At 41.4% G+C, this 144179-nt stretch overlaps 5 protein-coding genes across 7 annotated transcripts; 1 reads left to right on the top strand and 4 right to left on the bottom strand.

The window, feature by feature from the left end:
• Window positions 1-19388: 19388 nt before the first annotated feature.
• On the bottom strand, window positions 19389-34696 carry ASB9 (ankyrin repeat and SOCS box containing 9). The gene is made up of 8 exons (XM_069003212.1): window positions 34340-34696; window positions 29647-29726; window positions 28386-28493; window positions 27316-27466; window positions 26617-26751; window positions 25056-25247; window positions 21856-22020; window positions 19389-20677 (listed from the first exon to the last, which is right to left on the bottom strand). The coding sequence occupies exons 1-7, from the start codon at window positions 34431-34433 to the stop codon at window positions 21896-21898; spliced, it is 885 nt and encodes a 294-aa protein (XP_068859313.1). The 5' UTR covers window positions 34434-34696; the 3' UTR covers window positions 19389-20677; window positions 21856-21895.
• A 10877-nt stretch (window positions 34697-45573) lies between these two features.
• ASB11 (ankyrin repeat and SOCS box containing 11) lies at window positions 45574-62966 on the bottom strand. 2 transcript variants are annotated; one of them, XM_069003194.1, is made up of 7 exons: window positions 62754-62966; window positions 59692-59771; window positions 56641-56748; window positions 55006-55156; window positions 54676-54810; window positions 53561-53752; window positions 45574-50702 (listed from the first exon to the last, which is right to left on the bottom strand). In XM_069003194.1, the coding sequence occupies exons 1-7, from the start codon at window positions 62929-62931 to the stop codon at window positions 50578-50580; spliced, it is 969 nt and encodes a 322-aa protein (XP_068859295.1). In that variant the 5' UTR covers window positions 62932-62966; the 3' UTR covers window positions 45574-50577. The 2 variants fall into 2 exon arrangements, with proteins under 2 accessions (XP_068859295.1, XP_068859305.1); XM_069003204.1 differs by lacking the exon at window positions 62754-62966 and adding an exon at window positions 61407-61481.
• Window positions 62967-66968: 4002 nt separating this feature from the next.
• On the bottom strand, window positions 66969-75724 carry PIGA (phosphatidylinositol glycan anchor biosynthesis class A). The gene is made up of 6 exons (XM_069003182.1): window positions 75659-75724; window positions 74777-75435; window positions 74130-74262; window positions 72927-73059; window positions 71515-71721; window positions 66969-69886 (listed from the first exon to the last, which is right to left on the bottom strand). The coding sequence occupies exons 1-6, from the start codon at window positions 75697-75699 to the stop codon at window positions 69623-69625; spliced, it is 1437 nt and encodes a 478-aa protein (XP_068859283.1). The 5' UTR covers window positions 75700-75724; the 3' UTR covers window positions 66969-69622.
• Window positions 75698-76549, top strand: LOC138117307 (skin secretory protein xP2-like). Its single transcript, XM_069027448.1, has one exon. It carries the CDS (start codon window positions 75698-75700, stop codon window positions 76547-76549), a length of 852 nt encoding a protein of 283 aa, XP_068883549.1.
• Window positions 76550-87451: 10902 nt separating this feature from the next.
• On the bottom strand, window positions 87452-117718 carry VEGFD (vascular endothelial growth factor D). 2 transcript variants are annotated; one of them, XM_069003169.1, is made up of 7 exons: window positions 117660-117718; window positions 100759-100969; window positions 96599-96789; window positions 94039-94187; window positions 92164-92261; window positions 89581-89776; window positions 87452-88118 (listed from the first exon to the last, which is right to left on the bottom strand). In XM_069003169.1, the coding sequence occupies exons 1-7, from the start codon at window positions 117666-117668 to the stop codon at window positions 87992-87994; spliced, it is 981 nt and encodes a 326-aa protein (XP_068859270.1). In that variant the 5' UTR covers window positions 117669-117718; the 3' UTR covers window positions 87452-87991. The 2 variants fall into 2 exon arrangements, with proteins under 2 accessions (XP_068859270.1, XP_068859260.1); XM_069003159.1 differs by lacking the exon at window positions 117660-117718 and adding an exon at window positions 116895-117507.
• Between the last annotated feature and the right edge of the window lie 26461 nt (window positions 117719-144179).

Below are 144179 nucleotides of genomic sequence, written 5' to 3'. Positions count from 1 at the left end.
AACCTGAAATATTGCATACTTCCTACTTATGTTTTATTTAGGAAGTTTATTTCTGTTTTTTGCTCTCCTCATTCCTCACTCACAAGCATTCCCAATGTAGAAAAGTTTACTTATTTAAGGCCTGAGGGAGCTGAAAAGGCACTTCATTAGATTTACTTGAGACTCTTCTAAAATAATGGTCATACTTGCACAAGTGTATTTATATTAATGTTCAGTCCAAGGTACCTTGATGATAATAATTTTGAAAGGACAATTTGGCTTATCCACTGGTTAAAACTTAAACTGGAAGTGCCTTGGCTGATTCATTTCTGCAACAGTACAGCATCTTTGGATTAAAATTGAGGCCTTGGGATATACTGGACGAGAAAGGCCAAGAGATATAAACATTAGAAATAGACAATTAAAAATTCTCATAAGGATTCTGTGCTGGGGTTTTTTTTCTCAGACTAAATGTATATTTCCAATTGAAAAGAGCAAAAGATTAATTTGAATAAATGTTTGGCTTCACCTCTCCTTGTTTTCCTTTTGCATAAGTGTGAATTGAGCAACACAGCTGAAGCCAATCCAGCTGCACCAAAGGCATTCTGGTCTGTGTACAGGCCCTGTTAGAGGGGACCATACTTTTCCAGTGACTGCAGGCATTTTTTTCCTAGTGCTGGTGTTTTTCTCCAGATGGTTCATGTATGAAGCTCCACAGGTCTATGTTAGATGATGTCCCAAATGTCTGCTGTGGACAACCAGCGTGCTGGAAGCACATGGCAAGAAGAGATCTATGTTTAATGCAGAAGACTTCCTCTGGGATGTGTTCCCAGCAAAACCTGGGGCATGCAGACCAAGTCAGTCTTCGGATGAGATTAGCATTCAGAGAAATGAAGACAAGAGGATGCTTAGCTTTTCTTACATCTACAATCCTTACTGAGAGTGATTAATGGGAAACTGCTGACCTTCTATACATATCCTCTTATGCTTTTCTTTTTCCCTGGAAAATAGGCTGCTAATTACTCCAAATGACTTGGGAATAGACTCACAAAAGGCTTTTAGTACTTAAGTCTTTCCTAAGGCTGAAGTTGTGATCCTTTAAAACCTGTCTCATCTAGTGCTGAGAGCCTGGGCATGTGTATGGATATCTAGTGCAGCATTCATTTGAAGTCTAGCTAGATTTAAATATTCCAAGTAGAAATTATGTTTCCAAGCCTTGCAAGCCAGTGTGCCCCTTTCTTGGCCCATGCTTGCATCCTGCTGGCACCCACAAGTTAGATGCCTCTCTGTGTGCTGGTAGAGGAGCCCAATCTGCCATGTCTCTTTACACCACATCAGCCCAAGATTGTCCCAGCATAGTGACAGTCAAGTGGCAGGACCAGCATGCAGAAGCTGTATTCTCTTCAGTCATCCTATGGCCTCCCTCTCCAAAACCAGCTGTCCAGCTACTAGATCCCACATCTGCTAAGGCTTCCCCAACACAGAGGAGTTTCAACAGGCATATGTCCTCTCATGTCCAAAGCACATCTCAGATTGCACTTAGCCTTTAGCTTTATGATTAGAACACTCTGGTTGGAGGGCCCAAGAGACCAAAACAAAAAACCAACCCAAATACCTTGAATAACTCTGAATACCCTTTAACTAACAACCTGAATAGCCTTGGTCTTATTGCCTTGGAGAAAAAGATTAAACCTTAGTGATCCAACTGAGTTCTTATGGCAAATCTTGGCTAAGCATTTACCTGGGGAGAAGGGAAGAGTGGAGGGGTGGGATGCGTGCAAAACTTCCAGGTGGGGATTTGTGGCTAAGAGGTAGGTGCCCATATCCCACAGTAGGTTGGGATTCATTCTCTTCCCTGTATTTCTGAGTGGTGATATTAAATGTCTCAATGTTCAACATACTAATCCTGATTATCTGACTCTGAGACCTCTCATTTTTTCTCTCTTCTGCTTTATGGAGAAGTACACCCCATTCTAGTGGTTGGGCTTGCAAAAAGTCAGGTAGAAGAGCACACAGCCCTGAGATACTCACACTTTCTCAGTTTTTCACAGGTGGCATTTTCACAATATGGAAACTGAAGTGTAGAGATGAGCTGCATTCACCCATGACCTTGGATGCAACTTTATTGAAGGTTATCTAATAAAACATCATCTCTAATGAGCACAGGCTCACAATGCATTAGCCCACTATGATTGATTAAATAGATGAGGAAAAGACAGAAAATGAATTTTCTAATAAACAAAGTTGTCCTTTTAAACAAAAAATCCCACAAGTTGCATATTGAACACAAGGTGGCTCTTATCCTGGAGAAAACCCTTGGCAACCTCTTTCTGAGCTTAATTTCCATCCAAGTCGGACACCAGCATGTGCTGAAACAGGACATCAACAAAAGAAAAAGGATGTCTATGTGCCTGCAGAGCAACCCTCAGTGGAGATTTCAGTGGCTATCCTCAACCTGGCAGAACCAGACAACTCAGGTTAAGTGTGCAAAGGGACATGCAAGAGATTGTCACAAGGTCCTTTACAAGATATTGTCTATTTTTCCTCTTTCTCACTATATAACTAGAATATTCTTGGCTTGTTAGACTCATCTTGATAACAAATAATCTACACTGTCCTTTTTTGCAATATAATACCCTTAAACAAACCTCTTCCCTGTGCACTCACAGAGGTCTACAAGAAAATTATCTTCGAGATCTTCACCAGATAATAAGCCTGAGGGAAACCATAGACTGAATAAGTAATATAACACCCAGGAAAAAAAAAAGGATTAAGGACAGAAGAAGAAGGGAAGAGAAGGATATCACAAAACAGGACAAAAAAATCCCAAAGAAATATGCAGCTGAATTAATTCACACATGGATTCATCCTCTTAAAAAGAAAATCAGCTGAAGGAAAAGTGCCTTTTCACTGGGGATTATAGAAGGTCAGGTTGTCATTGATAATGATGCCAATGTAGCAAGGCAAGTGAGGTGTTCAGTTAGAGTGAAAAATGTCATCCCCAAATCAAGAAGTAGGGGTAACTTTTCTAGTTGGACTGCAGGTCAGTTCTTGGTGTAACTCAAAAGACAGTGCTGGGAGCTGCATGGCAGAGCTGGTTAGACCTGTCCTCCAGAATACACTTTTTTGTTTTAAGGCTCACACGAAGAGCTTCCTGCTCTGAGACCAATCTCAAGCTTTCCCTGTACACAGTGTTCCCACACCACTATCAGCACAAACAGGGAGAGGCAAGAGTGCACGTCCCTGCATCCACAGAAATGTGTGTGCTGCCATAGCCCTGCTACTCTGCATGCAAGGATCCTTTTGTGCTTTCACCAGGGATGTGAAGACGTCTTTGGTTTTCTTTGGAAAATAAATTCTCATTTTTACCTGACTGCCAGTTCCTCAGGGTAATGTAATACTAATAAAACACTGACCTGTGGATGGACACTAGCCATTGAATTAGCAGTGAGTTAAAAAATGTTTCATTCAGATAAAAAGTACTGGTGTCCTTTTGTCAACCTCACATTGTATGTATGCTATATCTTCTTTGGGATAATCTCTCCCTGGAAGCTTCCCTACTTTCCTGCTGTTTAGCCTGAAGGAAGAATGAGTCAGATGTTCAAAAGACCATGTCCTCCCTTTCCTCTTGCTGTTTCCCTGGGAGAGGAAGAGAAGTTTGAGTGTCCCTGTAACCCTAAGGTCATGCAGGCAGTGGTTTTTGCCAGCAGACACCATTTTATGTATAAAACTCAGGGGCTTTGTCTGCATTTTCAGCAGTGCTCTGGAGGGGACCCAGCTGCAGAACTCCCACACAGCCTGGGAAGACCAGAAGTGCCTCAGGCTGGCCCTGCAATGCTGGGTCACACTGGTGGGCACAGCGAGCCCCACTTAGGCTACTCTGGGCTTTGTGGCCCCTCTCCATGTCCCTGCAGGGACAGGGATGCAGGAGGCTGCTTCAGGTGCTGCTTATCAGGGATGAAGTCCCTCTGAGACACCTGATTCAATGCATTAGGCTTTGTTTCCTGCATGTAACACCAGAAAGAGTAACAGAGCCATGCCTGCCAGGAAAATCAGATGGCAAGGACCAGTCTTGTTAGCAAATGTTATACGCTATAGACAAACTTCACAGAAAACATCAGGAGGGGGAGGGAGGAGGTGTTTTCCTTGTTCTCCCATATCTAAATATCAGTCAAAGAAGGTTCTCTCAATCTGACTGAATTACAGAATTTGAACACAGTCCTTAATGATCATTGATAAGGGCAAGGCTGTGCAGACCTGTAAACAGGAAAAAGAAGTCAAAGCTACTATTGCAACTTTGCTACTGGATAGTTTTCCTCGGAAGATTTCACAATAGAGGCTGCAATTTACTGCACCTTTCCTGGAGATCATTTTCCTCCCAAAGCACACAGTATTGATTGCTCCTTATCCCCTCCAAATCCCATCATTTTGAATAAGTCTTTTGCATTGTTTCCTGAAATAAGTAATGGTGTCTGGAAAGTGTGGGAGAAGGCGGCCTTGGAAAAACACATTCTTCTGAAAGCAGAAGCTAGGCAAATTCAGCTTGAAATTGAAGTGTAATTAATCATCAGTAAGGCATTGCAACAACTCAGAGAGAGATGTCTGTAATTTGAAGTTTTTCTCACTGTATTTCAAATCTCTCTGGAAGAGACAACTTAATGAATTCAAGTCAAGACTTTTCATGCAGGAGTTGTTGAGTAAACACTAGATACGGTTCATACTGTTAAATGACCATAGATTTTGTAGATTTCGAAATTATTATTTTTCTAAAATCAATGCATTAAATCCCACAGAGATTTACTCTGCAAATCAGAGGAGCATCAGGGCTGAGAACAATGCATGTGTATGGTCAGGCAGCTCAGAATGACAGCCACAAATGTGTAAAGGACCCCAGACACTCATGAGCTCTTGCTTTGTTTGCTAGCCTGGACTGGCTGGGCATGTGGTTTGCAACATTTTTTGACCTGCAGACCCCTACATAATTTTCTTTAAGCATCTCTGCTGTGTACTGCAGCTTACTTAGAAATGGTGTGCTCTTCTAATTGCCATATCTGTATGCTGTAGAAATAGCCATGTGAATGGGTTTATGGATCTGAAAGTCCTCAAAACCACTGACTTTTTTCTCATCCCATGATTTTTCATGCCCTGTTTCTGTTCTGCTACTCTCTTTAGTCTTCAGCAGGCATCTATATTTGCCCATATACTGCAGATTTCATCCAAATCCTGTTGGATTCTCTGAAGTCCTAAAGTTTTAGTCATATAACAGAGAACATCTTGTAAAGAGAGCAAAAATACCCCAATAAGCCTGCAGAAAGCAAAATTAGGTGATTTTATTCAAATTGGAGGAAAAATTCATTCTGCTTAACTCTGCTTGTCACATTTATATGTCTCATTTCCTAGCTCTATAAAAGCTCCAGTGTGTACTGAGGGTACTTTGTTGTTACGTTGTCTGCCAGACTGATATAAACAAAAATACATTCACTAATTACTTCTTTTTTTGGCTTAGTGTAATGCCTGCCAAGACAGTGATGCACCCTTGCTGTCCTCTCCCTTTTGCCTGGTCGGTTATATCTGTGTAGGAAGTTGATATTTAAGATGGCCAAGATGTGGTAAATGCATAAAGCAATTAGAACAAATGTATCCTGTCTCTCTCTTAGATTTTTTTTTTGCCAGGAAGCCAATATTTAATGAAGCTTAGCATTATCTGACAGCCCTTCAACTTTCCTCTAATTAACTTGCAGCTCTTTGAATAAAACCTTTCAACACAGTGGGACTGCCTGCAAATGCAGTATTTTGCTGCCACTTCAGAAGACTTTGACCTCTTTGGTGTGGCTGGGAGGCCAGCTCTTTAGTTTCTCCATGAATTGTTCTTTCCCTTGTGAGCTGTATTGGAGCACTTCTCTAAGTGGAAATTTATTGTCCTTTCATGAAAATGCTTAGCAGGATATTGCATATGCTCCATAATTCAAAACACTTTTGTGTATCTTACAAAGCCAGATCCCTTGTATTTGCCTGCTGCAAATCACGTTCTCCCTTCTGAACAGTGACCAAAATAATGATGACCATCTTCAAAACATAGCTGGAGTCTCTAGGATCTCTGTTTTTTCAAATGTGTGTTGCTGTCTGGTCCAGATAGAACTGAATGACAACCCTTGGATGATATTTTGAGAAATAAAGATCTTTATCCCTGTTTCATCATATCCTAGATGTAAAAACCTTCCTAACAGCAAAAGGATCAATTAGAGGAGAGTATGCCCAGTAGGTGTCCCCTGCAGAGCAATAACTTTTATGCTCCTTCTTAGTGACCATTTCTCTTTGAATTCTTCATGTAATGTAGAGGTTAAAAAACAATCCAGTGAGGATGGACTGAATCTCAACAGATGCAGAGTGCTACCTATTTTCAGCAGTGAAGACCAGCTATCCTTGACAATTACTTGTATTTCAAGGTAGGAACAACTGTGTAAATTCCTAAAAAATGTGGTTACCTGACACCACCTCCTCTCACAGCACATGCTACTTGCTGTAATAGACAGGTGAGGCTGACTGTAAAATTCTTTGCTTAATGGCTTGTTAATTATCCCTTATCAGTCATGTTTCTCTTCAATATAGCTTAAAACTCACCCTAAAAGCTAGCCTTAATGTGACAGAAAAGAAGCCATGTTGATAGTTCTAGCATAGTTCCCTGATACCACATTTGCCAACACATTTGCCGTAACAATGCTTTAGTATTTTGTCAGTCCATAACCACTAATGTACAGCTCAGCTGTGTAGCTTATTGTGTTTATACTGGAAAAAAACCCCAAACCTTCATGGATATTTGAAAGTTCTTTTTGTGGTTGTTCCAGTCTCTTTTGAGGATATTGGTTAATAAGTCATGCTTATACAGCTATGTTTTTCCTTGTAAAATTCATCCTACCTTGTCAGCTTTACTGCCAGTGAGACACTCAAATTCTTGAGCATACAGTTGTTTTTAAGAATTACAGCCTTCTGTACCATCAATATTCAGTGTTGATATTCGACTCCTCTTTTGGCTTCTCAGAGTATTCCCTTCCAGGCAAATACTGCTTTATTTGTCATCCAACAGCTGAAGTCACTAGTAGACTTCCCATTCAAAACACTGGCATGCTTCAGACATTTTTCATTTTCTAGGAATTGGTTTTGCCACACAATAGACCCCTTTTTCTTTTTCCTTTTTTTTTTTTTTTGGGAACAGACATGGTCTCAGAGCTTTGCTGGAGTTCCCTTTGATGCAGGTTATATTTTTCCCTACTTTCATAGCTGAATATTCATGTGCAGGGTGAGAAGGCAGAAAAATAGATCCTGGGGTAATGAGCTGAAGTGCAGGAAAGGAAAACAGGCCTGATACGAGGAAGTTTTCTGAATACTGAGGTCCATTGACTCACAGAATAGTCTTCAAAGACATGGATAAAAGCCATGATAAATGACACCTTTAAACTATTTAGGAGCAGAGTTTACTGAGAGTTTTTCTTGTGAAAGGCAAAATGTGAGCCCTCTGAAGGCAGGATTCCTCACAAAAGTGCATCAGCTGTGTTTGGTAGTTTGGAGTTTCCACTCAGACACTGCTGGAGAAGTTGTACTATTGACCTCCTCATGGTCAACAGTTTTGTGATTGCTCATCTGCAACCACTTTCCACAAATACTAGATATTGGTACAGAGTTAAACAAGGCCAGGAGGAGAGGACACACTGGAAAACTTGGCCTGAGGCTCAGGAGATCAGTGTGAGTGTCTGACAGGAAGTCTTGGCCTGTTTCAGGCATAGCCAAGCCTTGAACAGAATGGCAGAATGAAGGATGTCTGGAGGTCATCTGGCCCAACCTGTCTGCTCAAGCAGAACCATCTAGACCTGGCTCCCAGGACTGTGTACAGACAGCTTTCAAATATCTCTAAGGGTGAAAACTCCAAAACCTCTCTGAGAAGCCTGTATCAGGGCTGGGACACCCACACAGGAAAAGGAATAAAATTTGTATTTCTGACATTGCTTTTCCAGTTTGCCACTGCTTTTCTTATGTTCCAGTAGAAAGGTTTCTTGTAAAGATAGTATCCATCTAGATTCATGTTGAGAAAAGTACATGGAAAGTACAGAAAAGTAATTTAGTCCTCCTTGTTTTCAGAAGTTTTCAGCAGTGGGATACAGGTGCTTCTTTCAAGAATATCAACCTGGCCATGCATATGAAGAGCCTGGGAATACATAGACAAAGCAAGGGATCAAAAAGAGCAAGCATTGCTTGAATGAGCAACTCTGAAACATATTCCCTGTTTTCCCATAATTCTTTAACCGCACATACTCTGGATTTTGGGTCCTTTGTCTTATTCTCAGATGAGAAACTGGATTGTGGAAGCTTAATACTAAAGCAAATAGGCTGGCAAGACATAGGATCCCATCAAACAGTTGTTGAAAGCAGAGTATTCTTGTCCTACTATAGAGGGGCTCAGTCAGAGTAATAAATAATCTGTCATTAATGCCTGGTTGCATTCTGTGTAGAAATCTAATAACATAACAGAAACTGTAAGATTACTTGAAGACATTTATCACCAGCAGCCTGTATAACATTTGGTGGGAGTTCATCAGAATCACATCCCGCCGTCAGCTCCAGAAAGAACCTTCACATTATTTTCATGGTCCACATACACAGTGCTCTTTTGGGGATGAACCTAAAATCTTTGAGTGAAGAACCCAAAATCCAAGCCTCTAAGCAGAGCCACCAAATACATTTACATTCCAAATCTGAAAAATAAAATGGAGAAAAAAATGCTGAGGTGCCTGTCCTGCAGGAAACCCTATAATGAGAACTGAGGGCATAATTCAGAAGAGAAGCTGTTGTCATTGGTACTAAAACTCTTTTGGCCAGGAAGCATCCTGAGTGTATGAGAGAAAATGAGCACCAAGAGAAATACACTGTTAAGAAACAATTCTGACTGTATGTATTTAACATGTAACCTTTTATTTCCTAGCTTGCAATGAGAAACTTGATCTTGAAGTCTCAATGTACAATTCCTGGGGTTATTTTAGTATTATGCTTCCTTATTGCCATGGTTGCACATGGTTGCTGGTCAATTATGGACCAGCATATAATTGTCTGTTTTCCCAAAAGCAGAGAATTCAAAAAGAGTAGTGTGTGCAGGCACTGCAAGGTGTTCTATACCACAAGTATTTTATGTTTCCTGATAAATTGCAAGGGAAACCTTTGAGGACTGCTATTAACAAGCGCAAATTTTGGAAATTCCCTTCTGCCTTTGCCTTAGTCAGCATTATTTAATGTGTGTCCCACAGGAAGAGAAAGAAAAAAGTCATCCCACCTTTCTGAACAACCCTATGCATCACACTTACCTAAACAACAGATCATATTTCCAAAGTGATATGGTTATTATAGTGATATCAGCAGAGGAACCAGTGTGACTCACAATTTGTCTTTGGGGATGCTGCCTTCAAGAGTTGCTTGCATGACTGGACACCTTACACAATCACAGTCCTTTTCCTGCAAAGGATGCCCTTCAGAGAAGGTGTTACTCAGCAAGCTTTTCATCCCACAGGATGACTCAGATCTCAAACTGCTTAGGGAGCCCAAACTTCCCAACAGTGACGATGTCACCTTGTTGCCAGGGACAAGAAGCCATGGTAGAAGAAAAACATGGATACAGAGCTACTGAGAAATCAATATGTTTTTATGTTCTACCTCCTCAACCACTAAAGCATCCCCCTCTGCAATTTCAGGTAATAGCAAGGACTGTTGTTTGGAGGGAGAAGGACATGTCAATTCTTTCGTTGCCCAGATCACACTTTCCTGCTTTTTGAAGATAGATGCAGTGTCAGCAATTCTCCAGTTAAATGAATTCTATCTATCCCTAATAGAAGTCTTAAAGCTTCTTATGGTGAGTATGCCAGTTTGCTAAGGTAGAGGTGATCTGCCCCCCTGACATGAGGACATTAATGTCTCTGAGTACTGAAATCACCTTAGCCCAATTTTTTCATGTCATCCAAGGAGAACAATAAAAGGAAAGCTATGAAAAGGTTTGCAGACTTTTGCACTAAACTCTTTCAAAGCTTACCTACATGGGAAGTTGTAATATACAACAGACTTACTGGGTTTACAGACCATCTGTCACTCCTTCCTGACAGCTCAGCAACGTGACAGAATGCAGAAACCCGAGTAAAGCTTTTAAAGATTTAGAAAATGAGTTAGTCTTTGCAACAGTCATCACAACGTTATTGTGAATTACTTAATTGTTAACTGTTAAATTAAATAGCATCTGAAAGATGCCATATGTTTTCATCTATTTCAGATGTCATGGACTGCATGGAACATCCTTGAGATTTCTCAGGTACCAAAACAACAAAGATGATAGATGAGCCAAGGATAAAGAAAAGGAGGGACTGTGGGCCATTAAACAGATATGTTGAGGTTCTCCTGCCCTTCTCTGTGAGGAGCTGTAGCATGAACTCAGATCAACCCACCCAGCCAGGCAGGCACTTGGAGCCAGTCACCCTCAGGGCTGGTCTTCCTCAGGAAAGAACCAATTTCTAGGAGACATAACTGGATGAGAGCTTTGGATGTTAGGGGTGGGAAGTTTACCGGACTTAACCTGAATACTACTGTGAAAGGCAGCACCAATATTTCATGACCCCTATTCTTTCCTTTAAGTCTATTTTTTTTTAAACACACATGAAACAAGTGGAATAATTTGAAATAATTTCTTCTTTTTTTTCTCCTTTTGAGTGCATTTCTTACTAACCCATATCAACTAATTATAAACACAACTAAAACTTCATGATGAATCCCTATAAAGCTGAGCAGTGCTAGGAGTAATGCTGTCACTTTAGCTTCAGTTCAATCTCCTTAGACCTATGAATCCGGCTGTGGTCTTTAGGATAGCTGTTCTTCCCCTAGATCCTGCATTGTCACTGCAGACATGTGTGGAGTAATGTGGCTGCCTCTTGTTGCTCAGTGTGTTGGCACTCTGCCTCATTCATCATGGGCTACTCAAGCCATGCCCTGGTGATAAGGTTATTCATTTCATCCAGTGCTTTTCTTTAGGGCTGATCACTGCTGTGACACAAACATTAGTCAATGCACTGCTGTAGCTCCTCATCAAGGAGTCTCTGCTGTACAATCAGGGAGCAGAGTCACAGCAAGATTCCTAATTTTGGATACCCATTTGAGGTTTATGTTATAATTTTCTTCCGCAACTGTTTAAAGTTGCATAACACTGTAGATACTTAATACGCAGCTGGCTTTCATTTCAGCTGTAAGAAAGTTGTTGATAATCAGGCTGGATGTAGAGAAAATGCATCCAGTATGGCTGCTTCTTTTTAAATGCCATGTTTATGTATATTTCCTGGCAGTATGTACAGAGCAGTTGGTAAAGGCAGTGCCAGACACCCTTTTCCAGGACAGCCTACATGTTTTCACTTCTTTTCACTGGGAGAAGCATGTTATCCAATATTGATGAAACAAAACTGCCAAATTGTTCTGATCCCTTTAACAGCACTCTGACACCCTTTCCTTGCACATCCACCAAGTGGATAAATAAGCCTACAAAAACTTTGGACTCTTTAGACAGGTAAGGGCTGTGAACAACCTCCTATGATTCTCAGTGTTGCTGGAATAACATCTACAGTCTGCCCATCTGACCATCCTGCTGTTCCAGGTGTACACAAATCACCATTTTGCGCCTTCGGTGGGTGACTTTCAGGTACTTTGTAACCCCCTTCCTCATTGTGAAAAAGAACAATCCAGTCCCAGTGGTGTGAAGGAAGAAAAAATATTCTCTAGTCTGGTACCTTATGTTGGCAATGTGTGGACCAGAAACCAGGTTGTGCTGTGACACCCAGATGTTGTTCAGCCTTAGTGACGCCAAATCAACTGTGGGCTTCTTCTTAGCAGCTACGAAACACCTGCAGGGAATCCATAATTCCAGTTTCATCGTGCATTGTGTTTGCATATGGATGAGATGCTGCCATGCAAGTGCAGGTATGTGACTCTAAACCCCCAGGTCATCCACACGTTGGAGGAAGGAGGTGCCCTGTAGCCATGGAAGCTGGCTGTGTGACACCCAGGAACTACCACGGACACGGAGGGTACACTTGTACACCTTGCACCGTGGAGTAGGAAGAATGTGGGGACTTCTCTGAAACTAATTAAAGAGATATGTTTGAAAATGCAACAAGATAAGGTAGTGTACATGCCACTAGACTAAGGGATGGCCACCCATGAGACCATAGGGCCTCTCCCTCACACTCTGGCCCAAACAAAATTTCTGTACTATGGCATCTGAAGCTTTGAGGATCTGGTTGTAAAGGGAAGTTTTGTGACAGTGTCCTTTGAAGCATCAAGAATAGCTATCAAAAATTACAGATGTCTGTTTTGGGTTTTTTTTTGTCCTGGATGTGGATGTAAAAGTACCTTTGAGCCAATGTATAATTCTCAGCTTTGTGTAGGACTTTTTTTGGGTTTTTTTAGGTTGCTGGTTTTTTTTACTCTGCCTTTTGCTTTCAAAATAGTTTTCGAATTCCCTCAACAATTTTCACATTCATGCCTCATAATTGTGGCACTTTAAAAATATTAATGCTAACAGTCACCCTTCATGAGATGAGGGTTACATAAACGCGTCTTAGGTAACTACAAAATGCTGCAAACAAAGAGCTCCAAGTTTTTCCCCAATGAATGTTTCTTTGGAGATTCAGAAGCTGATATTTTTACTGAACTTGTTCTGCCTGTGGACAATCATAATAGCTCTCAAAAAAGTAATCCACACCAAAGCTTTATAGCTCAAAGCACAAGGCTGCAGGAAATTAGCTTTATTTTGCTGTTAATGGAAAGAGGCAAAATCCTGCAGTGTTTGGGTTTCGGTTGATGTTGTTGGTTTTTTTTTTTTAATTTTTATTTTTAAATGATTGAAAGAGATTAATAAAATTCAGGAGACAGAATGACCTTGCACTTCCTATGAACATGAAAGGGCACTGTATACTAACAGCAGATTTTTGTGATAACCATAAAGCAGAATTTAATGAAATTGCTTCAGAGAAATGCAGCAATAAATACAAGTAATGAGCCAGCAAAAGAAGCCAGGAGGCAAGGTGCTTCCACAGATATGAGTCTATAAGTGCGTTAGTGGAAGGAACAATGGGATCTTGGAGACAAAATTGCTTAAAATTATCAGAGATGAGAACAGAAGCAATTTGTACTAAACTCCACCAAGAAATCTTATTTTTTTCCCTCTGGTTATATTTGAATATCTGCACTTTAACAGAAGTCTGTAAAGACAAAAATGGTAGTTAAGTCACTACGTTTTTACTGTCAGCCAAAGTATCTTCAAAGGCTGATGTGTGATATGAAGTGAGCTTTCCACACCTCATGCACTGTGTTACCAACCAGCACACAACATACAGCTGTCCTGAAGAAACATCAGTCTCAAGATGACCATAGCTGGAGGTTTGCATTAAAATATGCATCAGTTTAAGATGGGACCCACATTAAATGAACCAGTAGCTCTCCAGTGCTTGCATCATTCCCCTCTCACAGAGACACTCCAGAGGTATACAGGTGGTACAGAGCAAAGCAGAGTGCCAGTCTCCTTTCTTCATGGCTTTTGTGGACACAGAAGAGATGGGTGAAGGAGCTGTGCACCCTCTATATTTACACCCACAAGTTGCAATTTGCTGAACAGAAGTAGCACAAATACATCAAGTTTGTGATGCTATCCCTACCCCCTAATGTTTTACTCACTGATACTTGCAATTTTCTAGGCAGCTCCTGTAGAAGATTCAAAGAAATGAGAGGACTGTCAAAGTAGCTGCCTCCATTTGTGCAAACGCACACCTCCACGCAGTCATTTGGATATCTTAATAAATTACCTTATCTGGAAGGATGTGTGAAAGTCTGCATTGATAATTCACAGCATATATTACACTTAAGAGGCCTAGCCTACATGCAGTCAGTGTGTGAAGGCATTCATTTCTATGACATGGAGCTGAATTAGATCATCATATGCAATGCATACATCTCCTGGGCTGCAGACTGTGGGAAGCAGAACAAACAAAATATTTTAGAGAGGACATGGAAATAAGACGCTTCCCTGAAATCAGAGTCACTGCACAGCATGGGGCACAGACGTGACAAGCCCTGGCTGTGACACCAAATGGCTTTGTAAAGTTCTGTGCTACATAAGTTTTAGGAGAGGACTCCAAGGATCACTCTCACCCAAAATAAATTATGGGAAGGACTCTTGCTTAGAGCTGCTGTCTAGAAAGTTATAACAGCCAGCCTGTGAAATTAGGAAGCCAGCAACAGTAATTATTTTCCTAGAAGAGAGAAGGGGTTTTGAAAGGCATTATACACCAGTAAGCACTCCTTCTGAAAACCAAGACAGGCTTCTGTTTCTAATTGGTTAATTATATGTAATTTCAGTAGGTACGGCTGTTCCATTTTCTGGAACTGATCTTTTTTCTGTGGAGTGTTAATGGAGGTTAGAAGAAAAATATATTAAGCAAGCTGCTGTGTAAAAACCTAAGCAGACCCTTCAAAGACCGGGAGTGCTGCTAATTACAGATCACTGACAACCAGGGACTGAGAGCACTTACGTTCATTCTTTTCAGACTTCTCCAGTGGTTTCTTCACAGTATGTACGAATGCTAAAAACATTAGATTTCACAAAAAAGAGGAAGACAAGCATTAAGTACAGTTAATCTATCAGTTAAGACAAACCCTGAGCACTGTATGCATCCTGCCACTTTCAGACAACCGATGTAGAAAGGTTGGGCAGTAAGTAGGACAGCAAAAAAGAAAAGTTTCCATCACTCTCAGATGGAAGTGGCGATGACAGGAGATTCCCTGGTCCTTGTGAGCACGAGGCTGCATTCACTCCCGGCACCATGTCTTTCCTAGCTCGAGGTTTCCACCGGTTGTTCCTCTCGCACAACTTTCCTGCTGCAGAGACGTGTGCCAGCGCTGCCATCTGCTGGCGAAACCTGGCACTGTCCGGAGGCGCGAGCAAAGGCGCTGGGGCCGACAGTCCCCATGGCAGACCCTCTTCTGCCCCTCGCCTCCCCCCCGGAGGGCTCCTGTGCCTGGGGCAGCAGCAGCCGGCGCTGGGGAGGGAGCGGCTGTGGCAGGGGTGAGGCAGCAGATCCCGATCTCAGTCTTCCGAGACAGAAATATGTCCAGTTACTCCTGTCCCACATGTCTCTCAGTGTCTTTCAGTCCTGGTTCATAGGGTTTGGGGGCTTTTTCGTTGTCATGCTTAACGGGAAAGGAATGCCGTGCCTGTCCACTGCTCCGCTCAGCTGTCCAGGCACATGGAATAACAGACAAAAAGTCCAGACTGTGCACAGGGATCAGGCACAACCCCCTTTTCATATCTCAGGAAAAGAGGAGCTCTCTGTGCTGTGTCCTTTGTTGGAGCTTTGCAGGTAGCAGCCCCTCTTTAATCCAGGATAAGCATTCAAAACAACTACAGTAATTGTTATGGAATGAGGTAACTGAAAGTAGAGAGCATATGCAAAACCCCTCCAGGAACTGAGCTGAGGGTGTTTGCATCAGGTATTTCTTTTGGACTCATGTCTGAATACATGAGCCAAGAGCAGACAAATATCTCAAAAACGGTGAAGGGCATTCAGGGAAAGAAGCCAGGAAACATTAGGTAGCTCTGGGGTCTGGTTTGTTTTTTTTGTTGTTGTTGTTTTTTTTTTTTTTTTTTTTTTTTTTTTTTTTTTTTTTGATGGGGGATGTGTGTTTTACAGACAGACAGAATCACAGTATTTTGGTCACCCACATCTCTGTCCATGGAGTTGCTAAAGAGGCTGGGAGCCTGGTCTGGGAGAAAGAGAGGCTCAGAGGCAGAGGTGAGAGGACTATCTAGGGAGTAATGTGGAGACATTAAGAAACAGTTATTTGTTTTCTTAGGTAAAATTAACTGGAAACTCTTGTAGGACAAAAAGGGAGGGGATCAGGCATACAAAAAATTATGTGGTGGATTAAAATGGATTAATGGATTTCTTGCCATGCTCATGGATGGCATGGATGCTGAGAATTTGCTTGGCTATCCAGATGTCCAGACCCTGAGGGCACCACCAGCACTTACTGCCCCATGGCAGCCCCCTGGGGCTCCCCCTGCCCCTGTCCCATGACCCCATTTCAGTCACCAATGGCTCCAGTCCCTGCTCCAAGGATGCCCTAATCCAAACATCCGGTCCTATGCCCTTAGGTACTGAGGCACAGTCAGTGAGAAAATATTAGTGAAGTCATACAGTCTTGCTGGATAAATTGGGTGAGAGGAAGGCTTAGAGTCACCAAAAACAAGAAGGATCTATCTCCAAAGCACCAGGGATAGCAAAGGTAGAGAATGAATTTATTTAATTCTAGGAGGGAATCTGTACTTGCTTCCGTCACCTCTAACAAATATATCCCAGTAGCCCAACTGGTAGACAATATTTTTCATGTGTTTCCTTCTGTTCCTGCAAGAAAAATAAGCAATTTCCTTGTCATGGATTGAACTGTTTGGGGTTGTGTTTGTTTGTTTTCTAGTCTGAGAAATAATAAAAGCAATTATAGCTTGAAAGAGAGAAAAAGCTACTTCTCAACTTTTGCTCTATGAGGGAAAGGTTTTGTTTACAGTTGTTTCGCTGACTGAAAAAATGACTGGGAGCTGCAGACAAAATTTCCCCCTTCTAGTGGTCAGCAAACAAAGGGACTGAGCTGGTACTTCCAGAACGTGAGCAGTGCTCCATCTTTTCTATGGGACAAGTGAATGGAAATAATCCCAGGGAAGTCAGGAAATGCTCTCTCCTTGTGCTCACCACTCTGATTATCTGAGGAGCAGAAATACACTGGTCAACTATTCTGAACCAATAGGTATGGAGGGAGTTATTTCAGAAAGGGATGTACATAGTCCTCATTGAAGAGCCTTGGAAAAGCAGAGGTTCTGCCTACCAACTTGTCGGAAAAATAATGTATATACAGTTGTAAGGGACAGAGAGTCTGTCAGACGCAGTCACTATGCTTGGCTGGAGGGTGAAAAAGCTGAATCGAGCACAGGGGGGATGTTCCTTCAAGAGAGGCCTGGGGAGAGCAAAGCAGCTGCTGGGAGCTTTGCCCCATGCAGAAATTCCCAACCCCAACTGTTCCTGTTTTGGCACAATTATTTAATCAGAGAAAAAAACCCTGCAATTCCCTTTCCTCAAAATAAGGTAATAAAAATGCAGTCTCGATGACAAAGAGACAAGCCTATACTTGTCCTATTCATAACATCTTTCCAAGGTCTGTATGAACTTCTGTGATTCAGACTCAGTGCTTTCATGAGACAAAGAGCTGCTTTAGCTGCTACTGCTGCATTTTTCAAACCACAGAAAGAAAAGCTCCAGGGATTTCAAAAGCCGTAGACTCGGCACAGACTCCACAGTTTAATTTGTGAAGTGAGACAGCTGACAGATTACAAACTCAATTTTACTTCACAGTCACTAAAACCATGAATCTAGTGCTGTGTCACTTGAATCAGTGATGATTAATGAGTTTCAAGACCTTTAAAAGTGCAAAGGGAAGTAGTTTAGAAAGTCAAGGCTTCACCTGGCATAGAAAAGAGACAAGACCTTGTTGCATGGTGACATGAGTCAGGTATTCTCCAGCACTGAGGTAGGGCTTGAGTAAGGGTTACTGTGTTGAATGAGGATGTAAGAATTTGAAATATTTTTCTTCCCAGAAATAGTTCACTGCTGTCATTTTAAAGAAAAGTGGATTCCCCTAGGCATCCTAGAGAGCAGTTTTGCATCAAATGTTGCCTGGTGCATGAAAGTGAGTATCCCTTGGAGCAGTGAGCAGAGCAATGTGTCAAGGAATGACAAATAATTGCTCAATGTGCATAGAAATAACTCCTGGGAATTTTACCCAAAGCCTGCAGGATTCAGGCTGGAACTGCGGAGCAAGGCAGTCTCCATTTTGGCAAATACAGTGCATGTGTTAAGCAAGAAAAAGTGGATTCAGGAGCATCAAGTCTCAGACCCATGATACTCAAGAACATGCATCTGATGGGAATTGAGCATATCCCATATTAGGCATAGAAGTACTCTCTTTTTCACCACTAACCTGCTGTTTTGCAGCCAGTCTGTCCCACTTTGTTAAACTACTAAAGTAAAATTTATTTCCTTCTTAGTCATCTTGAAAAGAATCCATGTCAGTGGACAGGCAAGAGGACATTCTGTGCATACGCCCCTAAGCTGTACCTTACATTTACTAGATTTGCATGTCTGTGGTTTCCAGTTAAGAGAAAATATAAAACAACAAGAAAGGGACAGGACAGCTGTGGACCTTTGCACACTACTGCAAAAAGAAGAACTGTGTCCTGGGATGTGGCTGATCCCACCTAGAAACCTAGATTTATTGCATCAGACATATTCCAGTAACACTAAAGATCATTTTCTCCCTTAAATCCGTTGTTTTCTTTTGTTGAGGTGTTGGCTTAGTTCCACAGTTTCCATAAGCAGCTCTGTATCCAGCAGAAACATCCTGTAAAGCAATTTGCTGGCACTGCCCTCGCCCTTTAAGCTGGTCTTTGTGGGCAGGGACTCCCAGAGCTGCATCCAATGGAGAGGGAATGACTGTCCTTCCACACCTCCCCAGCCTGACAGCGTACCCAAGGGCACTGACAGACACCTGCTGGACTTCTGACCACACAGGGACCACCACACTCTCACCTCCAGTAAAGGGTTCCTGCTGTGTAGGAACACACAATTGCACCAGAACATTGCATGTGCCTTTTGCTGAGTTGGGAGGAGAAACAAACTTATGCAAATCAGTTAAAAAAAAAAAAAAACAAAACCAAGCTGAAGACAGTGACCATCTTAATTTACATCTTTTCCTACTTTGTGGAATCTCTATCTCCTTTTCACTAACCCTCAAGTGAGGAAAGAAGGAATTTCAAGAGTCCAGCTCTACATTAAAACATCAACAAAAGGCAATATTTGCACAGCATTGGCATTTTAGTCTCATCTTTACTATAATTATATTTGAAGGAACTATTCTTTTCACTACCTGCCTGCAGGTGGGATTGCAAGCAACTAGAATTCAAAACTCCATAGTATCAGTCAATCCACAAAATTAGGGCTGTCCTTTAAAAAATAAATTAAAAACTAACAAGCAAAAGAGTATAAACTATTTATTTCTGAGAAAATAATCCTACAAAACCATGGCTTAACTACCATTAAACTGTTAAAAATAGGAAAGAATCTGATAAATATATTCCTGACAATCATTTAAGTCCTGTGTTACATTTTGAATGGTTTCAAATATAGAAAAAAATCCAAACCTCACCTATAATGAGCTTATTCAGTTTGCACCTTGTACAACTTTTACAGTTTATAACTGGATAAGTGTTGATGCATAAAGCTGTAATTCACCACTGTTGATCACAATTTTTATGAAAATAAATAAGTAAACACAGTGAGATGATACAAGCTGAGCTTACAGAATTCATCCTAATTACACTTGGGCAGAGGAATTCAAGTAAACAGAGTCATACCATGAAATTTTCATAAGAAAAGCAAGCTGGAAGCAACACCCTCACCTGGTTCTCAGAGCAACTTCCTCCTGGTTTTAGCATTACTCCTCTAAATCCATTGGCTGAAGTTACAAAATAAGATGCCTAAAGGCAAAAGTAAAATTAGTATGTACAAAAATGTTTCTTCATCCTCTAGAATATAATAAGATGAATCTCCAGCTTTCCACTGTGTCACCAAAGCAGGGATTCTTCACACTTTAATCTCCAGAAGTTAACCACTAGGTTCATTGTCCATTACTTGCCTGTTCAGTGCAGATTCAGCTTAACCAAGACACTGATTTTAGAGGATATACCTTTCCCATCCCAGATACCTGCTTTTATTCAACCTCTGTGAAAACAGATGTCTACTTTTCTTCCTGGGCAGGAGGGAAACATTATAGAAGGCCACCTTAAACCTGCCAGTTAATTTTTACATGCCTCAAATATGTGTGGTGGATTGGGTCAGAAAAGTGACACATTCCCATGTGTCTCCATCACCAGAGGAGTTACAGACCTAACCATGTTTGTCATTTTGTCCCATCAGGGTATAATTTAGTGTCCCACAACCCAAACAGAACTGTGCTGTATTTGGTCAGCACAAAGGAATCCAGCCACTACACTGGATACTTACTGCCAGCCATATGTTGTGCAGACAAGGATTTTAATTGTGAATTACATCAAATAACATACAGGTCGCATTTTATCTCTCCTCTTTAACTTCCCACATGCACAAGGAAGGCTGGCACAGCGGTGAACATGAAAATAAGCTTTCATATATTCGAAGGCTGCCAGTCTCTCCACTTCTGAGATGAGGACTCTGTATCTCTCACTGCTGGTGTTAGTGATGACATCAGTATTTGCACTCCCAGCCCACTCTTACGGAGTCTCCACAGCGAAGTGGAAAAGGATCTCCAGAAGCACAGACGTGCATGGCTGCCCCTTCAGCTCAGGGGTGACATGGCAGCCCCTCAGGGAGCTGGGCATGCTGCTGCTCCCAGGTGATGCAGATGCACTTTGGTTTAGAGCTCAAGAAGAAACAGGGCGATGGGAAGAAGAGCTGGAGTCTCAGCACCCTTGCCCCTACACAGATCAAGCATCTGATGTTCCCAGGGGTCACAACTGCACTTTGGCTTGGGGCAGCAGGACCCATTTCTGAAAAGGGAAAGAAAAATGCCCAGTGTTAAAGTTTAGCTGGAGGAAATATTTGTTCTTATGAGCCCAGTGGAATAAGAACCACATACGTCATACACTGACAGAGCAACGGAGCAGGGGGCAGAAATTGTCCACTGTTTTTCTAATTTGGAATGGACTTTGATTTCATTGTTAGTTTCATGACCACACACTAGAGGTGTTATTATTTCCACTTCCATGGAAAATGCTATGAATGAGGTAGCAACTCCCTAAGAAAAAAATATTATCTCACTCTTAATTTTTTCTTGGGTGGAGAAAGGGTGTAGAAACTTGTTTTTCTGATGCACATTGAAAAATGCTTAGGAAATATCACCTAATTTTAGTGCAGAAATGGGGAGCACTCAATGCCTGCTACTGATAGCCTGTTGGCCTGTGTCCTTGAAAAATAACATGCTACAAGGAGAAGATGTGTAGTTCTGAAGTGTAGCTCATCTATGTCTCAAAGTATCAGGAGTAGTTGATTTTAATGGATGATTAAAAACTTTTGCCCCACTATTATTGCACTGCAGGGAGCTGCCATCAGCAGTGACCTACTTGCTGTCATGGCAGAAACGCTTATTTCAGATGCTGGCCTAAATGCAGATGACTGTTGGTTGGTGCTTATCTATCTGCAGTGTGATACCCTTAGAAAATAAATAACTTCTGCCTTACTTGCCAAGTGGGTTCAGCTGAGTTCCCTCCCCTGACCCGTGGTGGTGTGGGCACAGCCCTCACCCCTCACAGATGACAGGCACGTGAGCACTGCTTACAGAGAAAGCTCTCTGTAGCTCACCCCGGTGTGCCTATGTTTACATGAAATGCTGCTAGTGCTGGGCTGGGATATGTGTTTTCTTTGGAAGGGGCTGTCAACCACAAGACCTCTGAAACTATGCCAGAGAATCAAGAGATCTATTTTAAAACGTTATGCTAATTTTCTGTGCTTTCAAGGGGGCTCTCACATCACATTTCCAAGCTTCACCATGCAACCATGCAGGATTGTCTCTTTCCAAATGGATTTGGTGGGGATGATGGCAGTGAGGACTGAGCAAGTTGGTCAGTCCTGTAATTCCTAGACCTGAGCTTTACTCGAGACCAAAAATCACCATAAATTATCATTTGAAACACTGGCAACACTACTGATAAAAAAAGAGTCAACAAACCTTGCTGTTATTAAAGGCACCATTTTGAACATGAAAAGGCTCAAATGTGGAGTAGGAAATGTTTCAGCTCGTCTGGGAGGAGAAGTCCAGTTATTTTTTGATGCTGCTTGTATCCAAAGCACCTCCTGATGCACAGGCGGCACAACTGCATCAAGGACAGTGGCCCTGGAGAAAGATCCAGGGAAGAGGTTACACACATGGCTTTATAATGCCAAAACTATAAGCCTGTCTCAGCAGTGAAAAGTCAAACCTGCATCCCCCAAAGGACACCTGCCCACCTGCAGTCCAGTCCATGCCTAGTTACTCTGTCATTACTCAATTGGCATCAGCAGCAGCAGTCTTTTCCTTCTAAGCTGCACAAATGTTTGCACTGTCTGAGATGACTGATGCCAATTTAAAAGCCCTTCCCTCCTCTCAGTCCCCCGGTGAGATCAAAATTTTCAGTTCACTGCTTCCTTGAGGCGTATTTCATAACAGTGATGAACACAAAGCAAAAGAAACACTATACAGTTCTTTATTTAAACCTTCCACGTTAACCAGTCCCATGTTGATAGATGGGAGCCCTGTTGAAGAATCTTTGTCACTTTATAAAAAATCTAAGTATAATAGCATTATACACTGGTTTGGGTCACTTATCTTTTTCAGGAAGAGGAAGATCCTACGTGAAGTTTTACCTGTGGCACCTGTCAGTGTTCAACCCTCCAGAGCATTGATTGCACAGAGGTGATGAGTGTGTAAGGTGGCTGGGGCTGTGGGAGGGCAGGTAAGAGGATGGGCACTGATGAGGGGGTTGGATGGAGGCAGTGGGGAGGACATAAGAAGAGACTATGCAGAAAGAGACAGGGAGGTGAGTGAGATGGTAGGGAACAGTTTAAGTGCCCCCCTTCCTGCAGAGCAGAGGGAAGGAAGGGAGGCCACAACAAAAATGAGGTGAGGTGGCGGCTTTGATCAGCTTTTGAGACTTCCCTCAGGGGAAGGACACCACATCTCCAGCAGCTCTGCAAGGCTGAAAACTGCTCTGCTATCGCAAGAGCCGTGCAAAGGGCTGCACCCTTCTGCTAGGAGACAGTTTTATGAGTTGTTACCCTGTTCTTGGGTACAAAACAGGGCATATGGGGCTAGTTCAACTATTGCAGTATCACACTGCACTTGTGCTTGACTCTGATCCCACAGATAAATGCTCTGCCTGCAAACATCTCATTAAAAAAAAGCTTCCATTAAAAGAAAAAACAACCAAACCCAAAACATGAAGGCTTATCAAAACACAAGCAGTGACACTACACTGGAAAATATTTAGCAAATACAAGAACACTGTTCAAAAGCACAGTACATTTTTGGAGCATTCACTAACTCTCCCACCCACACGTAGGACTCTCCCTGAGATGTAAGTGGGGTATGGCTTGGTCCAGCAGCATGGTGAACTGCTAGGAAGGGAACCACCACATGTACTACACCTGCTCTGCACTGGTCCTGGGAGGGCGACTGGGTCAGCACACTCACCAACTCTTCTCCAAACACACTCCCTGCAGCCTGCCTGGCCATGAGCTGCAGGGCTCCAGCAGCTGGAGTGTGGGGGGAGAGGAGCCTTGCATGGGAGCAGGGCGGCAGAGCAGCTCTTCCACCACTCTCCTGGCCAAAGAAGCCAGACATCAGCGTCCGCAGGCATAACCCCACTCAGAGAAGGGTGTGTTGGAGAACATCAGAAAAACACTATTCCACAGGAAAATACCCTTCAGGCATGTATTGTTTCTGATTTTGATTGCTGAATTTCACTTAGAGGAGTTCCTCACTGCCCATGCTGTCAGCTCAGCCCAAGCAGTGTTTCTCAGGCCAGCTCCACAGGGTGTGTCTGAAATGTTTTTCTATCTCAAATAAACAGGACACATGCAGTGCCGTGGGAGTCACAAATCGAATGCAGCAGGGACTGGAACTCAAAAAGATCACTGCTCTGTGTGCCACAGATTAGGCTGGGAAACTAAATATATGTTGCTCATGCATAACATGCACAGCACAGTTGTTTCCATGCTACTTTCAGCTATTATTTCAAGCACGGCTTGATTCATCACTTTGTTATTCCAATTTTACCTTTCTATGGCAACAATCTCATCAACAAGTAACTGGCATGGATGACACCATCACCAATTTGTTTAAAACAATGAAAATCCAGATTATTTAGTAATGTGTATATCTTGCTGACTGAATGAAAAAATCTAAAGAACACGATGAGTAAACGCTAGAGATCTTATTCTAATTTCCCTCAATAATAGTAAGCAGCATTTCTCTCCATACTTCATTAAAGATTTCATAATCAATAAAATAAAATAAAATTACCTTGAACTATTTAATTTACAAGTACAAAATAGACACTTCCTAGAGTTTAAGCTTATGGTTTGATACTGCTGTAATATTCAGCACATAAGGTTGGTCTTTAAAGAAAGTCTAGTGTATAAATTAATATAAATATATAATTCCTTATATTATTCCAGCACAATTTTCCTTAATGTCAAAAAAAAAAAAGATCATATAGTGTTTCATTTTAAAGATACTTTTGCATCTATGTAAAAGCTTGGCCCAAGAATAAGAGTAAAGGGCAAAGAATTAAAAAAACAAGTTCTTCAATATACTTCTTTTTAGTATTACATGCATTCAAATTTTTAGGGTTGCAAATCTGCATTTATGCATTTGTGCTGAGACAAACCTGACCATCGGCATACTGTATAACCAGAGATCCCAAACCTCACCCTCACCACCTAGCCTCAATTCCCATCAGAGGTGATTCACTGCCTGCATTTGTCAGCACATTCTGTAGAACCCTCCTGGGCCTACTGTTGTCTGACACAAGGGAACTGACAGATTCTCACTAAATTCAATGTTTTAGGTAATGAAAAAAGCTACCATTAATTTCTAAGGAGTCTTTCACTTGTTTATTCACCCTAAACTCTATTTTGCATCATATGGCAAGCTCCATACGATTGCTTCCTAATGCAGTAGATTCAAAATCTGGAGGTTCAAGGTGGGTTATTTTTATTACCATTAGAAAGTTAGTGCACCACTGTATTCTGGCACTTGAACAATTTCCTATGTCAGCAAGTGGAGGCAAGCTGAGCTATTCCCAGTTTTCTAGTGCTAGCGGCCTGAAATAGCATAGCCTTGTGCAATAGTCTGTGTGGGGTTTCCCTAACACAAGCTCTAAGGGGCACCTTCTCTCTGCAGGAACAGTTGGCCAGCTGGGCTGCCAGGTAGGACCAGCTCCACTGGCCTCTTGTTTTCAGCATTCTTCACCCAAATGTCTGCTCCAAAGTCAATCAGCAGCTTCACCAGCTCCACACTGCAATTCCTGGCAGCCATGTGCAGAGGGGAGTCCAAGCCCTTGCCGCTGTTCACATTTGCTCCTGAACAATAAGAGAAGACAAAGAATAATGACAAAGAACAATCACTATACAGTAGCCTATTTTCATTCACTGCCCTAGCTGCTATTTCTCTGAATAACACACAAATGCTGTAGTCTGCACCCAGAGGTGGACTCCTTAACACGAGGGCTTGGTGCTACAATTTGCACAAGTACAGCTCTCATTGGTTGAGAAGCAGTGGGGTTGTGACTAAGAAAATGATCCCAGAGGAGCAGTGCATGAGGAAGTCCTTCACCCACAGCCCAGTCCATGGATATTCTGAAGCAGGACAAAGATATAGTTCCACCTATAGCCCACCTTTGCCTCCCATCCCATAAAATACATGCAGGATTTCAACATGCTCTGTACTGGAGGCTTAAGCTGGTGGGATTTCCAAATGACAAAGTATCTGTTAGAGAAAAAATGCAAGGATGGAAAATTCTAGAGGCCCTTGGTAGACAAGGGCATAAACACCCCTGATGAGAGTTCCCCCATTCATTACCCTGGAATAATGGCTCCGAAAGCACCCTAAGAAAGGTGAGCTTCAGAACTAATTCAAAACTATTTATAATGTTTTTATAGTACACATTCCCATATATAGGAGGGAGAAAAAAAATATTAGGAGAAAAAAGAAAATAGTTGCCAAACATTTAATGTTTAGATTAATTTGTATTTGACTTCTCAAAAAAGGTCATCGTACTAAACAGTGACCTACCTAAAAGGTGATATATATGGTTTTTGCTTGTTTTTTCTAAAGGAGCTTTGTTGATCCATCATTTTTGTAGCAGTTATGTGGCTACTTTGGCTACATGGCCCCTTTGGCTAGAAGAACTGTACTGTTGTAGATAACAAGAAACAGTTTTGTATAATTATCCAAGTGTTTAGACTTACAGCTAGGTTTGTGTGATGCAAAACATATAGTACTGAACCTTCTTCTGTGTTGGAAGTGTCTTGAACTTGTTATGAACTCATTGGAATGTAAAATGTGTTTGCAGAAATACTATGTATAAGTGGCTGAGCCAATTGTTTTGGGTAAAGAGGGAATAAAATAAAAAAATGAAATTTCTTACTGTCCACTTCAAATACCTGCAGCATCGTATACATGGACACTGGAAAGAATAGTCTGTTCCAGGCACAACCAGCCATGTGAAATCCAGGATCATCCATCATTTTGTTGGGAGCTATAAAGCTGAATTCCTGGGTCAGGAAGACCCTGGTCACCCTGCTACCACATTTAACCCAGGGCTGCTATTAGGAGTGAAACATATCCTGGTCCCAAAGCAGGAGCTCCTCTAAATCTTTGATGCAAAGATAATCCAAAGATAGATGTTGCAGGAAATGAAAGTACCCCATTCTTCATTTTTGTTTTTACCTGACTCAAGCAGCTTCTTGGCACAGTTCAGTTGCTGGTTCTCACATGCTACATAAAGAGGAGTACCCAGGTGCTTGATGTCGTGGTCTATATTTACGCCACGGGATGCGAGGAGTTCGACACATTGCACATGACCTTAAAAGGGATAAAGGAAGAGTCAACTCACAGAAATCAGGCTTTTTTTTCCAGCAAATTCTCTGTTGCAGCAGTGTTGTCTGGCAAAGATTCAATGTTTTGGCAAGAGATGGTAGTGTAATAACTTTCATCCACTCCAGTGGATCCAGCCAGCAAAAGAGGAGCTGCAAAGCCACATTCAGCAAAACAGGCTAAAGCCCTCACATTTTATCTGACTCATTTCAGATGTCTATTGAAGATGAGATGAATCACTCTGTGTTTCTCTCCACTCCTTTTGAAGATCAGCCAGATTTCTCCCTCAAATGTCCACATTGTAGGCAGCTGACTTGGACAATGCATCCCCTTCCAGGTGTCACCGTGTGAACTCAGAGGATCTGACAGCTGAGCTGACCTGCCCTTGATGAGCAATAGGGGTGGGAAGAACTGCACCCCTCATGATGAGACCAATTAGCAAGGCATCTTACACGACCCAAGACAAGAAAATTATCTTCTTTATCTCTCTCTTCCACTTCAACATGCTGCTAGCAGCATGGAAAGGAGGAGGGCTGATGCCTGTGGGGTTACCTCTCTTAGCAGCTTCATGAATGGGAGATGCCAGGTCACAGGGTGGTTGTAGGCTGGCCCCATGCTCCAGCAGTAAATTCAAGCAAGCCACACTGCCACTGACACAAGTGTTGAACAATGGTGTGTGCCAGTCAACAGTCACTCCATTCACCTGGCAGAAAATAACACATTCAGGCAATTTTTTTAGTCTTCTCGTTATTTCAGAATTAATGACAATTAACCAGTTTCTCAGCAGAAAATAGGGTTCTTAGTATTTTTTATTTAATTCCATGCCAGAACTCCCCACTGCTTCTGAAGACTACAAATTTTCATTTAAATGATCATTAAAAAAGCATTTTTTGTAAATTGCCCGCAAGTCTCTCTTACTGAAAAAAAAAAAAAAAAAAAAAATTGATCAGTGCCACTCCAGGGTCTCTCAGGAGTTACCAGGCTAAATGTATGCCCATTTTTCAGTTATCTTAGCTGAAACACACCTGCCCCTAGCCCTCTCATGAAACAGTCCATTTTTGGCTGAAAGTGTGCAGCCCTTCCTTACTTTAATTTTTTTTTTTATTTAAAATTGAAAGGTAATATATGGTAAGGTAACATATGTATGAATTAATTTTCTTATTTGATATAATTTTGATGTTAGCTTGAAAAGCAGTGGCCATGAGACACCATTTCACCATTTTACTTGCAGCTTGTTTCCATTTTCTTCCCATTTTATTGTCAGTTGACCCTAACATTCCTATGCCTCTACTTAAGACTCTGCATATTGATACTGATAAGATTCATGCATGCATAAAATAAAACACACCCTTAACTGCTGCAGGATTATAAATCCTTTGCAAGATGAACTTCCCCGTGTTCTTGTAAAACCTCATCCTCATCTAAAGAACAGTAATAACTGCTGCTTATATCTGTGCTTTTTGGATTGCTTTATTAGGAAGTGCATTTCATAAGTACCTTAAGCAGAGCTAAGTACAGAGTGTAAATCACAGAGACATTCTGCCATGACATCACTTAGCTTTAAAGTGTGGTAATACACCATACTAACACTAGAGACAGTGGTCTGTCCATCACATACTCACCTGAGCACCATGTTTTAACAGGACGCTGGCACAGGCAGCATGACCCCCTAGGCAGGCTTCATGGAGAGGAGACACCTGGTCTGCTGTAACAAGATTGACATCACTCCCCTGATAAGAGAATGGAAAATATCATTACAACCAACTACTAAAACCACCATACAAAAACCAACAATAAAAAAAACCCCTTCTGTCTTTAAAGCTTTATGTAATCAGACCTTCCTCAACTGCCTAGAGCTATTCGGCTCAAAAAGTAAGCAGATGAAGGGGATGAAGGGGCTGTGATGTTCTGGCTGGAGTGGATACTGGCACAGCATACCCGAGGTCATGCCTTCTACACACTGATAACCAGCACAGAAAACTTAGTGGACTGTCCAGTGGGACAATACATCCTGTTAGGACCTCAGCATGATTTGATTTTACTACACTGTGGATAGCAAAGTCTGTAATAAAGGAAAATGATGAAAAGTTGCTACTAGAGTTCTTGTCAGGGTAGTGACTGCTGCCTTTTTCTATCACTGCTCAAGCCTTCTGACCTCCTGCCCACTGAGTCTGTGGCTGTTGGACTGGGCTGAATCCTGAAATGCTCTTGAAGTATTTTCTGCTCTTCGCCTCAAGGCACCCACTGATGGAAAGAAATGCATTAGAAACATTGGTTTGATTCTACAAGATCTTTTGTTTCTAGCAATCTTGGTGCTCCAGAAGACTAAGCTGGAAGAGTCTCCAATGTCCCTTCCCTTTCCACCAGCTTCACAATTAACCCAAAGATTTTGAAGAAACAAAGCAGTGAGGTTCAGAAATCACTTCTACCTATCCCTGACCTTCTGGAGTGGGACCACAGCCTTGGGATACCTCAGGCACTTCAGAAACAAATGTCTGGGTGACTGAATTGAAGCCTCAGCCAGACCCATGCCTGGGTCCAGAGCTGGCCCTCAGCTGGGTCACCAAAAACTGCTCACAGGCATGCACAGGAGCTGCAGAGGAGCTGCCCACAGCCATGCAGAGATCCCAGTGATCAGGGTCCCATTGCCTGTACCAGAGTTGAAGTATCACCCAGGATAGTTCAGTACATCATCAAATTAGTGTACAAAGCTTGTGCTGGGCAAGGAACTGATTGTAGAAACAAAAAGCCTGTTGCATGCAGATTTCACTGTGGCCTGGTTAACATGATTTTCTCATCCTGGAGGTTTCACAGTAAAGCACGGGCCGCATTCATCCACTGAACAAACCCTGCAGAGACCACATGAACCCAACAGAGAGGTACCTGTTCAATGAGTTTCTTCAGAGAAAGCAGACGCCCATGGATAGAGGCCTCATGTAAAGGAGACCAGTCTGAAACAAAGTCTGTACGAAAACAAAGACAGGAAAAAGGCTAAAAACTCTATTTCACTAGCATACTTTACTTCAACTGTGTGACCTCTCTTCTACTTTATTTGAGCTGCCAAGATTTCTTTGGAGCAGATGCTGTGAGGGAGACAGACAAGAAGATGGTTTCTCTGTGGGTGTGTTTTTAACTCATCCCATGTTTGCACTGCGCAGCTGCACTCCCCTTCAGAAGACAGGAAAGGGATTTGCAGAACATCACCTGGCTCTGGTTGAGCTTGTCCCTCTCTTTGAATTATTTGCAGTGCCTTTGTTTTCACTAAGCTTATTACATTTTACCAATTATCTCAAAAGGAATATGTTTTGAAGAGCATTTGGCTAATCAGTCATTTACCCCTGCTCAGAGCTGGACTAGAGTCAACAACACTTGGCAAGAGAAGGGACCAAAGTACAAGGAGACAAATTGTGCTACCTGTTGGTTTTGTCTTTCAGTTTTCAGTGTCTGGCATGAGTGGTGCATTTTAAGTAATAGATGTGTTCTCTGCATTGTTGAAACCACAAAGTGAGGTACAGCACATATATACCATGCTATATTAAGAGAGGGAGATCTTCAGTATTACAGATTTTATGGTTCAGAGCCAACTGACAGCAATAATCCCTCTGGGAGATATTTACATCCCAGCATTCAAAACACAGTGTCTGCTCTATGTCAAGGTCCCAGGTTCCCCCTGGGATGGAAGGGAAGCCTTTACAGGGGGCACTTCACACAACTTCCTGTGGAAAGACATTTTGCTGCTCGCTGGAGGTGTCCCACTCTCCTTCCACTAACTACTGAGAAAACTCCAGTGACCAAGTTGCTGGCTGAGTTGCTGAGGTTCTCAGGGACTATAACAGAGCACGTGCATGGAATGGAATCCTTAACAGCGAGAAGTCTGCCTTCAGCAAAAACCTTAATAAGCCACTATAATTCTTTAAAATAATGTTTACATATAAGCTGATGATCATAGAGGTTTTAAATATGAAGAATGTATATTTAAACTAACTATAAAAATGAGATGGTGAAATAATGGAACAGGTTGCCTAGAGAGGTGGTAGATGTCCCATTCCTGGAAAGATTCAAGGTCAAGTTGGATGGGACTCTGAGCAAGCTAGTCTAGTGGAAGGTCTTCCTATTCATTGCAGGGGTGTTGGACTAGACAGCCTTTAGAGGTCCCTTCCAATCCAAACTAGGCTATGAGTCTATGAATTAGCTTTTAAAGAAATTTGTATTCTTTGTTATTAGCATTATTTGAGCTCTGCATGCCTCCTTCTATGTCACATAGGCTGCATCCCACAACAGTTACACAGTTAATCATTAAGTTCACAAACATCCTTTGGCTTTAGCAAATGGACAGCCAGTTCTGGAAGCTGTGATTCTGGTTCATAAGGACAGTCAAACTAGGGTACAATTATTAAAGCACAGTCCTATTAACTGACTAAAATAGCTTTGCTCTAAGTGATGTGTGTCAAATTGATGCTTATCCGACTGCGCTGTTGTTCTTGCTGATCCTGCCTGTTACTGGTGGTTGTGTTTTCAGGGTATGTAAAAAGCTTTTCCTCATTTAGAAACGAATGCCACTGCCTAAATTGCATGAGTTGTAAGGGAAGTATATTTATAGAAATTCTAAAAATCTAGATTGAAGAACAAGTTTTTTGAGCCGCAACTTGAACTTTTTTTGGCTACACAAATATAGGCAGGCATTGTTCGATCTACCAACTTGTGATATCATCATGTCAGAATTCTGGTTGCTAAGAGGGACATATCCATGTGTGGATTTTATCCATTCAGTCCTTGCTTGAGAAAAGACAGGTTTCTACTGAAACTCTAAAAACAGCCAGACCAGCCTTCTGTGGACTGGCCATTAGCTTGCTATTTTCCAAGTCTTAACAATGAATTAAAACATTGGCCATATAAGCATCAAAGATAAATGTCAGTGAAAAATAAAAGAGGTATGTGCTAACATGTAATCTAGCTGGGAGTTCTGTAACAGAGAGAAACTAAGAGTTTCATCCTACGTGGAAGTGGAGTCCTGTGGAGTCCATCACACCAGTCTTGGATGACTTGGGAAGAGGGGTATTAAAAGCCTGACTGATGACTAACTGCAATGGCATAATTCCAGATCTGCTGCCATGAACTGCACAGCCTCAGGCTGATGTCTCTCCTGCCCTACCTCCATCTGCAGCAAACACCTCTACCCTGAAGCAATGCCAGGGAGGCAAGCCCCCCGGAAGGGAAGGCAGATTTCCCCAGTTTCTTGACCCAGGGCATCACCTTCTGGCAAATGACAATATTTCTATTTTCTGCCCGCTGCAGGCTGGAACTCATGTTTCTTGCCTGGAAGAAGAGGGAGGTGCAGTGGATTTCCATGTCTCACTGCCCTCTTTTACACTTCACAGGAGGCACACCGTCAGAATATAAAAGATCTGTATTTATATTTTATTAGGGCCTAAGCAAATGCCAGTTCCAGCTGACCATGGGCTTTCAAAATCCTGAACTAGTGACTTTCACGAACGTGCTCAAAATACTGCCCACCAGAGCTGCGTGTGAAGTAGCAAGGCTGGTGTATGTGGGGGACACAGCTGTGTTCATTGTATGTACCACCACTGCAACAAGGATTCCTGATTGTCAAAAATATGTACAACTGCTCTTTCACAGAGAAACAAGATCATTTGTCCAAATTTGAAATTTACCCACACCTTAGTCCACAGGGAGGCTGAGTCAGACCCCAGCTGTTCAGCATCTAGTCATCCAAATCCCACTGGCTTTCAGTGGCATTGGGTCACCTAGCTCCCCTTCCACTGCAGAAAACTCCAGCCAGCCCAGAGGTTACATTAAACCTCTGGTTATATTTGATTGCTTTGCCATCACTTGGGCACATGACTGGCAGGGTGGTGTATGCATAGGCAGCCTTATAGTAATAACCATGCACACAAATTCTGGCTGCTCCCTGTGCACAACAGAGCTATCACAGGACCTTTCTAGAGCACTGGTTTTTGTGGTGATGGCTGAAGCAACTTTTTCCAACCTCTGACCATGTGAGGGCATTGCACCCTCCATGCCTGTCCCCAGGCTGGTTTCCTTCCATGCCTCTCACGCACAATGCAGCTTGAAAGGGGCTCTGAAGTCCCTCCAGTGAAGGTATGCTCTTGCATTCATATTTGCAGACACAAATGCCTAAGGCTTTATACTAAACAGTATTATAAATGGTGTTTTTCATAGGCAAAGGCCTCCCTTTGTGATATACATAGCCTGAGCCAAATACATTCCTGCTGGAAATTGCCAGCAGAGTTTATTGACTCCGCTAAGGAACAGGCAGACACAAAAGGAATGGACTGAACTCTGATTTTCAAAGGACCAAATGATCTGTGTCCAGTAGTGTGCCATGTGGGATTCTCTCCTTCCACCCTCCATTTTGCTGGACCTCATCTCCAGTGTGGACTGGTTCTATTCCTACTGTTAATAATATCACTGTGCCTTCCCTCTCACCCCAGCCTCAGGCTGTACATATGTGACACACATGAGGACAGGCAGGCTACACTGCATATAGACTGATCAGCCTTGCATGGTGGTTTTGTGGTCTTAATTTTCTATTTGGTATTGATGGAAACATTCTGAACAGCCCAGAAAAGGAGTGAGGACAGCGTTAAGTCGCATTTTCTGAATTTACCTCGTCCCCTCTGCACTCGCCATTAGATGAAGGAGTAACTTCATAGAAACAGAGCTACATGGAGCACATCCAGCTAAGGATGTGAAATTAAATTACTTTTTTTTTTTTGCTATGTCATATTTTCAATGGCTCTGGGCCAGACACAGAGCAATGACCAGAGTGAGGCCATTTGTCTCAGTAACTTTTCACTATTATGTGCCCACAACAGCATTGGTCACAACAATGCCATTGCAGAAGAATCCAGTAGGGTTGGTGGCTCAGCCCAAACAACACCACTTAGGTCTGCTCGTCCTCAAGACAAGGGAAAATGATAAAAGATAAAGGAAAAAAGGAAAAAGAAAAAGAAGAAGAAAGAGTAGACAAAAAAGAAAAGCAACAATTAAAATAATCAAAAGAAAGGAGAAAAAGCAGAAGGAAAGTAAGGAGGAAGGGAATGAAAAGAAAGCAAAAGCAAAAGAGAAAAAGAAAAAGCAAAAGAGAAAAAGAAAAAAAAAGAAAAAGAAAGAAAAAGAAAAAGAAAGAGAAAAAGAAAAAGAAAAAGAAAAAGAAAAAGAAAAAGAAAAAGAAAAAGTTAAGCCAGTGCTGAGCTTCCTGCTGGCACTAATTTAAGTCAAACATGCCACACTGCAACTTATTTTTCAGTGTGCTGCAGTCCAAGTACTGCATTTGTTTCTGCTAGCACACACTGCAGTACATAATCAAACAATCTTCTAGGATACACAAGAAAAACAACCAAAATTTCAGTATCAAACAGAAATAGGTTTTTAAAATCCCCTCAGAAGTACAAAGGCTTGGAGGTATTTTGTGGGACTGACTGTGGACCTGTCCTGGAAGCAGGACACAGGGAGCAGCAGCCACTGAGCCTGCCCTTAGCCTTGGGTGCCTCCGGCAGAGCTGAGCCTTGGGCGAGGCAGGAGTGTCACTTACCCCTCATCAGCGGGCTTGATGGAGACGCTGCAGATGCCTGGCCTCCAACTCCTTGCGATTTGCTGGCATTTTGATTTGTTCTCTCATCATCCATCTCAGCTCTGGCTGCCCAACTGCTGTTTTTTCACTTTGTGGTTGGTTTCCAGAGTTCAAATTCCATCGTCCCCGGTGAGCCCCCAGCGGCCGGACTGATCTCTGGAGCAGACTCTGCACGCATGAGTCGAGCAGCCCTTGCAGCAGTCCGGGACGTGGTGCCGGCGGCTCTCTGAGCAGAAACTCGAGTACCTGGGTTGGGATTTAACAAAACAGCTCCCGGGCTGCCCTGGTCGGCAGCCAGCGATCCAGCGAAGCGAGAGATGTGCCTGATGTCACATCCTCTCCATCGCGACGCCCAATCGGGGCGCCCGCCGTTCGTTTTTATCAGGAAGGAAATTCTTCGTTTGCCAAAAAAACAAGACAGAAAGAGCCAGTTCGACTAGTTGAGCAAACTCTGCCTGCAGGGGATGCTCAGAAAGAACCCGCAGAGCCGCTAGCACAGCCCTGCTCCGCTCCCCAGCCAGGGCTTTGCAGACAACTTGGCTGCGCCCCGTGCGAAGGCACCGCGCTGATGTGCCGAGCCCGGGCGGGGACAGAACGGCAGAGCTGATGTGCTGCTGCTCGGCTCTGAGCGCTGCCTGTCCCGCACACGCTGTCCCGCATCCCTGCGGAGCTGCGCTTCCCGCCGGGGCCCGTGCTCTCCGCCCGGAGTGGAAACTGCAGCCCGCGCGGACTCGTGTCCCTTTACCCTGTTCAGCTGATTTCACTGAGTCACAATCACACCAGAAGTTTTGTACTAGAACAGTGTTCTTTTATTTTTGAGCAATTTCTTAGCCTAAACAAACCATCACAAACCTAACAGAAAAAAAAAAAAAAAAAAAAAAAAGGCATTTTTTTTCAGGAGGACCTCCGCCTTGTTTCTCTGGGTCTGTTTGCAAAAGTTTTGTTCTCACAGATCATCTCTATTTGCACTATTTGTCTTCCCAACTTAGTATAATTTACAAGCACAAAATCCTTTTTCTGTCACTGAATATTTGCCCATTTGTGTGCAAGTAGGCAGAACTTCCATGCAAATTCTAAACCATGTGGGTTTCTTTCTTTTTTTTTTTTTTTTCTCTCTAAGGCTACTAGAGCAAAATTTGTGTTTGTGTATTTGGGGATTCAAAATTGGTAATGCTAGTCTGATTCTGACCCTAATTCAGCTGAGCCTAAGAAACTTGGTTTCAATGTTATTTCTCTCTGTAACACATGCAAGAGATCTGGAATCATATTTAGGGTTTCTTTGTCCATATCTTTAAAAAGAATAATTTCTATTAAAAGAGGCAAACAGCAGCTGAACATCATCCACAAACCTTGCCCAGCATGGAATCTGTGACAGCAGCCTGGACACAGGTGAGGACAGGGCCAGCCCTTTCCATGGCTCTCCCTGCTGGATGCATCTTGGCTCCTGAGTTTGGCCTCCCATGCTGGATGCAAGATGACACTTTGATCTGCCTTGAAATTACATTTGTGTCTTAGCTGTTTCCACACTAAAACTGTTGTGGGAAAAAATGTGTAAACAGAGAAAGTGGTGTAGGTATTGTTTTTGAGGATTAACATGTAAAAGGAATGGAAAAGCAATTTTTCTCTCTTAGTGTTGCTTGAGTTTAGAGGTTAGGTTGCCACACCTTGTGTACGATCATATCTCTAGCAGATCTATTATTAACAACCATGTCAACAATTCCACCACCAAAAGGAATCAGCATATGCATCCAAATGTGCATGCTCAGAGCTGTGTTGTCATCCTCTCTGATGACCAAGAAGAGAAAGGAAGTGTGCAGATGACATGAAGTTGAATGATGCAGTTGATGCTCCTGAAGGGCAGGATGCAATTACTGGGGACCTGGAAAAACTTGAGAGGGCCTGCAGGAACCTCATGAAGTTCAACAAGTCCAAGTGCAAGGTGCTGCACCTGAGTCAGGGCAGTGCCAGACATGAGCACAGACTGGGGGAAGAAATCGTGGAGAGCTGCCTTCAAGAGAAGGACTTGGGGGTTCTTATGGATGAGAAGCTGGACATGAGCCAACAGCATGCACTCATGGCCCAGAAGGCCCATGGCACCCTGGGCTGCATCAAAAGCAGCGTAGCCAGCAGGTCAAGGGAGGGGATTTTGCCCTTCTACTTTGCCCTCATGAGACCCCACCAGGAGTGCTGCATCCAGCTCTGGGATCCTCAGCCCCAGAAAAATATGGACTTGTTAGAGCAGATCCAAAGCAGGACCACAAAGATGGTCAGAGACCTGGAGCACCTCTCCTATGAAGATGGGCTGAGAGAGCTGGAGTTGGTCAGCCTGGAGAAGAGGAGGCTCAGGGGAGGCCTTATTGTGACTTTCTAAGGTGCTTATAAAAAGGAGGGAGAGGGACTTTTTATATGGGCAGATAGTGACAGGACAAGAGGCAGTGATTTTAAATTGAAAGAGGGCAGGTTTAGATTAGATGTTAGGATGAAATTCTTTACTCAGAGACTGGTGAGGCACTGGAAATGTTGCCCTGGGAGGCTGTGGATTCCCCATCCCTGGAAGTGTTCAAGGCCAGGTGAGATGGTACCCTGAACAACCTGATCTAGAGAGTGGCATCCCTGCCCATGGCAGGGGATTGGAACTAGATGAACTTTAGGCCTCTTCCTACCCAATCCAGTCTGTGATGACGGCTCTGCTCCTCTGAGTTACATTTGTGATGCCCTTATGCTGATATGCAGCCAGATTACAGCAGAGAATAGCTAGAAAACACATGGGTCAAGAGTTTGATGAACATAAATTATGTCTTGAGCTCTTGCTTCAGCTAGAAATTCAGACATACCTGCAAAGGCAGTGTGTGGCTTTGGCCTGGTGTTCACCAAAATATTGTTTTACCATCTAGAGCCACTTGCTTCTTAAGCATCATTTTGATGTGAATGGCATCACCACGCTAAATTAAACTCTCCAAATAACTCATCCCAAAACCAGGGGATTCCTATAGGGTGTTCTCAGCCTTGCTGAGAGCTGGAATATGCAAGAAGGCTTTGATTCATTTAATCTCCTTTGTTGCTGTTCTTTTTCAGAAGCAAGCAGAAAATTCTCCCTTAAAAAGGGAACATGTTTTAACACTGACCTGGATCTCGAGTTAAAAAACACAGAACTTCAAATACAGATTAGAAACTTACACAACTTACACAACAGAGACACACCAGAGCTTTTAAGCAGTACAGTACTATTTTCCATTTAAATAGCAAATACAGCTTTAACTTCTACCTGAGCAGGCCTAGCTACAGTAATTACTTTATCGTTATCCAAGTGCAGCCATCCTTGGTGAACAGAAGTGCACAGTAAAGTGGAATCTACAGCACTTAATATTACTTTTTTTCTGTTTACAGCATATTTTATGGAAGAAGTAATTTTTTTTTCCTCCTTCAAAAATGTAATTTTTTTTATAAGTAATTCAATGGAATTTTCTACTATCTTGGTTCTTTTTGTCCTTCCACTTGATAATCAGGTTTTTTAATTGTTCAGATAAATTTTATAACAGTTTTATTAGTAGTAGTAGTAGAAATATTGCTACAAAAATGAAAATGCACTGCTGATAAATCTGTCTTGGCATGAAATTGAAACATTGATTTCTGAGGATGAAAACCACAGAATTACAGAAAATGTTTGGAAAATTGGACACAAAATATAGGATTTGTTCAATTTACCTTCAGAATCAGGGCCAGAAATTCTAGATTTTCTTTAGTGCTAATGAAGAAATGTAGGCATTTTCAAACCATGATTTGTCTCAGCTATTTTAGATGTCTGCTCTGGGGGAACACATATTGGAACTAGAGTCAGTCTTCTCTGACTGTAAAAGGGATCCCTAAATCATGAGCACGGAATTAGGTGTGTACATGTGAACAGCTGAAACCTACTTTAAAACAGGGCTGAATTCACAGCCAAGTGCCCCAGCTCTGACACCCCTGAGCTCTGTCATGTGCCTTGTCCTGCACAGCCTCTGGGTGCCGCAGCTCAGGGTGAAACATCTTCAGTCCAGACAAAGGCCAGCATTGCCCAATGCCTGAACCACAGAACCTCGACTCTGGAGTACCTAAACCTCAGAGGGCAGGGCTTTGACAGACAGTTCAGACAGATTTATCTGCATTGATCCAAGCTGTTGCTCCCTGCCTGGCTGCCGACTCTCAGCAGAGGTTGCCAATACAAGGGATGGCAGCACTGCCCACAAACTGGTGCCACAGCTGTCTCAGCACATGGTCCATTGTGTCAGCTCAAAAACCTGTAACAGCAGTTTTCTTCTCCAGCCTGTAAACTTGAGGCTTGAGACACTAGAACATGCCACATCCTCATCTAAGAGAATAATTTCCAGCCAGTGAGCAAAGCAAACATCTGGGGCAGCCATGTTTTAAATCACAGCAGTTAAATCTATCAGAGCTTGCCCACAGGAGTTCTAAACCACTGGCGTTGTTTCCAGAGGTACCTGGGTTCTTTGGAAAGCTGCTGTGAAATCCTTGAGCTGACACGAAGTGGAGATGTTCTCCCTCGGAGAAATTAATAATACTGTCCAGTTCTCGCTTCTCTATTTTCCTTTCCTCAAATCAAGTCTCTCCTCCAGTGACTTTCCTTCTTTTATAGCTTTTCTGACATGAAATGTTTTCGTTTTCCTTCCTCTCACCCTCACAGAAACTTGCCTTTGCAAACATCCCGTGAGCCTGGCTGGGGACCAGACAGATCTCTGCAAGGAACTGTTCCCTTCTCCAGGATGGCAAATTTACTTAGCAAAAGGGACTCTAAATCAAAACAAACAAGCCAACCCTGAAAAAAGCATCAAACACATCTTGGTTGCATCTTGGTTACATCAGTAGCACCTGGATCTGTGCTTTAATTCATTGCAGATGTGCAGAAGCACTAAGATTTCCAAGGAGCAGGAAAGACTTTGCATGAGAGCTTGCAAATAAGGTTATTTGTATTTTCATTGTGGCAAAGAGGGGGTTAGGGGCATTCTCCCCACAGAGAGAAAAGCAACAACAATCCATTTTTCACCTCTGGTGCCAGCTGTCTCTCATTGAACATCTGTGTAATCATGTTCATATGTTACAAAAATATCTTGACATTGCTTTCTGAACTGGATTTAAAACATATACACTCCTGCTCAGGCAAAAATAATCCAAACCCTGGAAGACGGTGGGTTTAATTTTGGTTTGGATTTTGGGGTTTTTTTTTCCAAATAATTGTGATTTCTATCATTCTTGGGATGTTTTTTGACCTGTCTCGTGGGCTGCAATCATGGTTTGCCCACACTGCCAGGTGAATAGTGTAGTGAAACATCTCATGTGACAAGTGCTCACCAGCAAGCAGACAGTAGGTGTAACAACAGCAAAAGTGTCAATTCAGTATTTGAGAGCTGTGGTGGTTTTTCAGCACAGTCTGCCAGCATCTGGCAAACTGTAAGGTAGTCTTGTCTAATACTAACTTTAAGTGAAATCCAAATCTAGGCATAGAGCAGATTTCAATTTATCTTTCTTCCTCTTTTCTAACTTTTCATTATTAATTTTGAAAAACAGTGGGAATTCTTTGGTTTGCTTGCAAATCTTTTTGGCACCCAAATTTTCCAGTGTAAAATAGCCATTTCTGATGAAAGCAAAATGATTTGCTCAAAGACATTAATTTTGTCAGAAACTTCACATTAAAAAAAAAAAAAATAGAACTTTCCACTAATCCCATTGGTTAGACCAATGTGGAGAAAACCCAAATGTAGCACGAGCAAGCTCAGAGCCACAGAGGTCAGCTGTGTTGGCCCTGCTAAGCAGCATCTATGTGGCAGGTCCCACACAGAGCATGTTCACTGTGTGGTGGGTCTTCCCAAAAAAGCAACTTTCCATGCCTTCCCCTAGTTTCTGTCTCTTCCCACTGCTCATCAGTACCAGAAGGCAACAGCACTAACAGCTAAGGAGTATTGGAAAAACAGATGGAATGGTGAAAAAGGCTTATGGGATGGAGGTATCTAATTAGGTGTTTCCTCTGCCCTGGTGCCTCTCTTCCCCAGTTTCACTGGGGTTAGATGTTCACTGCTTATCAAGCACATGACATTTCAATAAGCTCTTCCACCCACGCTCACAGCCTGCTTTCCAGACCTTGGAACTCACGTCTAGAAATGTCCCTCATGTGGCACATCTTTTCACACTTCTGGGTATGATGGGAGCAGCCAGCACATTCCAGCTGTTCTCACAACCATCACCTTCCAGGAACTCCCCACAGGGAAAGCTGCCAACACCTTATCACTTCTACAAAATGTAATTTGTGGACTTACACTAAAGTTAGCCCATGATCTCCTAAACCCTTGTCCAGAACTGGAACTTCTGTTGGCTTCCAAAAATGGGCTTCAGAAAGCAACACTGACAGCTCAACTGCTTGAGCAATAATGGCAGCCAAAGAAAATGTCCAAGACCCTGCATCTGGGTCTGTTCCCTCCAGCATCCCAGGCATAGCAAGTGCTCCTATTTTCTTTTGGTAAAGATTGTTAGCATATTATTTAGGTGGGTGAACTTACTCAACTCCCCTGAACAACATACTTATCTCCCTGTCCTGCTCCTGGAAGATGGCATTCAGTGCAGTGGAGAAGAGGGTGTGTAGAACAGTCAAGCCCATAGGATCTGAACTGTTCCCAACATTATCTTCAGTTCTAAGAAATCCACTCACCTGTTGTTGGACAGATAAGCTGCTTGGATCAGAAGCTATCCATATTTTTTGTGTTGAAAGTGCAAAGTTTGGACTGCAGTAAGCAGCCATCTGCAGCAGTAGTGTGCCTTGGTGGAAGTTTCCTTTGCTGTCCCTGAGCACAGCTTGGCTTTTGTTTTGCATGAGGCTGGAAATCCTCTGAAACAGCCAACGGATGCTGATGCACTATGCTAATATTGTAAAAATAAGAGTTCCCCTTCCTAAAGGATTATGAGCTGAGCACAGTGACAAGTATACACGTTTTGTCTCAGTACAATATCCAGCTTGGCCACTCATCTGGATATCTGATGGTGCTGCAGAAGGGAAGCCACCCCTGGGGACTGATGTAGAGAGTGCAGGGCTTACCTGAGGCATAAAGATGGAAATGTGTGGCAGGGCTGCCTGACTCTCCAGCTGTGGGACATCCGTGGTGCACAGCACACTCCAAACAACCTTCCCCAAGGCTGCACCTAACCTGGTGTGGGCCAGTCCACATCACATCCCAGGATCATCTCCATGTCCCAAGAACCTCCCCAGGACCCCAACAGCCCTTCAGTGGGTGGTAGGCAGGGAAAGGTCTGCAGCCAGCTCTTGCCCTGGCAGGGCTGCAGGGAGGCAGTGAGGGCCAGACACGTATGCTCCTGCACCCTCAGAGCCCACACACCCCTCACACCCCTCAGACTGCTTGGAGGGGCCAGTTCTCCACACACCTGCCCTCTTCAGAGCAGATCTAGGAGCTGTCTGCACATGCAGACCACAAAACAAGAGTTTTCTAACTCCTCTCCAGCTTGAAAAGGTGGTTATTATTTTCTCATCACCTCTTCTTGTGACAGCATTGGGGCAGACAGCTGAAGATCTGAAACAAGCCCCTCACTCAAATTACCATTTCTTCTGATGACAAAGTTTGCTAGATATTTGTACCAGCAAAGAGAATTATCTGTTAAAGTGTACCAAGGATGAATCTTTTTGGTCACATGCTTGAGACATATCCAAAAAAATAAAAGAAAAAAAAAAGAAAAAAGAAAGAAAGAAAGAAAAAAACATCCCTAATGAGTAATTTAATGGTCAATGGCAAAACCCTATATTTTCCCAAGCTGCTGCAAGCATGAAAAACCCAGGTATTTCTCAGCCCCTTACAATGGATGAATAGCGGACGGGGACATTTTCTGCACAGTAAATAATTTCAGCTCAAAGACTTTCATAAACATCAAATGAGGTGCCATCCTGCCAGACACCCAGCAGAGTAGCTGTGGTGTCCTGCAACAATGGCTGTCCACAGTGAGTGGGAGGGGGAGCGTTTTGGGGGTAAAGCTGGAAAGCACTTTGAGAAAAAGAGCTGTGTCAGCTCAGGGGGAAATGTCTTGCCTTCTCTACACCAACAGCCTGTGGAAACCTGCCTGTGGAAACAAGCTGGCATTACTTTTACATGTTGGCATTGTTTTAGAGGAAAGTTCTCATTGAAGTCTTGGAAATTCCCAACCCAAAAAATGTGTTCCTCAGTCAGTGTAATTATTCAGGATACCGTGTTTCATACATATGCCTCGCTGTAAATCTGCCGTGACCCTGAAAGCACAAGTAGCAAAGAAAAATTATGACATTCATTAATTAGGAGCTGCTCTGGGATGTTTGGGGATAAGTGGTCTTCAAGAGGTACTCAATAATGAAAGGCACAAAGCTGCTGGCACAAAAAGTATTTTTATACACATCAGGCTCCAGGCAGCAGGTACTCACCCTCTGAAGCAGTTAAGAGCAAACATCTCCCTGTAGGATAGTGAGATACTAATAATATGCAAAGGATGAACCTCTGGGTCAATGTCCTTAAAAGTATTTCAGCTTACTTACATTGTGATGGAGATAGAATGAAAAGGGAGCACTAGTTTTTACATAGTTTGAGGAGTATACATTTTTTGGTTTTAATGCATAAAACATGAAAAAAATATGCCTTTCCACTGTTAGTAAACCCTATCACCCTCATGGGGATTGGTAAAGCAGCCTTCAAAGAAATTCAGGGTTACTGTCACTGCCTATAACAATTTGTTCATTGTGACCAGAGTAAAATAGGTATTAAGCCAGCATCTAGTGCAAGGAAAGTGCAGAGAACAATACGTCTTCCTCCCACCAAAAAAAAGATAATTTGGAATCATGTTTGTGAAGCTGCTGGGGAATTATATGGGCAACAAAAAGTAAGTCATAAAGCCTGTGGAGTCTTTAATTGTTCTCTTCCTAAAACAAAAACTCCCACATTTCCCTCACATTCCTAGGACAAAAAATAAAAGTTGGAACAAGTTTTCTCTGGAAATCTCTACATCTCCCTCCCTTCCCATGCTGTCTAATTTCTACACCGTTAGGGCATGCTAACCTCTATAGCCAGCAGGTAGACCTGGCAAAAAATGAACCATTCACTACAAAAGTATACTGCTAGCAAGTAACAAACAGCTAAAAAATTGGCAGGATGCTGCAAAATTCACAGAATGGTTTGGTTTGCAAGACACCTTAGAAATCATCTAGGTCCAAACTCCCTGCCATAGGCAGGGGCATCTTCCACCAGACCAGGATGCTCAGAGCTCCATCTAGCCCGGCCTTGAACATTTCCAGGTGCCCTAAGGAACTCTACCATTCCATGGTCACTGCAGCCAAGGCTTCACTTTGAGTTTCACATTCCCCACCAGCATCTCCTTGTTGGTGAGAACAAAGTACAGCACAGCAGCTCTCCTCATTGGCACCTTTATCACCTGGAGAAGGAAGTTCTTATCAGTGCATTCCAGGAACTTCCTGGTTTGCCTATGCCCTACTGTCATGTCCATCCAACAGATACTGGGTCAGTAGAAATTCCCCATGAGGACCAGAGCTTGTGAATGTGAGGCTCCCCCTCTTTGTCTGTAGGGGCCTCACCCATTCAGTCTTCCTGGTCAAGTGGCCTGTAAAACACTCCCACTATAATGTCCCTACCCTCCCTTTAATCCTGACCCCAAAGATCTCAGTCAGCTCCTCATCCATACCCAGGCAGAGATCCATGCACTCCCGCTGGTCATTGACAGAGAGGGAGACTCCTCCTCCACATCTCCTCTGCCTGCCATTCCTAAAGAGCCTGTATCCTTCCATTCCAACATTGCAGCCACAGGAGCCATTCCACCACATCTCCATGATGCTAGTGAGATCAGAGCCCTGCAGGTCTGCACACATCTGTAACTCACCTTGTTTATTCCCAGTGATGTGTGTGTTTGCACAGAGGCATTAAGTGTGTTACATCCCACCCCCAGCATTGGGTGCTGGATAAAGCTGACTTACTGGCTGGAGAGGGGGGAATCCTTTGTGCTGCACTTCATGCTCTCTGCTGACCTGTCATCCCTCTCCAGGCTCTGGGCATCTCTTATTGGCCCTGACATCAAACTGCCAGGAGTGGGATGGATTGAGATTCCTCTCCTCCTGCAGCTGTCGTTTAAAGACTCTTCCACAGCTTGGCAACCTTGTGACTGAAGATGTTCCTCCCCTTTCCCTGAGAGAATCCCTTCCAATAGATCAGGTTTCTTAAATCAAATTCCACATCCTAAGCAGCCAAACCCCTGGCTGTGGCACCAGCCCTGTAACCATGTGTCGTTTCACTATATTCATCTGGCCCTTTCAAACCCTGCCGCTCCCAGGGCTCCATTTATCCTTCTTGATACTCCTCAGGCTGCTCCTGGCTCTGTAACCAATGCCTAGCAATTCACCTGCCAAATGCCAGAAACAGCCAGAAATGCCAGCACATAGTCAATATATCAATTTTTGTCCTTAATGACTTTAATTTTCATCTTATTTTATACAAGTTTGGGATACCAGAATTCCAGGCACTAACCCAGCAGGCTTTGCCCAGGCAGCACCACTGGCACACTGAACCATCTCGCTGGCAGTGGCAGTGGCTCCTGGCTCTGGGCAAGAGCAGGAGTACATAAAGAAGAAAACAAACCCTCATCCTATCACTGCTGAAGGGCTGGGGTGAAAACACCTGCAGAGCAGCTCCCATGTAGGCTGTCTGGGCAAGGCAGTCTGCATGACTTCCATGTTTTTAAAAGATGCTGTAGTCCAGTGCCTGATCCAGGTTAGTGCCGATACTGGTTGAGATCCTGTGGCATGTGCTGTGTAGGAAATCAGACAAAAAAAGCCATAGCCTCGAGGTCTGAAAGGCTGTTAAGGGCAAGGTATTTCTTCTGACCCTCTTCAGATCTTTTCCACTGAATCTTTACATCTGGAAGAAAGGCCAAAACTAGAAAGCCCATGGGTTTAAACACAAATCCTCCCTTCCCTGCCAAGAGTGGTTTGGGAGTCTCATCTTCTCCTCTGTTCCTAGCCAACACAGAGTTTGTGTCATCTTGTAGTTAAAAACATTAAATATGTCATTATAGTAATTACCAAAATCATTATTTTTACACATAGCTGGAACATAATAATATTTTTCAGACCTCAGTTTTGCACTTGCAAGCCAAGTTAGCAGTCATGATTCTGGTAACTCAAACGTGTAAAAGACAATACCACAGAGTAAGTACAATAAAAATCAGTATGTTGACTATGTCCTGGCTTTTGGCATTTGCAACTATTTTGTACTATTTATTCTATTCTGTGATTGCTGTGAATGAAAGTTCTGAATGTGTAAGTGTTTAATTCACTGAAAAATAACTTCAAAATCTTTCACATGAGAAACTTTGCCCATTGCTAGAAAGTATATATATTAGTTGCAATGCAGGCTTGCTGACTGTGTTGCTTTGGCTTGTTGAACAAAATGCTTGAATGACATGTTCTGCTGATTCATCTGCCTCCCCCCTTCCAGATGCTGTTCTCAACTGAATATGTAGATTAGGCTTTATTCTGCAACTCCTGATACCCTTTATTGAAGATTTTTCAATTCTAAACCTGATATGGTTTTCCATTTGCTTGCAACATGCATCGAGTTTCTACAAATAGTGTGAAATTTAAGAATAAAGGAATTTTCAAGAAATAAAAATCAAATTAGGTAGAAGGTCTGTGTGGAATAATCTGTATTTGACAATAATATACACCTTACGCAGAACTTTAAAAATATTACAGTGAGGAGCAATTGGCATGTGGGAAATCCTAATTTCTGAAATAGAAAATTACACAAAGGCATCAGGAACAATCACCCCAGGATACAGGTCAGACAGGTTTTTCAACTAAGAGCCAGTGAATGTATTTAATTTTCATTCTTATCTGACTTGCCCTAATGCCCTGCTGGGACACACACCAGTATTTTCAATCCAGTAGAGACTGGGGCGGGGGGGGGTTAAATGCCAACACTAGAGTTGTGCTGCAGGAGAAGGTCAGGTTTGGGACAGAAGGGTGCTGGGCAGCCCCTCTGCCTCCTGTCCTGCAGAGCAGGCAGCAAGTGGAGGGCAGAGAGCAGCACTGAGGGGACACTGACCCCGTTTGCAGGGGTTTGCACAGGGGCAGCACATTTAACTCTAGAGTGTGTGGAGAGAAGAAATCTAAATGCCTTGAGGAGGATTTTGGCCACTGTAGTTTGCTAACCTATGACAGCCAGGCTCAAGTTGCCTGGGGGAAGACAGAGTCAGGAGGAGATGATCCTCCTGTCCCACTATCCAAAGCAGCACAGGTGAGGCCCATCATGAGAGGAAAGAGCACACAGGTGGATGGACAGACAGCCTCCCTCACAGCCTGCATCTGCCTGGGAAGGTAGGATGTTGGCACCTCAAGGCAGATGAGGGGAATTTCAGGTCCTACAGTATAAGAAGTTTCAGCAGTCTAGCATAGACAAAAATTCAGGGACTGGCAGATCTGCTGTGAAAAGTTGAGTTCTAGACAGGATGGAGGATTGTTAAATGTCAACAGCAGAGTTGCACTGTAGGAGACAGAGGTCACCTTGAATCCAAGAGGCTGGTCAGGAGATCAAAACAGAGATCTTTCTGGGGCCAAATCAGAATGAAACTTCTCTTCCTAGCTACCTTAAGAAATATTGTTTATTAAATCCTCCCAAAATATGTTGGCCTATTTATATTCACTGTTGTATGTCCCCGAGGATGTGGCTCATTGGCCAGAATGCTTGCAGAGAAAACTCTGGGGAAAATTAATCTCAAGCTACAGGGAAATCTGTGGAGCCAGGTTTTGGGCAAGAGACTGAGAGAGCACATGGAGATTGCAGGGGAGATTGCAGCACATAAAAATGTCTGCGTCCCCAGGAAAACCATACCTTACCCAAATAACTGGTTTTAGTCAATGATCATAGAATAACAGAGAAGACACCACTTGTTTTAAGGAAAAGAGACCTTGTGAGATTAGCTTCCCTTCTCCTACTTGCAGAAAAGCAACTGACAGATGTTTTCCAAACTCATTCTGAAAAATCACCAAGACTCAATAGTCTCATAGAAAATTGTCCCACTCTTTCCCTATCCTCATATGAGATGGCATGTTTGTAAAAAAAGTTAAATACCTCCGCCAGCTATTTCCTCAGTATTTCCATGCATTGTCATAACACAAAGTACAGTCAATGAGAATTAAATGGGTAACTTAATATTTTGAGATAAGAGCAAAAAAGTCTAGGTAAAGTTTCTGATGAAATTTCTTAATCTCAGGACTTCTGAGCTTCTCTTCTGATTTATTAAGGCTATGTTCCTGTCAGACTCTCTGATATACAGAATTTCAGGGAGAAGGATGTCTCCAGGAAGAATGAAAGGTAAGGTGATATTTTGATGGGAAGCTAATATCAGGGATAAATATAGGGCACCTTCTCCTGCTTCTTGAGATAAACCTTTCTGAGAGGCTGAATAGACTTTGCATTTTCTTGGTGGAGATACATTTTTTCAATTTAAAATCCTGTGAGAGTGAAATACTGCTTTCATTGATGATCGCAGCGGGAAATCAATTCAGCATCACACATTCTGAAATAGATCCCATAAATTGCCTTAGTCCCTTGATTGCAGTGCAAGTCTGACAACTCACACAACTGAGACTCTGTCTATCTAGAGAGCAGATGGTATTCTCACTGCCACCTTATAAGCAGAGCAGGTGAGTTTGCAGTAAAGATCGAATTCAGAGAGATCTGCTGACATTAGATTAATATAGACATTTCTTTCTTGATAATATTTGATTTTCAAAGGCACTTGAGAATTTAGTGTTCAAATCTCTGCGATTCATGATGTATTATACCATACAAGGTCATTGATGTCACTGACAACTTTATGGGCAATAGCTCTTGCCATCAGATAACATTCAATATGTGCAAACACAGGCTGAAAACTGCATCCATTTTTGACTGTAATGTCGAAGGTCCAGTCTCATGAGCTGCTGACAGCTCAATTTATCTTACTTGTGCTGAATTAATCATAAAGAAGTATGGGAAACATTAGACCTTTGTCTCAGAGAAACTGTCACAGTGACATTAAGGGACTAGCATTGAACCAGAGACTGCTGCTCCCTCCTGGAGCAGGGACAGGAGCTTAAATGCTGCTGGAAGCCAGTCCCGTATCCAGGCTCCAGCAGGCCAATTCCCTCTGACTTAAGATGTATGGGCAGTGAAAATTGGTACCAGTATGCCAAACTCATAAAGAAACCACTACATTTCACAGCCTGAAAATGTGTCAGCAACCTCTTGGACCTGAGAAGCTGAGCAAAATGGAGACAGGCTCCTTTTAATTCCAATTTTACTACAACTAGTGAAACACCATTGCCTGTCTCATGTCAGAAGTTTACCAAAATTTGGCTCTGAAGAAACGTTTCATCCCCTGGAATAACCTCCCCAGGAAAAATAAACAAACCTTTACGAAGTCAAACAGGCACTGCAACTGTCACTGGATCCCACATTTCTCAACTCAAAGAGGTGCATGCTTTCAGCCCTGCTGTTTCCAGGCTACTAATCCTTGCATTATTTAAAATAATACCACAATGGACAAGGTAATAACACTCTAAAAATCCTTTCTCCTAGGAGGGTAATTAAAGCCTCTAGAATAAGGGGTGAGGGAGCAGACAAGCCTGCAAACCTCTCCTGGTGAGGAAAATCCAGCGAGGAGAACATTTAGGTGATGCACAATCATCTTTAGTGGCCCTGCTTCTCTCCAGCTCCACAGTCCAAGGACTTACCTTGAGAAATGTCAAAGCATGCAAAGCCAAAAAAAAGCAGCACTCTTCCCTTTGCTTTTCTTTAAACCTTGCAAAGGATGGACATCAAAATATCACCTACTATGCCTCCTATGAAAAAATTTGCAGTTTTGTCCGGGAACTAAGCTAAAATAAAATTCTTCATGTAATAAACAGAGCCACTTCTCAGGTGATACTGCTTTGGAGTGATTTTGTTTTAGAAGAGATGAAAGGGTTTTTTAAGACGTTCATACATTTTTGTGGGCTTACTTCAAACCCCCCTGCACTTGCTTTCACAATGTCACTTGTACTTCCAAGGACAAGATGTGTCAGCATTAGGGATAGCTGTGCTCAGGGCTCAGGGATGTACAGTGGCTGGACAACCAGAGCCTGCAGGAAATTGATAGGAGTCCAGTAGACAATAGGAAGGAGATGAAAGGATGCAAAATCAAAGCTGACAAAAGATGTGCAGTATATTGTATACATCTGATGTTCATCACTGAAAGCTTTCGTTTTCACGTACTAATGGAAGAATAACATCCACTACCTTGATTTTGACATTGAGATTGGATAGACAAAGGGAAGAAGCTGCACAGATACTGCACAAATAAATACAGTCCTAAATGCAGGGGAAATCTCTGTGTGTATGTGGGTGGGTGGACGTGTGCGTATGCGTCTACAAAAGCGTCAAGTGAGCTGTTTACGTACTCGAACTTCTCAGGCTGGTGTAAGTCGATGTGGCAATAGATTGTGAGGGAACTGTATCTGTAATACTGATGCTATGATGATTTTTTGCCTTTTCTTTTATACCCCTATTATACCTTTTCACAACTTCTGTATTCTTAGTGCTTTTTGTCGACATTCTTGGAGGAGACTCAACATCTTAGAAGCTTCATAGGTAGAGGACAGTGTGCCCCAGACACCAAGGTCCTCTCCAGAACACATTCTGTAACCTAAGATAGAACCATCCAGGGGAAGGTTCCCTGGGGAGGGGGGAGGGGGGCTCATTCAAGCCTCTCATTGGGGAATCTTTGATAGATATGCTAATTAGTAAGACCTATAATGTTATACCAGATCTTTTGTGGGTGCATTGTGGTGTGCATTGAGGTGCATTCGACCTGGACGTAGTGCACCTAAGGATCCTTAAAATAAATACCAAGGTAAAATCCCTTTCTCCCTTCTAACTATGTTTGACTCTTGATTTTAAGACCAGGAAAAGGCATCAATACCATTCACTGCCCCTGAAAAGGTGTTTTCAATTTTCACTGTCACATGGCAGCTCATGTTTGGTAATCACAGAAGACAGTAAATGATGCCTTTGATTTTTTTTCTTTGATATACTAATCTTGGAGCAAACAACATTTGTTCCTCTTTCTTTTCCAGTCTAAGGACAGTCACAGACTTATCGATAAAGGAGGAAGTTCTCAAGTGGCTCAGGCAGGTGCAGCTTGTGCACTGTGTATAGGCAGGACCGGCCCAGATGCTTTCTGATACACAACCGGCACAGCTGGGCAAGGCTGGCAGGACCTGGGGGGGAAGGATAAAAGGCAAGAATAAGCACCCTCAGCCCCACCACTGGTATGAGTCAAAGCAACAAACACCAGCAGGATTTGCAAGTCAGATCAAGCACTACATAATGACTTGCTGAAGTCAGGAGAGTTAGATACATTATTGTTCATATTTAATTTGTGTTGTCGAAGTTGGTTCAGCAATTTGGAAACTGTGAGCACTAAACCCCTTTTTCTGTATGCACAGCTAGGCTGTTTGGCATCTTTTCTTGAGCAAATACTTAAAATACCATAAAGTGTCTGCACTGGAGAGAGAGCTCCAGGATGCATAGCCCTTGCTCAGGATATAAGACAACCCCCAGCAGTTCTGTGAGGATAAAGGGTAAGTACAGTTAATTTTTCATATCTACAGAATGTGCTTTTTCCAACCACTGGTGTCTCAGCAGGTACCTGCACAAGTAGTAACTTAGCCTTTTTACATGACCAGTCTCAGAATATTTGTGTTTGTCAGGCTGTCCACCAGTGCTCCTGAAAACATTTTCTTACTGTGTCATCTAATTTTAACTAAGTGTGACTGAAGGGAAAAGTTTTGAAGAAAGGTCTCAAAGATAGAAAGTCTTCAAAAGTTTTGTTCAAAAAGACATTGAGGGGAAAAAAAAAAAAAAAAAAGGAAGACGCAAGGACAAAATTCCAAGTCTTTTTGCTCTTCCCTTGCTGCATGTGAAAACTCTTGTTAAACATCAGGGAGTCAAGTGGTAGAAAAGGTGTCAGAGGACTCATCCTGGGCCGTGGCTGGCACAGTACTGCCCACAGTGGTGCTGCCCCGGTGTTTTCCCTGGAGCTGTCCACACCACGGGTTAGGTGAGGAGCATGCCAGGCACAAACCCACTGGATATGAGGCTCCATTGGCTCTGCAACTGCAAGCTTGCACATGCAAGTGCACCTTGCTAGGGAATGTGTCCCTGCCCCCCCTTTGCTTTCCTCTTGCCAGAGCTGCTCCAGGTGGAACCTTTACACCTGCCCAGAGCTTCTCAGGTTTTTAACCCTCTCTTGCCCTTCCACTCCAGTTTCTGTCCAAACAGCAGCAATCATGGCAGAGTTTGACAAGTAATGGGCAAAGATGTGGGCCTGAAGGCCTGTCCTTAGATCTTTTGGGTAAGCTTCATAACCTGTGCTTTTACTACAGGAAAATTTAGGAGCTTAAACAGGCTGATACTATCCCCTCTGAGAAGAAATTAATGGAATAATATGGGATATATAAAAAAGAGCATTTGTACAACTGTCACTGGAAGTGAAGACAGAAACCAGCATCTCCTAAAGCACTTAGTAAAACAGATACATTTTATATTTCACACCATTTAATAGCTAGTGAGAGGAGCAATTAAAGGGACCCACCTAAGTAACCACAGTGGAGAAGTTGGGGGCAGAAAAACTCTTTAGCCTAGGGTACTTATTTCAAACAGAAGGACCTCAGAAAACACAGAAGTAGGGGAAAAGGGTAGCTAAGCACAGCAAAATATCTAAAAGTGGGACTGAAGGTGAGGAAACTGAGGAAACTTCATGCCAGAAAAACAAAGAGTCAGCAGGAACTGAAATGCCTCTAGATCCTCTCTGACTGCAAGGGAGAAGAGAGTGACAAGATGAGAGTAGAAATCAAAAGAAAAGTTCAGGAAGAGAAAATTATTAATACTAGGATATTTCTTTATCTACACAAACTCTGATTTACACAGGGCTGCAGTAGCTGGACACTTGGCAGCCCTGCCTTTGCTCACACAGTCTGCCACTGAGCCCTGAGCAACTCAGGTATGGGGACAGCAGTCACACAAGGTGAGAAGCATTCAAACAAAAGTCCTCCCAGAAGGTTTTAGACATGACAAATTAAAGCTCTACGTGAAAAGTCATGGAGAAAGGGAACAGGACAGAAGGATATTAAGCCAATGTTTCATTTTCTCCATAAAGCACACCTGTGTTCAGAGGGTCGGCACAAAGCCTATGTGCAACACTGATGTTTATTAATTTGCCATGCAAGAGCTGTTTGGTATGGGCTCTTGGTGCACATTTGGTCCTTGGTGGGTTGTGAGCAGGCTCAGGAAGGTGGGAGGCTGTATTGCAAGGGTGGAGCAACATTCATCCTCCACCTTCTCAAAGCCTCAGGGAGGCACAGAGCGGCTATCAGGGTACCAGTGAGTGAGCTGGGAAGCACGGAGGTTAGAGGAGGGAGGAACTAATTCAGCAAGCCCAGAGCACAGGGATATTGCTATTGGATGCATCAAGTTCTGGCCAAATGTTGTGCAGGTGAAAATGGCACAAGAGGAGCCTGATTCATTTCTGCTCAGAGGTTTCTTCCAGTAAACAGGAAAGATAATTAATTTCAGGAAGCCTGGAGGTAAATAGCAAAGTGCTGGTCTGTGCTGGGATTGCAGCCCCATAAACCACATGGAAGAGCTGTGAAGCTGAAGAGTCACCTGGCAAAGAGCTCTGCTTTCTCCTGGCAACCAAGGACACACTGACTCGTTGAGCCATGGTGCAAGGCTGAACACTGGATGGTGGTACTAAAATATTATCTACTAAGAAACTTTCCTGGCAGTTTTTAACCCTAGGAGTCCCACCAGGTAAATATGTATGATTTTCCTTCAGCAGACAGGAAAAGATAGCACAGAATAACTGACTAATTTACCACTAAAACTGTAGCACCAGGTGGCAAATCTAGCAACAAAAAAGATTTCTGTGTCATGTGTTGCAGATTTGAAGGCAGCAGAGAAGGTAAGAGAACTTATATAGAGCATTACTTGTAAAAGCATTTAAGAAAATCTACTTAGGTAAAGGATATAAATACAGCTTTACTTAAAAAATGAGAAGAAAAAGGGAAGCCATTACCTTCCCGAAGCAGAAGTGCCTGCTCCACTTTGCTGTTGGGCGTGGCAAGATCCAGGGCACATTTGAGGTCAGCATTTCTGCATTTTGGGTTAGCACCATAGTCTGTCAGCAAGACAACTATCTCCACACTGGATTTCCTCGCTGCCACGTGCAGGGGGGTGTCTAATAACTTCCCCATGTTCACATTGGCTCCTTGGGTGAACAAGAGCACATGGTTAGATCTGAAAAGCAGCTGGAACTGTCCAAACCTGCATCACAAGGCTTCCACCAGAGCCTCAATAAATGAAGGGGATGGATGGCACACAGGACTCCCCCCATCTCTCAATAGAAGCTGTGCAAAGCTCATCAGGTCAAATACCTGCTCTGTGAGAGTCCTCTGGGCCACCAAACCCTGTCTGCGATGCTCAGAACTAAGCAGCTCAACCTTCAGCCCCAATACATGTTCAAAGCCTACCATGTGCTCTTTAAAATTGTTAATAGCATAAAATCTAACATGGATTATGTTAATTTAATTGCCAGGGGAAAAAAAACCCAAACCTTTAGGTATCTCATCATAATAACTCTGGAAGCACAGCAAGCAAAATGCTTGCCCCAGGCTGGCTGGGCACAGCAGGGCCACACTTTGAGCAGGTGTAAGTCAGCTAATGCACACTGACAGCAAAAATTTATGCTAGTTCATAGCCTGTGCCTGGACCTGCAGTGATTGTTTTTCCAAGCAGTTTTACTGCTGCCCTCATCATCCACTGAGGAGTAGGTGGAGTTATTGGTTCATATAAACTGCTATGTTAAGCAAGAGTTGATTTTGATCAGTAATATTAGCCAGCATTTTCTGTGCTTCCTGTTATTATGCTAGAAAACAAAAATAATTCTGTTTTCACATTCAGATAGCCTCAGGGAGCTGTCTGTAATAGAGGGCTTTTTACTTAGGAAATCATAATGTCTTCATCAACACAGGGGAAATTTTTAATGGCCTCAAATGAGTCTCACAGACTCACTGCCCAAACAACTTTTATGGAAATAACCCACAGTGTTTTAAGTGGAGAGGCAGCTCAGAGAGAGCAGTGGCATTGACTCACACCACCATAGCTCTCCCCTGGCCCCTTTTCCAGGTGTACCTAGCTCCAAAAGCTTCTTGACACAGTCTGTCCTCTGGTACGTGCAGGCCACGTAGAGAGGGGTCCCATGCTGCTGGTCTTCTTGGTCAATGTCCACCTCGTGGGCCAGAAGGGTTTCCATGCACTCCCTGTGACCTGTGGAGGCAGAGCTGTCACTGAATTGCTGCAGAGCAGAACACACCCAGATACATCTGTGAGGGCACAAGAGCTGTGAGAAAGCCAAGCCTATTTATCTGTACTGATAGGGATTTTTTTGTTAATGCTTTGTCAACAACAAAAGGCACATTTGTCACGTAGCTATTCTGGCTCCACTCACACCCTGAACGTTACCTCTCTTGACTGCTTCGTGGATGGGCGAAGGCAGGTGGTTCCCTAGCTGTGCCTTGGCTCCGAATTCCAGCAGCATGTTGACACAGGCTGCACTGCCACTGCAGCAGGCGTTGAACAGAGGAGTGATCCCATCCATGGTGACTGCATTGACCTGCAACAGCAAGACACACTCAGGATAATCTGATATAAGAGGAACGCCCCTGCAACATGCCTCCACCAGAAGCGCACCAGAGTGAGACTCCTGTCTTGTGTAATTTCAGGAATTATTTTATTCACAACTTTCTGAGTTATATGTTGTGACATAACATATATAACATTCTCCTTTGATGTCTGCCCTCTTTCCCAGATAGTGCCATAAGGCAAAGACACTGCCTGCTATGAATGCTCCTCCTGGAGCTGCTAAAAAAATGCAATTTTTTATTCTTTCTTTTTTTTTAATGTGAAGAAGTTGAGTATCTTCAAGATTGTTTAGTTTGCATCAGTCTCAAGGTGGAACACCCTCAAATGAAAATGGCTTTGCTTTTTAAATGGAAACATTTACTTTATGTTTAATACTTTCACCTGAAAACGCATTTCCAGCAAAAGAAATTTTCATAGAAATATAATCCCAAACAGAAAAGGAGCTTGAAGAAGTTGATATGCAGGCGTGTCTGTGCAAGACAGAAAATTTTCTTCCCTGACTTCTGATGTAAAGATCTGGCAAGAACCACTATTGCCATTCTCCACTGGGACAGCAGAGCTGCAGATCACAGAACCACAGAATCAGAAATACGCTGAGTTGAAAGGGACCCATCGGGATCATGGAGTCCAACTCCTGGGCCTGAGCAGGATACCCTGAGAATCACACCATATCCCTGTTTATGCTATGTTTAACTACATAGCAAGCCCTCAGGGGCACTTTATGAAGCAAATCTACATGTCTCTAACTCTGTGGTACACTGGAGAAGAGCAATGGATTATGCAAGCACATGCCAATTTGTACAATTTCCACTGCCCTCACCTCCTCCCAGTCTCATCAGGCAGGTGTGGCTGGAGCTGCTGGAGGCACTGGAGGTCTGTTGACTGTTTTGGTGTAGCTTGGTTTCTTGCCATATAAATTTTACTTGAAAACCCAGCTGACATAAAAATATTCTTATATACTTCATCCATTCCTTAATCTCCACTGTGAATAGGTATTCTGCCTGAGGTTCAGCTGTGGGAATTGTTATTTTATTAGCAGATAAAATGATTCGTTGCTTCAAGCACATCCATTTTTACTTACATGAGACTCCCAAACCATCCCATAGAAAACCAGATGTAATTCCAGTGATCATTGCTGAGGGGGGAGGGGGAGGGTAAAGGCGTAAGTTACTTTCTTCAAGGTTATTTCACTTAGCATCTTTCATTCCTTTTCCATCAACTGTGACTATGTTTCACACACAAAGGGAAAATAGAAGAGAATAATGGGATGATACAAGGGGGAGACAAATCTATCACCCAGGGAAACAGCACACTTATATTTTTCCACATTTCTGTTGGAGATGCCCACCTGCATCTTGGCCCTGCCATATGGACAGCCTGTCCAACATCCCCATTGATGCAGGGAGCATCCATTCTCCAGGTGCCCATGTCCCCACTGGCATCCCCAGGACTTACCTGGGCACCGTTTTCCAGCAGCACCTTGGCACAGGCGACGTGGCCACCCAGGCAGGCCTCGTGGAGAGCTGACACACGGTCTGTTGTCACCAGGTTCACGTTGAAACCCTGCAACGTGGGACCAGGAGTGTGAGGGCATAGCTGCCCAAACCACAGCTCTGCCAGGCTGGTGCAGGTGCCCATGCAGTGGGTGCATGTCTAGGGAAAGTACTCAGGTTGGATTAGTGCTGTCAGTGATTCAGTTCTTGCCCCCACACACCACAACTGGTGATGGGGTTAAAGAAGGAGCAGCTACAAACTATGTCTTCTGTTTCTAGTTCTTTAGTCAATTGCAGGAAAGACATCACATTTCTTTAACTTATAAGGGTGGCATTCCCTTCCCTACTAAGTCCTGCACTAGGAGCTACAGCTGGAGGTATTAACCTTCCTGGATGAGGACGCTTCTGGCACAGGTATCTGCAGCTCGGCTGGACCTGGCCACTCCTTCAGTGGGGAGAAACAGGCTTCCCTAGAATATGATTCATCCTGTGCTAAAGCAGCTGTTTCTAGTAGGGCAGATGAATTGTCTCCTAAAAGTCCTATCATTGACCATGTGGGGTACCCAAGTGTGTTTCACTCAGAGGTAGTAAGTACCTGGTAAACCTATAAGAGAGATGAGTCAAATCCCACCCACAAATCAGTTCCTCTTATCTGACCATCCAGGAAATGTTTTACACTGGAAAAAACCCCAGTGATTTAGAAATGCCTTATTACAGGTATTTTCCTAATTGACAGTTGCCATATCTATTCCTGCACAAAGACAAACCAGACATATTCACAAAGGAGAAAGCAGTTGTCATATGCGTTTTCCTCTGAATAAAACAAAATCTCCTGGTAATTAAGCTTTTACAACCACGTGTGAGAACAGGCCTGGAAGCAGCTCCATTTTCCACTTGATGTCATATTGTGAAGCTCAGTTGGTGTCTGCCTGATGTGCTATAGACAGGGCAGCTCACGAGATGGCAGCAATGCACTTTTTGGTACACAGTACCCAGCACAATGGGCAGAAAGGAGCACCTGGGAGCAACCTCACACGGCAAAAAAGCAGTCCTGATGCTGTATTAAAAGCAACCACTGTAATCACTTCAGGCTAAGCATTATATGATAGAAAAACAATCTTTTTCAGTCATGTGAAAATATTATTAATGTAAAAATTGTTGTTAAAATTTCTCATGTGTTACAATGGTGCTAGGGGAATAGATAAAACCTTGAAAAAATAGATTATTCCATTTTCTAATTGTATGGTTGTTTCATACTTAGTGATCAGCATATTCCTTCAAGATTAATGTCTTCTAGAGACTCCTAATAAGGAGACCTATTCTCAATAATTATTCATATATACATGTATATATATATTTAACAAATAAAACTCAGTCATTCCAAGTGAAAGAATAAGCATTGGTATCTTGGGAAAAAGAGCAATTCCTTTCATTGCAAAATGGAGAATAAGTTGTAGATCTTACAATGGCTGTTTGCCAAGCATCACTCATGTTAAACCTTGTTTTCGATGTACATGAAAAAGTAAACTCTTTTTTCAGGCATTGAAACAGGCATTGGTGAGTTCTTGAGCTGTTTTAAACCTCCAACACTACATCGCCTCCCTATGTCCAGGCATTCCCTGTGGAGCCACAGCCTCACTGGCTTTCTGGAAAGTTATGGTGCTGCAGTAGAGACTTCTGAGCATCCCACAGATACTCAAGTACAGTCCCATACCTAATTTCAGGCTAGTAGTGTAACTATATTGCAGTCAATGAGCAACGATTATGCTGCTCCTTGAATAGCTGCATCCCTACATTCATCAATCTGTGGTGACTCAGCTCCAATTCAGGCTCTACAGACATTGCTGCCTTGATCTCTTTTCATCAGCAAGGACCTTCATCCTTTACTCCCAAAATTAAATGTCTTCAGGGTAAGGAGAAAAGATGAATTAACTAAATTGTATAACCACACCACCGGGTGCTTCTTCAGTGTACAACCATGAACAGTGTATAACCAGGGCATCTGGTGAATAGCCACAACACCGGGTGCTCCACGAAGCAGGTGGTGTAAGGCCAGCATAAATGAAGATTAGAGAAGTCAGAAAACCATCAAATCCCTGAATGAATAAAGCCTCTTTCTATTTATCTCTAACCTCCATCACTTCCTTTTCCATAAAAATCATTTTATGTCAGCAGGTGAAGAAAAGAGGGATCAGAAAATGGGAGGGCGAACACTGTCTGTAAACAGCATCTTTTTTTAGCTGCAACTGTGCCTCAAGAGATGTCTGGACTGGAGACTTTCACACTAGCAGCTCCACTCCTTGAGGATGTTGTCCACTTGAGCTGTGGCCTCTCTAGTAAAAATTATTTACCTTGACTCTAAAAAGTCTGATAGCCAAGTCAAAAAGCTTTACACTTGGGGAATTAATTTCCCTGCAGTTGCCATGGGGACAAGAGGGCGAGGGGGACAGTTGCCTATTCATGCCACATGAGGACACTGAGTTTAAGCAAAGGTGGTTAGGAAGATGGTTGGCAGAGCACAAGGAACCATAACCTAAACCATTTCATAAGCAGTTTCTTGTCCTTTCTCATGTATTCTCTCCTCTCTTTTTTTTGCCTCAACTCTCAGTTCCTTTTGGAGCAGAGGGTTTCAGGCTGACTTCCTAAAAAGCAAGATGCACTTTTACAGCTTTTTACTGTTTGTTTTTGTTTTCTTTTTCAATAGCCTACATATACATATTTATTGTCCCTATTCTCAAGCCTAGTTGCATGATTCATCATTGAGAAAGAGCACAAGGATGGCTGTCTATTATATAGCAAGCCACAAGCTGCGATAGTCTTTGTCCCAGGCTTGTCCCCAGCTTCTTCACTAAGCAAACTAATACATGCCCAGAGGTGTTTGTGCTGATATATTATTCATACAGCAATATTTCTTATGCCCTCTTGCACTCTATTACCAGCTCACCAGCCCATAAATGCAATTCATGTGAAACCACCCCTCTCCCCAACCTTTTCTTTACTTGTGGGCTTTTACCTGTGCAATCAAGGTTTTCAGAGAGAGAAGGCGTCCCTGGAAGGCAGCATCATGAAGAGGGGATCGGTCTGCCCAGCTGCCTGAAACAGCAAATGCATGGAAGCTAATTCAGGTATGCAGCAAAAGCAGAGCCTGGGAGGACAGGGGAAACACAGCCACGTGTAAATGCAGATCGGGGCTGAAATCAGTGTGGGCTCAGCGGTGAAACTGTACAATGAATTGATTTCAGCAGAGCAGTTGAGGAGTCAGCAATCCTGAGGAAGCTGGCTGCTCACTAAGGGACCTAAGCAAAAGCTTCTCGGCAGAACTTTTAAAAGAACAGCTAAAAACATGTTTCGTCAAAGATCATGAGTTTAGTGCTGATGGGTCTCATATGGAGACTTCAGAACCCTGCAATTCCCCTACTCAAAACCATATCAGCCTCCACCTTTCCTAGGGAGCTCTTGTCACAAATTGCATCCCAGCTTCTCTGACACTTTGTTAAGAGCCTCATAGCAGAGATGACTTGTCCATCAAATGAATTCTGGCATGTCCTTGGCAGTTTTATTTCCTGAACTGACAATTTCATAAATAACATCCTCCCTCTCAGACTACCATGTAACAGGTTTAATCATCCTCTTCACCGAAAGATTTTAGAAAATACATGGAAAAACAAATTCTGCCTGAAGGCTTTACTTTTCTTCTTTAATAATTTTGAGATGTTGAACTCTTCAGACTCCTTCATGTAGGCTTACTTGCCCTTTTTCTTATCTTAATCTATTTATGTGCCAAGAAAAATAATTCTTTAGCCTAGCTACTACCTACAGGCATAGACATTCAGCTCAGGTTAAATCCCTGCCACTCAAGTAGAGAGCAAATTTACTTGTCCTATATTAAAATTTATATCCATACTGTGACACAATGTGTATAGTAAGTATTTCTCCAAAGGCCAGCTGCATTTCCAGTGCCACAGGACAGAAGCAATACCAGTGTTTGCATTCATGCTCTGTTGTACAGCAACCCCATGGGCACTGTATTTGAAACCCTTGTCCTGCTTAATTTTTTCAGCTATGGCACACGCCAGAGAGAATGGAAAGGGTGCTTTATCTCAATTTCAAATGTTACCCAAGGCAGGGAGAAATCAATGGGAGGCACAGACACATCCATGGGGACTTGAGGCCAAGGACACAGCAGAAGTTTCACCCGTGGCCAAAGGAGTCTCCTTTTGTTACCCAAGGACCAGGATGCACTTCAACTATTGGATTTACAGTTTTAACCACAGTTATTACTTTTGTTTCCATTTCTTTAAGGAGCACTTCCTGGGCTCCTAAGGCAGGTAACTGGCATGGAAAGGCCAGCTGGCACAATATATGGCAAGGCTCTGAATGACACATCAGTCAAAATGATGGAAACAGGAACCAAGAAACATCTTCCTGAAAACATCCAAAATACCCCACACCTCTCATCATGCTGGTGACTGAAATAGGCAAGCTCAGTTCAGAAAGTCAGAACACATTGCAAGTGACAAAGTCCAGAGCCCCTATACAGCAGGAAGATTCAGGAGTTACTCAGACAACAGAGCTACAGGGCCTTATTTAACCTTTTAAGCAAAGAATAACACGTGCAGTGCGTGTTCTCACATGCATTTCCAGGGCATTTCCAATGCATGTGTATGCAACCACAACCTCAGGATAACACACACCGCTGCACACTTCCACACCAGCCACACAACCTACCTCCCTGAAACATGTGGCAAACATAGTTCCCATATGGGGCACATCTCCCTGTCTCAGCTGGGAGTGACATGACTGAAGGTGCTCTTTTTAAATGCCTACAGATAAATGAAGCAGCCTTGCTGCTGCTGTGCTACTTCACTGCAAAGAGAAAAGGTTGTGAAACTCTGACTGTAATATGATATAGTGCCCCAGCAACAACATCACATGATCTTACATTTTGTAAGATTATCCTTAATGGCTTTCTGCAAATGGCAACTTGCAGATAAAAATATGTTATGGCCTGCTGAATTTCAAGGTACCTCAATAAGAACCTAAATGAAGGAAAAGCTGCTCTTCACCACATGTCGGACTAAAATGACAGTAATAAATGATTGGAATTATATTCTTGGGAATAAAAAATAAATTAATAACAAAGACATGACTTTAGGTATACAGGCTGCATAAAGGCTTTGTCAAAAATGCTTGGCTGCGGTATTTCTCTTGGCCAGATCTTAATCTCCCTGCTTTGGGTGGTCATCTCACACCATCTGTGTTCTGCTGCTGTTCATGTGCCTGTTCATGATGGCACAATACATAATGAAGCAGTGCCCAACAAATGAGTCACATAAAAATGTGTGATGTCACAATGCTGATACGAATCTTCAGCTAGGAAAATAACCCCTCGTTAGCAGTAAATTTAAAATACTGTGTCATTTTAATTAGTGGAATTAACAGGCATGCAAACACATGCCTATTCATTATTATGGCAGTGATGTGAAGGACTAAAATCACTTGAAAAAAAACAAAACCATGACCCACGAACCAACCTATGAAATACAATATATTCTTGTGCTGTGTATTTTTCAGAACAATTTTAGCTGCATTCATTTTTATCATCTAACAAAACAAGGATTCTTGGCTTGGATTCATAAAGTCATTAGTTATATCCTCCTAGCATCTCCTTTCAGAAAAATCAATGTGCTAAAACTTTTCCCTAAATATTCTCTGGCAGTAAAACTGGGTGTTTAGTAAAACCATCTGTAACCACTGATAAAGAATACCTTGCATCTGAGAACAATGTTTTTGTTTACCACAGTGCCTTGAGCAAATGATGTCCTCATTCTAGCTGGGTAACTGTTGGAGTCTCATATTTTGCACACCTAAATCATGCCAACACACACTGACACTGCAAAGACCCCAGAAATGGGAGGCTGTTTTCAGGTAAATGTTTTCAGGTTAAAACATTTACCCATGCATTTAGCAAAAAAATCCCTTATTTCATGGCAACTCACTGATTTAAATCCTCAAGTTAACAAAAATGTGGCAAATAAACATTTAAATGTCAGAGAGTCCATATTTTTACTTTACCTGGGACTATTCCATAGATCTCTTCTGCTATCCTGGCAGCTTCTTTTCTGTTGCCTTTAACAATATAGAAATGGGTCAGCAAAGCCAAGGAAATCTTAATTAAAAGCTTGAAGCAAAACAAAGCAAAAATGGCAAAATAAATGTTAGTGAAAGAATGGAGTATAGAACTGCCCTCCATTTTGGTTTGCTCTTTGAACACTTTCTCAGGTTGGCTAAGTTGCACTGGGCTATTCTTGGTATCATATGTCATCTATTTTAAACCCTTCAGAACCTGCTGTTCCTCAGTTACCAAAAATACATCCTGGTTTTATTTGGTATGAGGTATTTGATACTACATAACAATATCAAGGATAAGGTATTTTAAACATCTCTGCATACAGGAAACAAATCAGAAAATCCTTTCCAAACCTACATAAATGAGAACAAATTTTCAGACAGATGCTCTCCATACCACCTGAAAGCCTATACATCCACATTAGATTTATTCTTCAAGGCAGCAGTTCCATTTACAAAGACCACACAGACAAAGTTGCAGACATTGTTCAGAGGTGCTGCAAAAAGAATACTTTTCTGTCTTTTCCATCTTGATAACAGGCCTTGCTGGTACTCAGATACAGAACAAAGGCAAACATGTCAAAGAAAAGAGTTATCATGAAAGAATTTGAAATAAACCCACATGTCCAAAGCCAGGGCTAAGAAGTTAAAGTTATTCTAGAAGGAGAAAAATACACTGAAATTTCACAATAAGAAACACAAGATAACATACCTTTTTTTCCATTACTCAGAGATAAAGAATGGTGTCTATTGATATCTCTTGCAAACAGCATTCTCTCTTTTGAAAAAATAGAAATATTTTTGCATTATCCTCCACTGATTCAAAGGTGTAATATTTGAAATTGAACAAGATGCACCCTTTCTTTAACTGCCCTTTTTACTTTTTGAAGGCACATGGCTTCCATAGACGACAAAGGCTTTTTCTGCATGTATTTAATTGAATCTATGTAGAACACCCCCTCTCTTTGTATCTTAAACTTTTATTTATTCCTATTTTCCAATATGCACCACAGAAGGAAGATTTATTTCTTACTTAATTCTCCTCTTTGCCCAGGTTCTCTTAGCCTTCAATACATACATCTTCTCAAGGAAAAGAGCAGGATAACTCCTCTCTTAGAGATTCCAAAGAGATGGTGGGTATGCACAAGGAAATTACACAGCAAATTATTTCTCTGGGCATTTTAGATGTAATTTCTTTTGGTTTATAGAAATACAGCTGGTTTAGTACCTTGCTGTCTTCAGTGCTCATCCCTCCCAGGAGCACTAAAATGCTACATAAAATATGTGCAGAGGCTGAGATAAAACACCCCAAGCAATTTTCTCAAGTGAACCAATTTTTCTAAAATCCCGAATTAAACCAAGTTATTACGGTTCTTACCAATAACTTAACTCCTTACAAAAGTCTTACATCTACCTTTCCTTACACAGTGATATTATATACCTGTAGAAACTATAGTACTCATGAATCCAAAAGAGGAAAATTTCCCCTTTTTAGTCACTTTAATACGGGACAAGGCAGCTGAAGATACAGATTATGTTACAAGTGAAGTTCAGTTAAGGAATCACAGAAAAACAGTTAATTCTGCTCAGCTGGGAAACAAAGAGGAGAAATTAGCAAGCAAAGGTGGACCAAAAAAAAGGGATGATCAGTCAGCCCAGAAAAATCTGAGATAATGAAAACATTCCCCCCAAAGCCAGAGGAATAGTAAAAGCTGTAAAGAATAAAATGTAGGACGCAGACAAAAGAACACATAAAAAATATTAAGACCATTACAAAGTAAAGTCAGACTAAATGATGGAACAATCTTTCTCATGTAGGGTTTACAAAACTGGCTCTCAACAGGACATAAGCAAGAAGGGAAAGCATCTTTTAAGAGAAAAAACAGAAAACTGGCTTTTAGTTGCAAAGGAGATTCACTGATTTCTTTCATAATCAACCTGCTAGAGGGTATGTAGAATTGTACATGTCCGCAAAACTCATTACAATACAAGAAACTGGAGATCAGGTTTCCACTGAAATTCTTTTATCCCTAATGGAATAATACCAAAGAGCTCTCCAAGTGCTCTAAAAAACCATGAGAAAGTTTGACTGCTTGGAAGCAGTCACAGGAATGTGACTCTTCCAGAAGGACAAACTCTATTTGTGTAGCAGCAAAATCACCCTCCTGGCTTCAGAACAAAACAAATAAAGATCTTCAGTTAAATTATGGAGTGAATCATTTGAGAAAAACTTGATTAATCTCTTAATCTGCTCTTAGTGTACAAGAGCACTAGGAAAACTACTGCAGTGGATGTAAAAGAAAATCATCAGTGGGAAAACAGCTGAACAGCATGGTGGAAAGTATGAATGCTGGTGAAGGTGATAGTCAGGTAAACCACAGCAAGACTGGGTGTGATCACTTGGAAATCTCTGGAATTTTTGAAACTAGAGAGATGAGCAACATAGTGTAGGCGTGAGAACAGGCAGAACACAACAGAAGAGCAATGACAGAGCCGAAACAGGATTCTCATTGTTCTTCCCTCCCTCTTTTGAGCATCATTGCTGTAAGCTGAATGGATTATGCAACTCCATTGATAGACTTGAGCGAACAAGTCAGCCCCCTGCAGAAAAAAACCATCTCATAGAGAACTTCTGCAAGGTGCCCAAACTACTCTATGAACCACTCTTCCTTACCTCTAGGATAATTACTAAATTGTTAAATCAAAACATCCAAAAAATATATTAATCCTTCCAAAAAATTGTCATGAGATGGTGAATTAATAGAAGTAGTTCAGCTGGATCCTCCAAAGAACTGCAAAGGTAATGTTTATATACGCTTAGTTTACAAACATGCAAGGAATAAGCAGGAAAAAAAAAAAGGCAACCCAGTTCAGAAAACAACTCATTTTCAATAAGGTTCACCTTAACTTTATCCAACTTTTAGGGAGAAATGTCAGATGTGACCTGAAGAATTTGGCAAGGAAATAAAAATTAGAGGGATTCTCATCTCAAAGAAATTCAAAGAGGTATTGGTCCATTCTTACACTACACACACTTTGAATGATAGCAGTCTATTTCCAATGCTTATAGGCAGGAGTAGAATATCAAATGTATTCAATCAAAGAATCAGAAACACTCAAACAGAAGAGATAAGAACAAAGACGTCCATACAGAGCTCAGCTACTTCTTTTCTATAGTGTGATCTAATTAATGACACTACTTCCCATACAAGCCTTGTCTCATTTGCATCCTTAGGTCAGCACACTTACAACACTCCTGCTTTCAAAAAGCAATGTAGAGAGTGACTCACAGGTTGCTCTCAAGCCAGTGTGGAATTCATCTCACCTATCTGCCACCCATCACACCGGGTAGGGTCTGGTTATCGGCACTCCTGCTGCTGCCTGGGCAGGAAGACAGCAAATGGCAGCAAGCACTTTATTTTCCCCATCTGCAGCCAGTGCTCCCAGGGAATGCACCAGTCCCTCCTGCTAAACAACCAGCTTGAAGAACCAGCATGCACAAGGCAACCAGTCATGCACAGCTGAAGTCTGATGAATCCTGCACAAGTAGCATCTCCAGTTATGACAGTGTTGAAGCATGTCAGGATCTGGAAGCAACCTAATCTACCTTGTAAACCTCCTAGGCTTACAAGAAAAAGGTGTAATTTTGGTAAAATAATACACTCAGATGCATAACCACATCCTGCCCTTAGTTTTATTCCCTTAAAAAGTATCCACCTTTTATCTGTGCCAGTGCTCAAGTCATTAGGGAAAACTGTGGAAGTCAACATACTACAGAGTATGATGATGCACAGCAAATACCATGAGTAGTTTAATGATAGCAATTAAACACTAAAAATATTGATATATTTTAAATTAAAAACACCCAAAATATTAAACCATTTTGAGATTGATTATTCTTTTATCTTTTTATATAAAGTCTGTATTTTACTGATGCAGAAAGCACCAGAAAGACTTTTATAATTAATTTTTAAAAGCTAAGCATATATAAAAAAAAAGGGTCTAGTGAAGAGAAATAAATATCAAAAAGGGAAAAATATAAACAGATGCAGAAAAACTTGACCACAAAAAAAGTAAATTACAGTGTATTTACCTTCTTACAGATCCATCCCTACCCAGTTAAACACAGTCTGAAAGACTAATCTTACATCCATACTTTAATTGATGCTTGGTGTATTCTATGGTTTAACGTACAATTTTCAATTATCAACACCTTAATTCAGTGTGTGCACATAATGCATTGGAAACAACATTTCTCCTTGTGCCTGGGAATGGAATTTCATTGCAGTTTGAGGGGGACCTTGTATATGGGTCTTCCTCCTCCTCCTCCTTCACACCAGAGGCTCTGCTCTGTGCAAGACACTCTCTTTGCTACCATTTCCCTGCTATTCCACAAGCATCTAATATTACCTACAAGCACAACTGAAACATTTTAATTTTTTAACTAGTTATTTTTATTAACTTCTAACTACACTCATTATCTCAGCAATTTGTTTTTAGTATTCTGATCATTTTATTTAACCTTTTTCACGTTACCCACTGATGTTTTGTAAAACTGTAAATGTTTCTGTGACATCACCCTTTACTCCACTGCACAAGGCCAGTGAGGAAATCACTCCCACAGAGTTCTGCATAACACAAGTGGTGTTATTTGAGAAACCAGCTATGGGTTAAGTTTGCATGGCAGCTTGTACAGAATGTTTTTTAGTAATCACCTTTCTCATAAGAACTCCAAAAACCAGTGATGGAGAGCAGCACTATGCTGTGTATTTCTGTATTTTCTAATTGTATGTTCCCACATATTAATGAAATGTATCCATTCTTTATGGAAAGGTAAATAAACCTCTATATAAACTTTACATTGATCTTGTAAACAAGACTATAACAAGGTTTTATTAAGTTATTCATAAGTACACAATGTTCCAAAAAAGAAAAAAGTATTTTGAATAGATACACACAAATCCTTTTCATTTGTGTTTGCAGATGTTGCAGGAAACCTAACAGAAATAAAAGACAACAAACAACATACTATTAAAAATACACATGTATATACATATATATAGAACATTTCCCTGGAGTGACAATCAGTATTTTCAAAAAGTTGTTAGAAATCTGAATGCTTGAATAAAAAAAAAAATAATAACTTAGAAAAGTAAAGTATTAGCTTAATTCCACCCACTTATCCTTAACACTTGTGGCACTGTTTTAGATGACCTCCACTTTTAATGCAGAGTTTGAAAAACTCAAATTGTAATATTACGCACTCTATGTTACATATCAAAGGCTAAAAATTCTAGTAAAAGAAAATAGACTTTATATGTGGCAATTATTTACATTATCTTTCTGTCTTTCATTATAATATGTTCAGTGAAATTATAAAATGCTTGTGTAATTACATCTCTACCCAAACAAGGTGAATTTGGCAGAAGTAGTGTGTTAAATACTACCTTTCAAAGGTTTGGAAACAGTATTTTCATATTGCACAGTTTTAATATTAATACAGTGTCTGACAGCACACAATACTTCAGTCATAAAATAGTAAGCTTATCATCATTAGTGATGCTTGAAAAATTAACCCAGTGCATCAGACAAGGGGCAATATTAGAGGTGGTTGACACAAATGGAAGAAATGCCTCCTCTCACACACACCTGCACAATGCTCTGCTGCCCCTTGCCCCACGTACACATTGCTCAGGACTCCTCACAGATGCCCCTTCTGTCTCTCCATGAAAAGCACAGCCCTTGGTTATTTCCACTTAAGGGATACCTTCCCAAGATCTCACTTGCAGAACCTGCCAGTGTCTCTGATGTGGATGAGGTGAAATCGCTCACCCTGAACACTGTCCCCTCCCAGAGATGGACTGAAATGCCACTTTGGTCATAAGTAAGGGGAAGGAGAAAGAGAAGCAGGGGGAAAAGGGGATGGGTGGGTGGGAGGTGGGAGAGAGCAAGTAAGCACAAGTGTGCTTGTTAAGCCCTTCACAGATTTTGCTCTCTCACACACACGTGTTATTTCACACTTTGGCACAGTCTGCTGGAAGTTTTCAGGCCTGAGATGTTTCTGAAGGCTGTATTATCTCTAAATACTACTACTTCTTCACCTATGTAATGAAAAACAAAAACCACTACAAGCTTTACATCACTTTCACACACCTAAGTGAACAGGACAAATTTAGCACCTCTGAAAACATCAGCAAATTATTATGGAATTTTGATTTAGCAACAGGATGAGCCACTCTAATTAGGAAAGAACTTCAAAATAATAATGCTATGGAAGCAAAACACTGTCACTGGTACACAATTGCTAGAACTAAGTCTCTGAAATTGAGATGGTAATGGACTAAATGACTTATTTCAAGTGCCATTTTCATCTTAGGAGAAAAAAAAAGTGTATTCTGTTGGGTTTTTAATTATTTTGAAAGAAGTCTTAAAATAAAAATCACAGTAAATATCGGGGATTAGCAGGAACTACAGTAAGCTAATCATTTTTGTGTTTTGCTTTCCCAAACACCCTAAGTCCCTTTCTGCAATGTTCAAGTTTTCAAGAAAAATCTTATATTCTTGTTTCCAAGGCTTCTGACACATATAAAAACCCATGTTCTCCTCCCAGATTTAAGTGCAAAAGAGATGCCTATAAATTTGCATGAATCCAAAACTGAACTTAAAACATCATCCTAAATTGAGGTAGCACATTGAACTAAGTTTCTTTCCAAGAACTTCAGAAAGAAATTAAGGAATTTTAAGAGTAATGTCTCTGTCAGCAAGCATTAAAACCTTTAGTGACTGATGCATTCTTCCCTCTCCACTTGAGTAATTTAGGAGTTTGGGAGTTCTTCTTTAACTCTTCTTTTTTTCCCCAAAAAATACTGTTTAGTCCATGCACCCTTAGGTCCTGTAGCATCTATTGCAACATCAATAATGGAATCTGGAGTCATCCACCTCAAAAACGCCAAGAGAATGAAGTTCAGAACAGCTAAAAAAGCAAAAATACACCCAGTCACTGGGCCACAGTGAGTCATCAGTCTGTTAAGTCGCTCATTCATTGGTAAAACCACTTCATCAGCAACTCTGTCATACACCTAAACAAAGAGAAGACAAAAAGTAAGATCTTAAAAACACGTTGCTTCTACCTCAAAAATCAGGCAGTACTTTGCTGTCACTGCACAAAATATATTAACTATTCTTAGCTACTAGATGGGACAAATATTACCCCCAAAAATCTTTGCAGATTGTAAGTGCTGATTTATGAGTCCTGTTCTAGATATTTCATTCATTTATTTAAGGAGAAATATGAAACATTCTCTTTTTTTACACACTTCAGAAGTATTTCATTAACTAGGAAGGCTGCATAATTTGTCTCTCATGTAATATTATATAGAAAGAGTTGGGGGTTTTAAGTAATTGAATGGGTTCTAATCTCATATTCACATCAGTCATAGGAAGAGCCTGAACATGCAATTACTAAATTTTAAACACAAAGCTGGATGAACTCATAGGTGAGTTTGGCAATACTGCAAATCTCTGTATCTGAACAATGAAACAAATCATAATAGGCTCCTGATTTTTATTTAAAGAAACACTAGCTCAATTACTGCACAAAGTAAATGCATGCTACTAGTGACTTCTTATACATGTCAACCACAGCCAACTACAAACCCACTACAAACCACTCCAAAAAGGCTTGAAGGACACAGTTTTTTCCTTAAGAATGTTACAAACTTCATCATAAACGTAACTTAACAATATGCTAACAAACAACTGTCTTCTGTCACACAATATAAGATGTATGCATACTTCTACCAATTCTATGAACATTTTCCTTCATGGAGTAGTGCTGGATTTTTTAAGAAAGGGCTATATAAAGCAAACTCAAATCTATGCTAACATCTACAAAAACTTTGCAATTCAAATGTTCCTTGCAGTTACAAAATCGTAAAATGAGCGGTACTGATGGCACTTGAAAATAATAAAATAAACTGGTTGTACATGGCACCTCAGGGAGGCTTACATGGGATGTACAGCTGAGTGCACTACAATCGAAGTAAGAGGCATGGGGTTCAGCTACTCTCTCCTTCCTAAAACCCCAGAGGTGAAGGCAGAAGTGACACATCTCTACAGGTGTTTGTAACATCACTGCAGCCAGCATTCTTCACTACAGGCAGTTTTTACACTCAAGTGCAGTTCTAATTCTGAAAAACTATTTAAAAACTATGAAAATTAATTTTCACTACAACCACAGCTTATGTAAACTCAGCTGTGTTCAGCCTTCCAGCATTAAACTATACCTCTCACAATTTTAAACCACTTGCTAGCACGTGACATAGCTTTGTCATGAACTGTCTTTACCTCTTCGTACACCTTATGCAGCACGTTTCCCAGTTACACCAGAGAAGTTACTTTGTGTGAAGACTTGAATAAATACATGAATAGAAATCTAATCAAACATCTAGGCTATTCTAGACCATATTCACCCGCAGTCATGGCACATTAGAAAATACAAATAGAAAAAAATGCACGTATCTAGAGATGTATTTGGGGAAAACAAAAAGCATTTTGTGAACCTTTTAAAACCATGTATGCTTGACAGAAAACATGCTGAAAAATTACACTGGAATATTACACAGTGAATGTGGATAGTAGTATTTCAAAGCAAGAATTGTCTCAGAAATGTACTTTCAGAGAATTTTAAAGAAGTGATTATACATACTTTCTCAGTTCTCTCTGCTACGTTCCTCCATGTATAAAATGTCTTTACTTCATTATGAACAGTTTCTGGAGGTGGAAGAGTTCCTGATCTGAGCTGGGCAATAGCTTTTTCTAGTCCATCACACAAAGATTTCACAGAGGGCTCACACAAAATGATGAGATTTTCTGGAAGTACCTCCGGAATCCCACCTACTCTTGTACTCACCACCTTTGAAACAAACAAAAGAAACAGCACATATGCAATATAACAAATGAAATTGTGTGATGAGAATGCTATTACATTGTCTAGATGCAGTACTTTAAAAGAATATGAAAACATCATGGTTTGGGAACTTGACCTGTATGTGAACTAAAGATGTAAGCCCCAGAGAAGACAGAGCATAGCAGATTACCTTCAACACTGTCCAGAATGATTCTTTGGTCCCACGATAAAACAGAAGACTTGGTGTAATGATTGGTTATGAGACACCTTTCCTGAAGGTGTTTGCCACAGTACATAACTAAACCTGTATAACCAGATTTTGGACTTTTCCTCCACAGTATCATAAAAAAACTGTTACCTCTGTTTGGAGAGGATAATTTTACCACATACTTAAAATTTCAGTTTCCTAGGCTACTGAACACTGGCAAAAATGTATTTATCAGTTCAGTACTTTTAATCTGAATTATAATTTTTAAAGGGAAATCAAAAATTACTTAGAGTCACATTGTGCAATCATCTCTAAACACTGGGCAATAAGAAACTGCAGAACTTCCTCACCTCTAGAGAGGAAAAGAGGTGATAAGGGAATAACTACAACTAGGTAGCAACTGCTGTCAAAGGGTACTGAAGTCACTCACATTTTCTATACTTACTGTATATGAGGTACTCTTATCAGTCTTTTTTATAAGGTTTCTTTATATTTGAATGTGAAACTCTAAGTTCTTTATGGCTATTGATTCAACTTCTTTTTGAGTTGTCAGTCTGGGCTGTAAATTAGTCAGAAAGGGCTTTTACTGTTTTCTCTCTCTCCAACTCTTATCTTGAATCCCTACACAGTAAGGCAATTTTTCTGCAGCTCCTTTCAAAGTATTGTCAAAGTAAACCTTCACGAACATCAACTACCCCAAAACTCTGTAAAGCAGTACATACAAAATAGTATTTTGGAGAGGCAGTCTGGCTAGTTCAGAGAACTGAGAGCAGATCTACATGTTATTCCCAATTATGCACAAAATTCTTCTTGGAGCTTAAGCAGTTTCAGCTAACCCTTCTGTCTCAGCTTTCAGGTGATCTGTAAATGGGGATAATATTTGCTTACCTCTGTAAAGACAGAGCCTCAGAGGAAATCAAATGTTACAAGCACATATAATTTCTTTGTGAAATTTGCTTAACATGGATACATGCTCTCTAGATAGTGAGATTTTTTTTTTCACCTGTAAACCACAGCTTGCTGCTTCCACAATAGCCATACAAAAGGCCTCAGTGAGGGAAGTGTTGAGAAAAATGTGCCCCTGGACCAGGACATTTCTAACATCCTGGTGCTCCAAGCCTCCAAGAAGACGCACCCTGCATACAAGAGGAAAAAAAAACAAAAAAAAACAGAGATAAACACTATATTTGGACCATAATAATGCTGTATAGTGTTACAAACACTCTGAAAAAGGTACCAATGGTTCACACTCATATAGTGAGAGAAAAAACACAGGCCCGTTGGTTTAGTTTTCTCTAAATTTTTCTAACAATGGAGAAATAGAAGATTCTGCTTTTTTATTGTCACACTGAAAGAAACTTCTGAAAATAAAGCTGGTGGGAGAAGTTGCTGTTTTAATGACAATTGTCTACAGAACATTACTACTGAGCCTTCTAGTTCTGCAAGAAAAAATGGCTTCGTTCAGTTAATAAGATTTATCAAATGCATTATCTGAATTTTCAATGTGAGAGCTGATCAATCTGAGTCTGACAAGAGAAAAAGATTTTAAGATACAGTGATCAGGACCTATCCTTCTGAACAGATATTGAAAAACAATAAAGGGTAAAATGAGAATGATACTTAAATGATAAAATTAGGCCAATCACTGACTAAAGTACAAAACAGGCAACAAAAAACCTAGAAAAGAAAACGAAAAATTAAGAACATGAAACTGTTCTTGATCAAGAAAACCCCAGAGAAATATATAAATGCATATGTATGATGGCAACACCCTGATAACATGGTAGCACCAGGAACATGTTTGTAGTACCACAAGGACACGTATGAGATAAGCACTATGCTTAAGAGTTTCATAATGAAATAATAAAATAAATTATTAGCAGTCATCATCACATGCAATGGCATCAACGAGCTGCTAACACCTGATGCCATACGTGACCCAAGCATCAAGGTTGCAGAGAGGAGTATGATTTATATCCAAGTCAGATTTTCTCTGATTTGAGTGAAGGCTCATTCAGGGCGTATTCATAGAAGTATGAATTAACTTGCAGGATCACAGACCAACTCTCAAAGTCTTCAGTATCTGGTTTATCTGCTTTGCCTTTAGGCCTCCAGCCTCAGGTTTTGGGGTTTATGGAAGAGGGAGGCAGGCAGTTCCCCACCCCTGAAGTACCTTGAAGGGTCATTAGCCATCCACAGAACAAACCTGTCATGTAGCTGGTATCTTTCCCGGACTTCTTCCAGTATGATTCGTTTTGGTCCTTCTCCTCCAACTAAGAAATGTAACTCTGGGTATTTCTGACAGAGCTCAGGAATTATACCACTAAGCAAATCAATACCTAAGAGTAGAAAATTTAGGGTAAGCCATTACTGTATTTCATTTCAGAACTTCTCATGATCTAGCCCACTGCTACAACTCTATTCAAGAGCAGAAGAAATAAAAAAAAAAAGTCTCTTGAACACAGTTAAACTCCTGTACACAATATTATGAAAAAAGACAACTTGTGACCTCTTAGGAGACAAATATGTAAAAAAAACAAAAAACCAAAAAAACCAGAATATACAGATTAGGCCCTAAATCTTATGTCCAACATAAGCCAAACCTTCTATGTTACAAACTGCAGTTTTCAGTATCTTCAGTATTACAAAGGAAACACACCTCTGAACCCAACACGTGTGAAAAGAAATGTACATTTCTTCTTGAGTGCACATCACAACAGCTCAGAACAGCCACCTCACCACTCCCAGTGAAAATTCCATCCATACCACAGATACAGCCTAAGTGATACCTGACCAAGACCTGTCTAAAGAAACAAAACAACCAAAACAAGCTTACATTTGATCCCCCATTACCTTTTCTGTAAACAAGTCTGCTGACAACAACAATTGTTATTGTACTGTCATCCCTCCTCGACGGGTCTGGAGTGAAGTCGGTGGGATCAACAGCGTTGGGGATGACGGAGACTATCCGAGGGTCCAAGGCTGCTCGCAACACCGTGTTCTCCTTACTCGTGTAGGAGACGCAGATGATGTGGTTGGTGTCGCACAGGGACACGGTCAGCAGCTTGTTGGTCAGCACCGAGCTGACATCCGCGAACCCAAAGAGGGAGTGGTCAGTGAACACCGTCCGCAGCCCCATGGTCTTGGCGTGGAACAGGGCGTCGTGGGCCATGGCGGAGAAGGAGCTATGGGCGTGCACGATGGTCACCCGCTCCCGCACGAAGATGTACCTGAGCAAAGGCAGGCTGTGGAAGAGCGTCGTGGCCGTGGACTGGTTGTACATCACCTTCAGGGGCAGGTAGTAGACTTTCAGCCCGCTGGTGAGGTAGCGGACGCCCTTGCGGTGACCGTAGGCGTGGGTGACCACCAGGACCTTGTGGCCGCGCTCGATGAGGCACTGTGACAGCTGGTACACGTGGCTCTCCACGCCCCCCATGTTGGGGTAGAAGAAGTCCGACACCATGCACACGCTGTGCGCCGCCGGGCCTCCGCCCGCCATCCCGGGCCCGCTCCTGCCGGGGGAAGGAACCACAAGGCGCCATCACTCGCCGGCGGCCGCCCACGACGACCCCCGGCCCCCTCAGTGTCGGCGGCGCCGCCGGGCCCGGCCAGGCATCCCGCGCAGGCCGCACGCAGGGAGAGGCGGCGCCGCGGCCCCTTGAAGAGTCTGGTCACCGCGGCGGCCACCCCGGGAGGGCGGGGGTGGCGGTGAGGGCGGGGGGACCGTGCACGTACCTGCCGGCGGCCGGCGCTCCCTGCGCGCTGCCCGGCGCCATGTCCCCATTTCCCGGTCACCGCCGCGGCCACGCCCGCCCGGGGGCGGCAACGCAGCCAATCACCGCCCGGCGCTGCGTCACGCGGGAAAAGGACCGCCAATCGCCGCGCGGGACGGGCGGTGCGAGAGAGCCCCGCCCCAGCCCCGCCCCGCGATCCCGCCCCGCGCCCGGCCCCGCCCCAGCCCTCATCCCGGGATCCCGCCCCGCCCCAGCCTCGCTACATCCCTCATCCCGGGATCCCGCCCCGCCCCAGCCCTCATCCCGGGATCCCGCCCCGCTCTCGGCCCCGCCCCAGCCCTCATCCCGGGATCCCGCCCCGCTCCCAGCCCCGCCCCAGCCCTCATCCCGGGATCCCGCCCCGCCCCATCCCTCATCCTGGGATCCCGCCCCGCTCCCGGCCCCGCCCCATCCCTCATCCCGGGATCCCGCCCCGCTCTCGGCCCCGCCCCATCCCTCATCCCGGGATCCCGCCCCGCCCCATCCCTCATCCCAGGATCCCGCTCCGCCCCATCCCTCATCCCGGGATCCCTCCCGCTCCCGCTCCCGGCCCCGCCCCATCCCTCATCCCGGGATCTCGCCCCGCCCCGTCCCTCATCCCGGGATCCCTCCTCTCTCCCGGCCCCGCTACATCCCTCATCCCGGGATCCCTCCCCGCTCCCGGCCCCGCCCCGTCCCTCATCCCGGGATCTCGCCCCGCCCCATCCCTCATCCCGGGATCCTGCCCCGTTCCCGGCCCAGTCCCGTCCCTCCTAGCGGGATGCCGCCCCGCTCCCGGCCCAGCCCAGCCCCAGTTCCGCATCCCGCGATCCCGCCTCGATCCCGGCACCAGGCACCGAGGGGACGGCGCTAATGCAGCAGCGATGTCCTTGCTGTGGTGGGAAGCCCGTCCCGGACGGTTGTTGTCAATAAAGCGTAGTCCGGAGCTATTGAAAAAAAGTGCCCTGAATGCCGTATAGGGATGGGATTGCCTCAAAATTCCAAAGGCTTTGCTCTGCCTTCAGTGGGGAAGCTCTTCTGGTGTGTTCGGCTCAGTGACAGCTGGAGCTCCCGAAACACTAGACTCTTCTGCTACAAGTGCTGAAAGCTTGCTGTCTCTAAATGAAAATAAATAAAACATGATTTTTACAGACGGTCCAGGAGCTTGAACACTGGGAAAGGAGCTGGGTTGGCATCACTTGGCGATGTATTCCTGCCTTTTGTGCAGCTCCAACACTATCCTGACTGCTGCTGGCTGCCAAGAAGGGTGTACATGCCTTTCCTATATGTTCCCAAAATTATGTTTGGCAGGTCCTTCTTCTTGCGAATTCAATTTGTATCAATTCTGATAGGAATTTTGTCAGATTTGATTCTGTCATCACGCCTATGCAAATGTGTTTATTGTGAGTGACAGTACAAGCTGACCTAGGCTGAAGGGCTGGCTGGATTCCTGTCAGACTGAAGCTTGGACAGATGTGGTTTGGAGGCACTGATCCCAAGAAGGACTAAGGAGAAAATCAGGCACTTCATTCTGGGGACTGAAAGATGTGCAAGACCCTAGTGTGTTGAGTAAGAAAAGCATTGCTAATTGATTGACTTTTTCTTATGTGTTCAGAAAGGCAGGACCAGGACTGGGAAATCTGATTTCATCGTCAGGTACTTCTCTGGCATGGCAAGAACCTGAATTTCAGGATGGGAAGCTGCATGTGAGGCCAGAAGAGGGGAAACTTCTCACCAGAAACAACAGGGTGTGAAACAAGAGTTTGAGAAGCAGGAGTTTGTAGCAATCCTAGCTCTCAGAAGAAACTGTAATTGAGTGTGAAGCTGTGGCCTTTAATTGCATCTAGGAAAAAGCCACCAAAGTAGTGCCAGGAGAAGGAGGAACACACTTGGAGGTTCCCCACTGCAGCTCCCCATGATGTGGGCTCTGGTAAATGATGGTGGTGACCTCCCTTGCTGTCACACTGCCCTGAAGAATCAAGCTGTCAAGTCACTCCAATTTTAGCTGTCAAGAAAACAATGCCTATGATTTTAACTATTTGGAAAATTATTTTTTTAGATTAGTTCTTCATGTGTGTTCTCTAGAGTCTAAAGTTGTAATTCTTGGTATGCAAGCTTAAAAAATTTAAAGAGAAATCCTAACTGGTATATGGCATAGCAGCCCCTTTCTTTACTTTCCCGGCAGCTGGTCATAGGCTCTGGATGTCTTTCTGAAGGAGGTCAGGAATGGTGGCCAAGCCTTCATGCCTTTGGCCCAGCATGTTGGCTTTGGTGGTGTGACATCTGTGTTCTTCATTAAATGTGTCTAGTTGAGCTTAATGTCACACCTGTCAGTGGTCCAGTCAATCCCCCTGTATCAGCAGCCTTCTCCTGTTGCCATGTCCAAGGGACCTTGAATAATTTGTCTACAGAGGAGCCTAGGAAAAACCTCAATGGAAAGGAAAGGAATCTTTGCCAGTACCAAGTTGAAAAAGGTGCTGCTAAATTTTCTCTCCACAGCTGGTTCACATGGATGGGATAACACACACTTTTCTTTCACTGGCTGTGGTGTTGTGTTGTTTATTCATAAAATTGTCACAGATCCTGGTTGCATCCAGAGTCTATCCTGCCCTGATCTGAGGTGAAGCTGATATTGAAGTAACCAACAGCTGAAGAAAGAATCAGATCTTCTTACTTTCTAATTGCCTGCACTCAATATATTCACTCCCTCACTTAAAGCACATACAAGGTCAGAGTAAGACTGTAGGATAAATAGAGTAGAGAGTAAAGATGTAAAACCTGTGACAGCAGAGTAATTGCCACTTCCAAGCCTGGTCCTTGAATGCTCTCTAAAGCATCTCATAAATTGAGTTAATGGAGAGAGAAGATGGAGGACACTTAAAGAGACTCCTGTGTCTTTGTTCAGGTAGCAGATGCCATCGTGCCTCAAGGAGACCTCTTCAATGTTCTTGAAAATATAGGAAAACTTTCTGCTAAGTACTCTGCACTTTCTTCTCCCACTCAGCCTCCTCTCAGGCTGAATTTGCCACTCTATTCCCCAGCCTGGTGGATGACATTGCTCTTATTCCATGCCTGTATGGAGCAAAGACTGTCACTCTTTGGTGAAGTGACTTTGCTGTGTGTTATAAGCTGGTGTATTAAATTAATTCATTTATTTACATTTAATAAGCCTAAAGCACGCACATTTATTATTACAAAACAATAGTAATTGACAAAAACAAGCTATCAGTTGTTCACAGAGTGCTTCACAACAGAGCTGTGAAGCAGTGCTGTTCTAGAGCCTGATGCCATGACAAGGGAGCCCTAGTGCTCCTGGAAGAGAAATCTTGGGACATGGAACAGTGGTGTGAGACACCTGCACAACTGGCTTGCAGTAAAGGACATTTTCTTTTCATGATTCAGGAAAGCAGAAACTGTTGGAAGCCACAAATGAAGAACATCAGTGAAAAATAGTACTGCTGAATGGACAATATTGCCTATAGATGCTGCATAAACTGAGACTGATTAGTGAAACCAAGCAGGAGAGAGCCAGAGACAGCCACACACCCTGTTTGAAAAATGGCAGTGTTTGCATTTTTGATCCTGCTGGAATTAAATAGGCTCCAAAACAAGGAGGAAAGTAGTATTTGGAATTGTTCCTCTGAAGAAAGAGGATGAATTGCCCTTCCATTTAGTTTACTTTTACAGGGTAAGGCTGGAGAGCCTGTCATTTCTAAGATTCTTATATAGAGGGAGTGAGTGTTCAAGTGTCTACCTCAGCAGCTGGTTTTTGATGCTAGGAAATAGCAAAAGGATCTAATAGATTTCTGTAATACCTTAGAAAGGTTGGTTTTGCCTGGTTTCTACTTCATACAGGCAATCTCATTAACTGGCTGCAAACCTCCCATAAAGCAGCCAGGAAAAATCATGGTTTTCTCATTCAAGCACCTGGGTTTTCCCACAGAAGCTGGCTGAAATTACATGTTAATGTACTTCTAAAATACAGGTTTCAAATTGAAGGCTTAACAAACCACAGTGCAGTCTGTGAAGGAAATTACCATTAAACACAAACTGGAGAAAGGGCTTATTTTCTTGAAGCCAAATTTCTCTCTTAGATGCCAGAAAATAAGTTGGTTTTCCATTTTACAGACACTTCTCCCTTCCAAGCAGTTTGGAATTCATCTGTGGGAGAGGAATTTGCTAGCAAAGGGAGAAGTTGATTGGCAAGGCTGAAGGCTGTGCGTGTTAGCTCTCACGTGTTTGTAACCTGTGCCTCTCCTGCATACCCCAAGGTCTCAATCACTTGGGCATCCTCTGCATACTACAATGCTCTTCCATCCCACAGCCCAGAGCATTCCCTTCCCTGTCAAATCAGGTCAGTGAAGGTGAAGAAGAGCATGGGGGCTTGGGAGCAGTCAAAGGGTATATACCAGAAGTAGCTTCTAGTCCTCTGGGCTTACAAGCAGGTTACATCTCTTAGCAGGACACAGCACAGGGCAGTTGCTCCCAGTGCATTGGCCATTACTGAGAATAATCCTCTTTTACACCACCTGTGAGTGAATGATTCACCACTCCCATGCAGGATCCATTCCAGTACCTGAATACTTGGTCTCTGGTCCTTCCTGGTCCCTAGCAGGAGCAGTCATGGCAAACAAAGCCTGGATGGTGCCTGTCTTCTACCTTCTCAGCCAAGGCAGTGATCCAGCTTAAGTACTCCTCAAATGGGACAGAAAAAATTCCTGGGCACACAGTGCATAGTGGTGTCTGTGGTTATCCTGACATTTTAAGTCTGTCAGAAGGACTGGTTGCTTTTTTACTGGCAGGGGACATCTGTCCTGCAGCCAGCATACAATCACTATCAACTCTCTAACAAGCCATCTGACTAATTTGACAGAAATAGAATTTCGTCTGTGTCTGATTTACAAATCAAATAATTAACAGTAACACAGAGATCTGGTGTCAGTTATGAAGCCACAGCATGCTGACCACACTAAATTTGGTTCTACTTACTTTTTTTTTTGTCAGCTTTACTAGATCTTACTGTCTATTTAGTTGCAGATCTGTTTCTGTTTTGCAGCTTTGAGACCACATCAAAGTACTTTAACACTCATGTATCAGCTGTGCTAGAAGAGAAGGCCTGTCCTAGAGGTCTTCTCTTTGTATCTTTAAGACTGTACTTGACAAACTCTTTTAAAAACTCCCGGCAATTTATGTTGTGGAGTTTGACCTTGTATGATTCTATAAGTCAGCACAAACTGGAGTGGCAGAACTGTCAGGTGGGTTTCAGCTTTAAAATGCTAACAAAATGGGTTTAACTGAAAGCTGAGTATACGTGTAAGGACTTATTGGTGGAGGAGAAGAAAAGGTGCAGTGACAACAGTAGAGGGTGCTATTGGAAACTTAAAATGTGTTCATCCTGGTGGCGATGCAAAATATCTCGGTGCAAAGCTGAAGAACCTGCACCTGATATGTTTTATTTCCTACTACTAATGCTCCTACCACACAAATGCTCCAGGACATTGTTAGCACTGTTCTTTGTAGTCATTATACCATATAGAGTATACCTGCCTGCATTCTACAGTTTGAATTTAAAGAAAACTGAGTTTCCAATAAAAACTAAGCTTTTTTAATAAACTTTCCTATACATTGATTGTTTGCATCCAAATTTGAACTGTAAAGCAAGAATAATTAATTTTAGTTATACTTTAAAACCCATTAAATGATACAAGGGTTTCTTTAAATTGATACTGTTACTGTAGCCTTGAATATCTAGAGGTAAAAACAAGGTCTATGGAGGAAGAAGTAATTTTATTTGATTGTTAGAACTGAGAAGACTCAGAGAGGCATGCAAACTGTTCTTGAGATGTGAAATGGAAGCCACAGGTTTCAAGCTTTGTGCAGGCTGGAAAATACTGCTCTGAGGTTAACTTAATTGAGGTGGAACAGGGCAAGGTAAAAGGTGATTGTACTCTAGAGGACAGGTAGAGAAGTGTAAGCATTCTTAGCTCTGAAAACTTTTAGGAATGATCTGTGGGTAGATCTAAAATGGGATGCACAGGGAAATGGAGGAACAGAGAGACCAGATGACTTTCAAGGGATTTTCATGATATGCCTTCATAACTGAGCTACAGGAAAATACTGATGTTTATTGCAAAGACAATATTGATAAGAAGCATTGCATAGTTCTTTTGGATGTGTTAAGTTTTTCCTTGTGTTTCATCACTTGTATTGGTGATTTTATTCTGAGGACTGAATCAAAATAACTGCTATGCAACTGTATTTGAATGTTTAAACACGATTCTGAACAGTTAGTCCATAAATAGGGATCAAGATACACTTTCTCAAGAAAAAAGAGCAAAAGAGGCACATGGGTGTGCATAGACAGTGGGATCTGGGGTCAAGGGAAAGTTTTGGATAAATGCCTTGCCAATGGGTCACCTAGGAGAAACTGATGGGTTAGTCTGGGTATCTTGCATTACCATTTGAGCTGGACCTGTGATCCTAAGCCATATATCAGGGATAGTCTTCATCAATTAAAAATACCACTTAGCATAAAAAAATGGGGCAAAATACGAAATGAAATGCTTCCTACTTTGTTACAGTATTTTTTTGGCACTTAACTTGTAATCACACTCCATAACTAGGCATTTTTTTATATAACTACTGTTGTAGTTTTAAATATATAGCATATATTTATGATAATAAATAGCATTATTAGCATACTAATGCAGACTAGAATTGAATCACTGATTATTCCATTTAATCAGTTCCATTGATTAAAAGTCCCTTTAGATGTTTAAGAAAGGAAACAGTTCACGCTAAATTATGGATCCTCACCTCAATGCTCTCAGCCTGGAAGGACGTTTCACATTAAATAGTATTGTAAAGTATGATAAAAGTGGAAACAAAGAAGGGTGTTAATGGCATATAAGTCAAAATGCAGACCAAGCCCTGACACATCATTCTGTGTACTCATTTTGTTTTATTGGCCAAAGGAGCACTTTCCTTTTATCTTAATTTAAAACAGATTTTTTACCCCTGAGTTAAAAGTTTTTAGTGAGTGAGGTTTTTAAGTAACTGCTGTTGTAGGAGTTTGATAAATGAAATGAATGGCAGTACATCACTTGTAACCCCTGCTTGTTTGGTTTTTTTTAATGTGGACTTTAATAAATGAGAACATAGATTTACTTGGCCTGGTATCCACCTTGTAGTTCCAAAAAGAACAATTCACTCCACAACTCCAGAATTAGAAGATGACAACCTCTTTGATATTTTAAAGTTGAAATGCATTTACCAGTTATTTAGAAAATACAAAGGAAACAGGCAGCTGAAGGAGTTTCCTCAAATTCAGTTTTGGGTTCTCAAGATTTTCCTTTCCTTTTTTTTACACTACTGTAAAGCAAAATAATTTTAGTAGGATAAATCCTGACTTACAGTGGTACAAGAAAACAAAAAATAAACCCAAGCAGATTCACATTTGTTTTCACTGGAATACAGGAAGGGACCTTACGAGTCAGCTGGAGTTGATGCCCAAAGGATACATACAGATTTATATGTTTGCAGTGTATATGTGTATGACAGGATTTATATGTGCTCTGTCAACCCTCCCATGAATAATTCTTGCTATAAGAAATGCCACAGCATATGACCTGTGATGGCTTTTGAAGTAAATGAGAGCAGTACTTTCAAGATGTGCTTGAATTTCTTCCATGTCACCAGCATTTGGTAAGATCACACTTACCTCTGTCCTTCTGGAAGTCGAGTATGGTTTTTGCAAGTAGATAAATATTTCCTGACTCTTTCAATGCAGTGTGCATATTAGCTATTATTCTGATTCATATTCTTCCTTGTCCCTTCCTCCAAAAAAGCACGTATAAGTGGAAGCTAGTTACTCATAAAAACTGATGGTTTGAAAAACTTCATGTGTGCTTATTTAGAATTAACAATTATTATTAAAGTACTCACATCCCTATTATGCATGTAATACAAATATCACATTAAAGACATCGTTCACTATATAAAAATTAAGACACAGCGCAACAGGAATTTTTAGCATTATTATTCTGGCTATGAAATCGGTAAATCATGTCCATATGCCTAAAAAGCAAGTCATGCTGAACACAGTAATAAAAGGCCTTTCAAACTTCAAAGAGAACATTCCACTGCTCAATAACCTTCTCTCTAAGAAGGTCCTTTACTCGTAGGTTAAGAGCTAATGACATCAGTCAAAAAGCAGATCTGCTATGAATTTTATATATCTCATTTAATTCTTCTGAATTTTTATATTAAATATCCTAATTTAAAGTCAATCTGATGTATCAATATGAAAGATAACATAAAGCATTTCTATTTTAAAGTTTGTTGAATATTTTTAAGTGAAAAATCCAGAATTTTGCCAACAAAATAACATTGATCTTTTATAAATCCCCACCAAAATCTAATTATCTGCATGTGTTTGCATCTTCACCTAGACCCTCCTTTTAGGTCTGGTCTTCCATATAAAGGATATATGGCTATGCCACAGAGTTAGTGACATCCAAATCTTCTTGGGGCTGTGGCAGTGAAGACCATCACACAGCACTGTCATTCACAGCTCTGTGCTTAAATTCTTGAGCTTTTCCATGTAGTATTTCAGTGATTGCTACAAATACGCATATATGCTCTTGCTTTGGTAATTTTCTAATGACTAGGAGAGTAGGGTGGAAAAAAGCAGCATCCTGTGATACAGAGATTGGCACCCCTAGGAGCAGATGCTCTGCTGGGGTAGGAATTTATTGTAGAAGAAATACGCTGTAAGATGCCTGTAGGTTGCACCAGAGCTGACAATCCTTCTTGAAGCATGAAGAAGTACATTCATAAGTCTTCTGGAAATTAGTGCTAAGAACCTCTAAGGAGAATTGAAGTTATAAACTAGATAAAAACATGTGTTGGCTGCTTAGGCCACTCTTGTTCGTGAATGCCACCACAAGCATTTTCTTTTTCCATCTTCACAGTAAGCCTAAGAACTGCTCTTAGTCCACAAGATTTTGGGCACATTGCTCCTGCAAAGTAGAAATCCCTCACAGGTAGAAGAACCTGTAGGGGGTTAAATTCAGTGAAAATAACACTGAATTTTACATTGACCTCCAGGTGTGTTTTTGATGATCACACATTCTCTGTTGCTTGAGCATGTTAGTCTCTGTCCTGGTTTCAGCTGGGATAGAGTTAACTTTCTTCTTAGTAGCTGGTACAGTGCCTTGTTATTAGTATGAGAATAATACTGATGTTTTGACTATTGCTAAGTAGTAGTGCTTACTCTAAATCAAGGACTTTTCGATTTCCCATGCTTTGACAGAGACCAGATGCACAAGAAGCTGTGAGGAAGCATAGCCAGGATGGCTGAGTCAACGGGTCAAAGGGATATCCCATTCCATAGAATGTCATGCCCAGTATATAAACTGGGGGAGTTAGGGAAGGGGAGTGCTGATCACCACTGGGATGGACTGGGCGTCGGTCAGTGGGTGGTGAGCAATTGTGCTGTACATCATTTATGTTTCTTGGGGTTTATTCCTCTGTCTCTCTTTCTTTTCCATTACAACTACTACTAGTAGTAGCATTATTATTACAGTTGTTGTGGTAGGTGTTATATTTTATTTTGTTTCAATTATCAAATTGTTCTCACCTCAACCCATGAGGTTTACCTTTTCTTCCCAAATCTCCCCACTAGGGTGGTGGTAGGGCGCATGAGTTGTGTGGTACTTAGTTACCAGCTGGGGTTAAACCACAACGATACCAAAAAAATATTTGCCTACGTGTCTAACAAAGTGATCAACAAGATTTAAGAGCAAAATTTTGAGATTAAAGCTTAAATTCACCCAGAGGCTTAGACTGAAAGAAGCCTATGGATGATAGCACGATCTCATCTCACTCCATCCCACTGGGATCTTCAGTCCTGCACTGCACATCCAGGCACAGGTCCGTTTTTCAGTGGAATGGGGAAGTGTGGAAAACCTCAGAGCAGGGTTCACAGTGGTGGTCAGTGATGGTGCCTTTCCACTCTAGGTATCCTAATGGCCATTGTAATCTCCTGGAGGTTAGCTGGTTCATGTTCAAATCCCTCTCTGTCTTTCTGACAGAAGCTTTGGAACATGGTTTTCAGCCCCTCAGTGACTGCTTGATCTAAGAACCTTCTGGGGTTGAAGCAGACTTAATTGTCTCTCAGGTAATAGCAGTTCAGTCTTGAAAAATGAAGTTAATATATTCACTGGTCAGGACAGAAAACCAAGGAAGCCTCTACAGATCAACACTGACAAGACATAAATGTAATTAATTCAGCATTCCAGTTGCTAAACTCCAGGTTATGCTAGGAAATGTAAACACTTGATTTCTTTCCACAGAATTTAGCTTTACAGATAGTTTTGTGTGGTTTTGCATAAAGGTGTATTTTTATTCCATATACCTCTGGTGCTACCAGTAAAATGTCAGGTTTTCCTGTGCAGCTCCCTGGCTTTCTGAGGAGTGTGCTGCTGGTGTAGCTTATTGGCAACACAGCCATTTGGTCAGGGTGCCCCCAGATGAGACAGAAGTGATAGGGCAGTTCATTCCTTTTATGGACCCCTGTGCAGCTCAGGGACCTCCCCACCACACACATATGTTTGAATTTAGACCCTCTTGGAGGAGCAGGAGACATAAGGCTGTGCTTGTGCTGCCAGGCTGCTTCACCTGGTGTTGCACTTGGATCACCTTCCCCTTACTGTCCATGCAGAGTTCCTGCTGGTGGCACGTGTCCTTTGCTCTGCAGGAGCACCCACATCAGGCAAGCCCCCTGCAGCCCAGGAGGAAACCCTGCTGCAGGGGCTCCACCCAGTGTGCTCACAGGTCAGACTATGCTGCTCAGTCAGAGGATCCCAGGCCAGTTCACAGAACAGGTAGCACAAACAGCCTGCAGGTTTGTTTGCCCAGACCTAGGTCCCAGGTAGCTTAGGAGGCACTCACAGCACTCAGGATCAAATCCTAAATGCCTTACTAAGACTAAAGGTGTGTTAAATTGTTTGGTGCTTTGTTCAGCCATTCAATCAATCTTACAGGATTTGGTTCAAATTTTATTTTAAATCAATCTATTTTTTCTGTATGAATACAAAAAAAAATCTTAGTTGCACATCAGAAATCCGTTTCCTGTTCCCTGTGTTGTGTCAAACGTTCTATCTCTATACCATTTATTTCATATACTCTATGCCCTTTGTTCACAGTGCAGTGTAGAATTGGAGAATTCAGCAACTGGGAAAAATCATACAGATGTCAAGAATATCACTTCCAGTTCAGGATTATTGTTCATAATATTTTCTCTGGACTAGCTCACACCAGACTTCAGTGGCTCAGAAAATAATACTGCCCTTATACCTGATCTGGTTAAAGCACTGTTACTCAGGCCTCACGCTGGGGAGAGGAATTTCAGTGCAAAGGAGATATTTTCATTGCGTGGTAGGCGAAAAGGAAAACCACCTTCTTAGTGAACAGTGCTTTTCCAAAATGTGCTGAAGAGTTAGCACTAGTGTGCTGTTATCCCCCTAGGAAGATTAATGCACTACACCAGGAACAAATAAATAAATCACACATGCTGTCAGGCAGATGTGGGAAAAAATGCTTCTTTTTTACTGAAACTATTGGGTCAAGTGACCTTGTTTTGACCTGGGTTTGGGCAGAAGCCAGTCCCTGTGGAACAAATGTAAGAAAACTCTACTTGAAACGGCTTTGGGGTTTTGCTTATTTTCTTTTTGTGGGGCAGAGTTTTAAAATAACAGAAAAAAATCAAATCCACTCGAATAACTGATGTATTTATTTTCCTATATACACTTAAATATGGCACATCTGACAGTAGTTGTACAATAAACACAAAATCATGATCAAAGCTGGACAGTAGGTCAAATAACTCAGTGCTGAACCTATTAGGAGCCGAATCCTGTACACTGAATTTCTGAAGAAAGTTTTACCCAGGAGCTGCATTAGCTAAGGATTCAGAGGCTAAGATTATCAAGTCTCAATTTCTGAGTGACTGGCTGGAGACTGTGACTTTATTTCCGATACAGAGCTTCATCTTCCATAACGTAACATGGAACTGGTACTTTCCAATCTTTCTTCCATGCAGTCAGAAATTCATCAGCGTTTGTTACCTCTTAGAGAACAATTACCAATGTCCCAGAGGATTCACTTGCAGTTAGTGATTACTCTAATAAATAAATGCAGACTGGATTAATTCTTCTGCTATTAATGTGGAAGATGTTCATGTTTACTATTGTTTGAAAGTCAGTGACAGCTACTTTGCGAAGCAGTGGATTGTCAAAGAATAGGGGAAGCTCAGTCAAGGAGTTTCTCTGCTTTGGGACCCATGAGAACCTCTCTTCTCCTTTGGACAACGACAATGCCTGGAACACACTGGTTTGGCAGTTGGGCATGTTCTGGGTTGGGATGGACATCTGTCTTCACAACTGTTTGATAAAGGAGAAAGAAGGCAAAAGAGAAAAGCATTTTAATATGATAATTCTTCACTATCATATTCTTCAGCTTTTTCATCATTGAACACTGCAATGTTCCGTACACACAGTTTGGGAAAGTGTTGACATCCTACAACACAGGGGGACAAGAATTTGCTGCCTGACTATTTTTGTCTACAGCAACATGTCTTGCAGTGGTCCATTTGTCCAGAGTCATGACTTAAGTGATGCTTTCATTTCTTGAGAGCAGTGAAGTCCCAAGGGTCAGCACTGGATAGTGCTGCCCTCAAACTCTGCAAAGTAGCTTATCTCACTTCATGATTCAGCTTTTCTCCTCCAGAAATACTGCAGATGGAAGTCTAGCATTAAGGTCCTGTGTCCAGATTACAGTAATTTTTAGAAGCTAAATTCATGTAAACAAATGATTACATTCCTCCCCTCCCACCTGTCTGAAACACTTAAATAACCAATTCTTTCATGCTCATTTTTAGCTCTGCTGATTGTTTTAGCTATTTTTATACTTGCCAACTATTTTGTGTTTGTCCTTGTTTTCAAAGCTGAACCTGAAGATGTGAAGGTTACTTCTTCCACAGCATCTTCCCTGTGAATGAACCTATGAAGCCAGTGAGAGTGGACCCTGTGGGTGACCACTCAGTGAACTGCAGCTCTGCCAAGGTACCCAGGGAAACTGGATGCTGACTATCCTTATATAAACTTTGAGACTAAGCTACTGCATGCTCCTGGGTCTCTACATGGGACCAAGGCTTTCTGAAAAATTAAAAAAATTAACTAATGCATGAAAACAGTGTTTTAGAGGGCATTTTCTATCTTTGATTTGACACAGAAACCTCAAAACTAATAATACAAAAAGATTAGGGAAATTCATGGAGTATAGTAGCCCCAGAACAATTTTTCTGCGTCTCAGTGGAGTCAGTGGATTTATATGTGTACAAAATTGCATTAGGTTTAGAAAATTATTAGCTCTGAGGACAAACTGGATAAGGAATGTGCTTTGTGCTCTGTGTGCAAATTTAGGGAGCCTTTGTCCCTAATCATCCATGAGATTGCCTTCAGCTGTCGCAGAGAACAGCTGTCATGGGATGGGTTCTGCTTACCTACAAGTACAAGACTCACTGCAAAAGCTAATGTCAGTTGTAATACAGTTTTAATCATTATTCCCTAAAGATTACCAAAAAAAAAAAAAGAAAAAGTAGTAAGTATTGACAGCTGAATAGTGGCCTTGTCCAGATTTCTTTAAAATAAAAATAAACCTTAAATTCCTTTTATAAGGTAAGTATTGTAAATATAATATCCATTAGTATTATTATCTCCTGAACTTCAGCAAGGTATTCATCTCAAGTGGACCTCCTAGCCAATTCAGCACTTGCACCTCTGACATCTAGGCAAGCTAATTCAGGTCTTGCAGTGTAGACAGTGAATGGCAAGGATCACTTACCTGCAGGTTTCGGCATGAAATATCTTGTGTTTTAGAGCACAGCTCTCCTGGCTCTCCCTACACAAATAGCAGCTGCAGTTCTCTTTACTTTGAAAGAAATCTATGGGACACTTATGTCTACAGATGCATTCACAATTTTCTTCATCAAATTCCATATGTTGTCCACACATAGCCAGCTCAGCAAGAGGAGGGAGTCCTGAAATAGCACATACATCTTTTAGCTGTAAAGTTTACATAACTAAATCCTGCTTTTGAAGAGACTCTTTCTATTCTCTGTTCATTAGGACTCACACATGTACTTTCTGATAGTTTCTAGACTTCACAATTTCTGTTGTAACTTCCCGTGCAGAAAAGTACTGAGAGGATTGAGCTGATTATTTCACTCTATTCTAATACTGCTGTTTCTTGTGGGTTGAACCCAGCACAAAAAACTTTGGGGGATGTATACTGCAAGAGCCTAGTGTTATGTTTTGAAATGCACAAATCTTTACTGGACAGCAAGTTTTAAAAAGATAATCTCAAAAAGGATTTAGTCTACACCCATGACAAAAAGGCACATCCATGCAAACTACCACACCCACCACATGTGTACTTCACTACACAGTCACTGCAGAAACTTTTAAGAAGTAATGCTATGTCTACTAGGGGGCAAGCTGGCCTAGCACTTCAACAAGGAGCACATTCATATTTGTCAAAGATGAAAGAAAGTACTTTGTTTCAGAAGAAAAAGAACAGCCAAGGGAACTCACTGTCTAATATCTTCCCTGAAAATGCACATCTGGAGTACAACATGAAGCTAATCCTCACAAAAAGGGAACACATTTTGTGAAAACTTTATTAAAATGCAAGCAGCACATCCCCAGTGAAAGGTCATGGCATATAAGGTGTCATTGGGAAGGTAATTTCCTGTAGCTTTACAATTAGCTCTTGGATATAACCTGTGGAATGTGAAATGTAACCTGCACCTCTGCTATCTGATCCCTGATCTCAGTGGCCAGAAAAGGCTTGCACATTACTTGAAAAAAAAATTCATTATTATTTACTGAAAATACTGCTGAAAAACCAGTATTTCAACAGAATAAAACCTAAGGCCTATTGAAAGGGAAGAGGGAGTCTGCCCAAAATTCTTAGAAGACAAACCCTTTCCTTGGGGTGATGAAGCCTGGCATGTGTGAAGTGGTGTAGAGTGTTTCAATCTCACTTTGTTTCAACCTCAAAGACAGATTTTAGGTTATTTTGTCCCAGCCACTTGCCAAACACAATGTACTTCAGAGAATGATATTTTTTCTGAGGAAGTATTGAGTCTATGTCAACAAAGGCTATAATTCAACAAGCCACAGATTTCAATGCTCTAAACTGACTTTACAGAAGACTCTGAGTTATGAGGTCTCAGGCTATTCTCAGTCCTTCAGACTCACTCTGAAATACAAATTACTAATCCTTTTTTGAGTGAAAAGTCTAACCTGATGGTCAGAGGATCTTATCCAGAGTGAGAAAAGATCCAACAGAAACCACTATGCAAATTATTTCTTGCTTATTAACATTAGGAGATTGTAATCAGTAGACCAGTTTATGAGGTTATTTAGCTTTATTTTAGTTTGCTAGTCTAGGAATTGCTTGCATGATTGATTTATTGTTGCCTTGGATGGTTTATTCTTTTTCTTGCTGAATGTAGCTTAAAGCACAAAGGCAAGGTTTCCTTCTCTGTCTGTGTCCTCTAGTGCTATGATCATGTTATTTTTGACCAATACAATTTCCTGAGAAAAACAATTCTTAAAAACCTTACACATGACTTGGAGAAAATTTAATTTCTCTTAATATTTATTGCTAGTAAGTTTTTTTAGAGTTACACAGTTGCCACTCAGAATATTTCCTGCAAATTTCTTTGACAAATTAAAATTTTACAGGAGAAGCAGAGGAAGAAGGCCAGTAACTACTTTTCTACAAATTTTACCCTCTTCCATTTCCTTCCACAGACCTGAAGAAGTATACATACATACTCCTGAGTATGTAGGGTGTATCAGTTTGAAAGATTCCTAAATAATTTAAGATTATCATTAAAAGTATTCAAATACTTTGGAAGGTTATATAATTTTTTTCACTGACTACAGCTAACATGCAGGATGGTCTTGCCTATCTTATTCCTTATTAATTCTTTCCTTAAGAACTAAAAAAAAAAAAATAAAATGAGTACTTTCCCCATGCAATGTATTCTAGGGCATTTTTTTTTCTGCAGTTGAGAAGTTTCCCTAATGCCCATCATAAAATGTGAAATGTGCACGTGAAATAAGAATTTGCACAGGCTCCCTACTTAACAAAATCATATAAATACTTTCCTATGTCCTACTCAGGTTGCTAATATAGAGACAATAAAACTTCCAAGCAAGAAAAAATGAGATGGGGGGAAGCACATATATGTGTTTATTTTCAGGTGAGTTTCCACACCACAATCCAAGTCTATCTAGGGATATGGAATAGAAACTGTAACTTCCTCAATGAAAAAAAAAAAAGTGAGAAGACCAGAATGAGACACAAAGAGCTTGGAGATAGTATGCAAAAGTGTCTCTGTCATTTCATCTTTACCTTCTCGTCTGTTGGAATGCTGTGTGTCTATAACACATTCACATTTGTCACTATCCCAGATCCATCCATTATGGCAAAACTTGTTGGTAAAGGGGCATCTAGAAGAAGAAGTTGAGATAGGAATTTAAAAAAATAATTAGGGACATCACAGTAGTCATTTGGGAAAATGAGCCTGCTGGTGTGCTGGGTCTGCACCTGTACCATGTGAAGGCCTGGCACCTGTGTGCATTACTGCTGCAAACAGAAAGAATTAGGTCTGGGCGGTTCTGCTGATAGGGAGGAGCTCTCTAGATCCCAGCAACTTCAAGAAGCGAGTTCAGCACCTATATCAGATAACAGCCTTAGGAAGCAGCTACAGTTTTGCAGCTTCCCTTTTCCATAAAATAGTTCTACCCCAAGCAGGGTGGTCTTTGTCCTACAGTATTCATGCCATGTAACTATTCAATTTTGCCTTGCTTCCAAAAGGTCCAGCTACAGTTTAAATTTGCCCATGCTCGTGGATGCACAGGGGGCTATTTCAGTGTCAGAAGGACAGACTGACTTCCAGGCCCTTTGCTCTGGGATGGGAATTCACAAACTGAAAAAAGACTGAGATTCTTCTGTACTTGTCAAGAAAGAGGATTTGGAGTGGCCAGCAGGCTGAGGGAGGGCTGGAGTGGCTTTGCTGAAATTATACCTCTCCCCACCCAGATGTCTGCTGAAGGGCAGTGATGGGGACAAGCCGAATGCAGGGCTTGACAGAGACTTTTGAGCTGCCTTCCAGTGAGTCACTCAAGCTGTTTGAGTTTCTAGAGTGTTTGTTTAATTTATGTAGCTTTTTCTCACCGGGAGTACTGTTGCAGTGGCAGAGTCCACTTTACACCCCCATGTTGCTTTGAAAGTGGTGTCTCGGTAAACCTCTGTGCTGGAAAGTTCTCCCTTTACCAAGATTCCACTGGTCACTGACTCTCTCCATCCCTTCACCCATTGGCCTCTGTTATGTCACTCACCCTTGCCTCTGCCCCCTAGCCCTCAGACTATTGGCTTCTGATGCTCTGCCTGCCCCTGGGACCCTTTGGGATAAAACCACGCGTGCTTTTCGTTCTTGGTTGTTTGTCCCTGCTTCCTTTGAGTGTGTTGGTTTCATTAAACACCTCGGAATTGCACACAGAGAACCCCTCTCGCCTCTCTGTCTCTGGTTTGTGCACAGACTGTGGGTGTGTGAGCGGCTGTTCACAACCACCTGCCAAGGTGAGATCGTGTGCACGCGTGGGTGCTGGCAGAGCGCTGCCTGAGCGGTCCACAAGGGACCCTGTGGGAGAAACATGGCATCAATTCACCAAAGCCTCCTTTCATAGAGTACTAGTATTTTATGCCATATTTTGGAGTGAGATGTGAGGTCGCTTTTCTCCAGTTCATGAGCCCAACAGATGCAAATCAAGACTGGCTCAAAAGTGAAAAGCCACGATTCACATTGATTCTGACCTGACGTGCCATAAGGTATGGCAGAGGGCTTTAGCCTGAGCACAGAACTCAGTGTGCCCTGGCTGAATAATGCACTAGCAGAGTTGCTGTGTCAGGCTGAAAACGTCTACGTGCACAGACCCAAATAGCTCCAGTGGAACACAGTGCCAATATGAGCACTCGGAGTCCCTGCTCAAGACCCTAAATGTCTTAGTGACTCCAGATGCTGATGAACTGGCCTACAGTTTATTGGATTCTGATGTCCATTCATTTAAAATTCACGTGGTTTAGGTGAACTTTCTAACCCTGAGTGATAATCAAGTTATTTGGAAAAACTGTTGGGATAACAGAAATGGAATGGAGTGTTATAACGTGCAAATCAGAGCAAAGTAATTTCAACATGTGCAGAAGTTTGCAAATGAGGGAACTTACCCATCTTCTTCAGGGAACTGGACAGATCTTCGTATGATGGTGTACTGGTGGCGCTGGGTATTTGATGTACACTTACAGGCTGTGTGATTGGCAATTTTGATGGGCACAGGCTCGGGAACACTTGTCAAGGGAACTGAGATCTCAAACAGCTAGGTGGGACAAATAACATTCACTTTTCGGTTTCCATTATACAGTTAATATTTGGAGGTTTAAATAAAAATCTTGCATTCTTTTCCATCATTTTTCCCACCGTTGCTCTTTTCTAGAGATAGTTACCATAAATATGAGAAGTGTACTGAGGGTTTTGAAGAGTAAGCAATGCTCACCAAAGTAGGAACTTGACAAAATGGGTATCCTAGCGCTGTATTACAGCTATTTAACACCCAAGACTATTATGTCCTGGGTGAGACAATTTATTTATAGAATTATTGCAAGCAAACAAAAAAACCTCTTGGATGCTAGGGCCAATTGGAGAAGAGGTAGGTGTTGAGAACTTTGTTCTTGGTTATATCATCAGTTGAATCTCTACCACTTACAGAGACAGCTACTTAACTGTCCCTGGGTATAATCGCAGTATGCATCTTTAGGGACCTAACTTAACCCCCACAGCCTCCTCAGAGAGGGAAGAAACAGAAGTAAACAGAGGAAGGTTCATTCTGCTTTAGCTGGGTTTAGGCAGGGAATCATCCTGGAAACGTCTCTCTGATGTATATAGCAGCAGCTTAAGGAACAAAGCACTTTGCTTTCAGTGCATTCAGATTGTTAAGAGTGATCTTTGAGAAGGCCTGTGGAGGCTCTGGTTCCTTGGGCAGCTATGTGTAGGAGCTGTAGAAGTGATCTACACTCCCTCTGCCCCTCAAACCATCTTCCTTCCCATGGAAACCAAAGCACTGGGCATGTCTTGGTGTGCCAGCATGTCTTGGCTTAAAGCTGCATCCACCTGCAGGGACTGAGTATTCCTAAGCAGACTGCTTAGACATGAAAATCAAGGTGTTGCAGTGTCTAACTTTAGGTGGCATTAATATCCTGCAGTGGATATTTTATACCAAGGTGAAAAAAAATCCTCTCACTAATATGGGAATAAGGGAATAACTCCACTAGATGAATAAATCTGGGCTGATGGTGGTGTATCCATAAGTGGAACTTAGCTGGGGACTTTTGAGGGAATGCTTATTTTGAAGGATGCTAAAGGAATGTTACACTCTGCAAAATTGCAGTTTTTCAACAAACTTGTGAACTGCTGCTCAGAAAACACATAAATAAATAAATACTTTTTAGCCTGACCTAGCTCCCTGAGCTGATTAGATATCTTTTGTGTGTGGCCAACAGCTCATAACAGCTTTCTCCTTCTGGTGTGGAATGAAAGCAATTAAGGAGCATTGACGCAAGAAGGACAGGCCCTGCTTTATTTTACTCCAGCTATATTCCAGTACAATCAGACACAGTGGAATTACATTCCAACAAACACAAAATAAATACAGAAGTGAATTGGACCTGCTCCCCATGAGGGCTTCGATTTTCTTTTTGAAACAACTGCACTTGATCTTTGTTCTGATTTAAAGAAAAGCCTTTCTCATGAGTAGAATTTCATTTATTATGCCAAGTGACCTAAGAATGCACAAGGTGAAGGTTCATCAGAGGGGACCAGTCTCCTGTGCTTCATCTGTGGGTATGAATCATAGAATCATAGAAAGGCTTAGTTGGAAGGGACCTTAAAGATCAGTTCCAACTCCTTACCCCCTCCCATGGGCAGGGGTGCCACCCACTAGACCAGACTACTGATGAACAATGGATGGTTTCTTCCACAGAGCGGATTGAAAGTGCTAAACTTGGAGCTCTGCTCAGTCACCAACTGGAGCAGGATGTCTCTGTACATAGCCTCTAGTGGGACTCTACAAGAAAGAGGCTGTCTGGCTACTCTATGCTCAGTTTTTGGCACTGGTCATTAAAACTTGGGTATCCCCTGTTGCACCTATTTAGTAATTGACTACTGGTTTAAGCCTTTCTTTCCCTGAGAGACGTGTGGTTTGGGACATTCAGATCCTGAGGCATGCTAATTAAGAGCATCTGGTCTCTCCTGATGAATATGTCTCCTTTTCTGGCTTGCAAAATTGCAGATCCAAAATCATTAGCCAGCCTTCTTGCCAAGGACAATAATGTCGAAAGGCAGTGGCCCAACACAACAAAATTTCATGGGGTTAAACCTTGGATACAGAGGATTCCTAGGGGATAATGCTCTTAAGGGGTCCCTGGTCCAAGTAACAATATATTACAGAAAGATTAAACTTCTGATCATCATTTGAGCCTGCAGTCCCTTTCTCAGGACCTGATTTTCCATCTCTACACATATATAAACAATTTTTTAATAATGCAACATGGATGTAAAATGCTATTGTACACTCTTGCATTCACTCCACATGGATAAAAAATTAATTCTTCTGTTTGTTATGATAGTGCAGACAGATCTTTCATAACAGGATCTCAGAAACCAAACATCCTCCTTCCCCTCCCTTTTTGGTGAGCCAGGGTAAAAAGAAAACAGATGAATAGCCTCATTTACCGTTTTCGACACGTAAGTCGTACTTGTATTCATGCAGCTGAGACTCTCCTCATTGCAGCAGCCTCCACATCTAAACACGTTCACACAGGGAGGCTTGAAAAACTTGTTGGTTGTTGTACCCAGCTCTTTGGCAACTTCCACACAGGTTTCCCTTGGCACACACTGGGTCTTTTGCCATTCTTCATCTATGACTGGAGAAAACACCATTTTTATGAACAATCATGGCAAAGTTAAACCTCTTGATTGGGGAAGCAGAAGCATTATATAAATAAAAATGAAGTTCTGGCAGGCCATTTGCACTTACTTGGATCAATTTGTGCTCATTTGGATCAATCTAAGGACCAGAGAGAGTCTGAGTGCAAAGTTATCCCAGTAACTTACACCAGCTGCACTGGCAGAGAGGTTGTTGCATTTTTCTGCCTTTAGCTTTCAATGCAAATGACCAAAATCTCTGTTAATTCCAGCAGATTTCATAGAGCTGCATTGATTTCCCTTAGCTGAGAGTCCCCAGCTCCACAGTGTCTATTTGACAAAGCTGCCCCACACCCTGTTCCCCTTTGCTCCAGGGTAGCCTTCCTTATTGTCATTTTATCCTCTCTCTGAGTGTGCCCCACCGTGGACTCAGTACAGCCTGGGCCTGAGAGCAAAAGCACATTAATGATTAACAGATTCTGGTCAGAGGGTATTAGTACTCCTGGTGGATGTCAGCCAGAGAGCACCATTTCCAAATTGCCCAATAGAACCCAAGACAAACAGTCTCACACCTCAGTAGCATCAGGGGGTTCAAGTCTGAATAACAGGAATATGAATTCAAGTGTGAGTTGTCTATTCAAACCACCAGGGCATCTTTCAAATACTGAATTGTTGTAGACTAGTAGACCAGGCTTGACTGATTTGTCAGATTCTGACCGTGAGAAGGAATAACATATTAACTGCCTGAACCAGACAGAGAAAATAGGGACATTTACGTAATACTGTCTTGAGTTTTGTCAAAAGGTGGCCCTCCTTTTTTTGCCTTTTTCTTACTTGATTCAAGTTATGGAATTCCTCATGAGTCATCAATGCTTATGCTCTAAGTTCTTCTTAAAATGATGAAAAACATTTTTCCTCTCTATCCCCTATGTCAGGCTTCTGAAATATGAAAAGCAACTCTTATACTATTAAAAAAATGCTCTCCCATTGCAGTCCACCTCCCTACTATTGTAAAAGCAGTACCTACATTTACAGTGAAGTTCTGAAAAAGGAAAAATTCTGGAATACTTTTAACCTACATGCTATACTTTGCCTTCAGATGAACATCGATTTTTCTCATTCCTGACTTTCCTTTTGATATTTTTAATTTTTTCTTCAACTGACTTTGTATATTTAAATTATTTTGTTTATTCCTGCATAGTGCTTCCACAGGGTTGATTTGCTCCATTTTTCAGTCATGCAAGGAGTACAGGAAATAAGAGTTTGATGTCTGAATTGTGAAGAAGAGGCCTAAATTAAGGGAAGAATAATCATTAAAATTAATAGAATTTTCTAGAGGAATGTTAGTCTATCAAAATAGCAATCTAATCCTAACATTAAAATAGAAAATAAAGTATTTGCCAAACTCATTAAGGTATGTGCACGTAATCACTTCAGATGTCACTTCAATGAACATAAGCATCAATGACCTTTCCAGCTACACACATCCTCACTTCATTGACCACTTCTTTAGCAGAAGGGCTGTTACAGGAACTGGCCTCCAAGGAAGTGGGTGTCACATCTTGTTCAGAAGCCCCATGGTCACCCTGATCTTTTCTGTGACCAAGCACAGGGCAGTTGCTGAGAAATTTGGCTGTGATACAGTCTCCAGCTTGAAAGTGCTGCAGTCCTTAGTGACTGAGCAGCTCAGGGGAGACTGTGGTTAGATGAAGTGACACAAACTTTCAGTGAATTCATTGTTAAAGCTTTAGAAAGGAGGAACAAAGTCCTGAATTTTCCCAGATGGAGTTCGGAGTGCTGTGGAAGATACTCAAGTAAAACAATGATGAGTCTTGACCCAGCCTTCTCATCAAAACATTTTATTAAAACAAAACAGATGCCCTTGGCAAAAAGGTCACTGCTTAATGACTGGAAAGGGTGTGGGAAAGAAATACATGTTTATGGGCTTGTTTTTTTTAAAAGGAGTTTGAGTACCTTGAACATATTAATATATTAAAACAAAAGTAGTTCTGTCCTGGTATAATTCCACTTTGAATAGAAGAATGGAGAAGATGGCCCAGTGGGCTTCTTTTAACTTGAATTTCAGCAACTTGACTTTCAATGAGGAAGCTGACAATTCTGTGTCTAGAGTCAGACTTTTGAAGGGAAAATAAGAAGCAACCTAGTAGCTGTTCCAAACAGAAAACTCTATCTATATGACCATAGTAAAATACAACCACAGAACAGTTTTGTTTGGAAGGGACCTTAAAGATCATCTAATTCCAACCCCACTGCCGAGGGCAGGAACACCTTCCTCTAGACCAGGATGCGTAATGTTCCATCCAGCCTGGCCTTGAACACTTCCAGGGATGGGTCATCCACAGCTTCTCTGTCTTCCTAATACCGAATCTAAATTTACTCTCTTTCAGCTTAAAGCCATTCCCATCACTGCATGCCCTTGGGAAAAGTCCCTCTCCAGCTCTCTTGTAGCTCCCTCTTAGGTACTGGAAGGCTGCAGTTGGATCTCCATGGAGCCGTCTCTTCTCCAGGCTGAACAGCCCCAACTCTCTTAGCCTGACTTCATAGGAGAGGTGCTCCAGCCCTGTGACCATCTCAAATTAGCCACAGCACACTAAGTGGCATAGTGACCTTAATACTAGAACATTATTTACATTATAAATATTAAGCTACATTATTCTGCCTTTGAATTTCAATATGCCCTGTCTCAGTAACATTTAATAAGGTCCCCTGTTGTCATGCTGTTTGGACAAAGGGATATTTTAATTTTGCAGAAATGTTGGCGTTCACTAAATAAGCAATAGGAATTGAGGATTACAGCACTTGACTCTGGGTACTCCTTCTAATAACTCTATGGATTTTTAATGTCATTGAGTAGAATTATAAAGGTATGTAAGCAAAATGCTTATCACTATTAAAAGCCATCTTAATTGTTTTTCATGTGTGTATTTGTTTAAACTTTTTTTTTGTACAGAATTTCTGTGAAAACTGTAAAGCCATGCCTGTGATATGAAAACCCTCTTCAGATAGGCACTTGTATACACATTTCTGTGTTGTGGCTCAGAGAAGCAATTTAAGGCCTTTGCTCAGACATAATTTAGCTGAGTAATGATGTGTGAATGTGGCTGGGATTGCTGTGAAAGTAGTATTGGAACAAAATCAGCAATATCTGATTTCCCAAAAGGAAAGTGATATGATAATATCACATCAGGGTAAAGACAACAAAAAGATTATCTCAGCCTGTCCTTCATTAGGCTGCAGTTTAGATTTGCTGTAGGATGTCCATTTGCTAGACCAAAATATAGTAACTGATTCTTTGTTTTACAGCCATGAATATGTAATGCCTTGAGCATCACAGCTACAAGGAAAAGTATTCATTCTTGCTCCAGATGAGGGAGTAGGTTGTGATTCTCCACTTTCAGTTGCTGGTTGGTTGCTTCAAGATCTACTTTTCTCTGGAGAAACTTCCTCAAACAGATTGAGGTTAGGACACCACCTTCTTTCTCTCAGTTCCCACACAGACACTGCTGCTGGGGCAGTGCCTTATATCAGAGCACACCTAATAAAAAAGGGATTTCTATGCCTGCAGTAAAGTTCATTCATTTCTGCCTGCAAGCAAGTTCTGAGATGTAGCACAATGCTGCTGTCCACCCCCTCAGCCAGTCATTCTGACCTGGTTTTTGTACATTGACTTATCTTTCTTTTGTGGACTGACAAATCCCTGCATAGTACATCTTCCCTTTGGAGAGTATGCAGAGAACAATAAGCCTGATTTGGCCAAAAAACAGGGAGGTATACTCAGGCTGTCATCTGACATTATTTCATACAAAGTCATTTTCCAGTAATGCCCTGTTGTTTCCAGTATGGGTGTATTCTAGGAACCCCCCTACTTACTTAACAGTTTCCTGCACACAAATCAGGGAGAGGTCTTGAAGCTAAGAGGTCAGACTTGGCCACAAACCTGCACCTACCTTTCAGTGTGTCAATATCATAGAAAGCAGCAGCAAATCTGGTAGAGCGATGTGAAGCAGAGCGGGAGTCTAAGTTGGCCAGGCTCTTGAGTTTTAGCCGGCATTTCCACAGCTTCCAGTCCTCAGAGTGAGTGATGTGAAGCAGCTCTTCCAGGCTGGATGCTCTCCTAATCTGCTGCTCTGACCGCTCCAGTGCTGACAGAGATGTCCTCTGGAAGGAAAGAGGGAAGTCAAAAAGCCAGTACTTTACAGCTTGTCCCCAGTGCAGCATGTGGAGCACTTGTACCAAAAGGCAGCATGTTACTGAGGACATCTGAGGGTACCTGGGAAAACAGCACACAGAGATGTCCCATTCTTTGACAGTGCCCAGCACCAGAATGATCTGCAGGATTTGTGCCCACATAAATTGGGAAGGGGAGATACCCACTTCTTCACCCTCTTCATCACAGCCATCAGAACTATTTGACAAATGCAGACTTTACTGTGTCCCTGATCGCCAGCGAACCTGGTAGACACTGATCATATCACTGCTGTGCCTGAGCTGGCCAGTCATGCCAGAGTGAATCCCAGGCCACCCTACAGGCAATCTGAATCAGTTCAGGCAGTGAGCCCAGCCCATGTGCCTCTGCAACAAGCCACCTTGGGTGCCAAAACTCTGGTTCCAGACATGAGACACCACTGCAGGGTCAGGTGATACAGCTGGAAGCTGCACTAAGAACGAGGGCCCATCCACATGGCAGGCAAATGCAACATTCAACATGCTGCAAAGTGCAAGATGCATCTGCCATCCCCTGTTCTGACTACACTTGGGTCATGCCCAAGTCAGCCAGCATGGCCTCATGTCCAGCCTCAGGGCTGCGGCTGTGCAGCAGCATTAGCACAGTCACTGCATTTTCCACCTGTGTGATGTTCATGACCACTCTGCTCCCATTGGAGAAAACTCCCTACACCATCAGTTTGAAGTTAATATTCACTTTTAAAATAGCTGTGTAACACTTAATATTGCACAGAATCCCATAATAATACTGCTTTCTTTGGCTGCTGCTTTCTGACATCTGTGTTTGTGCCTTTATCAAGACATTGAGTATTTATTTCCACTGACTCACCAGATCTGCTGAAAACATTGTCTCCAACACAAGTAAGAGGTTATCTTTGTAAATTTCTGTGTTGCACTGGGCTGGTGCTCTCTCAGCTGTACTCTCTGGTCATACAGTGAACTGTATTTTTTGACTTGCAAATAAAGGGCTGCAGTGCCAGCTGCCATAAATAAAATTCCAGCTCTTTAAAGCAAAGTAAAAGAGGCTGTCGATGAGGTGTGTAGCAGACAGCAGTCTGAACCATTAGAGCGAGTGCTCTGTATAGGACTGGGGAAGGGGTGAAGGAAAGGACCACCTATAACAGGAAAATTTTTAGATGAGATCTGAAATCCAAGCACTAAGTGCATCTGTTACTTGTTATAAAAACATCTGTGGCATTTATTTTGCAACAATACAGATGTTAGCCGGTACACATGGGCCAAGTTAGTTTTTGGGTATATACCTTGCTCTGACCTAAAATTCCCTAAGCAGTTAACTCAGAAAAAGTTGTTTGCTCTCCTTTTATGCCCATACAGAATACTATATTGTGCTCTAGCAAGTTGCCATGTTTCATTACAGAGATGGCTGCTTCATAGGTGAACAATTTCTCACGCATTTAATATGTGGTAAAAACTGGAAACCCCATCTCAATACTTAGGGACAAATAGCTCAGAAGGAATGTGAATACTTAGCACCAGTAACTGAATTTCAAGACAGATTTGCAAACAAGATACCCAGAGTTTTGCTGATCCAGGAAAGCTGAAATTCAGCTTGAGGTCAATGCGTCAAGACTTATTTGTTCTAAGAACCACAGCCTATGTTCACTCCCATTCACTAACTGTCTCCTTGTTCTTGCAAAACATGCAAGTGTAGGACCACCACTGGCATGGTAATGGGACCAAAGATAGCAAAACTGAACTCTATTAAGCATTAACTTTTTTCCCTTTTCTCTGCGGTAAAAAAAAAATGTTCTAGCTGAATCAGCATCCAAGACTTCTGAACTAGACTGAATTTACAGACAACCTGTAAAATGAGATGACAGCATTCTGGAACTTAGAAATATATCCTGGAACTTCTTGTAAGAGTCAGCAGTTTGGGACGACTCAGCTTGTCAATTTCTTTTACTTATATATCAAGAGGTTTTATTAGTCATAAAATCATAGAATTGTTAAGGTTGGAAAAGACCTCTAAGATCATCAGGTCCAACCACCAACCCAGCACCACCACTGTGTTCACCACTAAACCAAGCCCTGATTATTACATGAGCAAAATAAGATTTAAACCTAAGATAAAAGAGTACAGAAAAAGTAGCAATGCCTCCTCATGTTAAGCAAAGATCACTGATTTTATCTAAAGCAAGAATTCGTACTGTTTTAAGGACTTTTTAATTTTTAAAGCTATACAAGTTCCATAATGTGGAAAGAATACAATGAAATTAACAAACTTTATGCCTTCACAAGTACTATTGTGTAGAAGGGTCATTAGTAGAGGTCATTCCTCTACCAAAAAAATGCATCTCCAATAGGATTTTAATTCTGGCAATTAAAAACAACCACCTCTGATATTGATGCATAATAGTGGTACTGGCAAAGCCAGCCTGTGTATTCAGGTTGTTTCTTCTCTTACTGCTTTTCATATTTTGGAAACTGGAGGGTATGGTCAAAGGCAATGCAAGGAGCAGTGCTCATTGCAGTATTGCATAAGAAATGTATCCTAATTAACCTAACCATGATCATCCAAAACTCACACAGAGTTACCACTTCTCTGTCAGATCCAGGTCTGCTCAACTTTGCCTAAGCTATTCAACCCTGAAGTGAACCTGTTGGGGTTCTCTCATAATGTTTCCTAACACCTGTCCAAGCTCTGCAGTTTGATCGGATTGCTTGTTGCCTACCCTGATAACAAAACTATAATTGTATTCCTTCTTCTTATATTTGAGTTCTTCCTGGAGGGAACAGATTTTGCAGCTGAATTTTTAACTTCTTCACAAGGTTCCCTGTCCAGTACGGAATTTCCTGATGCCCTTTCCCATAACAACAGCACTGAGATAAAGTACGGTCTTTGCCACTGAGCATTGCTAACACTGGGCAAGATGGTGATGGTAACAAATATCAAAGTAGTAGGTTTAAGTAGTTTACTCTTAGCTCCTCAGCTTGCTGCTGCTCTTAATGTCATTTTTGTAAGTATCTTATCTAAAAATGGATCCCATTCCCCAAGATAAAAACCAGACTCATAATTAAATGAAGTTGCATGTTTTTCAAAACACTGATCTCTCATATGTTCCAAAATTATTCTTCAATTCAAAGAGGAATATCTGTTTTCCTCTATTTTGGCTATGAACAATCATCAGGAAATGATAACGCAAGTTAGCGTTGTGATTTTTGGATAATTACAACTCTTGTGCTTCCAAAAGAAACCATAATGGACTATCTATCTTCTTCCTAGCAATCTTAGATTCCAGGAAAACCCTAAAAGTAGTCAGCATTGGAAAGGAACAAGAGAAAAAGCAGTGATACATTCAGTGGCCTTTCCCGCCTTGGACACGGACTAAGACCAGACACTGAGTTCATTTCCCCACTGATTTATGCTAGTCCAATGTTTAGCTTATGCATCATGTCATACAGATGCACAATCCCACAGCCTGCACTGTTCAAACTGGGCTCTTTCTTGACTATTAGTATTGACCATATCCTATTGGGGCTGCAGCTCTGCAGTTTGCACCTTTTCTCTGTCCTTGACTAGCTCCTAGATTTCCTGCTTAGGAAAAATACATCAAAATGATGTCTAAGAAAAGCAGCAGAATCCACCTTTGCAGAACTCCTTTTTTTTCTGCATGTGCTGCTCTTTTCAGCCCGACACAGGTGGTCTTTGCATTAATGCTGTGTTTCTAGACCTCCTGGACATATTTTGAACAACAGAGGAAAGATGTGGAGTACAACAGTAAAAAAAAGGCCTGCTAAGGTCCTAAATTTTGAGGGCCTATAGCATAAATACGTGAGGTTGTATGTGGGGTATGCCCAGCCCTTGCCCTGGAGGGATCTCTGCTGAGACAAGAGATTTCGCAATCGCCCAGCAGGACTCCCTGGAAAGGCAACCACTTCTTGGGTCATGGCGAGGAAAGGTGGACCCACAATCCTTTGAGAGACACTATGCAGATCTTTCTGTAACCCATTGGTCTGTCCCAGACCCTCTGTAACCCATTGGTCCCCCACTGATCCCCTGTATCCCTATAAAAGGGAGCCCCCTGGCTCTGTGGGGGAGAGAGCTCGTCCCTGGCTTTCCCCTTCGCCGGAGGGGACCCACAATAAAGCCACCTCTGTGCGGAACCAGCCACACGGGCCTTCTCATCTCTCTCTGGTCTGGCTTGGCCTGGAGGCTGCCCTGCAGAGCTGAGCTGGAATCACGAGCTGAGAATCACTAAAGAGCTGACAGCCTCTGCAAGGGCCCTCCTGCCAGCAGCTGAGGGGAGACACCGGGCCTTGGGAAGGCGATTCCTTTCAGGACCATCTCTCCGGACTGGTCACCTCTTCCTGGGTCAGACCCTACAGACCCCTCCACCAGCTGTAATAGTTGTATTTAAGAAAACAGATGCATGACTGATCTGCATTGATGCTGATGAATAATATTTTGTGTGCATGAGAAGGTAAAAATAAAAATTGATTGAAATCCATATTTTGCTCAATCTGCCTGCATTTCACCCTGTACTCAAGCACACTCACAGATCCAGGAAGTACACCTTGAAAGCTTTACATATATGACTACTTTCCTTAAGCCCCAGCCTCACAGTCTTTCTCCACAGTAGAACGTAAACCTCTGCTTAAAGCTAAATGTGTAAGAACTCCTTCTGATAAGGAATGTTTTTCTGAGTTAGGGTCACAGATACTATCATAGCAAGTGCTGCATAAATACCAATGGAAATTTTCAACATTACCACTGTGTCTGGGGCCAGGACAAATGATTAAGGAACCTCTCGATAACCTTGCACTGTTTTATGATCCATCCACTCAGCAGCTAAGCAATAGAAAGAAGGTAGCAGATTTATCTTGCCAGCAAAAGCAGATTGTAGCTGCATAGCACAGCGATGATTCTCTTAATGCCATTGTGTCACAAACTTGGCCAAACAGGCTTAAGATAAGGTCAGACTAAAACTTTCAAAATTAACCAATCTGTGGGGTGGAAGTTTTGTCTCAAAGTGAGGGCACCTGAGCACAAAGAGTACTGGCAGCATGTGAGTACATTTTGAACCTTTATGCCAGCATTGTGTGCTTTATGCAGCTGTAGCAGCTGCATTCAGTTCAAGAGAAGCCATGTAGAAGACAAAGACTTGATGCAACCAGAAGGTGAATTCCCCCTATTCCAGTGCTGCCTGAAGGCTAATCTCAGAACTAGATTCAAGCCAGTTTAAATACTAGGTAGATGAGTCATTACCACATGAAAATACCAAGGAATTTTGCTTCTATGTATGCTACACCTGAAAACAACCTCCTTTTCTTCCATGATGCATTCCCCAAGGTGTTTTTACCACAGTCTATAAGCTGATTATAGTTGCAGGCTGATCTTGTGGAGGTAGAGTGCCTACAGCTCCGTGCCACCCCACAATTATCAAAAATAAAAAAATAATCTAATTCTATGATTCTATTCACCCAAATGAATATGAACTATTTATCTGAGACTCCTCTTATAGATAACGAAGAAAAATAGGTGCACTGGGTGAACATTCATCTCATTCTAAAGCCTGTTGAATTAACTGCGCACCCAGACTGCCTCTTCCTCTCCACTGATGCTGAAGGATGAATTGGTAGATCACCATCTTTGCTGTAGGGAGGAGACCTGAATCCCACTCACCTGAGAGTAGTCAAATGAGATTAAATAACCTCTCCTAATCCAAAGTACAAGCAATTTACTAGGTACACAAATATAACCATCCAGGAAGTGCAACTCTACCAGGGTTAGAAGGAGCTGGGACTGGCTGAAGGCCAGCACTGGCAAGGGAAAGCACTCCATTCCCTGCCTCAAAGCCATGGTGTAGTTGCCCAGCCATGCTGTGGGCTCACAGCACACAGACTGTGAGCTGATGTGGCCAGGGAACTGCAAGGGAGTTCCCATGGAAAAGTTTTGTTCTCTCTTGGCAGGCAAATGAAGGCATGAAAAATTGTGAAGGCAACACAAAGAACTACATTTTCCTGGTAAGAATAACAAGCTTGTGTGGAGTTTTTGCAGTAAGAAGAACTATTTTGGGGGTTTTCATCATTAGTAGTAGTATTTTTAGCATTATTGTGTCTCCTATGAGTTTGGAGTCAGGTGCAAACACAAAATAAAGAGATGATACCTAACATGGTGTCTGTAACCAAAGCAAAAGACAAGAGAAAAGAGAGGAAGCCATTCATCCAAAGGAAGTAGCAAGGAAGCACAGAAGATATTGCTCAGAGTGACAGGCCATGACTGAGGTAGCAGGGGCTCAACCATTGCCAAATTTTATCATAACAAATATTGTCTATAATACAGCATCTTGTATCCTTGGGGTGTTGCATAATGGGTAATAAAAGAGTGAGAGAATCTTCTGCAGCTCGAAAACATGAGGCTTGGAGGAGTGACTTACAGCAGTATCAACAAACAACTGCATCACTCCATAAATATCTACCATGAGGCATCTAACTCTGCCCTGCCACGTCTGACACGTATTAGCATGCAGTAATTTTATCATCACATTGTATTTCATTTCTGAGGAGGGAAAGAGCATTTACTTTTCAACAGCTCCAGTAAAATAATGATTTTGATTCTCTGTCAGCTATGAACTTCTGATGTATGAAGTTGCATCCCTGACTGTATTCCCTCTGGAAGCATGATTGTACATTATTAGTGCACAAATAAGCTATTTTTAATTATAGTGAATATGACCACAGAGAGACAAAACAATTAGATATTTTGACTTCCTACTAAAATTGTTCTCTGAAACATGATGGGCTTGTCATGGGATTTTTAAGTGGCTATTACAGTCTTTGTCATCTCAGAAGCATGGATGAAATTTCAGGAACATGCAGTACTTCACTCTGCCTTCAAATGTTGTAAACTAATACTCAAATGTCTTCTAAAAATGTTTCATCTCTCTCAGTGCAGTGCCTTGTCCAGACTGAACATTCATTTGATCATCACATTAATAACCTGAAGGAGCATTCTGTTTATAGTGGGGACAAGTTTAGGCCCTGTGAGGCAAATTTCCAGCTGTCACTTTTTAAAAAGGGTGATTTCTCCACTGAGAGCTGTATTGAAAGTATACAGCTCTACTGTCCAAGTATATAGCAAAAAATATGCAAGGGGACGAAATTTCTCCCCTGAAAAAGCTCAAGGACTGAAGAACAGGCACAGGAAAATTTTGCTTCCCTCACCCACAATCCGTGCAAAACCTCTCTGCAGTCTGCCTTGAGAGTTAGAGAGTGTTGGCCTTGGCCGTGCATCCTCTCAGGGTGACTGTGGGATCACAGCACTTCATCCTGAAGTCCTGTGAGCCATGGCTGCTGGAAGAGAAACTGTACAGAGCCCTGCCCTGCAAGAAGAGCAGTGCAGAGTTGCCAGAGCACAGAAAGAAGGACCGGCAGATATGTTACTTGTGGGTTTGGGAGGAATATAAATTGGTCAAACTCATGGTCTGGCCAGGTGCTGTATGAGGTGGCAGGGGGCTGACAGGGTGACATTGATCTGAGGCTGTCACATTTCTCACTGATACATTTGTGATGTTTGAGGGCCTCTTTAGCTAAAAGAGTCAGTACATTTTCTGACTGAGACACAAAGCCAGAGGAGGAGGAAGTTCTAGAGAGCTCCTCCACATGTTCAGTGTGGTAAAAAGCTTCCTCCAGACACGCCTTCTTGAGAGTCTGTCTCTTGGGCTCCAGTTTAACTTCCACTGAAGAAGGAGACATAATTACCCATTTTCTAAACTTGGTGGTCAAGGTGGTGATAAAACTTTAGCTGAAGATGATATGTTTTCATGAGTAAATCGTATTAACTACTCTGTGGCTTCAAGAGAACAGCTGTTTTATATTTTGAGTGGCCTTTTGAACTAGAATAGATTTTTTGTGATGCTACAGCAAACAAATCAGACTTCTTGCACTTTGGTAGCATGCTTACATTATAAAAATCCTTGGAGATGAGACATTTTGATTGCTGTATTCTCTCTTCAATAAACCAAAATATTCAAAGCAAATAACTGAAAACATCGGAATTGGACATGGTTTTGTAGAAGCATGAATCTCAGAATATTTCATATAATTTTTCATGTCCAAAGCAGAGACTGATAAAATTTTATCAAAATACCTCTCATAACAATATACTTTTAGCCAATTAAGTCTTTATACCAAAATGGAGCACTTTTTTCCAGCCAGCAAATATTTTGAGTATCAGCTACCACTCTCATTAAACAGATGCTTCTTCCCATAGCCAGGTCTTTTGGCTCTCATGGGAAAGATCCCCCAGTTGTGATCTTGAAGGTAACAGCATCCACTGTGCATCAGTTTTCTGGCAGTAATGGAAAAGCTTGAGGGGTAGATGAAAGAAAAAAGTTGGTCTGCTAAGATACGGATTTTCTTCCTGTTCAAGCTGAGTCATGTACATTGAGAGTTTACCTGTAGGTCCCTCCCATGGTGACCATGCAAAGTATATTCACTTGGTAAGTAAAAAAACACAGGTGATTTGTCATAAATATCCAGTGTGGTGACTCACTGATATGTCCTAAATTCTACTGACAGCCTTGGGAGTCTTGCAGTACATTTTCTGAACCTCTGCTTGTATGCTTGTTCATATGGTCTTGCATTGCTGCGATGTGTTGAGGCAGATGTGCTGCTCAATACAGAGCATAGCTAGAACAGTATCACTTCACTGTACACAAGGTTGGATGCTGTCCTAACACTATGACAGGGTGCACACATCAAAAATAGCATATTAAATGTGTTTACAAAGAGCATGTCCAGGCTGTGGTCACTGTCTCTTGATATTTGTCCATTCCTTGGAAGTCACCAGGATTTGGAGAGTGAGTTTGGAATGGCTCAGTAACAGAGACCTGGATGAAATCAGATGACTATGTATTCTTTTAATATTTGAAAATATTTTTTAATGTGATGAAGGGTCCTTCAGTTAGCACTTTCATTGGGTTTTGGGTTTGCCCCAAGACACTTTAATAAATGTTTTGGAAGTGTGACTAGCCAATTGGACAGCTGGGTTTCAAAATGTCACTTCACAAAGCAAAGCCATTGCCAACACTGAATGAACTTATGTTACCCCAGTCACATGCACACATTTTCCTGGAATTGTAGTTTTTCTTGAGTAATATTTCCCTAGCAATTCAGAAAAGTATCCTAACATGGTTTCTGAGTCACACTGCTAATTAAAGTGAAAGGTTTTGCCTGTCTTTATGGCACATTCTCTATGTGCAAAGTGACATATGATACAGTAACATGATGCAACTTTCTCGCAATTCAACATGACTCAAATAGAATTCCCTCCCCAGCTGCACTCGAACAGTGACCACACTGCGGCCGGTGACCGTGAATTCTCCAACCCAACACAGCACGCTTCCCATGAAAGCATGGCTCAGACAAACCCATCCTGACATCCCGGGAGTGAGGAAGGCAGTCACCCCTTTCCAGACCCATTCATGTGGTGCCTACATTGGATTGCCAAATCCCACGAGTCCAGCTGCACGTTGTTTGTGCTCAGGCCGGCTCTGTGGAAGCAGGACGACCCTAGATGGCGTCCTACCACCAGCTGAGTGGCGGCACACGTTAAATCACCGGGGGGAAAATATAAAAGATACACAGCTGTCCTTCACAAAGGAAGGAAGCTGGACTTTTCTTAATGCAAGGAAACTAAAATAGCCTGTGCAATTGTTCTGCTGTTCATTGATGCAGAAGCCCATCTCCTTCTCGAGGATGTTAAAAAAAATTCTGCTTGGTCTCCCCATGGGCAAAGGGGGTCTGTGCAGCTGTAGTGGGGTCACTCAGCATTTTGTTTCCACTCCTCAAATCCCAACAAGATGTATGAAGATTTGCAAAGCATGCTGGGGAGGTAGGAAGCAGGTGGAGAAATAGATAAGGGAATGGCACATAGTGAGAGGAACAAGAAATTTCTCAGGAATAAGGGTTTCTGTAGGAAAGTTACCGTGTCAGATTTACTTCACTGCACCCCCTCAGCAATACAGTCATTTTTGGGACTACATCTCAAAGCCAAGCCCAAGGGCAAAGGCCAGTTTTGTAACTGGACTTATTTGCCCTGAGAAGAAGGCCTAAAAGAAACACAGATCCCACTGTGTGATAACTATAAAAAAGGATTGTACAAGTTTTTTTCATGGGAATAAGCTTAAATGAGTTATCACCTACAACAACTGTACCTTATTTATTTTTCCCAAATGCCAATATGGCATCCACAGGAGATAAGACACAAGTACCTTGTCTGGAATAGGAGCAGTGTTGATCAAACAAAATCTGCAGACACCATGGCAGAAGTCTCACAAGCCAGAGTTTGCACCAGTTTGTTTTCCTGTTTTCAGGCAGACTTTTGCTTTGTTTGCCTCCTGTGGGAGTCTGCACTGATACCACCACACCAGTGGTTAGAAAAAACACAAATGCCTGTGGGGAGAAAGCACTAGTAGGCTGCAGAAAACAGACACAAGCAACATTTGCTAAGCTTGAGCTGATGGCTTGTTTCGATTGCCTTAAGACCACTAATTAACAAACAGATGGCCCACTGCCCTCTGAACCTGCCTTCTTGCCTCCCCTGGGTTTCACAGACTTTCAGATGTGAGCTACAACTGATGGCAAAGTTTAGTTAGTGCTGTCTTAATTTCAAACTGCTGATTATTGGATTTCTTGAATGCTGCATCTGATTAATCTACACAGCCTGGTGTACTTTTCCAAGCTCTGCTCTATCCTCAGACATTACAATCCTAGCTGAGATGGACTGGATTGGATCAGCAGCTGGGAGGGATTTTTTTGCTATTTCTCATGAGCGAGAAGTGTTCTTGATAAAGTGGCAGTGTGTTAGTAGTTGCCTTTCCAAATTGATAAGAGCCAAGGAAGGATGCTGTGCAGCATGACAACAATACAAGATTGTTCTGTTTTCCTTCAGTGTACCTTGTCAAGACAGTAGCAGATAAGTCAGAACAAATTGGCTTTCCTCACAACTTCCTTGATAGCTTCTCACTTCTGAAGGAAAAACACAAACAATCATTTCTGCAGGAGTGCTGTAAGTATATTTTCACACATTTTTGGCTAATCATGCCTATCAGAGATGGTAATCACAAAGAATCAAAAGCAGCAGACAAAAGTGGGAGAATGAAATATTTCTGAAAACTGCAATTTCATAATATTTGTTTAGAAGAGTTACCTAACTTTGAAAGGAAGCTGGATTTGAGAATCAAAAACCTCATTTAAACAGAGAAATTACTTCCAATGACAATTCAAGTTGCTTTTTCTAGCGGTTGAGCATTTTGCTGGAATTTCAGGGGTTGCCTTTGAGGAAGAAATCCCATGACATGGATGATTTGTTAGAATCTAACTTTTCTAGAAACTGAGCAACATTTGCAAGCAGGTTTTAGGGAGCTGTGTAGATCTATCTGAAAAACAGTGTCAGTTATAATTACAGAGACAAAAGCTTACAGCCAGCTCTGCTGCTCAGGTTTCCTCACAGAGCTCTGTTTCAGTTGCACAGACAGACAGACTGCAGCTGGCTCTCAGAAAGGAGATGTAAAGAACTCTCTGATTTCTTCTGCCCGTGGTCTGATGGCTCTCCAATATTTCCATGCCTTCCCAAGGGCAAGGCATTCTCCACTTAGGTGGTCCAGGGCCTCAGGATGATGGGGAAGTGCTGCTTCACTCTCACCAGTGGACAAGGGCTATGTACCAGCTGTGTTTGGAAAGTGGCTTCCCCCTCTGTCGAGTTCACAGTGACAGGAGATTAAGAAGATCTGTTTGAGCAAGAACGACCACTTGAGGCTTTAACTGTGTTTAGTGCAGAAGTAAAAAAGATATAGCTGTGGAAAAGGAGTGCATGTAACAGAGAGCAGCCATGTTTACCTCCCAGCTAAGCCCATCTAACCCCTCAGTCTTTTGATCAGAAGGCAGCTTTATAGTTCAGGGACACTCCTCAGGCCTATCCACTGCAGGGTTGGAGGGTTCAACATGTGGAGAACACCTCTGCAAAAGGAAAAGGTTGTGACTCTGTTTAACTTGGGACCGACCAGTTGTCCCTTTCTCTTGCCTGTCCCCCAACACTTTATTAATAATGTGAAGCTGCAGAATAGAGCAGGGAGCAATGAGACTTAAATTCTCAGAGATCAAGACTTGCAGCCTCATTAGAGAGGCAGTTTTAGTGTTGGAAGGCAGAAGCAGCTCTGATGGATCGTTGGCTTTTCTTGGCAAAAAATTTGCCTAAGCTCTGATGAATATAGGACATAGCTCTTCGCATCTAATTTTAAAATTCTGGAAAAAGTAGTTTATGTCTGTTGCTGCTCTAGGAGAGGAAAAATTTGAGGGGGAGAGACAGAAAGAAATTTGCGGTTCTCTAGCTGAGAGGTTCCAAAACATAAGAGACTGTTGGGACAAAAGCTTCAATAAGGAATGTTTAAAGCATTTCCTGATGAAAAAAACTTAAAAAAATAATTCTCAGTCTTCAGAAAATGCATGTGGAAATCTAGCTCTTCCATGAGGACTTCATATGTTAGGTTGGCATCCTGAACCAAGCCACTGGTGCACAAGGGCCAGCCTTGACATCAGTTCAGGTCTGGAGCCAAGCCCTGTGGGACACCTGTGTGGCTGTGCTGCCCCTGTCTGCAGCTGCCCACTGCTTCCCACCATAAGCCTGTGCTCCAGTTGTGCCTCAGACCGCCAGACACTCGATGTTCAGGCTGAAGCTTTCCATACCAGATGTCTGCCTCAAAATGATTTTAATAATTTTCTTTGCTTTCTCTGTGAAAATGATTTGACTGCAGTGGAGGATGAAGCTCCTCCTTTATCCATGCAAACAATTTTTCTGTTTCCCTACTGTGAATCACAGATGTCAATTTTTGACACCTGAGGAACCATTTTTGGCCCAGATGTGTCTACTGCTATCTTTGAAAAAAAAACACCCAGATGTAAAAGCCTCCAAGAGCAGCAACAGATACCTCCCAGGGCTTTGCAGCAGTCAGGTTCTGTGCTGATTCCAGTCCATTCAGGAGTAGAGCAGGACATGGGTGCAGGCCACCCATGGGTCCAGGTCCAGCCTATGGGGCTGAGAGCACAGGACCTGTCTTTCTTCCTCCTCAGGCCACAGGGGTGTGGCATCCAGGGATAAGAACCTGCTGGATTTGCCTGTGGGAGGGGAAGGAGATGAATACTGATGGAAGAGGGCAACACCTGGCCAAGGAGGCTGACATCATCTTTGGAGATCAGAACTAGAAATGGGTCAGGAAAAGGAAAGCTGGGTAAGTTAAAACCACAGGGACAAAGCAAGAAGCTATGGATGGAGATGGGAAGGGGGAACCATGGTCAGATATGACTGGAAAACAAAACTGTCCATTAGGGCTGTCTCTGGGGTGCTTGGACAGAATTCCTGAGGGTCTAAGAGAGAAGAAGGAGATCCTATCCAGAAGGAAGCAAGTGGGAAAGAGGGTGGCACTTGGGTAGCACAAACAAGAGACCGGTGAGAAGACTGAGTCCCTGAGTCCTGGAAGTGAGGAAATACAGGTCAAATGCTAGGAGTAGAACAGGTCAGGAATGAAGAAAGGAAGGAGGAGCTCTGACAGGCAAGGAATACATGTACATGCTGGGGAAAAGGGACTCCTGTGCCCAGAAGAGGATGAAGTTTTTGAAGGGTTAGGAAAAGCCAGCTGCCATGGAGATACTTGCTGGATCATGGCAGCTTGTACATAAGCTTTTTAACATTCATACCTTTAATCAGGATATTTGAAGGGGAATAAGAGAATGTTTAAATCCTTAGCGCCCCAAAACTCTATCACATAATACCACACTGACACCACCTGATGGTTTAAACCATAAACAGGTTTAAAATTTCAGGTGTCTTGGGCAGAGCTCACCTAACTTGGATTCATACCATGGGGGATAGAGCAGGGTGCTGGTGCCTAACCCTTCCTAGGTCTCATTAGCTGTGTATTACATGAATCCTGACCTTGTGGGTTTTATCCAGGCAATACTGCTGTTGATCTTAAAGAACTTTACAAAAATAAGGTAGGGTAGGTGAATGCAATACATCATTTCTGCGTACTGCAAACTCAGTGTGAGGTGCAAGTGATAAAAATAGTCATAACCCTGTGTACCATCCAACACTGTAACATGAAGGACTTTTTGTGGTGTATTTCCACATATGTACACACACAGAAGCCCACAGGTCATACAGGAGAAAACAACCCAGAAAGTTAACATCCTATGTAAAACATTAAAAGAAAAACAAACAGTTTAGCCAAAAACCTCTGTCTATACCAAAAGAGCCAGAACAAGCAGAAAGCCAGTCTTTTCCTTTTGGCAATCAGCAGCTAATGCAAGTGAAATACAGCATTTGAGTGTGATACCCTTTTGAGTGTGATCTATTCAATTCCTTTAGGATAGGATTGGAAACTGTCAGTGAATTGTTTCAACAACAGTAGCCTGTGGCTAAGCTGGCTGCTTGACAGTGGTAGCCAAATGTCAGTGAAAATAATCACAATTGTACCTATGTTGGATGGACAGTCCTATCACAGTGAATAAACTGTAAGCCAGTGTAAGCTAGCAAGAAGAGCTCTTGCATTTACTCTTGGCAAAGTGGATATGGATTCAAAGTTTATAATTAAAGGACCTTCCAGTGGTTTTACTATTGTGCTGAATAAACTTGTGTCCCACACAAGGACATAATTATCATCCCTGCCAATTCTAAAATGGTTACTATTCTGTATTAGAAAGCATGTTCTGGTTTAAATGCAGTGATTCCTACAAGTACGAAACTGGTGATTTGTCATGGAGTGCACAAAGTTAATGCAGTAAACACGGCTGATTACTCTGGTCCTAATGCCTTCAAAGAATTGATTGCTGAGGTTGTAAATTAAAAGCTTGTGAACAGTCAGCAGGCATCAATCATCCTGAGGCACACATTGCTCACCACTGCTGACTTATTGGGCTGGCAGCAGCAGTCTGCAATTAGGCACACAACTTAGCATTTCTTTTCTAAAGCACAGGTCAGCATGCAGCAGGCTCACAGACTAGTGTGTGGTCATTGCTTGCAAGCAGGAGGTTTTCTGAAGTGAAAACAAAAATATTATCTTGTTTTGCTCTGCTGGTGAAAAACAAATAATTTGTCGTGGACCACACACTGAATTAATCATTTTTGAACAGACTTCACATGTAGAAGCTTGTTCCAGTTTTTGTTCTGATTTTTCGCAGTGATTGTCCTGGATATTCTCGCATTGACTTAAAGTCAGATCTGAAAGATCCTACTCTCACGGTGAGGCTTCAGCTTAAATTTTGTTTCATGTATTATATTCAGAAGAAAAGTTAATGTCCAGGCAATGTGCTTTATTATTACTAGCTGCTGTTTATTTTAAAATCCTATACAACATTTTCTAATGAAGCAAAAGAAAAACGTTTCTCTCATATCTGGCAAACAAGTGAACAACTGATGAACACATGTTCTTACAGGGAAAATTTCAATACTAGCATACTAATTCCTGCAATTATAAATACCTGAAATAAAAAAATGTATTTAACAAATATTCTAAATACTCTGACTCACTCTTCTTTTTCAGGTTTTTCTTTTAATTTGCATGACTGAAACTAAAATTTTAACTCAAGAACAAAGTATACGACAAGTACTTAATAGCTAGTAAAAAACCTAACAAAATATTAAACAGAGAATATGAATTTAAATTCCTTGTAGATTCATTTTCCTTTATGCTGCTAAACATCTCTGCAACTAAACCATCACCAAAGTAAAAAATAACAACACATTACCCAAACAGCAAGAAACCCACTACCTTGCATATTAAATGTAGGTAATTCTGGCAGCTTGTGTTATTAAGAATCACAGAAAATAAAGTTCACTTGCCTTCACAGATCCATTCTCATAGTCAGATCCTTGCAGCAGATGTAGAAAAGAAACTATGAAAATATTCACAGTTGCCCACGTTTTGTACATTCTGATGTTTAAAATCCACAGGTTACTACGGAGTCGTTGTCGTACAGCTGGAGGTGTCTGTTTCAAAAGGCATTTCTCTACCACCAGCACAGAAAAGAAAAGCTTCCAGAATTTCTCTTATAAACTCACAAAGGATTCCAACATCCAAGAGTAAATATCTGTCCCTTTGCTGCTCAAAACAATTGTAAGTTCCTCTAGAGAATGTAATTTCTTAGAGCAGATCTTAGATACACTTGAAATAAAATCATGATAAGGTTTTAAATAGATCTATATCTGTGTGTATACACATACACACTCACAAGTGATCAGGTATGGATTCCAGTTAATGAAGTTAATATATCTTCCATCAAGACACAAAGATACATTCAATATCCATCTGTGGTCCAGAAAATGTGAGAAGTCTGCTCGACTCTGTGCTCCGTGTTACAGCAGGCTTTTAAGATGGTAGTGTAATGGCCAGTGTTTTGAGCCGAGAGCTGTAATCCAACTCTGTATTAAAACTTTTTTCACAACCTTCATGGAAGCTTGCAGAAGCATGTGTCTTAAATCTGATACAGACTTTGGCAGTAACACAGGCAAATTTTGGCTCAAATCCCATTTTCTTCCTACCAATAGCATAGCAGTTTTAAAACTAACTGATGCAATCTAGACTCCCATTATTTTAAAGAAGATTACCTGAAACATGAGACTTCAGCACACGTTCTTACACCACACACATATTTTAAGTTACTTCTCTGAAAAAAAAAAAAAAGGGAGGGAAAGGAAAAGAGAAAGAATTACTTTCTTTCATGTGTTCTATCTTATGTGTCATAGGGGTTTCTGAATAAATTTTAAAAAGCAAAGTTAAGAACTATCTCTGACAACAAACAAGACACTGATTTTTTAAAAGAAAGCTCATGAAGCTACAGATATAAAAGGACAAAATCTATTTTTATTGCAACAAAAAACAACCAGAATTTCTGCTCCAAGATAAGTATGTATTTTCTCTGTATTTTTCTGCGGTTTAAAACAGAGATTTAAAAACAGAGATAAATCATTTAAAATTATAACAGGGACAAAGGCTCCAATAATTTTGCATGTTAGATCTGTATTGCTGTACTCATATATATTGTGTTCAGGATAATAGTTCCACTCTCACATACCTTAGTGTTTGCAGAATCAGACTCTACAGTTGTTAACATAAAACAGTCATGTACCTAATACTTCAGAGTCCTGGTTTCCTACCTCTGATGTCCAAACAAGTGCTCTCTTAAATACAAGTCACTTCTCTACCTACCATTAGGTTGAATAATTTCTTCTTAAGTATTCACAACAAATGGACATTAGAAAGAAAATTATTTCAATCCAGTCTTTCCAGTTGTTGTCTGTTAACTGTCATTAGGTTTTAAAAAAATATATCTAACTCTGTAAATTTTAGCTTTGTCTTTTCCCACTTATTTTGTGAAAGCAATCTATTCCTCTTTTTTTGCTTCCTCCCCGCTGCCCCCCTCCTTCCTCCCCCCACTGGTTAGTACAAGGACAGCAGGAATTTCACCTCTTTGAAATGGGAGTGAAAAAGCTGCTTTGTCAGTGTACCTGCTGCTCCCCCTGATATCTCCTCTGCACCCAGCTGCCAGAGATATTCACAGTTTTGCAGACCCCACGCTACAAGGGTCAACCTGTATCTGTACTGTAGGTTACAATTAAAATTCTTTAACTATTTCATTCATCATTTTAAATTATTGTGTTATCTAATGCTCATGTACGGTCATCTTGACCTCATTTAATGTCTCTGTTTTGCTTCTGATACGAATATCCATCCCCTCGCAGGAGCAGAAAGCCTGCTAAAAGAAATGGATGTGCCTCACCTTGGATGCACAGCTTCCACATAAGGGATCAAACCAAAAATAACCTCTGTAGGCTCAGAACTCCATGAAAATAACTTTCTATTGACCTGCAGATAACTGGAGGGAGTGTCTGGCCATACTCATCTCTCATTTATGGGATCATTTGGAGCACAGACCCGGAATCACAGGAGAATCAAGAAGCAATATGTGCCCTCATGCCTTAAAGCCTGGTGAGTGGGATCCTTACACAGCCTGTCTCCAGCACAGTTCAGGGATGAGCTGCTCTGTTCCCCAGCAGGGCTGGTGCCAAATGCCCACAAACCACCCTTAAGGGACTTTAAGCAATCTAGAATTAGAAAAGTAAGGCTGTTTGCTTTGGAAATGTTGGAGGGAAACACCTCAGTAGTATTTCCTTTATGTTTTAGTTCATCACTGTTACTTACCAAATTCAGCTCTAAATTACAAATACATTTGGAAAGACCAAGCCTGTATCTTTCTCAAAGCAAACCATTCATCAGAAAAGGTCATCCACCTCTGGCTTCAGGGGGCTTTTTGGCAGGAAGACTGAACTGACCCTCAGGCACTGGATCAAACTCGTTTATAAAAGAGCGAGTTAGATGTTGCAGCAAAAAGTACCTAGTCTCTCCCTTAGGACTCAGATACAAAGAACAGCAAAGAAGGGAAAAAATACTTTTGTTAACTGCAGAGGACTCTAGGTCTGGCTCAAAGCTGTTAGTGAAAGCAAAGGCAAAGCAAGAGAAACCAGCTGATAGGACAGCAGAGCAACTCAGATAATGACTTTCTGGGAAACTGTTTTCACCATATGTATCACTGTGCCCACCCCATTCCTTGTAGTTCTTCTCTCTCTCCTCAATCCCAGGTAAGAATCAGTTCTCCCTTCAGCACCAGCTCAGCCCTGCTCCTTACTCAGCTTTCTTATGATTTTTCCTGCCTACTGTTTGAGAACAATTTAAATCCTTTTGTGTTGGAGCTCGAATCTCAGAAGTATGTTGAGATTATATTGTAGACTCCCTGCAACAGCAGTGAACAGACTAGCTGTCTGGCCAGACACCTCTGTTTTCATTTAATTTGTGGACACAAGTTAACAATACACACATTCTAGTTTCTTCTTTTACCTCAGTTAGCCATTGTGAAACCACCTGCTCGGTTCTGTCCTGGGCTGGGGTTTGTATTTCTCTTAAAATCTAGCACTGTCTAAAAAGAGGCTAAACTAAACTTTATATGACTATTTAAATTACTTTTGTAACGGAATAATCAGCTCCACTGACATCAGCAATGCTAAATACTGCATAATGAACTGAAATTTCAAACATTTATGCCACCTTTGGATAAGCAGCTAATACATTAATATTGTGGCAATGAGTCAGGTCTTTGCAAGAAGAGCTTAAAATTTTGTTTAGTTAGATCTGTTTCTAATATTGATCAACACTGATGTCTCAAATGGATGAACAATACAGATTAAAATTTTAAATCTATTTATCTGCAAGCATTCTGATTTTTTCAATAATATTTGAAGTATGAGTCTTTCTTCCAAAATAGTAGTCTCACATATATTGCACAGAAACCCTGATTCCTATGCTCTGTTTTAGTGATGGAAGAGAACATATAAATGACACAGAACTTGGTAAAGGAATGGATTAATCATCATTTCTTGATACTTTCTGCTAAGCTTATGACAGGATATGCAGACCAAGTGCAGTTTATTTATTAGAACTCCTCGCCGTGGTGCATTGAGGGTTCTATACTGGGACTTCACAGCACACAAAGAGAAAAAAGGCCAGTACAGATGACTAGAACTCAAAAAACAGCACTGTATTTAACTCATGCATTTCTTGCATGCATACACACCCAAGGAACAGAAGAATTTCCTGACAATGCTGAACAACTCACATTCTTCAAGCTGAAATCCTTTCAGGTGAGACAGTAAATTCCTTCAGTAATCTGAAAATAACTGAGACTTGCAGATAGGCCTTTACTAGTGTCACTATTTGCCAGAAAAAAAACCTAAAAGAGAACACCTCAAACAAAAACATCTCTGATTTGGAAAAATGTAACAAAACACCAAAGATATTTCAGGCTTTTAACAAAAGAGTAAGCCATAAATCAATAGGACTACTCAGATTGAGGAAGGTTTGTGATGATATGCCCTAAATAAATTCCAAATAAATTGATCAGTCTCCATCTGCAAAGTTAAAATTGGAGATAAATAAAGGCAGTTCCTAGCCTTTACTTCAAATAAAGTATTGTGTCACCAGCTACTTCAGACTGGAAAACTCCACACCATTATAAGTTTCAGTATGGCACAATGTTCAGGATGATAACATAATTCCCAATGAAGGTCATTAAGTATTTTGAAGATGATTCTATAAGCAGATCTGTACGTTCCCTCTAAGTAATTTATACACAGAGGAACTTCTGTTTACTTGAAAACTACATAGAAAAAGAAAAATTGGGACAGTTTATAAAATATTGCAAAAAAGGATCTAACCTAGATTTAATATAGCACTCATGACATAGCAGTTATATGGCAATCTGGTCACTCAGCACACATTATTAAAGTAATTATCAATTAATTATTAAATTAAGAACGTTTTTTTGAAATAAAGCAATGTTTATTAAAATGGCTACTTATTATTTCTGGCATCAGAAATTTCTGTCAAAGAGCAGAATGCTTGAAACATCACGCTAATTCTAAACTGGATTGATAGATTTTAGAAAAAAAATATGCAAAATCCCACCCACAGAATCTCCAATTCAGAGCACAAGAAGACTCTGCCAAAGCTGGGCTAGTGGAGTCATGGGGGCAGCACCACAGAGCCAGATCCAGAGCCATCCCTCTCACCAGCTACAACACTGCTTCATCTCCTCAGGTTATGCTTTAGTTGCCCTTAAATTAGAACATTAATTGTCTACTTGCTGCAGCAAACCTGGAGCTCAGAGCAGGATGCAAAACCTGCCAGGGAAGCGGGGAAATCCCACTGGGTGCCTCTACTGTGCTCCAGGCTGCAGTGGCTAAGCTGCTATCCATACCTTCATCTAGCTGGCTCAAAGTTCACGTGGGAATGTCTACACAAGCTACAAACACACCCTTGGCTGAAGGGCAGGCATACTCCTTGCTCTCCACAGCATCCACTGGCTCAGTTCTCCCCTGCTCCAGGGAGGGACGCCCTTGTTAATGGAGGAGTGCTGTCAGCAAGAAGGCAGATACAAATCACAAACAAACACTGTTTGTTGAACTTTTGGGAGATGTAAACACCTTGTAGCTGCTCTGTTTTTGAATAGGCTCCGCCTCAACCTCATGAAGAGCACAGCTGCCTTGTTCACGTTTATAATGTCTAATTCATGAAAAAATGGAAAAACCTTCTGGGAGACGGCTGCTATGCTGAGCAACAGCTTTAGCTCAAGTATGAAAAAATTTGTGCTTCTTTTGTTTCAGTGCTTTCTTTGTGTTGGTTTGTGTAATTCCAACTTCTAAGAAGTCTAACCTACACAGCCTGATCCAGAGAGCAAGAGCTCTCTCTGGGTTCCTGTTATTCATATTTATCTACAATAATGGGAGCTCTGTATCTGCTTGTCTTCACATCCATCTGTGTTTACATACCTGTTATTGAGGGCACAATTGAAACAATAATCAAACTTTAATTACAGAGGTGTGTAATAGCATTCACAAGTTTTTATTTTGCTTGTTACTTTTATAAGTTCTCATTTCTTTCTACAGAGGAGTGGTAGAAGCTGAACATAAAGATAAAACAGGTCTTACAGTTAAGGAGAAGAAAGGGAGAGGGAAAGGAAAAGGTGGGGAGGTGGGGGAGAAACAGAAGAGAGAGGAGGAAGGAGAGGAGGAACTCTGATCACATTATATCCTTCACATCTACCACTGACTGGAGCCAGGCCCTTGCCTCCAGACTGACTGTGTATCACTGCTGGTGTTTAGGTACATCTGAGAATCACTACCTGTTCAAGCCAGATGTCTGAAACAGTTCACAAAGCCAAGGAAGGAAGCAGTTACCAAGAGGATGGATTCAACATCCAGAATTCAATGGCTACATCCAGTCTGAGACTCCATCCTCAGCTACTGTACAGTAAGAAAGGGAAGTATAACTGCAAAGCACAGTGGGTGTCCAGACTACTGAATCCTAAAGGTGTTGCAAGCAAAGCAGATGAACTCATGGTTCTCGTAAGGAAGAAAATAATAATAGGTTCTCATTTTCTCCAGCACACGTGGCACTGTGGCTAAATTACCCTGGGACTTAAGGCATGCACAGCTTGCACCAACTTGTGTAACTGAACAGGCATTTGTTGCACTATGCACATCAAGCCCAGAATTTCTCAAGAGAAAGATGTGACTGCAGGTGATACCAGCATCCTTAACCTTGCAGTCTCTGGTAATGTCTTGAGCAAGTTCCATGTGGTAGAGCAACATTACAGCTTGTACTTCAAACATTTACTTTCTTCTCATCCAGTAGAGTCTCACCGCAATATAATTCAAGTGACTGTAGAGTGGATGGTGGCAGAAGAGCAGCTATAAGACACCAAGGAGAAACATATTTTACATGAGAAAATACTCATTTATTCTAGTGACTGCTGTGTTCTCAGAGGTCAAAAAGCAAATATATGTTACAGGCCTGGTCAGTTAAAGCTGAATTTGTAGAAGAACATTTTCTGAAGCAGTCCTTATAACATGATCACCTTCAAGTGCTCCCAGAGACCTTCATCCATCTCATCACAACACTTCTTTGAGGTAAGGCAGCCTTTGTGGCAGGAGTGGAAAATATAAGATTAATTTCATCTTTGCACTTCAGACACCAGGCTAGAATTTGCCATAAGCTCCCATAAGCATCTGGTGGAACTGTGGGCATAACTTTGTCTATCAGAACAGAACAATATAAATAGTCTCATAGCCAAGTGTATTTACAATTAGCTTTTGGCCTTTTTCTGGACTTTTTAATCATATCCAGTCTGCTTAAAAAAAGTTCTTGGTTAAATGCAATACAGAATACCTCAAGTTCAAGTGCCTGGACAAGTTCCAGGGCTCAGATTTTTCTTGCTTCCTCGTTCTGATGTCCTGTCAGGGAGATGTGGCCTTGAAATAAGAAGAAACAAACCCCTGGGAACAGTTTCTGTGCCAGACTGTCCCAGACTCCTGACCCAGTGGGTACAGCCAGAGTATATAGTGAAAACATCCTGCCCCTCAAGGCCAGCAAGGAACTCCAAGGCCAAGCCCCACACAAGACAGCTTAAAGATACCTGTAGTCACCCTCCCTGCCTCTTCCTGTCTTCATTGAACACAAAGCAGCTTTTTGCAGGAACTTTCAGCAGGAAAAAGACTTAGGAACAACTGCCTTCAAGCAGAATTTCTCCTAAACAGAGACTTCTACTCCTTGTAGAGATATTTTCACAAATAAAGGCTACTAGGTGATCAGAGAAATCAGGCAGAGAAGTAGAAGTTAAAAGGTTCAGAGGCAGAAAATTTTGTTACAAGTCCAAGGATAACTGAAACCATGTTGTGGGAAGTAGGACAGCAAGAAGCTGATAATAGAGGGATTTATACCTTTATTTTCTACAGGTGATTTTCCTACTTACTTCTGTAGCACCCTGAAGCGACATCCTTGGAGCAATATGTACATACAGAGCAGATGGTCAGAGAACCAGTACAGGGTTTAGCATAATTCTCCTTGCAGGGAACACCTCAAGAGTGTGCACACAATTAAAGCAAAGCACTGAAAGTTAATTTCAGGATTTATACCTTATCTGAGGACACTGGAGTAACAACAGCTCAGTAATATGAAAATAAAACCCTTCTGGTGGAAGGTAAAGTTTGAGGATGAAATGTGTATTATTTACATTTGGTTTTGCTGCTTTGACACTCACAGACACTAGGCCAATAAAAGGGCAAATCAGCTCCCTGACATCAGCAGGGGAGAATAAATGAGATCTCTGATGAATGTTTAGATAAGTAAATGTATGCTTCAAAGTGTGTATATCTCAAAGTTCATCTCTAGCTCTAATAAGATGATTTTTTGACACTTAAAAGCAGTTCTGTGTTTTTACAAGAAACCCACCATTTCCTATTTTTATCACATCCTATTGCTATCAATAATGCGTAAGCATAAACACAGTTTGTCAAACTCACCCTGTGTATTTCCCACTGAAGACAAAATAAAAGATGGTCTGGCTAACTGACTCTTCTACGGAGTTTTCATCCCCACATTGTTAGTGCTGCCCCAGCTCTGTCTCCATACAAGATCAAATGAATGTTTCAGTTCCATCATCATCTGGTCGTCACCTGTGTGGAACAAACTACTTATCTCTAATGCCCATCCACTGCAGACATCAGGGTTCAGAAGACCAGGTGCCATCAGGGCTTCTCAAAGGACAGGAGGTGTCCTGAAGCAGCTCAGAGAGTGCCCTGACATTCATTCATCTTGGAGCCTGCTGGTCTCACACCCAATGCAAGCTTAGTTTGCTGTGGGTGAGATTGCTGCCCCCACATCTGCTTGCAAGCGTAGGATTCTGCACTTCTGTCTTGATGGATCACCCACCAGTCGTGGTGGTGTAGAGTAGAAGAGTTCACTTGGCCACATAAACTATAAGGTCTTAGCCAGAGTATTTTATAATGACCCAACAGCTCGGAGAGACCTTCTTATCCATCTGGGAATTACCCTCTTGTTGGTATTTGATAAATATACCGTGAACTTAAGCCTCCAGAACTGCCTTTCTGCCAGGGTATTCATAACAAAGTCTTTTAAGTTCAGGAAAACAGTCAGGGAACAGAAAGCAAACCTGTGGTGCTTAAAAGAAAAGGGGAAAGACAAGAATCAAGTGAAATAATGAAATATTCTTAAGTCCGTATCAACTGCTGCATTATTCTTTAAAGACAGTGGAGAAATTTCATAGAAAAATTTGCAATAAAAAAAGTTAATACTATTTAGGTACTGAAAGAGGAGTTACTTATTTAAAGAAAGAAATTGAAAATAAATAATAAATAAACAAAAACCAAAGAAAACAGGCAGACATGAGTCCAAAGGGAATTAAACCTTAATTACCTAAAAGCTCCCTGGGAATAGATCACTGCTATAACAGGTTGGAAAACAACAATAGTTAACTTAATATCAAATTTTCAACAAGTTTTGAAAGACTGAAAAAAAGCCCCAAAATGTACTCTGTACCTAAATCTTCAACTCTAGCTGTTCTGATACCTTCACCTTGACAGAAACTTTGCAGTAATAGTCTTCAAGCAGATTTTAAAGAGCTGAAGATGTTGCAAAATCTTTTCCAGCTCTATAAAACACACTAAAAAGCAGATTTTAATCCAATAAGCAGGTTTTAACCAATTTATATTTTCAGGATTGACTGGGAACTAAGAATACCACTAGATTATTAAATATGAAAGAGTCAGTGACAGAGTTTTGAGCATGGGATCTCTGCTCCTCTGCCATAATTCACGGTTACCTTGCTCCATGCTCCATGGTTTTGGACCACTCTGGTTATCTCACTCCAAGGCAACACCCAAGCATGGTTCTGGCAATAGATCATTCCAGAGATCTCTTTCCCAGGCTGAAGCAAGGGGATTCCCTGATTCCCCTCACACAGAGTTTTACAAGCAGGCTTTGCTTCTGCAAATATGCACAAGTGTCTTCGTGCCATGCCCCAAGGCATGGTACATGCATAATTATGATCTAATAATTAAGTCATTAAGGATAATAATGTTTAAAAAGTCATAAAAAAGGGATAATTATTACTTAAAGCCACATGAATATCACATGGAGCTTAGAGGAGATACCTGTCCAAATGCTCCACAGCCCAGGTTCAGACAAGCTGCTCTGAAACCTGATGGGCTGGCCTGAAGCCCTCTGGACACAAGTGTCTTGTCCTCAGGGAGAGGGCCTGTCCTTATTTTGTCCAATATCATACAACTAGTCCAAGGGAGGACTACCTGAGGCTTATAAAATGTGTGCTGTTAGGAATGTTCTGGGCAGATCTGAATCTACACTGGCCTTTGATACAAGCGATGTTACTGATGATACTTCCCTGATTTTAATTATCTTCTGCTATTGAGGGACAAAAGCAAATACAGTAAACACATTTCAATAGTTAATTGCTTAGGAATCTTTCTGCCAAGCTGGACCTCACAGTCAGAATATTTCTCTGACATGCATAACACCCCACCCACCATTGTTCTGCCTACAGTAAAGAATACTCAGCATAAAAGGAAGCAGACCACAGCAAAAGATCAGATGAGACAGAGGGTGAGAGGATCCCGTCTTGATGTAGATTCATGAAAAATCATAATGACTGACTGGGGCTGTCTACCTTGCTTCCCCAGAGAGACATTATTTCCCTGTTACAGTCTCACAGATGATGCCCAAGGCTGGAAAAGTAGGCCATACACAAGAGAAACTCATCTGGAGAATAGTTACCATGCTAAGTGTAACTACAGACCTACTACTGTTGTCTTTTTGTCCTGTTTTTGGGGAAAGGGACTTTGTTCTGGGCTAGTTATATTTTCAGAATTGCAAAAGACATTTTAAAGGAATGATCAGTCCAGGTGAAACTAATCCTGATGATGTCAAGGAAAAGGTCCCCTTACAATTCAAACTTCACAATTAATCCAGAGGTTGAAGGATTGGTATGTATCATAAAAATTAAGAAAAATTTGACCAATTAATGAAAAGCACAACCATTATTAAATATTTATGAGCTTTCTGATCTAAGATACTGAGAGTAGGTTCGTAAAATTATACTTCAAAGGCTGAAAGGAGGTGTCAGGAAGGTGATGAACCCACAGTTTTGGCTTATGGCAACAATGTCAGCAACTCTTTTCTTAAACCTTATGCAGAAATGTCCTTCAGATGGCAGCTATGAGGGCAGAAATACATTGTCCTCAAACTGAGTAGTCATTGTCAATCAATACATTATGGTGAGGTTCGAGTTTTTGTTTAGCATCATCAGGATCTTTGAATAAAACAGACATTTAAATAAGAAAATAAATTACAGGAACCAAGCTGTATGTTCTTTCTAAACCCTTCTGATATTTTTTTTGCTCAGATGTTTATGTTACTCTTATAATCTGTTTCAAATCCTTACAAGAGAGTTTTTTTTACTTGAATACATTCAGATTCACTCTTTCTAGGTGTTGTCTGAAAGAAGGCTATTTTCTCTCTACTTTTAAGATAGATATGTGCAACCAGCCTTTTCTCAAACACTGGATATAAAGGATGGCCCAAAATCTTTTGCTGTTGCATGTTGTTGCAGACTGTCACTCTGTCTCCATTTAAGCTTTAAATACCATTTTTCAAGGCCACGTATATGATTTTTAATGTAGTAATCTGCAATTTGAATATATCAACGGTGCCCTTTTCATAAAAGGCATATATACTCCTTGGAGAATTTATTTTCTCCTGTCCTTTCTGAGAATTCTAAGTTGCATATGCAAACCAGTTTGCCAAAATATTGAACTTCTGACTTTATATGAGATAATTTTTCCTTTTCCTCACCTTTCAAAGGGATGGCTGGAAACAGCAATGTTGTCATATGAAAGATCATTTCAGATTACACATAAATGTAGTTTCTATGGCCTGTTGCTGGACTGTCAATTTCTGGCTTCATGGCTAAATGGCAGAGCTTTGTCTATAGTCCCAGACATTGAAGTCAGTTTATAAAAACAGGGAAAGCTAGCTATATAAAGCTAGTTTACATATGTAAAATATGTTGCTATTTATACATAAATTGCTTACAAAAGATTTGCAGAGTAGCATCAAAGACAATTGCATAAATGTTCACAGGCAATTTTTTTGATACATTATGAACACTGTTATTTTTTGTAAATCAAAAAAGTTTCAAAAGACATAATATATTTTACATGTCTTTCACTTATAAATACAGCCAAATCAGATAAGAAATATTTTCCATTGCTAACCTGGGCCAAGAATGCTAACTAACAGCACAGTTCACAAGGGTCTCACTGAAAATAGCTGTTCTAAATATGTGGTTAGATTAGGCTGTCTAAACATTTGTAAGAGCTCAAGGAAAGCTATCTGGAAAGGCTATCTTTCATTTCTAATTGCAATATTTTCATAGGGTATGACTTTTATTGGCTACCACATTTAATCCCCATTGACTCTGCTTCCCTTCTTCTAGTACTGAGGATTAAGCAATAATTCCCACCATCTTGAGACAAACAGACCAGACCAGACCAATTAAACTGTACCACACATATTGAAATTCTGATTATTGCTTCTTATTTTGGTTGGAAGTATTGAGCAGAATTACAGATTGCCCTAAATCTCTTAGCAAGGGAATTAGAACTGCAGACATGAACATGGAAAAACTGTGTCCCTGTGCTCTGATCAGCCTGTTCATCTATTTGCTACAGAGAGAGCACAGGAGAGCTAAGCAGTCAGATGCTGCAATACAACATCTAGGTCACTCTGCTGGATGGGTACTGTCAGGGGCACAGCTTTTCCCTCCAGGTTGCTCTCCATGGGTGGCCCCTGCATTCCCCAACAATGTGCAGGCATGCAGCCCCATGGAGATAAAAGGGGGGAGAGCACTGTGTCCTAAATCAGTTCCAGCAGGTGGGAAAAAAGATCTGATGGATGACATTGAGCATGTAAATAATAATCTCATAACACAAACCTCTTCTGTGGGCATTTTTTTTAAAGCATGTTGGTGTCAACAGTACTCAGACACTGAAGAGGAAATGAAAGCAGTAAGCTGTCAAAACACCAACACGTTGTTCTGCTCAGCCACAGACTTTTGTTGTTTTTATTAAGTGCAGCATCTCACATACTTGCAAATCTTGTCATCTTGGCGTGTGCCAGAGTGCTGCTTTTGGAGAGTTGAACAGAAGCTTCAAGGAGAGTTGAATACAGATTTACCAACCACACACACTGCCAGGCATGGTGTGAATCAAGGCTATCAACACTGGAGTACAATGAGACACAAACATCGAGTTTAATGTACAGAGTTTTAGGAAACAGAAAGGACAAGACTGAACTGATCTGAGGGGTTTCACAGACTTGGTCAGTGAGCTGTTCATGCAGAGATGGGTCTGTGGTTAAAGACTGTAAGCCTTAGGTGCCATCTGAGGGACAGACAGCAAGAACAGATTTAGAAGGGTGTCTTTTCTCCTTGTTTCCAACCTCATGGACACAAAAAAGGCAGTGGAACAGGCTGGGAGTGTTCTTAATGCTGCCTTACAGCTCACTTGCAATCAGCAAGGTAGTTTTGGACAATGACTTCCATAGGAGAGTGTAGCAGCTCCTTCAAAGGCAGTGCTAATGCATGCACAAAGGCATGCACAAATGTGTTCTGAACAAGCACACCAGAGTAAATATCAACACAGTCTTTCCAGCTTTGGCTGTGGGAGCCCAACAGTCCTGTACATTGAAAATCTGAAGCCTAACTCAGCCTCTGAAACTCCTTGCACTACACCACATCACTCACTATGCAAGAGACTTATTGGTACCTGTGACTGGATTAATTTCCTGTAATTTTGGATTTTTTCAAACATGGGTTTATCAGACCAATTACATGTATGTGCTTTGAAATAAGGATGGTATTCTAGTGAGTCTGTTTGCCTCCACTGACCCTGCAGTCAGTCCAGGGTGACTGGTTCAGGTGCAGGTGGATTCTGTCTCCTCAGTCACAAGCAACTCCTTCAGTTGTCATTCAGCCATGTAATAAAATCACAGTGTTTTCCAGATGCATTTTACTTCTGTCTCTCATATACTGCCTGGAAAATGTCAATTTCCTAGAAACATTTTAAATTATTATGCCACAAGCCAATAATTTACTACTTGCAAAATTCACAAAGTATCCCATCTGGGGTTGTTGCTTCATGCAAATTGAAATATTTGTGTCCTTTCCTCAAGGTGAAATGAGGTCTTCCAAAATTTTCTGCAGGTCCCTTAGATTTTCAGACATTCTGTCCATTTCTTAATAACTTCAAACTAATAAGTAATAACTTTATGGCTTAGTTGCTACCCTGTAGCATTCACTTCTAGCAAAAGATTTCCCTTTAGATCAATTTACTCCCTATTTTATTTAATCTCTTTGTTTTGGCATAACATTGTTTTCACCTTTGAAAGCTTCCCTCTGTTATTATTTCCACATTTTTTTTCAGTGTATACAGGCTGCCTTAAAAGTAAGACATGCCTTAAAAGCAAGGAAACAGCTTTTGTTCTGTATTGAACAATGCTGCACTACTGCTGTGAGAAATTATTACATTCAGTAGAAGACATGGTTTACTATCTGAGATGTGGAGTAGTCTCACTGGAGATGCTATTCCAAATATTACATACACATCGCTTACATTCCAATACTCCACAACTGGAGTATTTTTTCTAGTATCACAACACTTTAAAAGTAGCTTCTTTTCAAATATTAATCAAATTCTGAAGTCGAGTGTCCTTTGCACATTTTTCCATGCTTTGCTCTCCAATGCAGGTGAGTTAATATTGCAATCAAATTATAACTTTGCGCTGAAGGGATTTTTGGTGTGTCAAATTTTCAATTACTACCACAGTGAGAAACATTCATATGTAAATAATGCATTCACATTCACTAACTACTTAACAAGCCAACAAATAATCCAGTTCTATTTTGGAATACATTTGGTATCAGGAATATATCTGCAGTAAATCAGCTGATGGGAATCCCACTATATTACACTGACCACATTTTCTACATTCCCTTCACTTGCCCTGTGCAAGGAATAATTTTTCTTGGTGATCACCTCTGACAGCAGGAACAGGGGTGTAGTCCTTAAGACCTGAAATTCTCAAAAATGTCATCTCATACTTTTCACACCCCTATTTTTTCCCGTTCCATCCATTTTTTATGCTTAGAGTTCTTCATTAATAAAAATGAAGGCTAAACCTCTGTAATTTTTTTTCCCCAGCTCACATACTGTAAGGCTAGAAATACATAGGGAAACAAACCTCAATGACCCTTTAAAAACTACTTATCTCCATCTGCAGTTAACTCGTAAATCCAGGCCTGATTCCTAAATAGCACCACAGACTCTAAATCCCTCATTTGTGAACATCTGTTGACACTAGGTCTAATGCACTCCTTTCATGCTTACCTTACAAACTGACTTTGGATGGCACACAGTCTGCACCTGAAGCCAAACTGCAGACTTGGCTCAACACAGTTGGCTGATACCATTCTCCAGAGTGACTGGAGAGTGTTACAGCAGCTCAGATCTCCAAGGATGATACAACCCTACAGCAGAGTGCTGCATCCTCCCAAAGGCTTTATTCTTAGAAAGGTACTTCAGGATAAAGAAATATCTTCCAGCTTCTCTATCAGATGAACTGTTGATTGTGAAAACTGAAAGGACTTGACCCATTTGTTTTGCATGGTATTGCTTAATTTTGCTTTTCTCTCACCTTGAGCAATGACAGTATATCAGCCTTATCTGGTTTGGCTTCTATTTGTGTTCTTATCTGCAATTCTGAGTTATCATAAGTTAACTGCAAACTATTATATTTTGGCTGCAAAGAGGTAGGAAAATCATTCCACCATAATTTCTAAAATTTATGGGATCATGTTCAGTGTTTTTAAAAGTTTAAAAATGTTATTTTTTAAAACACTCAAATCCTGGAACTAAATTTTACATTACATTGTTCACTGAAGAGTGCTTGTGGCAAATGGAATGCAAAATGCTTTCCTTCAATACATCATGTCCATCAAAATAAGAAACCTGCCAAAAGTAGTGATAAAGCACCTGGTGAAAAATTAGGCCAAAGGTAACAAAAAACAGTAACCTTGCTGTGAAGCTGCAATATAAAGAACATTGGGACGCCACTTATTTTTAAGACAGTGCAGCTAAAATAACTATAGTTTTAGCTGGAATATACAAGAGAGTCTCATAAGAAATTGTCAACTAAATCAAACCTTACCCTGTTTTTTAAGGTAAGACACTATACCAATTCTTACCATTTTTAAAGAAATTATCTCTTGTGGATATGGTAATATGCAGAGACAGAAGAAACACAGGGTGACTCTTTTTTAAAAGACAAGGCATATCTATGTGTTATTAAATTCAAAAACCCCATGACATTAAACTTACCTCAAAAACAGGTCAAAAGGGACTTGTTTTATGGCAACTAGAATACTACTCAGCTACCTCCACTTACTGCATTCATGCATTCAGAGGGCTGGATTAGAAACTGGCTCAATTAACAAATGTGCATGGAGCTGTCATCATGCAAGAAGAGATAAGTAAATGTATTTATGATTAAAGTGGTCTGCTAAATCAGAGCCACCATCTCCTAACTCATTCATGGCTTGAGGCCATTCATGGATCACCTTGTTACCCTAACCCTTTGCTAATTTAAAATATTTGCTCACTAGATTCGTGTTACTTCACATGCCATGACCATCTCCAGTCATTCTTCTAGCAATCCAGTGCCAAGATCCAGCATGCTGATTACAGCAATTGAATACAATCCTGACCACTCAACTACAGGCCTATTCATACCCACCTGTATGATGCATTTAATGTGTAATTTGGGGTGATTCACTAGGCCCAGCTTCCCATCTTTATTGCTCTTCTAATATGTAAGTAATTTGTAACCTACGACCATAAAGACAAGAGTTTTTTGGATGTGTTACATGCTTGTAATGATTAACATTATTTTATTCCTCATCTGACCTTCTTATTTGAAAGCAGCTAAAAATTATATTTTGTACTGCAAATGAAATTGATTTCTGGTGCAAACCAAATCCACTGCCATAGATAGTAAGGAATTCCCTTTCATCCAGCTAGCAGGAAGAAATGTGTTACAAATGTGAAAGAATTATGCAATGCTGAGATTCTGCTAATCCTAAGGGCAACCACTGACTGCTGAGACTGGCACATGTGTGGGGAACTGCTCCCAAGACGAAGGCTTATCAGATGGGTGCAGGCTGCAGGATGTGGCCTTGGGTTCTCTCCAAGCCAAGCAGAATGTACTGCTTTCAAACCCCCAGCCTGCCTTCTGCTGCTCTTGCACTGTGCTGAAACATCTGTTTTCTATGAGACTAAAATCACGGACCAGCTGTTTAACTCTTAGATGTGCTAGTTTAAAAGAATCATCCAGGCAATTAAAGCAACTAGTTCCCTGAAAATTCATCTCTAATGGATGTGTGTCAACTTTTATTTATGTTTTCCTTTCACTCCTATGTGAATCCTCCGATGCTGATGAAGTGCAGATTCTGAGTGATGTTTTCCTGCTGGTTCTAGGGCACCTGCCACACCCTATCTCACGGGGCTGGTAAGAGTGGAGTCCTACTGCTGCCTTCCTCAGCACAGGGCTCTTAATGGAGCCTCCATCCCTCCCACTTGCAGCAAGTTTGCATTATCACTTGAATAACTGTTTGTGAGCAATCTGCTTCTGTGAACTGACTGACACCACAGGTACATTCACGTAGTAAGGTCTTCCCTTGCTACCTAAACAAAAGTGAAGATATTGTCTGCCATACATTGCATATATTCTTAGAACTTCAGACTGAAGTAAATAGACATTGCAATCCTACTCTGTTTCCCTTTCAAAGTCTGTCTGTAGTAGATTTACACATGAAAACATCTGATTACCATTAGCATCTGTAGTTAATCTTCCAGTTGCAGTCTGACCATTAAGAAATCTACAGAAGCCAAAAAATGAAGGAACAATGAAACAACACTCTTGAAATACCACATGAAAAATGGTACTCTTTGAGCTGTCTGTGTTTAAATCTTTCTCCCAAATGCCTACTCCTTCATCCATTCCTCACATTAATACAGTGTGTGTGTATGAAGGCATTTGGAATGCCTCCCCACTTACAAGTGTATATAGCTGACAACTACACTTCTGCTTCTTTTCTTCTTTTTTTTTTTAATTCACACCAGGTGGAACTGTTAAACTGATTAATCATCATGAATTAAGCAGTTTTCATTCACTAAAGGCATCACTAAAAGCCCACACTCTCGCTTGAGGTTGTTTTGAACCATCAAGTGCATGCTTTTCTATGTAGACAAAGTTTCTTCTCTCATCCAGTCCATCATCAGCTGAGACAAAGAAATTCAGTGTCACTGGTGAGCTTTGACCTTTTGTTATCCAGAAAGCAATGAAGATCTTACAAAATCAGCTCTGGTGTTAATCCATAGTTACCCTCCCAAGGAAACAAGTTCTTTTCAAACAAGCCACCTCTGGATTAAAAAAACTATATCCTCCTGTGCTCCAGTCCAGCACCTCAAAGTCACACATAGTAGGCTGGGATTACATCTCTCAGTTCCTGTGGATTTTCTGTCAGTGGAATTTGAGCTGCTCTTGAGTGCTGTTTGAGATCAATAGAGATATTCCACTCCCATACAGAGGAGCCCAGCTCCCATCAGACACTGTGCTGCTCTGTCCTGAAACCAGAATTTGGGAACAGGTAGCTGCTTTTTTCAGTATGTTGCCAAACACTCAGAATGTGGAACACTTCATAATTAACATGCTTTTCACCTTATAAAGGTGAAATACTTCATCTCATTTTGAATCACACCCAGTTCATTATATTCTTCTTCTCCCACTTTCCTCCTCCCACAAAACTAATAACCTTATAACCTGTAAGAAAGTGTGTGTGCTTGATTGCTTTGTCCAGCTTGAAGCCCAAGTACTTGCATGTGGCTAAGGATAAAGCCAGCAGGGAAGGAATACATCATTTATATATTTAGAAGCTAGTTTGTAGTTTGTGAGATGTCTAGGGCCACTATTCAAAATTAGTTTCCTTTGTTCTTTGGAAGTCAGCTGTAATATCCTAGGTAAATGGAGTAGGATTTAAGGAAGATTTCTGCATTTTTAACACTATGGCTGTAGTAACAGAAGCTGTAATAGCAGCTGTATAAACATAATTTGGAAAAAGAGAAAAAAAGTAATTGTAAAAGGCAAAGCCAAAGTAGCAAACATAGAAAAAAAATGGGGAAATCTGGCTGAGGTTAATATTCAGTACACTTCCTCAGGTACACTAAATAGAAGTATATAATGTCCATTATGAAGGAATGAGGTCATACAAAGTAGTTGGATCTTCTTTCTGCTTGACAGCTCCCGCACTACATAATTTTCTCTGTATTCTTGAAGTATTTATATAATGATGAACTCTTCAGAAGGAAACAGGGAATTTGAAACAAGAGAGAAATTAATAGTATGTATGAAGAAATGACTTGTTGCTATCAGCATTGAGACAGTGAAGCAAATTAAGGGAAACTTAGAAAAATTAAAATGATAACCAATACTACACTTCACTGAAAATGTTATGTTTGTCTCTAGAGATTACTGGCAAACTAGAGGAATCACCACCCTTGGACTGATGTTCACTGGCAAAAATGTTCAAAGTGTTACATCACATAGTTTTATAACAAAAAAATTTCTGTATAGAAATCAATAGCAATTGTGAAATCTCATCCATGCAAGTGATATGACTAGAACTTGAATAAATAAATCAATTAAAATATCCATTAGGAATAGCAATGCAGTAAAATATTTTTTCCAGTGTGTGTTTACTTGGCTTATCCTTGTTTGGAAATATTTCTAGTTAAGAGGCAAATCCAGATGTACATAAGAAAAGCCTTTTATTTCCCTCCCTCCGCCAAATAATAGGACAGTGTAAGCACATTGAAGTTAGACATTGATGTTTTCCAAAATATACATCAACCCTCCCCAAAAGGAAGCAATGAGAATTCTTTGGAACTTCCTGCAGTATTGTATAACACCCCCAAGGCACTCCTGCCCTCTCCTCTGAAGCTGAATGAAAGAAGCCCATGTAGCTGTTGGGTGGGACCATGGCATTATTAGTCCACTCAGCTGTAGTGAACAGGGTTAGGAGGTCAAAAGAAGACTGCCTAGGTTTAAATGCTGACAGAAATTTCTCTGTCACCTTTTCCTCAGTGGAATGCTGCTGCATTTGATCACCTTCTAATTCGTGTAGAGCTTTCTTCTTTTCGAAGCTAACAATTTAGGGATTATTCCTGGAAACGTTGCTGCTGAGATCATGTCCTTTTCTGGAGGCCTGTTGATCTAACGTGCAAAACAAAACCAAGAGCAAATCCCTGAGACAAGTTGAAGTATCTTAACAGAGAATTAAATTTCTTCTTAAGATTTTTAGGAAAAGGCTATAAGCTACTCAAAGCTCAAGAAGCTTTTCAGGGAGCCCCCAAGGCATTGTTGTTTCATCCCCATGCTATCCCACCATAAGTTTTCCTCATAACTCCTCACAGATTGCAGGAGGCTTCACAAGACAGTATTGTGTCCATACACAGCCACAATGAAACGCAGATATTGAACTGACCAGAAATGCCTGGACAACAGTAAAGCAGGAGCGCAGCCTTCCTCTGTGCTCACAGAGACTATTCAAATGCATATTGCATGGTCACAGACATGACCGTTCCTGGTCTCTGATGACTGATTTCAGCTGCTGATATGACAGGAACGTCAGTTGTCAATAAGCAAACCAACTAGAGCTGTGGGTGCCAGGCTGCAAAGCAGTTACAGGAAATGTGAAAGAAATAATCTTTCAGCATCTGTGTTCTGCCTAGACAGGAGTTTGGACATTCTAACTAGACAGTGGCAAATTCCTGAGCTATGTGCTTGATCATATCACAGTCACTTCTAATTGCCTTTTTCATCAAATATTCCATCAAAATACTGAATCGATAATTTTAGTAAAATCACAAAACCAAAATAACATAGTATTTATAATAGATAATTTCTTTTAGACCTAGCCCACAGCATTCTCTATTTATATACACTGGATAAAAATGAAGTAAATTGAGGTTAAAATTAACAGTGGCAATGCTCTGTAAAACTTAGACTTAATCTAGTGCTGCAGTCATACAATAAATGTATGCAATGCATTCCAGTGCTCTTAGGTAGGGTTTGTTATATTTCAAAATATGTAAACAAATGCTTAATGTGTGCCTACTTTTCTTTAAAAAAAAAAAGTGCCCATAAAACCCAGAGATTTCAGAAAGATTCTGGTTGTCAAAGCCTCAAAAGATGAGATATTACTGAAAAATAATACAGAGCTAGTACATCATTGAAATAACAAAATGATGTATGACACTCACCTGGCTCATTCAGTACATGAAGTTTGGATACTAATGGCAAGGAGAAATCATAGTTGTAACTTTGGAAAAAGACAATGGGAAAAAAAATCTCAATGAAACAACACAAGAAGTTCCAATAGCTTGAATTGTCTGAGATAGTCACCTTTGGCTGCCTTTCTGGCTGCTGGAGAGAAATAGAGATTCTAAAGGGTTATTCATCTTCCCTTAAACAACAAAAATACACCTGTGAACATAATCAAAAAAATCTTTCACATACTTTAAGGAGCATCTATGGCAACCAATCTAGTACATGCTCTGCTATGGACTTCTAAAATTTGGGAAGATAAACACCATCCTATTTTTACCGGATATGTTACATCTGAGCATAGTCTACATGTGTTTAAATGGAAGTTTCACAGTGGAAATCATCAAAGAAAACAGGAAAGAAATGGAAGAGAAGTAAGATTGAACATCTGCTTTACAGCACAGAATAGATCACAGAATCTTTGAGGTTGAAAGGCACCTTTGAAGACTGCCAAAGCAGGGGCAGCTACAGCAGTGCTTAAGCTACATCCAAGTCAGATTTCGAGTATCTCCAAGGATGCAGATTCCAGTACATCTCTGGGTAGCCTGTGCAGTTCATATTGATGCCTTTTCTTGGTCTTAAAATCAAGAGTCAAACATGGTTAGAAGGGAAAAAGGGATTTTACCTTGGTATTTATTTTAAGGATCTTTAGGTGCACAGGTCCAGGTCGAATGCACCTCAATGCACACCACAATTCACACTCCCAAAAGATCTGGTATAACATTATAGGTCTTACTAATTAGCATATCTATCAAAAATTCCCCTAAGAGAGGCTCGAATGAGCCCCCCTCCCCAAGGAGCCTTCCCCTGGATGGTTCTATCTTGGTTTACAGAATGTGTTCTGGAGAGGACCTTGGGGTCTGGGGCACACTGATCCCTAACTACGAAGCTTCTAAGATGTTTAGTCTCCTAGCTTGACAAACAAGTCCAAGAATGTAGGCAAAAAAAACCCCATTAACAATACAGAAGTTATAAAAAGGTATAAAAGGGGTATAAAAGAAAAGGCAAAAAATCATCATGGCATCAATATAATGGCCAATCCCACTGTCCATGTCTCCAGCAAAGATGTTGAATAGTGCCAGTCCCAGTACTGACCCCACACAAATCATCACTGCCTTCCACTTTGACATCAAGACATTGACCACAACGCCCATTGAGGTGTGACCATCCAGCAGATTCCTTATCCACTGAGTGGTCCACCTATCAAATCCATGTCTCCAGATTTGAGACAAGGATGTCTCGTGAGACAGTCCCAAATACTTCAGGTAGATCATGTCATTCATTCTTCCCTCGAACCACCTTTCCAGAGAAGGCCACCAAATTTGTCAGGCATGATTTGCTGTTAGTGAAGCCATGTTGGCTGTCACCATCACCTCATTTTCCATGCATCTTAGCACAGCTTCCAGGAAAATCTGCCTATGATCTTGCCAGGCACTAAGGTGAGATTGACTTGTCTGCATTTCCCACATTTTATTACACACCCTAAGACTTAATTATATGTGCAGACTAAGGAAAGACAGACTTACATATTTTAAAAGTGAAAACACCAGAAAACCAGGCTGTAGTCTTACAGATCTCCCTTCTGTAAGGAAAGGGGTTTGTTTCCTTCTCCTGTGATTCATAGACTTCCCAGAACATTTGTTTTGGGGGATGAGGATGATAGATGGACTTTCCATTTCTGACAAATTCCCCAGTCTGTCTTAGTCTTGGGTCACCATTCAAAACTGGAGAGTCTGCTGAGGAACAGAAGAGGCTGCAGATTACCCTGGGTCCAGGCAGATGGTGAGCTCCCTACCTCCTAATAAAGTCTTAAATTATGTTAAAAATTGAAGCTCTTTGATGTTCCTTTCCTTCCTGCAATTTTACCAATACAATCTCTGTCACCACCACTGGATAGTTCCCTAATTAAGGACTGAACCAGTTGAGGAACTGGCCTTTAGCAAGTAGTCTCACACTGTAACCAAATGTACTGTCTTAGAACAGAAAACACGCAAAATCAGAACTCAACTAAATTTATAAATTCCCTTTCTGAAATGAAGAATTTCCTATATTGTGCACCCTTCAAAGAGTTTCCATTCAGAAGTCTTTAATTTTATCACCCCTAACATTCTTTCCTTCCTTTCCTGGGTTTTATTTGTAAATGTGTTCTTAATTATAAGAAAAAAACATTGCCACACATAAGCTATGCAGCCTATTGAAATCACAGCTGCTCCAGCAGGGAGGCACTGGATTTTCTAGCACAAGTATGAGAGGCAGGAGTATGTATGTCCACACCAAATTCCCCTCCTGCAAATTAGAAATGATTTATGAACCTTTTTTAATATGTCCATTTATTGCCAAAGTGAACCAAAATATAAAACATGAAATCAAGGAGAGGCTGAAACAAAGTGGGGTCTGCATACCAGAGCAGTCATAAATTTTTCAACATGTGGTTTCAAATGTATCCGTAAGTATTTTACAGTTATATTTTAAAGGTATTTTTATTCAATATTTTTCTTCAAGCTTGCTCCATTTTTTAAATTTCTTCAGAGTATTGTATTTAATTTCCTGGCCCAAGTATAATTTGCAACAAAGGTATGAAACACCATGTCTCAAGACACCATAAAAAATGAATTAGTCTTCCTCCCTGTATTTTTTGTTTTTATTCTAGTAATAGTTTCCTAAGAGAACAAAGAAACCAAATAGTTTGCATACAGAATCTGTATTACAATCATAGATTCATATAATGGTTTGGGTTGGAGGAATCAGTTATTCATAATTCCAGGAACACTATAAGCTGGGCTTTGTAGGAGGATCAGCCAAGATTTTGTCCAGCTTTTTCTTCTTAAAATGCCATGTATTGGGCATACCCACTCTGTGAAGAGCTGTTCTGTGGGACTCACTCAGATCTAGTCAATGCACCTTCTAGAATAATTGCTGTTTGTTAGTAAACTATAGGTTGATAACTATCTGTGTTGTTTTTATTCATATATTGCAGCATTAACTTTTTTTTACCCAGCACCTTGCTTCACCTACCTTTGTTTTTCTGTTGTACATCTCATCCATTTAGCCTTTCCCCTTCTTCTCTTCTCCTTCCTTCACCATCAGTGAATCATGACCCAAAGGTGTCATTCCACAACCGTCCTCTCATTTTAATTCCTCTCTGCTCTCTCCCTAAATCCTTTAAGTCTCAGGTCCGACTTTACTTGAGCAGCTTTGCAGTAGTTTACCACCTAGGTCCCTCAGGCATCCCACATGCCACGCTGCCATGACCTGTATAAATACAAACCAAAAGACTTCAAGTCCTAGAGATTTCCAGGATGACTTGTAAGAAAAAAATCAGCACAGATAAATGTGGAAGTAAGAGAACCAGTAAGGCAATCTGGTGATGATTGGCAGTGGGCTCAGCACAAACTCAAGTTATTATCAAGCTTGCTGTAGACAGCCTGGCAAAGCTAGCTCTTATGGAGAGATTTAGAAATGCAGATTTCACTAAATAACTACCATACTTAACAAACATTAATTTTTAAATGGGGCAGTAGGTTGTATCTAAATATATAGCAAATATAAAAAGTAGTGTGGAGTGAACAAGGCAACTCTTAATTTTAGCCATGTTAATTTTTACTTTTCATAAGACAGATCTTTGTAACCATTTTGTTGCTATCATTCTCCTGTTGCTTTCTGGTTTCTGCTCTTGCAACAGATGTCCTTTCTGCCTAGATCTATCTTGGTATCTACCAGGTCAGTTACATCTGAAAGATCAAAACCTCTTTTTGCACCTAGAACTCCTTTCAGCTAAACGAAATTTCACACCAGTTCAAGATTCTTCCTATGTAGATACAAATGCAAATTCCTCAGCTTTTAGACTGTTTCAGGCATGGAACATATTTTTTGAGATTCTATGAAGCACAGAAAACACTTTAGACAGCTTAAAAAAATTCTGCAATCAAGAAATGAACTGCCACTGAAGACAGTAATTATGGGCTGTAAGCAGGATGGTAGGGAGAGTGAGAAGGAAAAAATTATTTAATTTCTAAGAGCAATAGCAAACTCCAAGTCGATAATTTCCTGGCAGTTAATGACCAGATGGATTAAGATCTCCTCCAGATGGCCATTAACTGCCAGGAAATAGTCAACTCGTTGGCCATTAGTGTTTAAAACACCATTAGGGTACTGCTCTTCATTAGTTATATTCACAGGATGTTACTATTCACTAAGGATATGAATGCAGCAGAAATTCTTGGTTTTAATAGACAACAGAACAGAACAAAAATAGAGCTGAAATAGATGGATAGTTTCACTTAAGCAGGGCTGTATTGCTGCTGGAACTGTAAGAATGTGATGCTTGTAGGAATCACTGTCAGCAGCGTAAGCTCCGCACACTAATCCACTTACATGCCTTCTCTCATGTCCTGAAGGGACCACCCCAAGAAGTGAAAGGTTAGTCTCCATGCCAAATCAACTAATGGTTTCCCTGCTAAGACATCCAAAAAGTATGTGACTCTTGAGATTAGGTTACTTGACCAGTATTAAGAGGACTTAATTTTTTTAAGACAAAAATTCCAAGTGTAGAAAGCACAACCATTTCATTTTATGGTGTACACACAAACACACAAAGATTCCAAGTAATCTCCAAACACTGTATTTTGCTATAGATGATAAATAATTTACTATATAGACTATACTATGCTATAGTTTATATATACTGTGTTATAGTTCATATGTAGCTTACTATGATTTATGTACAGTTTCCTATAGAACCATAGTTACAGAATCATGTGCTGTATATACCTATAACTGCTCTGGCTATTTACAGAGCTGTTTAGTAAGTTTAACTGCTGAACCCACAATTAACTAGAACCTTATTTATGATAAAATCTTCAAAGTTAAAGCTAGATTAACCTATCTTTGAAAATACTTTTTAGGATTCTTTATATGGATGTGAACAAATGTATGAACATCTATGAACTGAAAAGGAAACAATTTGTGAAGTTATTAATTAATTATGGGAAAATAACTGTTAATGTCCCTAGTCCAAGATAACTAAAGGGTAGCAGGATTAAGGGCATCTGTCTTCAAAAAAACCCAGGGAACATACCTAGAGCTGTTTTACTGGTTTTAACAACAAACACAAATGTTCCTTAGCCATCAGCCAATCCTTTTCTGAAGAAGATAGTAGGAACAGTTTTACCATATTTTTGCCAAGTTTAGTTAGTAATTTTACAACACATTTTACACAAAGGGCATATTAAACCTTAACTTAGAAAGAGAAAGCTAGTGAAGAACTCATGGGATTTTCTGCAAAACAAAACACTGCTGATTGCTCATTTGGTGCTGGTGCTACAAGGCTTTCCCCCTACAACCTATAAGGTTGGTGCTGCAGCCAAGCCTTACCCATTTTGAGAGTTCTGCTACATAATATTGTGAGAGATAAAATTTATTATAACCCTCAGCTATGCTCTAGAGAAGCTGCCGCCAAAGTTTTCTTACTGCACACCATGAATTGCATTTTCCCTGAGCTTACTATCCTGAATATGCTAAAATACATTCCCAACAGATGCACAGACATGCTAAAAGTTTGGAGAGGCCTTGCTTGATGGGGTCAAAGCTGTCTTCTTGGAAAAGAGAAGGAGATTTTTTTAATTAATGTTTTCCTTTTTCCTGTGTTATTTTACTACAGTAGATTATATTTGCAATATGTTTGCTGATGTCTTCCTAGGGAAGCGATGCAATTAATAAAAATAAGCCAATGCATTAAAAAAAACAAAACAAAACAAAAAAACCAAACCAAACCAAAATTAAACTAAAGGTAGCAAAATTAATATCCCCAGAAATGCCAAAGATTCTTAGGTGCTTTCTGAAGCACAGAAAAACACAAGAAAGAAATTCCCCAAAAAGGAATCATTCTAAAAGTGCCTGAAAACAGATGGTTTATGAAGAAGGAGTGAAGGAGTCTGTAGTAATGCAAACATGTGTAAATTAGTAGTTCTGGATACAACTATTGTAAGCTCTTAATCCATCAATTTACAAGGACTTGAAAGAGTGCACGAATAACTGGAGCTGGCAAGCAGGCTGGGCAGTCACTAAGTGTAATCTTAGCACTTCTGTCAGGATGCCTCTCTTCACAGATGTCCTGAAAAAAAATAGTGTGGCCACAGAACACTGTTGTAGCCCAGTGGTGTATTAACAGAGCATTTGACTGAACTCACCAGTCCAGGGTGAACAGT

Source organism: Aphelocoma coerulescens, chromosome 1, assembly GCF_041296385.1.
Source record: "Aphelocoma coerulescens isolate FSJ_1873_10779 chromosome 1, UR_Acoe_1.0, whole genome shotgun sequence".
In the NCBI taxonomy this organism is placed as follows: domain Eukaryota; kingdom Metazoa; phylum Chordata; class Aves; order Passeriformes; family Corvidae; genus Aphelocoma; species Aphelocoma coerulescens.
Note: the sequence above shows the minus strand (reverse complement) of the source record. Positions and strands in the feature narration are given on the sequence as shown.

What these genes read in the sequence shown, in the direction of transcription:
- ASB9 (XM_069003212.1), bottom strand. Translation starts at nt 34,433, where the DNA reads ATGGATGATGAGAGAACAAATCAAAATGCCAGCAAATCGCAAGGAGTT. An exon ending in ATCAAGCCCGCTGATGAGGG is followed by an intron (nt 29,727 to 34,339) that starts GTAAGTGACACT and finishes GTTTTCGTACAG; the next exon opens with ACTTTGTTTCAGACTGGTCT. An exon ending in TCATGAAGCTGCTAAGAGAG is followed by an intron (nt 26,752 to 27,315) that starts GTAACCCCACAG and finishes ATCCCTTTTAAG; the next exon opens with GTCATGTGCAATGTGTCGAA.
- ASB11 (XM_069003194.1), bottom strand. Translation starts at nt 62,931, where the DNA reads ATGGAGGGCAGTTCTATACTCCATTCTTTCACTAACATTTATTTTGCC. An exon ending in TGAAAACCTTGATTGCACAG is followed by an intron (nt 56,749 to 59,691) that starts GTAAAAGCCCAC and finishes CCCACGTTGCAG; the next exon opens with GGTTTCAACGTGAACCTGGT. An exon ending in CCACGAAGCAGTCAAGAGAG is followed by an intron (nt 54,811 to 55,005) that starts GTAACGTTCAGG and finishes CTGCCTCCACAG; the next exon opens with GTCACAGGGAGTGCATGGAA.
- LOC138117307 (XM_069027448.1), top strand. Translation starts at nt 75,698, where the DNA reads ATGTCCCCATTTCCCGGTCACCGCCGCGGCCACGCCCGCCCGGGGGCG.
- PIGA (XM_069003182.1), bottom strand. Translation starts at nt 75,699, where the DNA reads ATGGCGCCGGGCAGCGCGCAGGGAGCGCCGGCCGCCGGCAG. An exon ending in CAGACTTGTTTACAGAAAAG is followed by an intron (nt 74,263 to 74,776) that starts GTAATGGGGGAT and finishes TTCTACTCTTAG; the next exon opens with GTATTGATTTGCTTAGTGGT. An exon ending in CAGCAAGCTGTGGTTTACAG is followed by an intron (nt 71,722 to 72,926) that starts GTGAAAAAAAAA and finishes TTTGTTTCAAAG; the next exon opens with GTGGTGAGTACAAGAGTAGG.
- VEGFD (XM_069003159.1), bottom strand. Translation starts at nt 116,984, where the DNA reads ATGTACAAAACGTGGGCAACTGTGAATATTTTCATAGTTTCTTTTCTA. An exon ending in TGATATTGACACACTGAAAG is followed by an intron (nt 96,790 to 100,758) that starts GTAGGTGCAGGT and finishes TGTTTTCTCCAG; the next exon opens with TCATAGATGAAGAATGGCAA. An exon ending in CGACTTACGTGTCGAAAACG is followed by an intron (nt 94,188 to 96,598) that starts GTAAATGAGGCT and finishes TGTCCCACCTAG; the next exon opens with CTGTTTGAGATCTCAGTTCC.